Genomic DNA, 144,179 nt, shown 5'->3' with positions numbered 1-144,179 from the left:
GTGACAGAGGACAATCTGACTTTGGGTGGTGGGTATGCAACATAATTGAACGACAAGATAACCTGGACTTGTTATCTTTGAATATATGTATCCTGATTTATTGATGTCACCCCATTAAAAAAATAAAATTATATTAAAAAAAAAAAAAAAAAAAAAAAAAAAATAACAGGATTTTGTTTTTGTTTTTGTTTTTATAAATAAATTTTTATTAATGGGGTGACATCAATAAATCAGGGTACATATATTCAAAGAAAATATGTCCAGGTTATCTTGTCATTCAATTATGTTGCATACCCATCACCCAAAGTCAAATCCTCCGTCACCTGCTATCTAGTTTTCTTTGTGGCCCTCCCCCTCTCCCTCCTCCCCCCCCCCCCATTACTACCACACTCTTGTCCATGTCTCTTGGTCTCGATTTTATGTCCCACCAATGTATGGAATCATGCAGTTCTTGTTTTTTTCTGATTTACTTATTTCACTCTGTATAATGTTATCAAGACCCCACCATTTTGTTGTAAATGATCCGATGTCATCATTTCTTATGGCTGAGTAGTATTCCATAGTGTATATGTGCCACATATTCTTTATCCAGTCTTCTATTTTTTTTTACAGTGATTAAGGCCTTTAAGCAAACTCTTGGCCAATAGAACAAGAATCCATAAAAGAGTAGTGTCCTTAACATGTTCACCAAGTCCAAGTTGGCACCAACACCATTCCAAATCCCTGAAAATCCAACCCAACCCCAGTTCAGTCTGTTAGGAGCTGTCACAAGGAGCAGGAGTCCAGGAAAAGTCCACATCCAGGAAAAGTCTACATGGCACTGGAATTGTTGTCACAATTCTATACTTTGCAGCTCACGTCCAAGTCCCAATGACCACTGCTTCTAGCTGGTAATGATTCAGGTAGACTGGAAAAGCCATCTGTAGCATGTGTGGAGATGGAGCTTCTGTTCTCCTCTGCCTGGAGAGATGAGACCAGGTTGCTTTTCCCTGGAGCTCTGCGACTGTGGCTTGGTAAAGAGAACCTTGGGATACACTAAGCTGGGTGACAAAGGTAGATTCATAATAGAAGTTGGAAAAAGGGAGAAAGAGAGCTCTAAATTAGGAGTAGGTCCCAGCCTGAAATATGAGTGGGGCATTGAGGTAGGAGGAATAAAGGAAACACTATATATTAAACAAAGCAGCAGAAAATAGGACTATCAACACCCACAACAGAGATCTTCGAGGGAAGAATAAAAAACCTGACTATTCAGGCAAGACATAGTTAAGTGGCCCTTGTGCAAGTGAGATCAGTTTACCTGCTTCTTGGAAGAAATACCCTAGGCTCGTCCACAGTGTCGTAGATGGGGCCGATGGCCCTGGGCACCTTCTGCCTTCAGTGGCAAACCCCAGCATTCTGGGCAAGGTTAGGCCACAGGTAGCTGGAGCAGGGCTGAAAGAGACTGAATCCTCCTTTAGAGGAGCAAGGGGGAAGCCTACCTTCCAGTGTCCCTTTTTCCTCACAGCAAAGGCATGTAAGCCTGGCAGGCTTTAGCTCAATGACCTTCCTATTCACTATTGAAGCAGGACCCAGATGGAATCCTATGAGACCCCTTTGGGGTATTGGAGCCTTTAAGGGCATATACTAAAAGCTGGTAGTTCACCTGATCTCTATTGGGCTTTTTCTTCCTCTTGGTACCTTAAAAGCCATGCTCAGAAGATCTTGCTGAGGGGTTTGAGGATCCCCATCCGCCTATATAAACCTTTTCCGTATATCTGGAGCTATTTGGAAAAAGACAAAACAGTGTTATTTGCTGGATCAAATAAAAGAAGGTAGAAGTTTGCAGGAGAAAAAGATTTGGCGTCTCCTGTTCATCAGCATTCAAAAGAAATTTAAAATTTTTTAAGTAAAAAGCATGATATGGTAGACCCATAGGAGTTTCAGGATATGACTCCCCCCTTTTAAATTTTTTTAAATTGACCTTAAAATATTTGCTGGGTACACTTTAATAATACCTTGACTTTAACGATTGTAAGAAATACACATAATTCGAAAGGTTTGACAAAATACAGTAAATGCTTTTGCTACATATGCAGGAGCATTCTCAATTTAACCATTTTAGGAAATCCAATAATAGAAAAATGCATACAGACAATGAGCTATATAACATGCTTAGCAGCCTCTCCTGTTCTGACAGAGGTTACTATAAATCCAGAATATGTATGCACTGTAACATGGACATAGGACTGTTTGCCAAATGAAGGTATATGAGTAACATCCATTTGCCAAAGTTATCCTGGTAGGATTCCTTGAGGGTTGATCCCAAATGAAGGGACATATTGTAGTATAGGACCCCTTGGACAGGATTTACTAATCTGCCATGCTGCTTCCCGAGAAAGTTGAAACTGTTTACACAGGGCTGCAGCGTTCTGGTGATGAATAGTATGAGACTGACTTGCTCGATCTGTCATGGTTGCTGCAAATAATTTTCTTTTGGGTAGCTTGATCAATAAGGGCATTCATTCCCTTGTGCTAAAGCTCCAGGGAGCATGCAGTGAACTTGAGTATGTCCTATAAAACATGGAGCTCTATGTTGACATACAAGTCTTCAAAGGAGGAGGAACTGCTGAAATAGTTCATCAGCAGTTGTCCCTAAGACAGCAGTCTTTATAGTGGAAACAACCAAAAGTAAATATTTGCTGTCTGTATATAGATTAAAGGAGGAATATGGCAAATGCTGAAAAGCCATGATAATGGCATATAATTCTAGTCTTTGAGCTGATTTTAAGTTGACTGTTTCAGTATAATGTTGTGCATTGATTTGCAAAAGCAATTTGCCATTTAGTGGAAGTTTCCCAGAGCCATTGTTGTTGATCCTTTGAAAAAAGGAACAACAATAATTTTGAGGCTCAAAACCTATAAACTGTAAGGGTCGCCTATACCCCTTGATAGTCCAGGAGGTGACAAGATCAAAATATGGAAGTGTATTCCATGGGTTATTAGATGTTTCAATGTACCCAAGCTGTAGCTGCTCTTGTACCAATTGAGCAGCTGCCCTAAGTATCTCCTGAGGAAGGGGCCATTGGTCTACCCATAGAGGATTATCTGATTTCCAAGTAATTGGGTCTGCACAATGCATTATTGGGGTAGCAGGAGCTACCAAGGCCCCTATACTAAATTTTGATATCCTAATCCACACCTTCTGGTATTGGGTGCCACTTCTACGGGGGTGATAATTCCTTGCTGTTTTTTCCCTCGTCCTTTAGTGGGCAAAAATCACCAATCAAGCATCTGAGTACTGACTAGACCATTAGGATTGACAAGCGACGCTCCCGTATTTTTCAAAACATCTCTACCCCACAAATTAACTGGCCATCCAGGGAGCACATAAGGTTTAAAAAATCCAAAATGACCTTCTTAATCTTCCCAATGTTAAAAACTAGAATTTTGTTGAGGGGATTTACTCTGCCCTATACCTTGTAATTCTGTGGCTGCTGCATGAGTGGGCCAGGAAAGAGGCCAATGTAGCTTAGCAATAACAGATACATCAGCTCCAGTATCTAAAAGTCCTTTAAATTTATGCCCATGTATTGTTAGTTCCAATTCAGGGCGTTACTGACCTATTTTTTTTTAATCCAATTGGCAAAATCAGAGGTGCCAAATCACCAATTTTCTTGGGGCCGCTTTTGCAGGATGTGACCTGGGAAGTAGAATTACCATCCTTATACTATTCTTCTAACTGCCTGAATTAGCCGTGACATCAATTCCTTTTTTTTTTTTCTGATTATTTTTAATGGGTGACATTGGTTAATCAGGGTACATATGTTCAGAGAAAACATCTCTAGGTTATTTTGACATTTGATTATGCTGCATTCCCATCATCCAAAGTCCAATTGTCTTCCGTTACCTTCTAACTGATTTTCTTTGTGCCCCTCCCCTCCCCCAACCCACTCCCTCTCCTCCCCCCACCCCGTAACCCCCACACTCTTGTCCATGTCTCTGAGTCTCATTTTTATGTCCCACCTATGTATGGAATCATATAGTTCTTAGTTTTTCTGATTTACTTATTTCACTCAGTATAATGTTATCAAGGTCCATCCATGTTGTTGTAAAAGATCCGATGTCATCATTTCTTATGGCTGAGTAGTATTCCATGGTATATATGTACCTAAGCTTTTTAATCCACTCGTCCACTGATGGACACTTGGGCTGTTTCCAGATCTTTGCTATTGTGAACAATGCTGCCATAAACATGGGGGTGCATTTCTTCTTTTCAAACAGTGCTATGGTGTTCTTGAGATATATTCCTAACAGTGGTATAGCTGGGTCAAAAGGCAGTTTGATTTTTAATTTTTTGAGGAATCTCCGTACTGTTTTCCACAGAGGCTGCACCAGTCTGCATTCCCATCAGCAATGCAGGAGGGTTCCCTTTTCTCCACATCCTCGCCAGCACTTATTCTGTGTTGTTTTGTTGATGAGCGCCATTCTGACTGGTGTAAGTTGATATCTCATTGTGGTTTTAATTTGCATTTCTCTAATGATTAGTGATGTTGAGCATTTTTTCATATGCCTATTGGCCATCTGTATGTCCTCTTTGGAGAAGTGTCTATTCATTTCTTTCACCCATTTTTTATTGCATTGTTTGTCTTCCTGGTATTAAGTTTTAGAAGTTCTTTATAAATTTTGGTTATTAACCCCTTATCAGATGCATTGTCAAATATGTTCTACCATTGTGTAGTTTGACTTTTTATACTGTTCTTATTGTCTTTCGCTGTGCAGAATCTTTTTAGTTTGATAAAGTTCCATTTGTTTATCCTGTCTTTTATTTCACTTGCCTGTGGAGACAAATCGGCAAATATATTGCTGCAAGAGATGTCAGAGAGCTTACTGCCTATGTTTTCTTCTAAGATGCTTATGGTTTTACGGCTTACATTTAAGTCTTTTATCCATTTTGAGTTTATTTTTGTGAATGGTGTAAGTTGGTGGTCTAGTTTCATTTTTTTGCAGGTAGATGTCCAATTTTCCCAACACCATTTGTTGAAGAGGCTGTCTTTACTCCAATGTATGCTCTTACCTCCTTTGTCAAATAGCAGTTGTCCATAGAGCTGTGGGTTTATTTCTGGGTTCTCAGTTCTGTTCCATTGATCTATATGCCTGTTCTTATGCCAGTACCAGGCTGTTTTGAGTGCAGTGGCCTTGTAGTATAACTTGATATCAGGAAGTGTGATACCTGCCACTTTATACTTCCTTTTCAAGATTGCTGAGGCTATTCGTGTTCTCTTTTGGTTCCATATAAATTTTTGGAATATGTGTTCTATATCTTTGAAGTAAGTCATTAATATTTTAATCAGTATTGCATTAAATTTATAAATTGCTTTGGGTAATATAGACATTTTAATGATGTTTATTCTTCCTAATCATGAGCACGGTATATGCTTCCATTTATTTGTATCTTCCCTGATTTCTTTTATCAATGTTTTATAATTTTCCGAGTACAAGTCTTTAGTCTCCCTGGTTAAATTTATTCCTAGGTACTTTATTTTTTTGGTTGCAATGGTAAAGGGGATTGATTCCTTAATTTCTCTTTCTGACAGTTCATTGTTAGTGTATAAAAATGCCTCTGATTTCTTAGTATTAATTTTATATCCTGCCACCTAGCTGAATTCATTTATCAGGTCTGGTAGTTTTTTTACTGCGACTTTAGGGTTTTCTATATACAGTATTATATCATCTGCAAATAATGATAGTTTTACTTCTTCTTTTCCAATTTGGATACCTTTTATTTCTTTTTCTTGTCTGATTGCTGTGGCTAGGACTTCTGGAACTATGTTGAATAAGAGTGGTGAAAGGGGGCACCCTTGCCTTGTTCCTGATCTTAAGGGGATTGCTTTTAATTTTTGCCCATTGAGTATGATGTTGGCTGTGGGTTTGTCATAGATGGCCTTTATCATGTTGAGGTATGTTCCCTGTATTCCCACTTCGCTGAGAGTTTTGATCATGAATGGGTGCTGGATTTTATCAAATGCTTTTTCTGCATCTATTGAAATTATCATATGGTTTTTCTCCTTTCTTTTGTTTATGTGACGAATCACATTGATTGATTTGCAAATATTGTACCAGCCTTGCCTCCCAAGAATAAATCCCATTTGATCATGGTGTATGATTTTTTTCATATATTGCTGGATCCGGTTTGCTAATATTTTGTTGAGGATTTTAGCATCTAAATTCATCAGGGATATTGGCCTATACTTTTCTTTCTTTGTGTTGGCTTTGCCTGGTTTTGGAATCAGATTAATACTCGCCTCATAAAAGGAGCTTGGAAGTCTTCCTTCCTCTTGAATTTTTTGAAATAGCTTGAGAAGGATAGGAGTTAGTTCTTCTTTGAATATTTTGTAGAATTCACTTGTGAAGCCATCAGGCCCAGGACTTTTCTTTTTTGGGAGTTTATTGATAACTGTTTCAATCTCATTTGTTGTAATTGGGCTGTTTAGGTTTTCTGATTCTTCCAGATTAACTTTTGGAAGATTATATGTTTTAGGGAATTTGTCCATTTCATCTAGGTTGTCTAGTTTTTTGGTGTACAGTTCTTCATAGTATTTTCTTACAATATTTTGTATTTCTGTTGTGTCAGTTGTTATTTCTCCACTCTCGTTTTTAATTTTATTTATTTGAGTCTTCTCTCTTTTTTTCTTGGTGAGTCTGGTTAAAGATTCATCAATCTTGTTTACCTTTTCAAAGAACAAGCTACTGGTTTCATTGGTCCTCTGTATTGTTTCTTTAGCCTCTATGTCATTTATTTCTCCTCTGATCTTTATTATTTCCTTCCTCTACTAGCTCTGGGCTTTACTTGCTGTTCTTTTTCTATTTTTTTTTCTAGTTCTTTTATATGTAAGGTCAAGTTGTTTATTTGAGCTTTTTCTAGCTTCTTGAGGTATGCCTGTAATGCTATGAGCTTCCCTCTCAGGACTGCTTTTGCTGTGTCCCATAAATTTTGAGTTGATGTATGCTCATTATTGTTCGCTTCTAGGAATTTTTTAATTTCTTCTTTGATCTCCTTGTTTACCCATTCGTTATTTAATAACATGCTATTTAGTTTCGAAGTGTTTGAGTATTTTTCAGTTTTTCTGTTGTGGTTGATTTCTAGTTTCATGCCATTTTGATCGGAGAAAGTGCTCGATATGATTTCAATCTTCTTAAATTTGTTGAGGCCCGCTTTTGTGCCCTAACATGTGGTCTATACATGAGCACTTGAAAAGAATGTATATTCTGCTGTTTCAGGGTGAAAGGTTCTGAAGATATCTATTAAATCAAGTTGATCTAGTATGTCCTTTAAGTCTGCTGTTTCTTTGTTAATTTTCTTTCTTGAGGATCTATCTAGTGATGTTAGTGGGGTATTCAAATCCCCTACTATTATAGTATTGCCGTTGATCTTGTGTTTTAAATCCATCAAAGTCTGCTTTATATATTTAGGTGCTCCTATATTGGGTTCGTAGATATTTATTCGGTTATATCCTCCTGTTGGATTGCTACCCCAGCTTTTTTTTCATTTCTGTTTGCGTGAAATATTTTTTTCCATCCTTTTATCTTCAGTCTATGTGCATCTTCTTTTTTAAGGTGTGTCTCTTGTAGATAGCACATGTAAGTTGGTCCAAAGGTGATGGGTTATTGTTAAGCTGATAGCACATGTATGGGTCCTGTTTTCTTATCCACGCAGCTACCCTATTTCTTTTGATCGGATCATTTAATCCAGCAGTTCTCAACCTGTGGGTCACAACCCCGACGGGGGTCGATCGACCACAACACAGGGGTTGTGACCCACAGGTTGAGAACCGCTGACTTAATCCATTTACATTTAAGGTTATTATTGATATGTAATTGTTTATTGCCATTTTATTCTTTAAAACTGTATTCTTCTTTTGCTATATTCTTTTTCTCCTTTGATCTGTTTACAACAGGCCTCTTAGCATTTCTTGCAGCCTTGGTTTGGTTGTAGTGAATTCCTAGAGTTTTCTTTTTGTCTGGAAAGCTTTTAATTTCTCCTTCAATTTTAAATGATAGCCTTGCTGGATAAAGTAGTCTTGATTGTAGGCTCTTGTTCTGCATTACTTTGAATATTTATTGCCATTCCCTTCTGGCCTCAAGTGTTTCTGTTGAGAAGTCGGAAGTCATCCTTATAGGGGCTCCATTGTAGGTGATAGTCTTTTTTTCTCTAGCAGCTTTTAATATTTTCTCTTTATCACTTAGCTTTAGTATTTTAATTATGATGTGTCTTGGCGTTGATTTCTTTGGGTTTCTCTTTAATGGAGTTCTCTGTGCTTCTTGAACATGTGAGATGTTTTCCTGCCTTAATTGAGGGAAGTTTTCACCTTTGATATGCTTGAACAAAGTCTCTATCCCTTGTTCTTTCTCTTCTTCTTTAGGAACCCTTATGATGCGGATGTTATTTCTCTTCATGTTGTCACAGAGCTCTCTTAGAGTTTTCTCAGACTTTTTGAGTCTCTTCTTTTTTCTGCTCTGCTTCCATGCCTTTATTTATTGTGTCCTCTAACTCGCTGATTCGATTCTCAGCTTCATCCATCCCGCTTTTAATTCCTTCCATTGTGTTCTTCATTTCTGATATTGTATTTGTCATTTCTGACTAATTCTTTTTTATTATTTCAATGTCTTTTTTTATATTTGCTATCTCTTTATTTAGGTGTTCGTAATGATCTCTATTGTTGTTCTAATATCTTTGAGCATCCTAACAATCATTATTTTAAACTCTGCATCTGGTAACTTGGTTATATCTGATTCATTCAGGTCCTTTTCTGGGGATTTCTCTTGATTCAATTGTGTTGCAGTTCTCTGCCTTTTCATTTTCTCTGTGTAAAGGGAGGTTTTGGCCACTGGTGTCCACTGGGTGTGGCCTCTGTTCCCTAGATATGGTCTGTCTGCAGGCCTGCCACCCTCTCTGCTGTTGCTGCCTAGGGCATTTGGGTATGGGCTTTGCTGGTGCCTTCCCACTGGGGCTGTTGCTGTGGTTTCTGCCTCTCCTTCACGGGAATGGCTGTGATCACGTGCTCGGGTGTACAAGCCTTGGTAACCTTGGCCTTTGCCCCGCCCCCGTGGGTGGCGTTATGCTCCGCCCTGAGGGTAGTGGCGAGCACCTTTGCTGAGCTGCAGGTCTCCGCCTGTTTCAGACTTTAGCCCCACCCTTGCAGGAGGAGCCCACTCGTGGCACGGCTGCAAGCCTTAGCTCCACAGGCCAGGTGGGACTGCGTGCCCATGCTCAGTAGTAGGACTCCACCTGTTCTGTGTTTTTGGCTCTAGCCCCGTGGGAGGAGGCAGCTCCCAAGTCAAGCCACAAGCCTTGGTTCTGTGGGCGGGGCCAGGCTGTGCTCCTGCGCCCTTGCTCAAGGGCTGGTCTCCACCCCTTCTAGGGTTCCTGCCCTTCTTCCGCAGGCTGGATTATAGGCTGCCCGCAGCTGGGCTTAACCGCTTTTGCATGCCCTCTCCTCCCCAGCTGGGCAAGATCGAGCCCACACCTGGGCCCAGTGGTGGCCAGCCGGCTTCTGCCCTTGCTGACAGAACCATGCTTCCACGTCCCACTGCCGCCCACCCTCAGGCGAGCCCTCAGCCGTGTGGGGTGTGGGCGCTGCAGCTCAGACCATAACACTCACTACTGTAGTCCTCAAAGCTTCCTCCTTCTAAGCAACTCTACTCTGAGTGCTGCGGGAAAGCTTGTTTGGCTGGTGTCCTGCTTCCCTTTGCTGGGATTGCTGTTTCCAGGGGAAATATTCACTTCAGATTTGGGGAGTGACTCGTCCCAGGGGTTGGGGTGGCTGTCTCCCAAAATGTTTTTCCCTGTGCCTCCTAGATTACACTCTCTTCCTGCTACTCTGGTATTCTCCTCTTTCCCCGTCCCCTGGAGCCCCGGGTGAGTGGTTGTGAGAGAGGTGTTCTGCACGGTTCCTTTAAGAAGAATCTTGGGTCTGAGAAATCAGTCTCTTTCTCACAAACAGTATCCTGCCTTGTTTCTAGCTAAATACTGTCCATATGCCTCTTCTAGGCTCTGGGGCTGCAGGCTGGGGCTTTGTTCCTGGGATTCAGGACCCTCCCCTCTCTGCTAAACTCACTTTTCACCATGCGAGTCTCTCCTGGCTGCCATTCGCTCTGGGGAGCTGGGCAGCCCTCTCCACATTTCCGCTTTTCCTACCAGTCTCGGTGTGGCTTCTTCAGTGTTCCTTGGTTGAAGAGTCCTCTTAGTTTAGTCCAAAGTTGGTTTTTCCAGATGATAGTTCTTAAAATTAGTTTGTAATCCACTTTGGTTCTGGGAGGTGGATGTTGGTACGTCCGCCTACTCCATGCCATCTTGTCTCTCCTGTAACAGGTTTTAATGAAAGGAAACCTGCCAGGCAGTCTCGTAAGGGAGAGCGGCCCCGTTCTCTAACAGGTAGGGTTAAATAGGGGATTTGAGGGTGGGGGCTAGTGGTCATTAAGAAAAAATGTATCTTTCAGCAATTTATGTAAGATTAACCGTAAATAAACTAGGGCAGTGCTCGGCAAACTGTGGCTCGTGAGCCACATGCAGCTCTTTGGCTCCTTAAGTGTGGCTCTTCCACAAAATACCAAGTACGGGCGTGCATGTATGCACGCGGGTGTCGGTTGGTCCTGCGACGGGAGATGCGGTACAGGTGGGCTGCGGGATACAGTGTGGGGGAGGCGCACAATTCATGCATGAGTTGAGTGAGCCAGTCAGCAGTCTCACTGTGCAGTGGTTAGTGCTAGTCGTATCCTCAAATCATGCACAGGTGACAAAAGTACCTACTTGAAGCATAAAGTTACCTGTATTTTTCTAATCAGCTGCAAATCCTACAGTCATTTTTGTCATCAATTTAAGTATTGTAATTATTTTGTGTTGGTGGCTTTATTATTATAAAATGAAACATTTTTTTAGGTGCCCTGTCTGACATGGCTATAAAAAAGAAGCAAAGAAGAAGGAAAGATGAAAACCGTGAATTTAAACTTGAATGGACCAAGACTTTCGCATTTATTCAAACTTAAATGGCCTTCCGACCTGTCTTATTTGTCAGGAAAAATTGGCACATAACAAGAAATCAAATTTGGAGAGACACTTTCAGCTAAGCACATGTTATTTAGTACTAAATATCCTGTCAGTGATGCAAGGAAGAAAGCTGTTGAGGAACTTCAGAAGAGTCAAGAAAAATCAAGTTCTGTATTTAATTACTGGATGCAAACTTCCAACAATGTTAATATTGCACATTTTGTGGTTAGTCAAGAGATTGCTAAGAGAGGAAAACCATATACAGACAGCGAATACATAAAAAGTTGTTTTATAAATGCATCCGAAGAGCTATTTTGGGATTTTAAGAACAAAGCAGATATTCTATAAAAAATTAAAGAGTTACCATTGTCAGCTAAAACAGTGAGAGAACGGTCAAAATGTGTTCGAATATAACCAACCAGCAAGTCAAAGTTCTTAAATTGGTTTCAGCTTTATCAATAGCAGTTGATGAGTCTTGTGACATAAATGATACAGTGCAAGTTTCACTTTTTGTACGATTTATTTCATCTACAGGTCCTAAAGAAGAACTTTTAGGATTATTGCCACTCAAATGTCAAACACGTGGAGATGATATAGCAAATGCTGTAATTGAGTGCATGGAAAAACGTCATATTCCACTCGATAAAACTGTCTCAATTGCAACAGATGGGGTGAAAAGTATGACCAGTGTAATAAACAGGTTTATTGCTATTTTGAAAGAAAAAATTAATCACAAGATACTTACTTACCATTGCATCATTCATCAAGAAGTGCTTTGTGCACAGACATTTCCAGAATAAATTTGCAAAGTTATGGAATTGGTGATTAAGATTATCAACTCCATTATAGCTAAAGCTCTTTTATATATATTTTTTTAATTTCATTTTAATTTGTTTACATAGATTCAAGTGTCCCACCGAATATATCTATCCCCCACCCATAGCTAAAGCTCTCAATCATCACCAATTTAAAGAATTTTTAGTTGAAATGGAGAGTGAGTATGCAGATCTTCTGCTGCATAACAAGGTACGTTGGTTATCAAGAGGAAAAGTTTTGAAACGTTTTGCTTCCTTATTAACAGAAATTAAAGCATTTCTTCTTGAGAAGAGTGCTCACTATCCAGAACTAACGAACGATCAGTGGATCTAAAAATTTTATTTCATAGTAGACGTTACGTCTCATCTAAATCAGCTTAATCGTAAACTACAGGGGAAAGGAAACACAATTTTTTTTATGTTAGAAGTTATTTCATTCGAAAACAAATTATCTCTTTTTGCTAAAGATTTTGAAAGACAAACTTTGATTCACTTTTCAAGCCTTTTGAAACATTGCCAAGAAAATAATTCTGATATTTACATTTGCTATTTCAAAACAACACTTTTAAATATGAGGGAAGCTTTTCTCAACAGGTTTTAGGAATTCAGAAACAGCAAAGCGACCTTAGACTTTGTTAAAAAAAAACTCTTAATGCTACTGTAACAGAATTAAATTTTTCTCCCTTTAATATTGACATTAGCAACTTTGAAATGCAATTGCTGGCTTTAAAAAAAAGTATTGTGGAGCTTGAAATTTGAACGTCTTTGTGCTGATATAGAAATATTGGAGGAAAACAAATGTGAACTTAGTTCACAGCACAAGTGGTCTGCTTTGAAAGACCTGGAGAAGAAAGATATATTGACTTTTAACACCTGGAATAGTATTCCTGATTCATATAATCAGCTGGAAAAACTAGCATTTGCTGTTCTTTCCTTATTTGGGTCTACATATTCATGTGAACAATCATTTTCAAGCATGAAACTTATCAAGAGTAAATTGAGAAGTCGACTTATTGATGAGAACCTGGAATCGTGCCTAAAATTAAAAACAACATGCAAACTTGACTTACCCAAACTTTCCAAGGAGATGCAAGGCCATTGTTCACATTAGTGTTTGTCAGTCACTGTCATGATTTAATTTTATGGATTCCTTACAATTTAATTTTATCAATAAATAATATCATTATTAAGTATGATATCAAGTTTTATTTAATATACCTATAGTTTAACTAAGACTTAAAACTTTAAGTAAAGTTTATTAAGTTAATTTTAGGGAGCATTGTGGAGTGAAAGAAGATGTAGTGTCAAGGATTGAGAAAGGTATGTTGAGATGGTGTGGACATAGAGAATGAACGAAAGGAGACAGATGAAACAAGTATACAAGATGAGTGTGGATGGGAGAGTTGGAAGGGGTCGACTTCGGCGAATATACCTCAATCAGAGTGAGGACGTTTTTATCAAAGGCCAGCTTAGAAGTATCCTAATTAAGTTAATAACAATGTACCTACCTATATAGTTTAAGTTTAAAAAATTTGGCTCTCAAAAGAAATTTCAATTGTTGTGTTGTTGATATTTGGCTCTGTTGACTAATGAGTTTGCTGACCACTGAGCTAGGGGACCTTCCACACCCGGGTTAGTCACCCGGATGCCTGGGGGAAGATGATCTGGAACATCTAGTTTGTCAATGTCCCTTCGTCCACTTAAGGGCGGAGGGGGTCATTGATCCACCTGCAACCTTATCAGAAAGGAGATAGATACTTATCAAATAAAAAATAAGTTTAATTCCACATTTAAATCTAGAAGTTCTAAATGTCAAGCAAAATATCTGATTATGGTCTCAACCAAGCTTTAATATACTTCATGTAAATTATTTAACATCAATCTGGACAAACCTAGGGAACATTGTAATTTTAGCAAGAACTCAAAATTTTACATAGACATGGATTTTAGTGAGATTTCCAAGTGAGACAGACAAGAAACACGGCTTTTCAGCAGGATTATACTTTTATTGAACTGAAAGAGGATTGGCCCAGATTTTACTGAAGCAAATTAGATATTGGTCATTTGTTTTAAAAATGCATTTCTAAGTGAAGTTTATAAAATAAAATAGCTTTTTACGTATTTAGTGGATTAGAAAGATTAGTCTTTTATGAAGCGACATATTTTGTGTCTCCATAGAGACCACACCCTGAGAGGGATCTTTGAAGGAGAGCACTCTTGCACAGGGAAACTTGGGACCCTGTTTGCTTACTGCTGGGGCTGTGTTAGGTGCAGGGACCTTAATAAGGCCTTTTGACCCATGGCCTCATTTAAACCTTACAAACAACCCAACCAGGCAGGTAGGAAATGGACAGAAACAGAGAGTTGAGTAATTTGCCCAGGGTTGACTCAGCAGGTAGGTCAGTGGGACAACCTAGATTTGAATTTAGGTCCAACTCTAGAATTCATAAACACTCAACCACTTTACTGGGGCTGCTCTCTCAGTTGAGAAATGTTATTTAAACTTGAACCTGAATCAACAGTGTTATGGTCCATTTGGCTAGTTCCCTAAAGCACAGTGCTCAGGTCCTCTAAACAAACTCCAGGGCATTCGAAGGGCTCATTTTGTCAATGCCCAGCAAAGATATTTAGTCTTAGTGCTTTTGTTTTTCACTATGAATCTTAACACAAATGAAGTATTCACATTAAAGAATGCTTTCTCTATCAGGGGAGAGCTTCTGGACAGTTAGGTGGTATTTAAATGAAGGACTGGTCTAACTTAAAATTTTAATTATGTAATATGTCAAATAAAAAGAATAATATAGAAAAAAATGTAATAGCTTCCTAGGTAACCACCTCTAGATGCTAGCCGTTGGGGATGGGGTGGTGGTACATTTTAATTCTCTCCTAAGATTTCCTCCTTTATGAAGGGAGCTCAACTATTGATACACTCCTGGTGTCTTGCTGGTGCCAGTGACTCCTGCTTATGGGAAGTGGTGGGTTTTCCTTCACTAGTAAGTTTGGGAAGAGGAACTACTCATGCATAGGGCTGTTACTTCCTCTCTTCTTCGTCTCGAGAACCTGCTTTCCCTCAGAGAGTGTAAGCTCTCAGTTGCTTTCTGCCATGTCAGGAGCTAAGTATCAAAGGGTCCCGTGTGGGAGGCCCTTGGGGGCCCAGCCTTGTGGGTGATGGAATCAGCATTCCTGTCTATTTCTGGGGTCCAGTATTTAGAATTTGAGATCTGAGCCACATTTTCTTCATTTACTTACCTAGTAATAAATGTGATTTTTTTGTTGTCAATCTGTCTGACTCTTTGTCTTTTATTTGGTTTAGAACTTAGGTAGGAAGAGGGATGGCCATTTGAGGGATTCCTCAAACTCCAGTGTTAAAATATTTATTTATTTTTTTACAGAGACAGAGAGAGAGATAGACAGGGACAGACAGACAGGAACAAAGAGTTAAGAAGCATCAATCATTAGTTTTTCGTTGCGCATTGCAACACCCGAGTTGTTCATTGATTGCTTTCTCATATGTGCCTTGACCGCGGGCCTTCAGCAAACCGAGTAACCCCTTGCTTGAGCCAGCAACCTTGGGCTCAAGCTGGTGAGCTTTTGCTCAAACCAGATGAGCCTGCGCTCAAGCTGGCGACCTCGGGATCTTGAACCTGGGTCTTCCGCATCCCAGTTCGATGCTCTATCCACTGCGCCACTGCCTGGTCAGGCTCCAGCGTTAAAAATTTAACCATCCTCAGAGCCCTCATTCTTAAGATGGATAAAAGTTACACTTATCACTAAAGCTCCTCCCCCCACTGTCAGGATCTGTTCTTCTTCCTTCCCTAGTGCTAACCAGTAACCTGACTGTATCCTTCCCGTACATGTTTCGATATTTTTACTATAGAGGTATATGTCTATAAGTAATATTATATTGTGTTATGTGTTTTAAAGTTTTATAAAATGATATCATCCTTTGCATATTCTTTTGTCACTTGTCTTTCCATTAAATATTATTTTTGAGATTTTTTCCCCATATGACATATACATAGACCTATTAATTTATACTGCTGTGCAGTATTCTATGTGTGTGGGAGACTGCAAACTGACAAAGTTCTCACAGTTTAAGGCTTAAGCTGAAGGCTAAGCTCTTCCCCACACCTCCATGTTGGCTGTGATGCTAAGTACTTCTACTTGTCCCATCCCCCCACCTCACTTGCTTGATTATGTGGTTAGAGACAATTTACTTGCCCTTCCTCTCACCCTTTTTTGTTCAACTGTTAATTTCAGTTATGCATGGTGGGGGATTCCTGTTTATGCCTTAAGAGAATTTCTGTTTATACCTTGAGAGGATTCCTGTTTATGCCTCAAATATGTGACTTTATGTTGGAGACTTCCTTATTTTGCATATGGCTCTGCACTATGTAATAAAGCAAACCAGGGGCTTGTTTTGCTCTTGAAAGCCATCAGCTTGGCAATGGGTCCTTCCGATCCCATCCTTTTTCTTTCTGTGTTTGTTTTCTAATTCTCTACCGTTCCCACCCGAGACCTGCAAAATTACGAGTCACACTGGTTCTTGACATACATGAATAAACTTAAGTTGTTTTTTCCACTTTTTTCCCTACAAAGTGAGCAATGCTGCGTTTGCTGTTCATGTATATATTTCTTTGTGCAAAAGTTTTTCTGTGGTAGATATCTATCTCTAGGCGTTAAGAAATGCTAGGTGGTGTAACTCAAGTTCAGGTAAACACTGAAACCTCAGCAGCTTACCATAATGAAAGTTTATTTCTTGCTTATGTAAAGTCCAAAGTAGATGTATGAGGTAGGGGAGAGGAAGGAGGAAGACAGCTCTGTTCCACAGGACCATTCAGAGACCCAGGCTGAAGGAGATTCTGCCACCTGTCAGGTCAACCTGTTTGTCAATATCCAGCAGTGATGGAGCAGGGGTAGTGGAGAAGGTACACCAGTTTTTTAGGCCCAGAAATTACACACATTATGTCCACTCACCTTCCACTGGTAAGAACCAGTGTGTGTCTAAACGCAAGCCGGCTAGGAAATATTGCCCTTGGTTAGGCAGCCTTATTCCCCAAACTACTCTATCTTCAGAAGGGGGACATAAATTTTTGGAAGATAGCTGACCATCTCTGCTATAACACCTAAAAGTGGCATTACTAGATATATAAAAAAGAGGGTTTTTTCCCCTTTTATTCAAGTAATATTTATTGAAGGTCTACGTTGACCAAGACCTAATACTAGGGACTAGGGATGCCAGTGAGAACAAAATTAATATAACCCTGATCCTCCAGGAGAGTGAATCTAGTAAATGAGACATGTACCAAATAAGGCTGTTTTCGTGTGAAAATACTACAAGAAGAGGATTTTAAGATGCTAAATGAAGATCATATGAGAGGGGTCTTTGAAACTAGACTTGTGAAATTATGGAACGTTTAGCATGAGCTCTAGAGTTTTGAGTTGTAATCAGTCTGCTGAAGTACAGGTTGGGGAAGAGTGAGGGAGGGTGGAAAGGGCAAAGAAAGCATGATCAGTATGACAGACGCTGGGAGGCAGGGGGAAGCATGGAGCCCGGGAACGTGTAGGAACCCAAAGGAATCACACCCGAAGAGGTTCTGACATAGTGTGAGAACGAAAGCAGCACTGCTGACGCCTTGTTTCTGGCGTGGCTAAATGGTGCAGGTTTGTTGATGAAGATGATTTTATTTTAAACAAATTGAGTCGAGGTATATGTTTAACATCTAAGTGGAGATGTCCAGTAATTTCAAAGCTATATGGGTTTTAATCATGGGGAAAAGATAAAGGTTAAATCTAATATATAGATATGGAAATAATAAACACCAAGATGATAATCAGAACATGTGGTGTGGTGAAATGGTATAGAACAAGCAGAGAATATGACTGGAGAGAACTTGAAGTAACAGCAACATGAAAAGAAAAGGCAGAAGTAAAGGAGGTAAAAAGATTTGCTGTTTGCTAGAACTTTAGATTTCTCAGCAGAAAATAACCTTCTGATCTGGTTAGAATTACTAAAAATTATGTGCAATTGCACAAAGTATTTCCCTTTCATTGCCATCCTTTTCTCTGCATCTTTCTTGTCAATGAAGTTATTTACTCATAAATTTTTATTCTCTAGATTTTTGTTTATACTAAGGATGGTGTTATAGACTCATGAGACTTGGTAGCAGCAGAAATACGTAGAATTTTTGTTAGCTTCTCTCTCTTGCCTTCATATTTGGTAGCCTGATGAAAGCAAACCATTGTTAGTTGTAAATTACTGGGGGGGGGGGGGATCAGGGGAGGGAAACACAGCAGATTGCATTCCTTGTCACTTTCCAGAACTCTGAGCCTTTGAAAGATCCCTTGATTACAGCAATGATCAGTAACCCCATCAGGAAAAAAAAAAATTATCAACTTTAAGGGAATGGACCAGATTAGATTGTATCCAAATGTTAGGCCAACATAAATTCCAAGCACAGGTTTTCTGAGGTCAGGAAAGCTAGAAAATCCCTTGGGGCAGGGCAGACATGGAGCTTGGCTTCCACACTATCCTTCAAAAATTCTAATCTACTTTTAACCTTGTGTCCTCTGGTCACCTAACCCTGATCAAAATTAGGAATTAGAATTCTATTAAAGGCACATAGGAATAACATAAAACCCACCCTATAGGTATTTAGGATCAATAAGTAAAGGATCAGTGACAAGGAGAGAGAAAGTATTTAGGAAAATCAAAGTTTATAGTTTCTCTTTTAAAGACAGGCTTTAAAAATACGGAAGAAAACAACAAAAATATGTCACTTTTAGCAAAGTACCCTTCAATAACCTACATGGCATTTCCTATAGAAAGGTAAAACTATTTGGCTAATATCAAGTGCTGCTATATTCTCTAATTACTGTAGAATTGACAGTGATATGAGACTGGGGGAAATAGGATAATTAGAAGTTAATTGAGAAATTATCAGGTTCTCTATTACAGTCAAATATTCTACAGCCATCAGAAAGAATAATTAATTCTATTGACATAGAATTAGCTCTACGATAATTCCAAGATAATTCTTTTAAATTTGTTAAATTAAAAAAATCTATATATAAACAGTGTATGTAACATATAAATATTTGTGTAACAATTGGAGAAAAAATATTAATGCACACACATGTAGTTGCTCATATAGGAAAGAATATCACTAGGGATTATAAACAAGAAAGAGGTAACAATAGCTGCTTCTACAGAGGGGGCACGAGGGACCAAGGTAATGGGTGTTAGGGGTGAGAGGTAGACTAATAGTCACCATATACTTTTTTTTTCTTATCAGGTGAGAGGCAGGGAGGCAGAAAGACAGACTCGTGCACGTGCGCCAACTGGGATCTACCCCACAACCTCTGTCTGGGGCTGATGCTCTGCCCATCTGGGGCCGCTGCTTCTTTGCTCAGCAACCAAACTATTTTAACACCTGAGGCAAGGTCATGGAGCCATCCTCAGCACCTGGAGCCATGGCCACAGGAGGGGAAGAGAGAAAGAAAGAGAGAGAGAGAGAGAGAGAGAGAGAGAGAGATAAGGGGAAACGAGGGGTAGAGAAGAAGATGGTCGCTTTTCCTGTGTGCCCTGACCAGTAATCAAACCTGGGACTTCCACACGCCAGGCTGACACTTTACCTTTGAGCCAACCAGCCAGGGCACCATATACTTTTTTTTTTTTTTTTTGTATTTTGTAAGTGAGAAGCGGAGAGGCAGAGATAGACTCACACATATGCCCAACTGGGATCCACCTGGCATGCCCACCAGGGGGCGATGCTCTGCCCATCTGGGGTGTTGCTCCATTGTAACCAGAGCCATTTTTTTAGCACCTGAGGTGGAGGCCATGGAGCCATCTTCAGCGCCCAGGCCAACTTTGCTCCAATGGAGCCATAGCTGCAGGAGGAGAAGAGAGAGATAGAGAGAAAGGAGAGGGGGAAGGGTGGAGAAGCAGATGGATGCTTCTCCTGTGTGCCTTGCCAGGAATGGAACCCAGGACTTCCACACACCAGGCTGACACTCTACCACTGAGCCAACCGGCCAGGGCCACCATATACTCTTTTATGTTTGAATTTGCTCTGTGTGCATATGTTTGTTTCAGTGTGAGAAAGAGAAAGGTACAGTACTCTACTGAGAATAGAATTTCAAATTAAGGACTAATGTTCAGTGCAAGTAGACTTAGTAGTTGTCATTTGGAATTAAGAGAAAGGGGAAGCTAGAAATTACAAGACTTATCCTCTATTTTTTTCTAATTTAATGCTTCTCAATCGGGTTTTAGCCCAATACAGAATATGATCAACTTTATTAAAGAACAGCCATTCCTCCTAAAAGTGATTCTCAGTTGGGAGCCACATGAACTGTAGGAACAGGATAAGTGGCTTTGAACCTGTTCAAAGGGTCATGGGCAGAGAGGATTGAAGGAACAGGAGGAGAAGAATATTCTCATAAATGGGATCACAGAATGGTTTGCTTTAGAGAAATACATCCTTATAAAATGATTAGACATGTTATATACATATGATTGGCTTATATCCTCTCTTGTGAACAGGATAGTTTATTTTTAAAAATATTTCTAGGTGTTCTATTTGGAGCAGAGTTGTCTGGACTGCATACGGCCATCTTGCCAACAAATATATTTTGCATTAAAATGTTTCTGATCCACTTTTCCTAACCCAATACAGAGACCTGTTTCTTTGCCATTCTAAGGTTAAGGGCAGCATATGAGAATCATGGAGGAGAATGGTGACAGTGTCCTCTGGTAATTTTGAGACCCATCCTAATTTATGACCCATACTCTCACAGCCAACCTTGAGGAATAAATAGTTCTAAATAAAAAACAAAATCAGTGCCCATTGGCCATTATAACCTTCCACTCAAGAGGGTAATTAAACCAAATCAAAAGAAAGTTTAATTATTTGAGAGTTTGACTGTGAGAGTAAATGTTTTTATTTATCTGCCAGGGATTCAACTGGTATGTACCTTCCGGCCCCTACTGCTGATAGATCATAACAAGAACATTTTAATTTTCATGCATAAAAGATGAAAATATTTTTCTTTTGAAAAGAATCAAATATAAATTCTGTACAGTTGTTTATTGTTTCTCAGATGACATCTGGTGGATAAAAACTAAAATGCAGTTTTATATAATTTAAGAAAGGTGAGGTTCTCAAATTCCATTGATAGAAAATCATTAAAAAATAAGAACTGAATTGGTTGGAGATTAATTTTGCTTTTCTTTTTGGCATTATATTATCCACATTAAGTAGGCATTATGGTATCAGATGTGACAGAGAGAACATGCCAGTTCTCTGCTTGGTTTGGCAGGCTTTGAGTGCTGCTCAAATCTCTGACAATAAAGAGCTAAACTATTTGATTAACTATAGACAGACAAGAATCAGATGATATGGGAGTTCTCAGTAGCAATACTAAATAAAGGAGACAACAGAACAATAGCTTCAGCAATCTGAGGGTAATTTTCTGTCTATCTTGAGTTCTCTACTGAGCCAAACTCTCCTAGTATGAGCAAAATAAAAACATTTTTTTAGATTCACATGAAAGTTAACCTTTCAGAAGCCCTCCCTGTGTTGCTGATTTAAAATGTCATCTTTATCAAATACTAGGCTTCAGTTTATTTTTAGGTATTTTCTTTTTTGCTATTGCAATTTAGGTCTTTATTTCTATTTTATTCCTTTTTTTTTCTTTTTCTTTTCTAAATGAGAGGAGGGGAGGTAGAGAGACAGAATTCTGCATGTACCCTGACTGCGATCCACCCAGCGACCCCTGTTTGGGGCCGATGCTCTGCTCATCTGGGGCTGTGCTGGCAACCTAGCGATTTTTAGTGCCTCAGGTGAGGCTCCACAGAGCCATCCTCAGCGCCCAGGGTCGAATGCACTCGAACCAATTGAGCTGTGGCTGCGGGAGGGGAAGAGAGAGGTTGAGAGAGAAGTGGGAGGGGTGGAGAAACAGATGGTCGCTTCTCCGTGTGCCCTGACTGGGAATTGAACCTGGGACATTACCATGCTGATTGATGTCTTCCCACTGAGCCAACCGGCCAGGACTACTCCTTTTTTTAATTGAGGTATAATTGACATATATTCATTATGTTTTCTAACTTTTTAATTAATTTTTACACACTAATTTTGTACCCATCCATCTCCTAAGTTTCCATATTATTTGCCACAGATTTATAATTGGGTTTCTTATGTTTTTCAGGTGCATATTATCTGTAAACAGTAATAAACGTCCTTCTCTTCCAGTGTTTATACCTCTTATGTCTTCCTCTTGTTTAATTCCATCGGTCCAACCTCCAGAACTATGCTAAATAATAGTGATGACTGTAGATGTAATTGTCTTGCTGAAGATTTTAATGGGAATGCATCTAGGGTTTTCTCATTAAACATAATGCTGGCTTTTAAAACATACCTATTATTCCTATTTTATTAAGTTTTTAAAAGTCAAGTATGGATGTTGAAATTTATCAAATGCTTTTCTAGCATATTTGAATAAAATCATAAATTTATTTTCCCTCTGTTAATCTATTTTATCAGCCAGAGTTCCGTTGCAGAAAACAGAAAAGGATTTACTATAGGGAATGAAAATCAGTGAAGGGCTGGAAGAGGAGTCTATCTAAGAACTCCCTCCCACATTGCAGCCCTGGCCCACCAACAGACTGGCCCTTCATTCTGCCAGTCAAGAAGTCACTGTCACACTCCTATCCATTAGCTCCAGGAGCACACTATCTTAAAGTGATCTGGGAATGAGAAGATGCTACCAGAATTCTTAGTTCCAGGAAAACACACCTTCTTATCTGTCACCTCTCAATCAGGAAACTGATGATAGAGGTGTCAGCTCTAGAGTTTCACCATGACTGCTACAACTGACCCCAGCAAAATGTAAGCCTCAAAACACCACCTCTTTCCCTATTTAATTGAGTTCTGAAATCAAGTTTCACATGCAGACATCTGATTGACAAGATGTAATTTACACTGAGGACCCTACTGCAAGGAGGCTTGGGAGGGGGATTCTGAGCCTTCCAGCCTCCGTAGTTTAGCCTGGCACACTGAAGAGAGAGTGGAGCAGATGGGAGCCAACCACCTGCAGGCAGCCACTCCCTAACAGTGAATACTATTGAATCATTCTTATGATCCTACAGGAAACGTTTTTTCTTTTCATGCTTCAGAGATGCTGCTAGACTTAGGATGCTATAACTTTGATAAACATTTTTGCATCAATATTCATAATTGATTTTTGTCAGTTGCTTTTTGTATGCTATTGCAGTTAGTTTTGAATAACAAGTATATGCTACTTTTATTATTAAAACTTGGAAGTTTTCTTCTTTTTGTCTCTGTTCTGAAACAATTTAAAAAATATTAGAGCCTATTTCTTTCGTATGATTTGGTAAGATTAACCTGTGAAGCCCTCTGGGTGTAATGATCTTTGGGAGCCTCCCGTTTTGACAACGTTAGACAACATTGCCTTCTTCTTAGGTTTTTAATGTTTAATGTTTGGATTTCTAATATACCAATTTTAATAAATTTATTTTCTTAGAAAAATGGTTTATTTCACTTGGATTTTCAAATTTATTTGCAGACAATTGAGCAGAATAGTCTCCTGTGATTTCTTTAATTCTTTTTATTTTTTATTATTTAAATTTGTGCTGTCTTAATTTTAACTTTTTATTATTTTAGATTTTATTTATTGATTTTACAGAAGAAGAGTGGTAGGGGGAGTAAGAAGTATCAACTCCTTGTTGCTTCACTTTAGTTGTTCATTCGTTCCCTCCCATACGTGCCCTGACCAGGCAAGCCCAGGGTTTCAAACCGGCGACCTCAGCATTCCAGGTCAACACTTTATCCACTGCGCCACTACAGGTCAGGGAATTTTAACTCTTGCTCAGGTTTATCTACTTTTTTTTCACTTTTTTAAAAAATTATTTTTATTTATTCATTTTAGAGAAGAGAGAGAGAGAGAGAAGGAGGGGAGGAGCAGTAAGCATCAGCTTCCTTATGTGCCTTGACCAGGCAAGCCCAGGGTTTCTAACCAGCAACTTCAGCTTGCTAGGTCGACACTTGATCCACTGCATCACCACAGGTCAGGCCTCACTTTTTATTTATTATTTTTAAAATGTTTTATTGAATTTATTGGGGTGACAGTGGTTAATAAAATTATACAGGTTTCTGGTGCACAGTTCTACAATATTTCATCTGTATATTGCATTGTGTGTTTACCCCCCAAAGTCAAGCCTGCTTCTGTCACCATCTATCCCCTCTCTACTCTCTTCGCCTCCTCACCCACCTTTCCCTCCTACAATCCCACACTGTTGTCTGTGTCTATAAGTTTTTTTCTTTGCTTAATCCTTTTTCACCCAGCCCCCAAACTCCTATCCCCTCTGACAGCTGTCGCTCTGGTCTCCATATCCAGGAGTCTATTTCTATTTTGTTTGTTAGTTTATTTTGTTCATTAGATTCCACATATAAGTGAGATCATATGGTACTTGTCTTTCTCTGACTGGTTTATTTCACTTAGCATAATAATCTCCAGGTTCATCCATGCTGTCATAAAAGATAAGATTTCCTTTATTTCTTTTTTGCTTTATTTATTGAATTTAGAGAGAAAGGAAGGGAGAGAGAGACAGGAACATCAATCTATTTCTGTATGTCAATGACCGGGGATTGACCTGTTAACCGGATCAGAATGATGCTCTAACCCAGTGGTAGTCAACCTGGTCCCTACCGCCCACTAGTGGGCATTCCAGCTTTCATGGTGGGTGGTAGTGGAGCAACCAAAGTATAAATAAAAAGATAGATTTAACTATAGTAATTTGTTTTATAAAGATTTATTCTGCCAAACTTAGAGAAAATTTGACATAAAGTATTGGTAATTAATTATTATTATATGCTTTAACTTGCTGTAACTCTGCTTTATAAATTTTATAAAGTTACTTCCCTACTTTATAAATCACCATTACTGTGGAACCGGTGGGTGCTTAGAAAATTTTACTACTATCAGAGATACAAAAGTGGGCGGTAGATATAAAAAGGTTGACTACCCCTGCTCTAACCACCTGAACTATCTCACCTAGAGCAATTTTACTTTTGATACACTCTTTTTTGAGAGAGAGAGACAGACAGACAAGAAGGGAGAAAGCTGAGAAGCATCAACTTGTAGCTGCAGCACTTTAGTTGTTCACTGATTGCTTCTTATGCATGACTTGACTGGGGGAGTGGGGGGTTCCAGCCGAGGCAGTGACCTGTTGCTCAAGCCAGTGACCATTGGGTCATGTCTATGATCCCACACTCAAGCCAGCACCCCCAAGCTCAGGCTGGTGAGCTCGTGCTCAAACCAGATGAGCCCATGCTCAAGCCAGCGAGCTTGGGTTTTGAACCTGGGTCCGCAGAGTTCTAGGTCAATGCTCTTATCTGCTGTGCCACCACCTGTTCAGGCTTGATATCCTCTTTTGACTATAGGTAATTGGATCACTTTATTTTCTAATTGGTTTGCTTGTGATCAGAGAATTATATCAGCATTATTCCTGCTCTGGCATTTATTGAGGATTTGTGGCCTAGATATCTGACTAATTTTTATGAATGTTTCATGAGTATTAAAAAAGAAGGTCTAGTCCCTGTGTTCAATAAATAGAGTTCATTATACTAGCTCTATCTTATGAAGTTATATTTACCTTATAAAATATGTCATTTAGTTGACTATTGAGAACCCCCTCACTCTGCCCTTCTCTGGGTAATCTCTCCATGTGTTGGCAGCCTTAATTAAATAAGTAGAGCAGTTCTGCAACAGGTGTCTGACAGCTACAGTCCTGAGCTCTGCCACAGGAGTGAACATCCCTGCCTCCCAAGCGAAGAACCAGTCTTTGCAGAAATATTGATAGAGAAAACAGACCTAAAAGAACCAGTCATTATCTCCCACTCATTTACACTCACCAGCAGTCATGTGAAGCATTTACTATATTTAACAAAACCAGATTTTACAAAACCAAAACCTCTTCTCTCTCTCACCTCTCTATCTTTTTTAGTGTGACAGTGACAGAGAGAGACAGAGAGAGGGACAGACAGACAGGAAGGGAGAGAGATGAGAAGCATCAGTTCTTCATCGCAGCACCTTAGTTGTTCATTGATTGCTTTTTCATACGTGCCTTGATCAGGAGGCTACAGCAGACCGAGTGACCCCTTGCTCAAGCCAGTAACCTTGGGCTTAAGTCAGCGACCTTGGGCTTCAAGCTAGCAACCATAGGGTCATGTCTACAATCCCACGCTCAAGCCAGCAACCCTGTGCTCAAGCTGGTGAGCCCGCACTCAAGCCGGTAACCTCAGGGTTTCGAACCCCGGGCCCTCTACGTCCCAGTCCGATGCTCTATCCACTGCACCACCACCTGGTCAGGCAGCCTTTTCTCTTTTTGTTTTTCCTTTCTTTTTTGATTCTACCAAAGTCTCCACCAGACACTTTCTTCAGACGACTCTGTAACACTGTGCAGTCCTTCAATACCGCCTACTTCCAGGCTGGAATCAGGATGGGCCCTCCACTTCCATGCACCTCTCTGGCCTTGGCAACCTGATTGGTATCTCCAGTCTTCCCTTAGCAATGGTCCTAACACTTGTTGATTTTCTTACCGATGGGAGCAAGCCATGAAACATTTCTGTGCTCTAAATGGTGCGCATCACTAGAAGTTTACTTTTTGTTATGTTTTATAGAAACCAGTTAACATTAAACTGGCAGTGTCAGGATTAAGCAAGAGTCAATGTTTAATTGAAAAGTTATTTTGTTCCTCTGAGCTAGAAGTTTCTGAAACATTTCCTATAAATCCAAAGGAATATATAAATGATATAACAGTTTAATTTTCTAACTGTAAAAGAATGACCTTATGATAACTTTTTTGGAAATTAATTTTTAATTGATAGACTCATGTTCATCAAATGGGTTGGAATTCTCAGGGAAAATTGCTTTATTGGAACTAAGTGGTGCAGTCATAAAACTATCAACCATATTGAAGAGTTTTCATTTCCCCGAGGCTGATCTAAGGGAGGTACATCTGGGACTACCTGCAAATGACTAATCAGCATCCATTCAAACATGACTGATTGTCCTTTTTATTTTCTTCTGGTCTCCAGGCAAAACATTATTTATAAAAAGAAGAAAAATGGACTTGGATGTTTTTGTAATTTTGGAAAATAAGTATTAACTATAAAGTCATATCCAGTCCTAATGCTTGACTCTGCCATATTCTAATGTATTGTCTTAAAAAGTTTGTTAACTAGGCCCTGGCCGATTGGCTCAGCAGTAGAACATTGGTCTGGCATGTGGAAGTCCCGGGTTCCATTCCTGGCCAGGGCATACAGGAGAAGCACCCATCTGCTTCTCCAACCTTCCACCTCTCCTTCCTCGCTATCTCTCTTCCCCTCCCGCAGCCAAGGCTCATTGGAGCAAAGTTGGCTTGGGCACTGAGGACGGCTCCATGGCCTCTGCCTCAGGTGCTAGAATGGCTCCCATTGCAGTGGAGCAACACCCCAGATGGGCAGAGCATCGCCCCTGGTGGACATGCTGGGTGGATCTTGGTTGGGCGCATGTGGGAGTCTGTCAGCCTCCCCCCAAACTTTACTTATTTACATCAAAAGGTAGGTAGGTGAGTTAATAACAGTTATTTTGTGCCACAATAGGCAATCAAAAGTAGGGATTATTTTTTTTTATACTCATTCATAGTTTTTTCTTTTATCTAGAACTGCCTTCAGACTGTCTTAATATTAAAAGTATTTTTATTGTTGTTGCTGTGGCTTTTGTCATCATTGGTATTGTTGAACAATAACTCTTTTTGACTCATCCTCAGGAAACTGACAGTCTGTTAGGGAACTTGAATCTTACCAAAGAACTATAAAATAAGAGCAGAAATACTGAAAGCTCTTCAAACTACTTTCTTTTTTAAGTTTCCAGAAAGTGTTAGGTTTAAACAACAGAACATTTTGTATAGAAATAGTCATTTAAAGGTTGATAGAAGCCTGACCTGTGGTGGTGCAATGGATAAAGCATCAACCTGGAACACTGAGATTGCTGGTTCAAAACCCTGGGCTTGCCTGGTCAAGGCACATATGGGAGTTGATGCTTCCTGCTCCTCCCCTCCCCGTCTCTCTCTCTCTCTTCTCTAAAATGAATAAATAAAGTCTTTTAAAAAAAGATTGATAGAAGGAGGCCTGACCAGGTGGTGGAGCAGGGGATAGAGTGTCAGTGTGGGACACTGAGGACCCAGGTTCAAAATCCTGAGGTTACCAGCTGGAGCAAAGGTTCACCAGCTTGAGTTGCTTGAGCCCAAATGTCTCTGGTTTAAAGCCCAAGGTTGCTGGCCTGAGCCTCCTGGTCAAAGCATGTATGAGAAGCAATCAATGAAACTAAAGTGACTCAATGATGAGTTGATGTTTCTCATATCTCTCTCCCTTCCTAAAAAAATAAGAAAGAAAAGTTGATAGTTCAACTGTTTTTATTTGAGAATGAAAATTATGGAGGTAGTTATCACCCCATATTGGTGAGCGTTTATTCTGACTTCAGAAGTCAATGTAATACAATGTTATTCCAACTCTGTCAGTTTATAGTGGTGAAGTTTATAGTATTGCTTTGTTTGTGTATTTAAGATAGTAACACAAATATTTTCTAGTAATTAAGCCTACTGAAAAGAATAAATCCAGTATCCAGACATATGAATACATTTGATTTTGTATAACTCCCTGGAGCAATTTCAACCATTTTCAGTATAATATTCTGTGACTTTGGGGTGTATCATAAATGTTTCACCACCTGTTCAATTTGCTGTAGTGATCTTTACATAGTGTGAAAACAAAACATTTGCATTAAAACAAAATATTTGAAAATCACTAGTTGTAACACTGTGTAACTAGTTTATCAACTGAGCTGAACTTGGTTGGTTGTAATTTAAAAATAGCCTCTTTTTTTTCTTCCACTGACTTCTCTTCAAACATAAGCATTCTACTGATCTCTCTTCTCTGCCCCCAGGATAATATCTCAGATGGAGCCATATGTTTTCTTATCACAATGGATATTAAAATAATCTCATTTTCTGGTATTAAAAATTCAAGGTTACCTAAACTATTGTATTGTGTCCATTTTAAAGTGTCCCTTCCTTACCTCTGACGTGGAATGAACCAGCAGTGGAGAAAGGAGATGGAGTCTCAGCTCTCACTCTCCTTGCTCTGTGTCCTCCTTCTGCTCCTACTCTGCTACTGGGTACTTTTGGGTCAAGGCAGGTTTGAGGAATGAATGGGAAGTCAGGAATTGGTGACAGTATTTTTTCAAGAAATTGACAATGAAAGCCAGAAATATATGAGACTGTTATGACTGATATATTGGTCATGAAGCAAAGTTCAATTATATGCTATTATACATACAGAGACATGACTAAAGAAAGTGATTTTAAAATAGTGAAATGAGTGGGTGGGCTAAGGTATACTGGAGAAAAACACAAATATAAATGAATCACCAGATATTGTTCTTAATGGAAGACACAGTTGAATTCAGGGCAAAAGTAATTAAACAAGAAGGATATTTTACAATAATAAGTGTAATCCACAATGAAGATCTAAGAGTTACAAATGTCTATATTAAGAAAAGGAAAATGGCATTCACAGTAACAATGAAAAAATACTTTTAACACTTAGAAATAAACTTAAAAGAAAATGTTTACTTCAAAGATACAAAAGTAGACTTGAACAAATGTAACAGTGTAGCTTGTTAAGGCAGTTCTTTTGGTCAGGAATCACCTGCCTTCTCAAGTTGCTGCAATTTGATGACACCTACTCCATCCTCGTCTCTCTTTATTGGCATTAAGGGTAGCAAGTAACCCCCAATCTGGCTTTGTTTTCCAGTTACATTAAGTGAGGGTTTGCTGTACTGTTTTGAGTAAGTATTGTTGGTATAACTAGATAGCCAATGGGAAAAAGTAAAACCAGGTCCATTTGGATACCAGAATGAAATCCAAATAATCCAGATATCTAAATGTAAAATGTGAAACTACAGAACAAAACAAGGACCCACCTGTTTATAAACTGGGAGTAAGAAAAGCCTTTCCAACTATGATTACAAAGCTAGAAATAACTATGAGTACAGATTTCAGAAAATTTTTGACTGGATATCCTGTAGGGGGATATATTCTAAGGAGAAAAAGAACTGCAAAATGATTTTAAACTTTGCTTAGTAGGTTTGCTGTTAGTGGTAATATTAGAATTGTAATTTGAAACTACATAGTTGTTGCAAGTAAAGCAAATAAATAAATGTTTTTACTATAAGGAACCCAGATTTTCAGTGTAAGAGAAAGGCAATGCAAATCTGTAAGATGTTAAGAAAAGACAAAAACCTCAACTCCTGTGGCATTCCTGTCTCTAGTGCCTGATAGTGTGGAGCAAGCTCTGTTTTGTTTCTTTTAAAAGTTAGATATACACTAGTTTATTGTTCAAGCCCATCAATACTACTTTTTCATTTATTTTTTTAATGTTTATTTTATTGACTCTAGAGAAAGCAAGGGAGAGAGCAGAGACAGACCCGAACATCTGTTCCTGTAAGTGTGTGCCCTGACCTGGGAGGAAACCAGCAACCTCTTTGCTTCTAGACTATGCTCTAACTGAGCTATCCGGGCAGGGCTGTAATACTTTTTCATTTAGATTTAGTTTCACCAGCACTTAGTAGAAACCTAGAAAGAAGTTCTATTATGTAAAATATCTATATATCTGAAACACAGACATTTCTATATATGGCATGAATAAATTTAAGCATGAGGATGAAAGACAAACGAATTTTGTTGGCGTTTAGAGCTAGGGAAAGGTGAGATGTACAAAGACTTTGCTGAATAAGCGTAGATACAAGTTTATGGGAAAAGGTTATATACATCTAAGCAGCTCAGACCCAAGCCCAGCAGCCACCTACTCGGGCGCAAGGCGACCAGCCCCACTCTGCAGCGCGCTGTGTGGCCCACCCTGTGCTCCCGGGCCCCGCCCCGTGCTCCCCGGCCCCGCCCCATTCCGCGGTCCGGCCCCGCCCTGTGCTCCGGCTCCGCCCTGTTTTCTGGTCCCGCCTCAGGCTCCGGCCCCGCCCCCGCCCCGCGTCCACGCCCGGTTTGGTTTCTCAACAGAGTCCAGCAACAGAGAGAAGCGTTTGCAGAGCCCGGAGCTCCCGGATCCTGAATCCTCGGGTCAGGGTGGTCGCAGCGCACAGGCGGGGCGGCGAAAGATGGCCGCCCTGACAACAGTCGTGGTGGCTGCGGCAGCCACCGCGGTCGCCGGGGCTGTGGCGGGGGCTGGAGCGGCGACCGGGAACGGCGTGGGAGCAGCGCCCATACCGCAACAGGTAAATTGCGGCCGGGCTGTAGCAGGCCGGGAGCCTGTCTGGGAACCGGCGTGGGCGCGAGGGTGCTGCAGGCCCCGGAGGTGGGATTGGAGCCCCAGGCCCTCGCTGAACAGGCGTCCTCTGCAGCGTGGCGCCCAGGGGCGCGGGGTAAGCCCCCGGTTGCTCGGGCCTGGCACATGCTGGCCGTTGCGCTTTGTTCGCCTGTGCCTTTAACTGCTTTTACTGAAAGCCACCTCTAATCGTGTTGGAGTCAAAGACGACCTGGGTGGAAACCCTGACTCTATCGTTTCCTAATGTGTGATAAGAACATACTATCCTCTCGATGGCTCAGTTTCTTCCCTAAAAAATTGGGAGCTGTTAATATGCACCTGCCCGACACATGAACATTGTGTCTGGAATCCCCTGGTACATACCAGTGCTTGGTTGGAGAGAGATTTCGTGCCAAGTAATTGGAGGCTGCTCTATTATTGTGCCTGCGCTGAGAGTACAAGTAGGAATCAAACATGGGATGATCCTAGGCAGATGTGTTTTCAAAGATCCTTTTGGGTCCCCTTTGTTTACAGTGAGGACCGGGGGATCCCTTGAGGAGAATTGTTGTATTCAGTTGCTCAGGCCAAAAATCTTGACACCTCTTATTTTCTCCCAGCCCACACCTGAAGCATGAGCAATTCCTGTCTGTTCCACTTTCAGATAAATCCAGAATCCCACACTTCTCACCACTACCCTTGTCCACACCTTCATTTCTCCCTGGCTGAAATACTTTCCTGATTGGTTTCTATTCTTCCATTCTTGCCTTTCTAAAGTATTCTCAACAGCCAGGATGATGCAGTTCAGTAATGACATTTTTCTGACCAGAAGCCTCTAAGAGGTTCTTGATCTAACAGTAAAAGCCAACATCCTTGTAGGGCTTACGAACTGCTCCCACCACCTCATCTCCAGTTCCCCGATCTGAGTCTGCTGCGGCCATCCTGGCTTCCTGGTGGTCCCTCAGACATGCCAAGCACTCTCCTACCTCAGGAACTTTGTAACTGCTATTCTCTCAGCTTAAAATGCTCTTCCCCATGGTTGGCACCGGCGCTGCTTTCAGATGTCTTTGTTCAAAATGCTGTGTGAACTCAGGGATTCTTTCCATAATCTCCCTAAACTGAATCCCTTTACCCAGTTGAACTGTCCCCTTTTCTGGTTTTCTTTCTCTCCATAGCTTTTAATATGATATATTATATCTATTGTTTAGTTGTCTTTCTCCAACTACCACCCAGCCTTGGGGATGTACACTCTCTAAGGGGAAAGACTTTTAGGAGTTGTATTCACTATTGTATTCCCAGCACCCAGAACTGTCCTGTATAGTCCTGGAACATAATAGGTGTTTGTGGCTTAGTCCAAACCTAAAGGAAGGCTGTTGTGAGCTGAGGACAGGTTCCATCTTTTTTTCCCTCTAAGGAAATACAAGTGTCTTTACTTCCATAAATTCAAGAAATTCCACCTTAGGCAAATTTTCTCACACATCCTCTATAATTCTCTTTATTATTCTAATTCTGGCCCAAATAACTTAGGAAAAAATTTTTAAAAATGTAAAATTACATAGTATCTAAAATATTTTTTAAATGCTTCTAAAATATTTTCTTAACTGTGTGACCCTAGAGTTTTAATCATCTTGCTGGCTTCCTCCAAGAAAACTTTCTGGCTTTAGTTCAAAGCAATTTCTTTCCTATTTTTTTTCAAGCAAGAGAAAGAGAAGAAGGGGAAAGGAGAGAGAGAAGAAGCATCAAGTTGTAGTTGCGTCACTTTTGTTGTGCATTGCTTCTCATACATGCCGTGACCAGTAGGCTTAGGCTCTGCCAGTGACACCTTGCTCAGGCCAGCAACCTTCGGGCTGAAGCCAGCGACCATGGGATCATGTGCTCAAGCTGGTAAGCCTGTGCTTGCCAGACGAGCCTGTGTTCAGGACAGTGATCTCAGGATTTCAGACCTGGGACCTCTGTATCCCAGGCCAATGCTCTTATCTGCTGTGCCACTGCCTGGTCAGGCTCTTCCCTAAATTCTTAAACCGTGTTTTACCTCATGATTTGCAGTTCTCACAAGTTGCTAAATATTATTGATGTACACTTTTATCACTCCACTGGGGTGATTCTCAGAGGTTTGTCTTCCCAGAGGTTGGATCGGAATCACTCGTTGAGTTGTTTCAAATATTGTATTAGTTCCTGACTTTTAGCAATGTGGAAGATATTTTTGGTTGTCACAACTGTGGGAGCCTGGGGGAAAGTTGTGTGTGCCACTACCATCTAGTGCAGGCATGGCCAACATGCAGCCCGCGGGCCAATTCTGGCCCGTGTAATGAGTTTATGCGGCCCGCGATTAAATTTTTAATATTCTCCGCTACTTTAAAATCTGAGCTACTCGGAAGTGGAAGCGTCTTTAATTATTGGAAATCGAGATATTTAAGAAGATAGTGATACACGGAAAAGAATTCCGCGTGTGACTAATCTAGGGTTAACTTCCAATAATTGGTCAAATGAATTTACGATACTTCTATATTTAAAAAAAAAATTCCATTATAAAGATTTACAACTTTTGTACTCATCTGTACTCGATATGAACTGTTTGACGTTTAGCGGTGATGTGAAACCCACATTCTTTTAGGCGGAGTTTGCCAGTGTGCACCCAAGGTCAAACAATTAGTTCGTTATTTTTGTGGTCAAATGTACTGAATCAAGTGGCATTGTAGCATAGACAATAGCTGCAGTTGATAACTGAAAACGTGTCCAGGCTGTTTGTAAAACGAAATAATTGTTTTATTTGCGATATAACCCCTTCAAGCTCATTCTATTAATTAAATATTGTTTCGATTGATTGCGATGGTTTGGATATTTATACAGTATGTAGTTATATTTTTATTAAAATATATTTTATTCAAATAATATTGTATATTAAAATTCTTTTCACTCACATTTATTCATAAACAAATTACATAATAAAATTTTGTTTACTTAAACGAATTGTTTTTGTATTTAACATTTTTTAATTTTAATATTTTATCCGGCCAGTGAAAAAATGTTTTCTTTCTAATCTGGCCTGGGGCAAAAACTGTTGACCACGCCTGATCTAGTGGGTAGAGGCCAGAGCACAGCCCCCCACAACAAAAAGTTACCTGGTCCAAAATACTAATGGTGCTGAAGTTGAGACACCCTGCTTTATACCTTCTCAGCACAGTTGACAGTCACAGCTGTAATGGGGTAGAACTAACTCTTCAGTTAGTATTTGGGTTTTTTAAAAAAGGAATTATGTAGAATCTTTGCTGTACCATATTATGATTTTTGAGGAATTTAACTATGTGTTTATCTGTCTTTGTACTTTCCTACACATACAACTATACACTCAAATTCTATAGCCTAACACTGCACTTGAATATTTGTCATGTGGTTACATGAATGAATGTTCCTACTGATTCTTTTTTTTACAGAGACAGAGAGGGACAGATAGGGACGGACAGATAGGGACAGACAGACAGGAAGGGAGAGAGATGTGAAGCATCAATTTTTCATTGCGGCACCTTAGTTGTTCATTGATTGCTTTCTCATATGTGCCTTAACTGGGGGCAGGGGGCTACAGCAGACCGAATGACCCCTTGCTCAAGCTAGCAACCTTGGGCTCAAGCTGGTGAACCTTGCTCAAATCAGATGAGGATGAGCCCGCACTCAGGTCGGCATCTGACACTCTCTCCACTGCGTCACCTCCTGGTCAGGCTGTTCCTACTGATTCTTAACAATGAAACCAATTAGTATTTTCTTAGAATAATTTTCCTGATGACTACCTCATGATATTGGAAATGTCCACCAAAACATCTAAATTTCCTGTTTTAGTTTTCTCGGACTTCCATAACAGCATACCACAGACTCGGTGGCTTAAATAACAGAAATTTATTTTTTTCCCAGTTTTGGAAGCTGGGAAATTCAAGATCATGGTGCTGTCAGGGTTGGTTTCTCATGCAACCTCTCCTCCTGGCTTGTGGACAGCCACTTTCTTGCTGTGTCCTCACATGGCCTTTCCTCTGTGCACATGTAGAAAGAGAGAAAGGATGAGAGAAAGAGAGAGAGAGAAAGACCTGGTGTGGTCTGTTTTATTATTAGGGTGCTAGTCCTGTTTGATTAGGACCCCATCCCTATGACCTTATTTAACGATAATTATTTCCTTAGAGGTCCTCTCTCCAAAAATAGTCACAAAGGAAGTTAGGGCTTCAACAAATTGGGGGGGGCACATAATTCAGTGCATTACAGTTCCCTTAAGTTATTTTGGAATCATTATCTTTAAAGTTTTAGAAATATTTTATATTCTATTTTATCGTACAACCTCCATAGGTTGTGGAATTCCATAAAATTCTCACCCATTATGAAAAAAAATAATGTATTCTATCTGTGCTTTTTAATATTTATGTATTATTTGTTTATTTTTTCCCTCAGCCATTTCCTTCCAAAACTGATGACTATAACTCTCTTTATTCTTCTTTCAAATGCCATTTCCCACTTAATCATTTTAGCTGTTGAACTGTGACTTTTTAAAAAGTATATTTAAAAAGTCACTAGTTAGTGTATGTCCTGGTTTTAAACTATGATAGGCCTGCATCTTCTGTTTTTTGTTTGTTTGTTTCTAGAGATCTCCCTGTGATGGCCTGTATTTTATGGGACTTGGCTGTCTGGAGTAATCCTTCAGTAATATTACATTACTTCTTTAATTTAAATGATTACTTAAAACCAATTTCCTGTAGAAGATCACACACAACCATAGGATTATGTGTATGTCCAGGTGTAATAGACTGAGAATACACACCACCCCCTACCAAAGATAATGACATCTTAATCCCCAGCACCTATGAATATTTGACTTATATGATAAAAGGGACTTTGCAGATGTGATTAAATTAGGATCTTCAGATGGAGAGATTATTCTGTCTTATCTGGGTGGCCAGTGTATTCACAAAGGTCCTTGTAAGAGTGAGGCAGGAACATCAGAGTCGGGAAGGAGATGTGATGATGGAAAGAAGATGAAGTGATTTGAGGAGGGGACCAGAAGCCAAGGAATGAAGGGATGGCCTGTAAAAGCTAAAAAAAAAAAAAAAAAGATAGTGAGGAAGTGGTTTCTCCCCTAAAGCCTCCAAAAAGAATGTAATCCTATCAGTATCTTAATTTTACTCTTGACCTCCAAAATGGTAAAAAAAATAAATTTGTGTTGTGCTTTTTTTGTGCTAAGTTTGTCACAGTAGCAATAGGAAGCTAATACACCATAGAAGACATGAACAGGCCTAAGATTTTATCTTTGGCTGATCTTGAAACTCTTTTCATGAAAGAAGTGAAGGCTAAGCTAACAGTGTAAACTGCTTGTCAAAGTGTTGAAGGCATGCCCGAGCATGCAGATAGATTTTTTTTCTGCAAAGGCTGGGAGACTTATTGGTTGAAGATGTCTGAGAAAATCTCAGACCAACCAGTCATTAGCTGACAACTAAGCTAACTAAGGAGAGTTAAGTGCCATGGAAGCAAAGAAAATAGACTTTACTGAATTAGCTGAGGAAAGTGACTAAACAAACAGTAACAACAACAATCCTTTGAGGGAGAAAAATCTCACTTTCAGGGTTGCTACATTATATTATTTAACAGGTCCAGATTTTAACAAAAAAAAAAAAAAAAGGAAAGAAAGAAAGAAAGATAAGAAAAGAGATGAAGAAAGAAAAAAAAGTATGGTTCACACCTAGGAGGATTTTTTTAAAAGGCAGTAAGGTAGACTTCCCTAAAGAAGAGTACATGTTGAACATAATAGACAAAGACTTTAATCCCCTATTTCAAAGATGTTAAACTAAAGGAAACCATTTCTAAAGAACTAAAATAAAGTGTGAGAATGATGTTTCACCCAATAGAAAATATCTATGAAGAGATAAAAATTTATAACAAAGGGACTAAATAGAAATTCTGGAGTTAAAAAGTATAATAACTCAAATGAAAAATTCACCAGAGAGACTCAACACTAGATGTAAGCTGGCAGAGGAATCAATAAACTTGAAGATAGGTCAATTCAGATTATCCAGACTGAGGAACAGAAAGAAAAAAAGAATGAAGAAAAATGAATGGAGCCTCAGAGACCTGTGAACACCATCAAGTGTCACAAAGGGAGAAGAGAGAGAGAAATAGAAGGGGAAGGGTATTTGAAGAAATAATGGCTGAAAACTTCCCAAATTTGATGAAAAGATATCAATCTATGCATTGTTGTTGGAACTCAACAAACTCTAAATAGATCCATACCTAGACAAATCATAATCACAATGTAGAAAGCCAAAACTAAAAAGAAAACTTTGAAAGCAACTCAGTGTATATATATTATATATACAAGGGATCCTCAGTAAGTTTAATGGCTGATTTCTCATCAGAAACCTTAGATTCCAGAAGGGAGCTGGACAGTCAAAATGCTAAAAGAAAAGAACTGTCAACCAAGAATTTTATGTCCAGCAAAATTATTCTCTAAAAATAAAGGACACTACATCAAACTAAAGAAGCTTTTACATAGCAAAAGAAACCATCAATAAAATGAAAAGGCAACCTACTGAATGGGAGAAAATATTTTCAAATTTTATATCTTATAAAGGGATTAATATCCAAAATGTACGAGGAACTCCTATAACTCAACAGCAGAAAAACAATACAATTAAAAAATACACAGAGGAAACAAATTGACATTTCCCCAAAGATGGCATACAAATGGCTCACAGGTACACGAAAAGGTACTCAACATCATTAATCATCAGGGATATGCAAATCAAAACCACAACAAGATAATACCTCACACTTGTTAGAATGGCTGTTATTAAAGAGACAAGTAATAAGTGCTGACAAGGATGTTGAGGAAAAAGAACCCTTGTGCACTGTCGATGAGAATATAAATAGGTGCAGCCACTATGGAAAAGAGTACAGAGGTTCCTCAAAAAATTTAAAAAAACAAAACCACCATATGATCAAGTAATTCCACTTCTGAGTATTTTTCAAAAATAAACAAAAACATTAACTTGAAAAAATATATGCACCCCATGTTCATTGTAACATTTTTTACAGTAGCTATTGATGGGTGAATGGATAAAATTATCCCCTGAGGACCTCCATTATTGACATTCCATCTCTGAAAAATGTCGCACCTTCATCTCTTACCATTTTTATTATTGAGGGTAAACTTATTCTTATTTTTTATGCAGAATGATGGCTGTTTTGGTACTTCAGGGGGATTTCGTCCTTTTCACCTTCAGAACTGGAAACAGAAAGTTAGTCAGCCTAAGAAAGCAGAATTCATACGCACAGCAGAAAAACTTAAAAATCAGTAAGTATAAGAACATTATCTTCAAATAACCTTACTAGCCGTTATATTATGAATTGTGTATAAAGTTAATTCTACTCCACCCTGTCTAATCTCACATTAAGTTACAAAATTCTGGTCAATGGCCTTTCAAATACAAAACAGGAGAAAGTTGGGAGGTGTGAAATAGACATATGATAATAGAGTATTTAATATGAAGTTAATTTTAAGTAGAGTTATTAAATTTTACTTATTTTCACCATTTTGAACCAGTGTATTTCAAGGGGAACAAAACAGTTATTTCTTTAGACCTCATATATCAGATAACAGATTGAATACATTTTCATGTATCATGGTAAGCACTTGATGAATATTTTTGAGTGAGTGGATAATTTTAATGAAAAGTATGTATCCTTGAGTTATTCTTGTGAAGTGTCCTTTTATTTGGTCTCCCTCCCTTGATCTCTGCCCCTTTCATATCCATCTGGCACATTATGACTAAGCTAATCGAGAACTTTTAATTTGTAGTGTAAATATATTTTTTCCTTAAATAACTATGTATTGAATATTCAGTGTTGCCAGCAGCACCATGATATGGTATATATCATGAGGAATGATAAAATAATTAGAATTCAGAGCACTCAACCTTACCCTATACTTGAGAACTTTATCGAAACTCTGATTTGAAGTTTTACAGAATCAATTTGCTAAAGAACCCTGAGAAAAGGAGGCTTGTAAGAAACGATCTTTGGATCACAATTAGTGGCAGCTGTCTGTATAGAGAGTCTGCCAATAAAAAAAGTATGCTGTTTGAAATTTGAAAAGTTGTACTATACTAGAGGTTTTGGAGATTGAATTATTTATGTGGTACTTTTAATATTCAGAATTTGAGAAGATTCAGTTTTATTTTCTTTGACTTCAAATGTATTACCTTAGTTAGAATTGTACTACAGGTTAAGGGTTCTGATTTGTGTTTCATTCGAGGCAGGCAATCTAACAAGTGGTTAATATCCATATATATAGCAACCCAGTAGATTATGTCAGTATCAATACCTTGTCTACTAGTATGAGTTGGTTTTGCAGCTCTGATTAGGCTTTCTTCATCTGTTACAAGGTTTTGAAAAAACTTAGTGGAAGAATATTAGAAAAATCCATTGGCAGAATATTTCTGTCCAGCAATTTTCATTGCATGCAAACAAAAAACACAATTTGTAATACAATTGTTTTATTTTCAGAATAGGTAATACATTCATATGGTTTAAAAATCAATGTATATCAAAGGGTACACAGTGAAAGGTCTCTATTTCTCCTGTGATCCCAGCCACCCACTTCTCTTTGCCTTACACAACAATGATTTTTAGTTTCTTGTGTATTATACGACAGATATTTTATAACCTTTGCTTATAAGGAAATAAAATACATAAATTCATATTTTGTCTTTTTATATAAGTGGTAACATCAGTTTGGGGTCTTGCTTTTCTTTTTAACTTAAGATTTTATCTTAGATACCAAGGAATTGTTTATCTTGTCAGGCATGATCATAGCTTTATAGTTATGTAAGTCAAATGTCTATAATCTCTAGAGATGCACACTGAAGTATATATGTTGAGGTGAAATTACATAATGTAGTTGATCTGATTTAGAATACTTGAGCAAACAAAATAAAGGAAAAGAGAAGTAGATGAACGAAGAGAGGAAAAAGAGGTAAAATTGATGAATCAGAGTGATATGAGAGGTATAATATCGTTTAAGAGTATATAGGGAGTCAGTTGACCATTTTCTGCTTTTGGGAATGACTGATATTTTCATATAAACTCTTTGTTATAAAGTATGTCTTGGAGATCTTTCCTTATTGGTACATGGAACACAGCACCACTGCATTGCATTCCAGTATACGATTGTGACATAATTTAACCTGCTCCTTAGTGGTGGACATTTAAGTTATATTCGATCTTTTATGATAACAAACAATGTTGCAATTAATTGCAGTATTCACATATCTCTACATCATTTTGCATATGTGTGAGTGTATCTTTAGGAAATAGTCCTAGAAGTAGAAATGCTTGGTCAAAGGTATATAAATATACAGGTGATATACTGCCAAATTGTCCTCCATAGACTATTTACAATTTCACCAACAATGTATGAGAAGACCTATTTTTCCACAGTTTTCTCATAAGAATATATTATTATTTTTTTTTCTTTTTGTATTTTTCTGAAGCTGGAAACGGGGAGAGACAGTCAGACAGACTCCCGCATGCGCCCGACCGGGATCCACCCGGCACGCCCACCAGGGGCGAAGCTCTGCCCACCAGGGGGCGATGCTTTGCCCCTTCGGGGCGTCGCTCTGCCGCGACCAGAGCCACTCTAGCGCCTGGGGCAGAGGCCAAGGAGCCATCCCCAGCGCCCGGGCCATCTTTGCTCCAATGGAGCCTTGGCTGCGGGAGGGGAAGAGAGAGACAGAGAGGAAGGAGGGGGGGGGGGGTGGAGAAGCAAATGGGCGCTTCTCCTATGTGCCCTGGCCGGGAATCGAACCTGGGTCCCCCACACGCCAGGCCGATGCTCTACCGCTGAGCCAACCGGCCAGGGCAAGAATATATTATTTAAACTTGCCATTTTGGGTCAGTCTGATAGGTGTACCATGGTATAGTTTTAATTTTTATTTCTTCTATTGTGAGTGAGGTTGAGCATCTTTTTATATGTTTGACAGTTTGTTTCCATAATCATCCTTTATTTTTTAAAATTAAGTGAGAATAGTGGAGGCAGAGAGACAGACTCCTGCATGCACCCAACGCACATCCACTGGGTGAGGCTCCCTGTGGGGCCATGCTCTGCCCATCTAGGGTGTTGCTCTGTTGCTCGGCAACCAAGCTAGCCCCTGAGGTGGAGGCTGCAGAGCCATCCTCAGCACCTGGCGCCACTTGCTCAAATCAGTCAAGCCATGGCTATGGGAGGTGGGGAGAGAGAGAAAAAGAGAAACAGAGAGAGAAGGGAAAGGAGGAGGGGTGGAGAAGCAGATGGTGGCTTTTCCTGTGTGCCCTGACTGGTAACCAAACCAGGGACATCCACATACTGGGCTGATGCTCTACCACTGAGCCAACCAGCAAGGGCCCATAATTGTCTTTAGAATATTGTTATAGGTTAATATTTCTAATCCAGGAATGGTAAAACATAACTTACTGTCACAGTATATCCTGTGTCAATGGTAGAATTTCTATTTGATTATAGTAATTTCCCCCACCCCAACTGGTGCCTACATGGGCTTCCCAGTCTTCAGCACTGGGCTCCAGTAGCCACCTTTACTCCGTTAGAGTTGACCTGCAGGCTGAAACCTATTTGCTCTTTCTGATGTCCCTATTGATCCCTCTCCCCTGAGTCTTTGGGGCAGCCAGGTGGGTTCTGCAGCAGTCTTGTTTTGCCAAGTATGCCACTTTCCTCTGTGTGTGCCAAAGTGAAATAGATTGGGAGCTCTGCTTTAGATAATTGCCCCTCAGGTTGTATGAAATTAAGTCAATGGCCAGAGATACTCTACCACTCCTTATGCCCAGGATTAGTGGAGAAGTATTCATATTAATTTCCACCTTCTGGGAGAAAGAGAACAGGTGTTGAGAAAATAAAATTTTTTATCCAACCAAAACAGTTTCTTGAGAGTACAATGCTTGTTTTGTTTTTCCTTAGGATTCAAACTAACAGTATGACTTTTACTGGTAGATGGACTAAATCAAAGACGCTTTGAAGTAAATGTAGACAATATCCCTTAACTATACTAAAATTTCTATTTTTATTGTTTGCCTCTTGAAGGTTTAGTTTTATTAATAATATTCATCAGTTGCATTTCTATAGTACATTTTCACTGTATAATGATCCCTTAAACTTATTATCTCATATAATGTTAATCACAGCCTTTATCGTTAGTGGAGAGCTATTATTACTCACATTTTAGTGGTGAGGAGGTTCCTACCAGGAAATGGTAAATGTCTTGATTCAAGTAATAAAATTACCAGTATCTTCTGTTGGAAGCAGCCGTCATCAGGGGTGGCCGTTTTCAGGCCACTGTGAGATTAGGATGGAATCAGTAGTCAGACTTACGTATTTTCAAGGCAAGTCTAAAACTGCATTTTCTTAAATTAACATTATATAATTTAAATAATTTAAATTACTTGCAATTTTGGTTGAACTTAACTCTTTTCTAGCTAAAGTTTTGATATCTTAGCCTTATTATCCAAGTTATTATATTTTGACTCCTATCGAGTTCTGATTATTATATGTGTCTTCATATTTTAAACAATTAAAAATATATTTAAGTCATATTTATACTATTTGTTTCTTTTCCTGAAGAGTTATTAACATAGAAAAAGATAAACACAGTCATTTCTACAACCAAAAAAGTGGCTTCAGAATTGAGCATAGTATGCTGGAAGAATTGGAAAATAAATTGATTAACAGCAGGAAAACAGAAAGTAAGTTCAGTTCATGATGAACAAAAACTGTTGAGTGCTATAAAGTTGTAGTTTTGCCTTGTGCTTTGTATTTGTGCATTGCCTGCCATGTTTCCTATCAAGACACTTTCTAGTTAGTAATGGGTTTGTCTTTTAGGGCTATGTATTTATTTTGTCAAGCTGTTATTTAGTGATTCTAGTTGGATTGTTCTCTGTGTATATTCCAATTTAATATGCAAAAGAGGGTTTTGTTTTTTGGTTGACAAACTAGTTAATGTTATTAAAATTTCTTAAAATAAAGAGAAATTAATCCCTGGACAGCCTGGTCTTAGCTCATAACCCCGGCTTTGTTGACTGAGACCTAGACTAAGAACACAGCAACAGAGTCAGAACCTGGTACTTAATAATATATAGTATGAAGTGATCAGGTCACGGAATCCTGTAAACCTGAGTTTACTTGTCTGTGATCTAACACCTCCGATTTCTACCTCAGGGGAGCTGTCTTGTGCATCCCATGAGATAATATATGAGGAACTGCCTTACAGAGTACAGAAAATGTTTTATTGTTTTCTGTGAATATTAATCATTGTTAATAGTATATTAAATATTGGCCTTAGAAAAGACTTCTACAGGAATACTTTATTTAATTGTAGAGTAGCTTTTATATGTTGAAAGATTCTTAAGTTATAGTAAACTGCTTAGCATTGCTTGAAGGAAAAATAGTGGTTATCAACTAACTATGCTTTATAAAATACTGACTATAGCTATTATACTGTTTATGGTAATCCCTTATAGCCAATTAAAAGAAGTTCTTAATAAGTTTTTTCTTTCAGAATATAAGATTGCACTATTTCAAAAGTCATCTTATGTTAGGTAATGGCAAGAATCATTCTCCCTCCTCTGAATGATAATGGGACCTAATATAAAAACTAAATTTTCAGTTCTCCTCTTTGATTCATAGAGAAATCTAAACATCCCTAGCTTAATATGCTTAATTTCCCTATGTTCTTTTGTAGACAGATGAGAGGCTGGTCTTTCTCTTAATCATACCACTAAGTAGCGTCTCCGTTCTCTGCATTTTAAGTCACTTCATTTTCTCTTTTATAAAGGAACTTTATTTTTATTTTTTATTTTTCTGTTATACTTTTGCCTCTCTTTATTCATACTTTGTGTTTATCTTATCTAGGAGAGGAAGGAATGCACTCAGTATAAGAATATAGATGCCCCTCCCCCTCCATATTACAGCCCAGAAGTAGAAAATACCTCCCTCTCCTTACCTCAAATATCATGCCACCATTTTAGCCTGCACTTACGTAATATTGTACTTCAATGGTTTGCCTATGTAGAGCAGCAATTCCAAATGAATAAATAAAAGGTCACTTGCCCTATAATGATATCACTGTTGCTGATCAAACTATGGTGAAAACAAAACAACAAAAACACTTTCCTAATTACTAGAGATGTTTATTGACCTAAATTTCCAATCATGAATAAGACCCTATAAAAATACATTAGGTAAAGTTCCCTATAAAAACACGTTAGGTCAAGTTTCTGTTTTTCTGGAGCACTTGAATTTTAATTAAAAAGAAAAAAGGCCAGTCACTTTTATTTTTTTTTCTTCACTTATACATATTGGAGGTTTGTTTTGGATATTAACACTGGCTCCAAGCCTATAGGTAAACTTTAAAAAAATAATAATAATTGCTCTTAAGGACTTTTGGACAGAGCTATTTAGTACTTCATGCTTATTTATTGGGGTAAAAATAGAAAGGCATCATATTATGATAAAATAATATTACTATTATATAGAGAGCTATATGAATGTAAATATGTGATTTTAGCCTAGTGATTTAAATAAATACTAAAGATTATTACTTCAGAAGGAAAATATGGAAGAGAAATTCAGTCTTTCTGTTGCTGGTACTGGAAGAACATCTGAAAATGTCTTTAAGACCTCCTCTGTTTTTCAGGCTTTTATTGTGGGACTGACATTTTTAGGCTGGTCCTTTGGGTGAGCTTGACGACCTAAAGTACAGATACCACAAAGTGGCACCTGAGGCACTTGGTAGAGGCTGTTGAGAGTGACACTAGTGGATATCACCAGCTCCTGGCTTAGGGGATGTGGTTAGATGAAATTTTCATTAGGAAGTTTGCCAGTATTTAAAGAATTTAAATTGTTTAGACAGTTTTAATATCCCCAAAATAGAATTGATCTATTTCAAATTCTATTTCCATAAATTTTAACAAGTTAAAAAGAAAAGAAAAATCTATTGATAAAGAACAAAACATGAATAAGCCTAAACTGCTGGTTCATGTATTTAAAAGTGTTCAATAACGCAGTCTCTACAGAATGAAAAAAATAAAAAGCCATTGTAGTTTTAAATATTGGAGGAAATTAAGATATGCTTTCTTTAGAGCAAGTTTATTTATTAAAATGTTCAAGCTATTTTGACATTTAAGTAACCAGTCTTTTGTGTAGAATCCTGAATTGTAACCATGTTTGTCATAGAATTATTTTAAAGTACGTTTTTGTTTCCTTATAGGAGCAAAAATTCAGCAACAGTTGGCCAAAATACATAACAATATAAAGAAACTTCAGCATCAGTTAAAAGATGTGAAGCCTACTCCTAATTGTAAGTATATTTAGATTATATATATGCTTTTTTTTTAATTGTTAAAAATTTTTTTTTATTTATTGAATTTAGCAAGAGAGGATGCTTCCAGATGATGCTTTAACCAACTGAGCTGTCTGGCCAGGGCATATTCTTAGTCTTATATACAGTATTAGTATTTTCTATTGTCCACTTGAAAAATTGATACTTTTCTAATAACAATTTTTCTACTTGGCATTAATGGAACTAAACCCTACTTTACTAATTAGATACATTGGAGAATTGTACTACCTGACATTTACATAATTTTTAAAATGTTTAAAATGCTCTAACTCCTTACAAATTATGAATTGGGTAGAATGGATATTAGGGTCATTTATAGCAACATCAGGGTGGTTAACTCTTTCATGAGCCAGCACGAAATTTCTGGTGGGCCAGTCTGTGACCAGTGGTTGAAAAACACTGATTTATAGGATGGAGAATCTGTGGTATGGAAAGATTCAGATTTGGCCAATGAAGAGGAAAAAAGACTGATTTCCTGATTCTTAGCCAGTGGTTTTGCCATCATTTACTTTTTAAATAACTGCCTTGGCCTGACCTGTGGTGGTGCAGTGGATAAAGCGTTGACCTGGAAATGCTGAGGTCCCCGGTTCGAAACCCTGGGCTTGCCTGGTCAAGGCACATATGGGAGTTGATGCTTCCAGCTCCTCCCCCTTCTCTCTCTTCTCTCTCTCTCTCTCTCTCTCTCTCTCTCTCTCCATCTTTCTCTCCTCTCTAAAATGAATAAATAAAAAATTTAAAAATAAATAAAAATAAATAAATAAATAGCTGCCTTTTAGAGGCATTTCAAACTATAAAAATGATCCCTGAAAGTATAGTCTTTATTTAGAGGCATTTTGAATACCTGAAGAAGGAGTTAAATAGTATTGTGGCAAAATACTAGTCATAAAAAAACAACTAGATATTTGAAAAGAAATTGTATCCTTACCCTTCTGTTTTTATCAACATTCATTCCTGAAGGATTGAAGCAGTGAAGTGCTCAAGATGAATGGTCTTAAGAATCAGACAGATGTTGAGTCAAATCCTTGATCTATCAGTTATGTGACTTTAGACAAGCTACTCAACTTTTCTGAGCTTTCATTTCCTCAGCTCTCTGGTAATAACCACAGGCCTAACTCAGTGTTGTTGAGGGGATGAGGTGAGACAGTTCACGTAAAGCGCTTGTGTAGTTCTTGTAACATAGGGATCACTAAAAAAAGGGCAAATATGAATGTTATAATTTGTTAAATTAATATATGAACTAAACACTAGAACATGGATTAGTATTTTTTATAATTGTATTATAATTTATAAGAATGACAAAGATTAGAAACCATAAAGAAAAAAGTGGGCAAAATTGACTACTAAAAAAAAACAACACAGATCCATAAGCAAACTTGAAAGACAAGTTAGGAAAATAATAGCAATATATATGTAACATAGAAAGCAAATATATAAAGAGTGCCTACAAATTAGAGCAACAAGGATAAATAACCTAATAGAAAAATGGGCAAAGATTATAAGGTCCATTTTACAGTAAAAGAAATATAAAACACATTAAAAAAGGGAGCTCGGGCTTACTAACCATCACAAAAAAATGTTCATTAAATCAATGATGATATTTGCCTTTCATTTGGGAAATAATTAAAAGTACATGAGAAGGAGCACTCTCAGGAACTATAAGTTGGTAGAGGTTTTTTGAAGGACAGCGTGGTGGTATCAGCGTACGGGAAAATGGCCACGCTTTTTTTTATTTAGCATTTTAAGTTTTATCAATTATCCTGTAAAAAATATTTAAGCATGCAAAAATTACATGCAAAGATATTTATTACAGTACAGGCGGTCCCCAGGTTACATGTGAGATAGGTCCTATAGGTTTGTTCTTAAGTTGAATTAGTATGTAAGTTGGAACAGGTACATGTACCTACTAAATGCAACTTAGATGTTTTAACATTGTATTTATTTTTGCCTTTCTGTGCATATAAATACTTAAACATTCTTAAATACAATCTTAAACAATCTTGGATGATGCAGAAGATGATGGACTTGTTGGAGAGGATGGGACTGGAGTTAGAGAGTCTGGATTTGGTTCTGCTGCTGGAGTCAGTTTCTTGAAGTAGGCATCAAGGGAAGTTTATACAGAGCTTTTCTTTTTCTCATCATAAATGGCCCTATAGCATCTCAAGGCCTCAGTAACTGTACAGTAAACTTTGGTGAACCTCTCTGTATCAGGATCTTACTCCTCTAACTTTACCATTCCTGCTTCAGTGAGATGAAAGCATCAGCTTACTCTTATGTATAAAACTTGTTCGGTTCTGGAGTTTCTTGGTCCCTATTTCCTTCCCTAGATGCTGTCACCTGCTGCTCTAGCTCCATAATGTCTTCATAATGTTTTAGTCCTTTTGCCATGAAAGTCGAGTAACTCTATGGTATCATTTTTACTAATGTCCAACTGCAGTAAATTACCGATTGCCCTTATGGTGATCCATTTGTAAGTGCGAGTTGTATGTAAGTCAGGTGTTTGTAACTTGGGGACTTACTGTAAAGTGTGATCAGTTGGAGAATTATTTAAATGAATTGGGGTAGATTTAGATAATGAAATAGCATATACTCAGTTAACCACAGCATTTTATTAAATAAAAGCTGCAAGTGACAAAGCCAGTTTAAAATGGTGATGTTTATGTCATGGGATGATAGTTCAGTTGGTTAGAGCATCATCCTGATATGCCAAGATTGTGGGTTCAATCCCCAGTTAAGGCACACACAAGAGTCAACCAATGAATGCATAAATAAGTAGAATAACAAGTCAATGTTTCTTTCTTCCTCTTTCAAAAATCAAAACATTAAAAATTTTTAAAAACCCTGCAAGTTACGTCTGACCTGTGGTAGCACAGTGGATAGAGCATCGACCTGGAATACTGAGGTCACTAGTTTGAAACCCTGGGCTTGCCCGGTCAAGGCACGTACAAAAAGCAACTACTGGCCCTGGCCGGTTGGCTCAGTGGTAGAGTGTCCGCCTGGTGTGCAGAAGTCCCAGGTTCGATTCCCGGCCAGGGCACACAGGAGAAGCGCCCATCTGCTTCTCCACCCCTTCCCCTCTCCTTCCTCTCTGGCTCTCTCTTCCCCTCCTGCAGCCGAGGCTCCATTGGAGCAAAGATGGCCCGGGCACTGGGGATGGCTCCTTGGCCTCTGCCCCAGGCGCTAGAGTGGTTCTGGTCGCAACAGAGCATCGCCCCCTGGTGGGCAGAGCATCGCCCCCTGGTGGGCGTGCCGGGTGGATCCCGGTCGGGCGCATGCAGGAGTCTGTCTGACTGTCTCTCCCCGTTTCAAAACCCTGCAAGTTACAAAACGGTATGTGTAGTATGAAATAGCTTTGGTAAACAATAATAATATTTAATGATATGTATTTATAGGAAAATTTGTAATAAAAATATTATAGTCCTAAAGATTAGCTTTTTAAAAGCACATTTTTTTATTTTTTAGACTAAAAAGTGTTTTTTATTTTTATTATTTATTTATTTATTTTTGTATTTTTCTGAAGTGAGAAGCACGGAGGCAGAGAGACAGACTCCTGCATGCGTCCTACCCGGATCCACCCAGCATGCCCACCAGGGAGCGATGCTTTGCCCATCTGGGGCGTTGCTTTGTTGCAACCGGAGCCATTCTAGCGCCTGAGGGGGAGGCCATGGAGCCATCTTCAGCGCCCAGGCCAACTTTGCTCCAATGGAGCCTTGGCTGTGGGAAGGAAAGAGAGATAGAGAGAAAGAAGAAGGGGAAGTGTGGAGAAGCAGATAGGTGTGCTTCTCCTGTGTGCCCTGGCCAGGAATCAAACCCGGGACTTCCACATGCTGGGCCGATGCTCTACCGCTGAGCTAGCTGGCCAGGGCACAAAAAGTGTTTTTTAAATTAAGAGAACATTTCATTTCTTTCTTAACATTTAATTCTTAGTCATACTTAAATGGTATAATTTTTCTGTTTTTCTTTGCAGTTGTTGAAAAGCTTAGAGAAATGATGGAAGAAATCGAAAATGCAATTAACACTTTTAAGGAAGAGCAGAGATTGATGTATGTTTTAAAGACATTTTAATATAAAATTATTGACCCCTCTCTCTACATATGTATATTTACAATAACTGTCCACTAGGTTGTTATATATAAATCATTTTATTGTTATATATTTAATATTAGTCTTACACAAAAGCAATGTAACATCTTTATTCTTTTGTTTTAGATTTTAGCTTGCTTTTCATGTTTAAAGTGAATTTTCATTTATATCTGGACACTAAAATCTCACATAAGAGTTTGGAAGATTGTTTTATTCTCTGAGGAAACTTTCTTAAGACTTAAGTTTATAAATGTTAATCATGTTAAATGGAGAGGATGACACAAAAAGAGCAATAGTTTTAAGTAAAAGGAAAAATAAAGGGTTAATATGGATTGGTTTGTATCTTATTCAGACTTTATTTTTGAAATTTTAGATATGATGAGCTTATTAAAGAAGAGAAAACAACTAATAATGAATTGAGTGCCATATCAAGAAAAATTGACGCCTGGGCTTTGGGTAGTTCAGAAACAGAGAAAGCTCTCAGAGCAATGTCAAGCAAAGTTCCTGTAGACAAAAGAACATCAAGTACTCTTCCAGAAGAAGTAGTAGATTTTGAAAAATTCCTTCAGGAAACAGGAGGGCGACAAGGGGGCTGGGATGATTACGATCACCAGAACTTTGTAAAGGTGAGAAATAAACATAAAGGGAAGCCAACATTTATGGGAGAAGTTCTAGAACATCTTCCTGGAAGGACACAGGATGAAGTTCAACAGCATGAGAAGTGGTATCAAAAATTTCTGGCCCTGGAAGAAAGGAAAAAAGAGGTAATAATAATTTAATCGCTATTATTTATTGTATACATCTGTGTTCCAGGCACTATGGTAAACTATTTAACATTTATTAACTTTACAATGACTCCATTAGGTATATTTTAGTCCCCCCTCCCCCGCCATCTATAGAAGGTAAAACAGTCATTGAGAAGTTGTTACTTAATACTTAACTAAAGGGAACTATAGTTGGACTTTCTCAAGAACAAACATTTCTACTCCAACAAATAATATGGTGAGCCAGAAAACTTGATTGTGGACAAATCCCTCTGTGTCCACCGGAAATGTGAGAAATCTAGATCTACTCAGGCTTATGATAAAAGGCATCTTACCATCAAAGGCCGCATGGTTTTCAATAAAACAATAAAGAGGCAGTAGAAAAAATTCTTCGACTCTTGAAAGTTTCATTGAGGTTTAGGAACTTCAGCTTCATTATTTATTTGAAAAGAAAAAAATAAAAATTTTGATTATGCCAGAGGAAAAAAAAACTTTTTTGTATGTGTGTGTGTGGCAGAGACAGAGAGAGGGACAGATAGGGACAGACAGACAGGAAGGGAGAGAGATGAGAAGCTTCAATTTTCTGTTGTGGCACCTTTATTGTTCATTAATTACTTTCTCATGTGCCTTGAGGGGGAGCAGGGAGTGCTACAGCAGAGCAAGTGACCCCTTGCTCAAGCCAACAACCTTGGGCTCAAACCAGTGACCTTGGGCTCAAATCAATGACCTTGGGCTTCAAGCCAGCGACCTTTGGGCTCAAACCAGTGACTATGGGCTCATGTCTGTGATCCCACGCTCAAGCTGGTGAACCCACACACGCTCAAGCGAGATGAGACTGTGCTCAAGCCGGTGACCTCAGGGTTTCAAACCTGGATCCTCTGCATCCCAGTTCAAATAACTCAAGTGTAGCAAATATCTAAAAAGTTCCATTTTCACAAAAATATTTTTCTGGCTTTGGTTTAGTTAGGACTTCTCAACCTTGGCACAGTTGACTATTTGGGAAATACTTTGCTGTGACTACTGTCATGTGCATTGTAGGATTAACAACATTCCTGGTTTCCACCCACTAGATGTTTGTAACACCCCCTTAGTTGCAGTTATCAAAAATGTCTCCAGACATTGCGAAATGTCCTCTAGAGCAGTGGTCCCCAGCCCCCGGTCCACAGAGAAAGAATAAATAACTTACATTATTTCCGTTTTATTTTTAAAAAATGACCAGATACCCTCTGTTACATCTGTCTAAGACTCATTCTTGACGCTTGTCTTGGTCACGTGGTACATTTATCCATCCCACCCTAAAGGCCATCTGTGAAAATATTTTCTGACATTAAACCGGTCCGTGGCCCAAAAACGGTTGGGGACCACTGCTCTAAAGGGCAAAAGTTGCTCCTGGTTGAGAACCTTGAGTTTAGATACTCGAAGTCTGACTCGTTTGCTATAACCACAAAATTATGACTCAACAAATGACATTCCTAAGGAGCATTAAAGAAATGCTGATTCCATGTTTAGTGTAAGTTTTTAGAGGAAATAGCCATGGTTTATTGTTTTATCTTTTCTAATTAAGTTAAATATAAGGAAATTGAAATTTGGGACTTTAAGAACAAATTTGAAACATAAGTTATTTTTTTGCCCTGGTTTAGTTGGTTAGAGCATCATCCTGAAGCTCAGAGATTGCCGGTTCAATCCCGGTCAGGGCACATACAGGAACAGATGGATGTTCCTGTCTGTCTGTCTCTCTTTCCCTCTCTCACTAAAATCAACTTTGAAAAGAGAAAGAAGAAACATAAAAACCTCAAAATAAGGCTTACCTATGGCGGTGCATTGGATAAAGTGGCCACCTGGAATGCTGACCTCGCTAATTAAAACCCCAGGTTTGCCTGATCAAGGCATATAGAAGAAGCAACTACTAGGAGTTGATGCTTCCAGTTCCTCCCCAACCCGCCCCTCTCTTTCTCTCGCTCTCGCTCTCCTGTCTCTAAAAAATCAAAAAATAAAATCTTAAAAAAAATAACTAATGGTGGAGTCTTGGTAGCATTGTGCGGGGTGAAATAAGCGAATCAGGGGAAAACAGGAACTGCAGGATTCCATGCATTGGTGGGACATAGAAGCGAGACTGAGGAGCATGGAAGGGGGTGGGGGGAGGGAAGGAGGGGGAGGGGGAGGGGTACAGAGAGAACTGGATGGAGGGTGGCGGAGGACGATCTCTTCGGGTGATGGGTATGCAACAGAACTGAGTGACAAGATAACCTGGAAATGTTTTCTTTGAATGTATGTACCCTGATTTATTGATGTCACCCCATTAAAATAAAAATTTATTTATAAAAGAAAAAAAAATAACAAGCTATTAGGAATTATTTGGACTTTTTCCTTGATACTAAAAACATGGAATCCCCTGGACCAGCAAAGGGGTCGAGTCCATGGACTAGCAAAATCGACATCACCTGGGAACTTATTAGAACTTGGAAGGCACCAACAATAGACATAATCCAAACTCTGGGGATTATCTGTTTTAACAAATTCTCTAGGTTATTCTGTTATAAGTATAAGCTCAAGTCTGAAAACCTTCTTTTAAACAACAAAAAACCAGACACAGTATCTTATCTAATAAAGGTTAAGCACCTTGATTCTAGCTTACTCTTCTTGTTCCTAACCCCTGTTTCCTGATATTTGATGACTGATTGAATGTAAGGGTGAGGTAGGAGGGGTGTGGAAATGGAGGCTTCATTTGCTGGAGTAGGACATACTGGAGGAGGAGGAGAAATGTAGTTGATATCTACTCATGCTGAGTAGGAGCTTTACCATTTTTATCTGTTTGCCTAAATAAAGGTGCTTATTTTTAGACATGCCCTCAGCTTGCTGGCCTGAGCACCCTCGTTTATCTTATTCTCACTTTCAGGAATGTCCTTTCTTTTGTTCTCCCTCAACTCCCAGCTATCAAAATCTGCCTAGAGAAGAAGCTGCTGCTTTCTTGCCCACTCAAACATGAGTAGTCTCGTTCAGAACTTCTTACTAACATTTTGCTTTTCTAGAATATATTCTAGTATTTCTGTATGTAGCCTATCTCACCCAGAACAATGCTACTCAAAGTTGGACCGTGAAGTGAATGTTAGTTTGTAAACTGTTACTAGTCTTTGGTGAGATAAAGTGGTTGAACTAGAATCAGCTGCCTGGTTAGTACATTATTTAGTTCAGTTAACTTTTCTTTTTTCATAGAAAACTTTCTCATTGAAGGAAACAGTATATTGATTTACATTCTGGCATGAATCCCTGATATTGTTGTGGACTGGCACATTGACTAGCAGTATACTAGATGGCATTTGGTATTACTGTAATCATTTATGGTTCTTATTGCCTTGTAGAGATAACACATATTATAAGGATTGAATGAATGAATGAATGAAAAACCATGAGGAAAGATGAGAGAGGGCTGCTAGTATATCTTTATATATCCCATGTATATCAATGGAGCTAATTTCCTTTTTTTTTTTTTTACACTTATGAAGTACTGTGTACCAGGCACTGACTCATTTAATCTTTACAATATCACTGCTTGAGAGGTGCTACCCACCACTCTTACAGATGAGCAAAATAAAGATAGACTCATCCAAGGTCATACCTAGTAAATAACAAAGCCATGATTTCGGTCCTAAATAGACTAGCTTCAGAGCCCATGCTTTTAACTATGCCACTTTTTATTCTTCTGATATTTGAACAAAGAAAGGTCACTCAGAAAGGATTCTAAGCCTAGAAAGAGAATTTGGAAGCATAAGTGAAATGATCAGAGGTAAAGGATGTTTACCATGAACACAAACAAATGAGGTGTAGTCCTTGTGAACCTAGGGATAAAGAGAAGAAGAGGCAGCCCAATAGAATAAACCATTATTTAGTGTTTTAAGAGACACATTAATTTTTTTAAACAGAAGTAGAAAAAATTGCAGTGGTTAAGACAAACAAACAAAAAAACACATGAAAGCCCAGGCAACCAACAGCTACAATCTATTCATTCTAGAAGGATGGACTTGAGGTTGTATTTTAAAGTGCTTTTGGTTATTAAAAATATTTTTCTCTTGCTCTGTGTTCTTAATCAGTCTATTCAGAATTGGAAAACTAAAAAGCAGCAGAAAAAAGAGGAAAATTTCAAGTTTAAGGAAAAGGCAGAGAACACACCTATGCTTTTTCTTAACAAACAAGAAGTTAATCAAATGCAAAAAGAAGAACAAAGAAAGAAGCAGAAATTGGCAGTGGAAGCTTGGAAAAAACAGAAAAGTATAGAAATGTCAGTGAAATATGCCTCCCAGTTAAAAGAAAAAGAAGAGAAAGAGAAGAGGCAGCAGAGAGAGCGCCAACGCCAGTTTAAATTAAAATTACTACTGGAAAACTACACCCAGCAAAAGAAAGAACAGGAAGAATTTTTAAGACTTGAAAAGGAAATAAGGGAAAAAAAAGAAAAGGCAGAAAAAAGGAAAACTGCTGCTGATGAAATTTCCAGATTTCAAGAAAGAGTGAGTAAATATATTTGTTTCCTAAATAATTTTTCTATGCTACATAGGGGTATTACTTCCAGATTCAGTTCAGGAAAAATTGAGTTCTTCTGATATGTTCCAGTGGTCAGCAAACTGCGGTTTGCGAGCCACGTGCGGCTCTCTGGCCCCTTGAGTGCGGTTCTTTGGCCAGCTTAGGAGTACCTAAATTAAGTTAATAACAATGTACCTACCCATATAGTTTAAGTTTAAAAATGTGGCTCTCAAAAGAAATTTCAATTGTTGTACTGTTGATATTTGGCTCTGTTGACTAATGAGTTTGCTGCCCACTTACACCTACCAAAATGAGTAAGCCATACTCCCTGATATTGAGTAGATTGTAGTCTAGTGGGAGAGATAGATGTGCAAGTAGATTTCTGTATAATGTGGAAAATAGTGTGGTGATTGAAGGGTGGACAGAGTATTTTAGGAGGGAAGCTTACCATAGGTACTAGTATCAGAGAGAAGTGATACTTGAGTCTGTAAGGAGAAGAGAGGGGAGACCTCTCCTAGCAGAGGGAATAGCATAAATGACAACTTGGAGGAGTGCAACAGTGGTTTGGGAGGGAAGCCATAAACACTTCAGTATTCTTAGGGCATCAAGAGGGAGATAAGAACCAGAAGGAGAGAAGGCTAGAAAGGTAGTCACAGGCCAGGCCATATTTCCTTTCTTGTTCATTGCCCATCTTCCAAGATGGCAGCGTTTGTCATTTTGTTCAGTCCTGTACCCTGTACATTGTAGATCTTAAGGTATACTTAAAGGAATCGAGGCTAGTGCTGAGCTGTAGAATTATAAGTGATTTTAAACAAGTATTTACAAGAAAAATGCTAATCAAAGAAAGAGACTGGAGTCTTTTCAAAGTGGAATTTAGTTCAAAGAGTATTAAGATGAGGAATGTACTTTAAAATGAAAAAGTATACAAATGAGATATACCTGTTACTAATATAACTGTGATGAAATATATGCATCAAAATGCATAACAATAATATTTATGAAGCAAAAATCAAGAGAAATACAAAAAATAGACCAAAACACATTATTAGTGGAATATTTTTTAGTCTCTATAAAAAAAACCTCTCTAAATAACAGAATGCTCCTCTCCCCCCAAAAGGCAAGCAGACCACATAATAAAAAATGTAGAAAAAAGAAAACCTGTAAAACAAAAAATTATAAAACCGGATATAGCTGGATTGATAGTGAAAGTGGGCTTAACTCATCTATTAAAAGAAAAGGAGTTTTAGATCAAACCATAAAATAAGAAACACCAAGAAAAAGGTTATTCCAAAAGGATGTGCCCATATTCCATTTATATTCAAAGAAAATAAAGCCTCTCCTCTTATTAGAAAAGGTCAATATGGAAGGAATATTGATATTTAAGGTGATTTAATTTTACTTGAGACAACTAAACTCTGAAACAAATTCTAGTTTATTTTACTTTCTTAATCTTATTTTTTGTTGTTGGTATGTTTTTTAGGATTTACATAAACTCGAATTGAAAATTCTTGAGAAGCAGTCAAAGGAAGATGAAAAGGCAGAAAAACAAAGAAGACTGGCAAAACTAAAAGAAAAGGTATTCTACCAAGATTAATTTGTTTTTATTATCATAATTCCTTGATTTGAAAAGATACAAACATAATCCATTTTCTTTATATTCAGCTTTATTTCTGTATCATCTTTAAAATTTATACTTATTTACATGTTACATAGCACAGCTTAGTACAGTTGAAGCAACTATTGTTTAAGTTATACCATTTTCCATTATAAGAACCTCATTTTTTTTACCTTAAATTAATTCTCGTCCCTACTCTGTTCTTTTTTCCCATTGTTTCTATATGAACCTCTGTTTTAGACCTATGGCAGCTATGAGCATTGCTTAATCTCTGGTGAGACTCATATTTAAAGATATTGACAGCTCTCATGGATAAAACAATGAATTTCTGGTAGTTTTTAATCCTAAATTTATTGTCTGACTATGCCACTATGACTTTGCTGCATGGTATCTCCCTCATAATGGATATAGAATAAAATAATTGAACTAGATAAATAAACTAAAGTAACAGTTTATTAATAGATTGATGTATGTAGTGCAAATTTTATTTTAGCTATATGAGCACAATGAGAAGTTTACTGAAGAGATTATAAAAAGTTTTATTTTTTAGTTAATATCAAATACTTCAGACTTGCTCTGTGTTACTATGGATCTTACAAATACAAACTTAATTGTTTATATAACTTAACTGACACTTATTTTCCTTCGGTTACAGGTTGAAAACAATGTTAGCAGAGATCCCTCTAGGCTTTACAAACCTACAAAAGGTTGGGAAGAACGGACCAAAAAGTTAGGACCAACAGGCTCTGGGCCACTTCTGCATATCCCACATAGGTAAGAAGGAGTTAGAATGGTGTTTACTTTATAATAATTTAATAATTGCGTTTTTATATTTTATGCAACTCCTTTATGTATATTTTACAGTAAAAATTTGAGAAAACAAATCTACATACATTTTTAAAAGTTAATGTTTAATCAGTTAGGATTTTAAAAGAATTTCATATATATTTATAATTGCTCTTCTCTTCTTCTCCTTAGGGCTATTCCAACCTGGAGACAAGGAGTTTAGAAAAGAATATGCGATAATGAAATTGGTATTCAGTTGATGAGAATGTTAGCATGTTCAGCCGTAATAGGACAGAATGACTAAACGTGTTTAAATGTCACTAGCCTAGACAGACAGATTGTTGTGTTGCATGTGAATTGATAGGTATATTAAGTTCCAAGTGATACTTTCTTTAGTAATTCCTGTAAATACCCTCTTACATTACTAAGATGGTATTTAATGTATGTTGGCCTATTGTTGATGTTAAAGTTTTTAAAATAAGTTTATGTTACGAACAGTATTTCATTTAAATACTTAGAACATTTCAAAGATATTTTGTTTTTGTCATCGCATTGCAAAATAAATTGGGACAACCACAGAGTGACATTTTTCAAACCAAAATTTTGTAACATTTATATCTTGGAGGTAAGTTAGTTTAAATAACAAAAATGTAAAGGTTTGTTTTGTTGAGTTATGTATGAAATAAGTACTTTTTCTTAGTTTAACAAATTAGTAGTTTGTCAATTACTAAATTTTTGTGTAATAAATATTTTGTATTTGTTTGAAGCATGCTTTTTATATAAAGAGTATTTATTTTTAAAATATGCCTCACAACTCACACCTCACATATACCCTATTATTTATATTATTGGTAACATCTTTTTTGGTTTCCTTTAGCTTTTTCAAATTTTCTTTCAGCCTTTCTGGGCTCCACTCATTTATAAAATCTTTGTGTCTTTCACATCTTCCTGGCTGATTCAGTTTTCTGCTGTTTGCCTCAAAATATTTGGTCAAAAGAGTTCATTTTAAAATTTCCAAACTTTCGTATACAAAAGAGCACAATGTAACAATTTGACGCAACTTTTCATATTGTGAAATCTTAGTTCCTAACTTTAATTTAGTTCTCATCTTATAGGAGAGTTACCACATACATAATAAACAAAGGAAACATTTCTTATGATTTTTTTTTTTTGTATTTTTTCTGAAGTTGGAAACGGGGAGGCAGTCAGACTCCTGCATGCGCTCGAACAGGATCCACCCGGCATGCCCACCAGGGGGAATTGCTCTGTTGCAACCAGGGCTATTCTAGCGCCTGAGGCAGAGGCCATGGAACCATCCTCAGCGCCCAGGCCAACTTTTGCTCCAATGGAGCCTTAGCTGAGGGAGGGGAAGAAAGAGACAGAGAGGAAGGAGAGGGGGAGGGATGGAGAAGCAGATGGGCGCTTCTCCTGTGTGCCCTGGCCGGGAATCGAACCCGGGACTCCCGCATGCCAGGCTGACGCTCTACCACTGAGCCAACCGGCCAGGGCTATCTTATGACTTTCATCATAGAATATCTTTAATTGTAATGATACAGTTAGGTCAAAAGACTCAGAAATTTACTATAGTGGTCAAAACCTTTTCTTATTTCACACTTAGTATTCAAAGTAGGTGATTTCCAAAGAAAACTGAATTCTGATTATATAGTTATTGATGCAATATAGGAGAATTAACATAAAACATCCTTAATCAGGAATGTCCATTTTATTTCTAGTACTTGTTCTCCATGACTTTTTTAAATGATTTGAGGCAGTTTAGAAATAAAATATAGGATAGGACAAGGGAATTTAAAAACAGAATTGGACAGCTATAAGATACAGAAAAGTAAAAGTTTTTATGTGCTGCTTACTAACATGTTGCTCTGTTTTGCACACAAATGCAGCTTTCTGTTTCCTGCATCTAAGGTAAGCATACCTGGCAATGAGATTCTCATGGGATTATTTGTTTATTTTTGTTTTGTTTCTTAATTAAAAAAAAAGGCATGAAAGGTTCTTGGAAGAAACCAGTCCTAACTAAATCTAAAATGAATGAGGAATTTGTTATATGGATCCTTTATAATAAGACTATAGAACAAACATAAATGTCTTCAGTTGCAAGCTCATAGAAGAAGTGTCAAATAAACATTCTTTATACTGGTTTTAAAGCATATTATTAAGAAATTTAGAAAAAGCACTAAAGGAAAATGTTATAAAGCACCTATAATTCCACTACCCCAGAGTAATCTTTCCCAACAGTATATCTACATATTTTTAAATAGCTACAGTCATAGAGTACATTTTAGTTACTATAGTGTAGGCACTTATTACATTGCACATATTTTCCTATCTTTCTACATAATTGAAACACCACTTAATGGCTAAATAAGATTTACTTATATAGATGCTCTATCATTCCCACACTTTGGAGACAAGCTATTTACACTTAGCTAATGATGTAAGGCATTTAACCTTGTATGATCAAAATTACCCATGAAAAGCCTTTTCTTTACCAAGTATATTACACTGCTCACAAAACTTAGGGGATCAGGGACCGTGCAGATACTCCAGTACTTTAAGCCTTTTGGATAGTGTGCATTTTCACCAATGAAATAAAAGTTGGTTTTGCATCTCATTTGCATAATTGACAACTTTCTTTGACTTGTCTTTTGCTTTTCTGATGTTCTTGTTTAATAAAACAAAATCAAATGCTTTTTTTTATCACTTCATATTCATTTTGAAATATCCCCTAATTTTTGTGAGCATTTTATTTCTCAATGAGTTTATCATAGAAATATTTCTTCCAGATCTGGATCAGATTGCTGGTTGTTGAGCTGAGAATCAGATGAAATATTTGGCTTCCCCTTAAGGGCCAGGTTGAATAGAAATGTCTGTTTGAGCAAATATAGAGTGTGCACAATTGATTCTAGTAAGTTAAATGTGTGTCAAATGACTCCATTTTAACATTTTTAGACATTTGGGTGTGTTGGTGTGTGAGTGAGATCTTAATTGTAAGACTGTAGTGAAAACTTTAGATTAGACATAGCTGAAGGACAAGGATTATGGCCTCCATATTTGTAGGGAAGTACCAAGGACTGCTCTCTGCTTATACCTGGCTATTTGTTAATTAGATATTTGTTAAAAACATGCAGGAAAACCTGTGAATAAGTACCTAAAATTATGCAAGGCACTTTCAATGTTGGATTAAGTATAAGATAACTCCAACCCGCATGGTACATTTTTAAAGAAATAACATTTTCTAAGAAGGCTACTAATTAAAAGTATACCCGAACTTCTATTAGCTCAATTGATGATTTGAAAAAAACAAACACTAAACCTAGTTACAGCCTGATGGGTGGATCCCCCCCCCAAGATTTTCTTGGCCCTGGCTGGTTGCTCAGTGGTTAGAGCATTGGGCAGGGTATGGATGTCCCAGGTTCAATTACCAATCAGGGCACACAGGAGAAGTGACCATCTGCTTCTTTCTTTCTCCCTCTCTGCCTTCTCTCCTTTCCCTCTTGCAGCCACTAGCTCCATTGCTTTGTGTGTGACCTCAGGCAGGGGAGGATAGCTCCCTTGGTGTGCTTCAGCCTCAGGTGCTAAAAATAGCTCTGTACTGGAGATGGTGTTGCTGGATGCATCTCGGTTACTGAGCATTGGGGACTCTGCCCCACTATCACCCCTCCTCTCACCAAAAAAAAAAGAAATTTTTATGAAGTGTTTATTGTGTGTGTGACAGACAGACAGGAAGGGAGATGAGAAGCATCAATTCCTCTGCGGCACCTTAGTAGTTCATTGATTGCTTTCTCATATGCGCCTTGAGGAGTGGGGGGAGGCTACAGCAGAGCAAGTGACCCCTTGCTCAGCGAGGGACCTTGGACTCAAGCTTGTGAGCCTTGCTCAAACCAGAATGAGCCCGCACTCAAACTGGGGACCTTGGGGTTTCAAACCTGGGTCCTCCGCATCCCAGTCCTACGTTCTATCCACTGTGCTACCACCTGGTCAGGCTTTATGAAGTTTTAAAAGGAACATGGCTGAATCAACTTGAATCCCTCTTTTTGAAACTCATGTAGCTGGAAAATATGTTGAGCTTACTTACTGTTGCAAATTGATAAAACATATAAAAGAAAAATGCAGTCACACATGCAAACATATATATATTTATTTAGATATATTTTTAAGTGATTTCTGATATTCCAGAGAACTATAAACAACTCAACTTTTATAGTGTCAATAATTACTTAATAAACATGTATCTACACAGATTTGTAGATTTAGTTTCTGTTGGGCAGATAAAATGTATTATGCTCACTTTGTTAAAGAGGCCGTTGCCCAGGTGGTATTAATGTGTGTTGGGGTGGGCTAAAGGCAGGCAGAATCCTTGTAGCCTGGGGCTTGGTTTTGGGATTAAGCCTTTCCTACCCTTTTTGGTGTAAGGTGGTACAATCCTATCATGCCTCAGAGAAGTGACTTTGTATTAGAGACTTCCCTATTATGTATATTGGATTAAGGGTTTGGATTTCTACACTATAAAATGGGAACGGAGCGGGAGTTTGGCTTTTGGTTCCTGAGGTTAGCATGAGAGAGCGGGGAGAGTAGAGCCAGCAGCTAAAGGAGGCCACGTGGAGAAGGCCAGGAGAAGCAGCCAAGATGGCGGAGTGCTGAGTGAGATGCCAGTTTGTGTAGAGTTTGTATCTGGGATAAGGAAGGAGATGGGGAACTGAGGAGAAGAAGGCTGGTGAGCTAGAAACCTTTGATTCTAGGAAACTCGGATAAGTCAGTGGCTTTGTGAGCACTGAGTGTGACTGGGTTTTGGAGCCCAGTGTGTATTCTTACTTGCCCGCCGGGTGCAAGGTAGGATTAAAGACTATGGCCCATCAGTTTTTGGCTCCTTTGTTTCTTTACCGACTGTCCGAATCCAATGCGAACCTGCATGGGCCGGGCTGCTGTGATAGTGGCCCTGGCCGTGGCTCCTGGCTTTACAGTTTCCGTATCCGTTCAGCTTAAAACTGGCCTGCCGGACAATAAGTCTGTTGGAAAATTTATACTGAGCCATTCCTCCCTCACGTTTTCATATATACCTCCCTCACGTTTTTGTTTGTTTTTTATTTATGAATTGATTTTAGGGAGAGAGGAAGGGAGAGAGACAGGAACATTGATGTGTTCTTGTATGTGCCCTGACCAAGGCTCAAACCGGCAGCCTCTGCCCTTCATTCAGGACGGTGTTCTAACCAACTGAGCTATCTGGCCGGGGCCATCCCCACGTTCCCTAGGCCCTTGATTTTCTCAACGTGAACTTGAAACTATTGACATCGCATTTCCTCCCAAATATCGAAAGAGGATAAAAGTACTAGAGGGATTTGTGGGCCGAATTTCACTAGGCTTGCGAGGTGTTTCCAGAGCGTGGGGCTTAGAGGAGACAAGGTTGGGTCATGCGCTCCCTAGGAAGAAATCGGGGCCCTAAAGTGCAGCGGGAGACCTCCAGCTGTGTACAGCTATTCCACCCGGAATCGCCCCTCGAGGCTCCTTCGCGCTGCTGCCAATTGCTTCCGGGTCACGGCAGACGTCGCTTCCGTAGCAGCATGGCGGCCACGGAGGACGAGCGGCAGGTGGGGGACTGTGAAGGCGAGCGGCTGGATTTCCTGCGGGACCGGCACGTGCGGTTCTTCCAGCGCTGCCTCCAGGTTTTGCCGGAGCGCTATTCTTCGCTTGAGACTAGCAGGTAATTGGTGGCCACAGTCCGCGGCCAGCCCGGGGGCTGGGCCCCCGCGGAAAGGCGCCGCGGACCTGACCGGTAACTGGGCACCCGCAGGGAGCTGCCCGCCGTCCACCTGGCGCTGCCCGGTGCCTCCCCTCTCCGGTGGGCCTGTGGTCGCTGTCTTTCCCCCGAACCACGGCGAGAGGAGTTGGGAGAGCTATATCTGTGTCTAGGGCTTGTGGAATCTCCCGTTTCTGACTTTTTCACTTCCCAACCATTTTTCCTGTCAACTCCAAGCTTCCTTTTTACTCCCATTCCAAACCTGTAAGGCACTTGGCCTCATTACTTTCGAGTATAAAAGGAAAAAGGCAAGCGTTTGTCGTCGTATTTTAGGTAAACAGCCTCTTCTGTGTTTCCCTTTCTTAATTTATTGCCTCTTTTTAAAGTGAGGCAACATTGGTTAGTAACATTAAAGAGATTTCAGGTGTACAATCTTATAATTCTGTATCTTTATACGTTATTGCGTGCTCATCACTAAAAGTCTTCATCCGTTACTATATATGGTACTCCTTAACTCGTAATTGAATACACTGTTTGATGTATAGGAGCAGCAGAGATCCTGTAAGGTTTGAATAGAAATTAACTTTCCAGGAACTGCAAATCAAACGACAGGAGAAGATTGGCGAAGGAGGTGCTGTGTTGCGTGAAGCAGCCTGGTAAAATGTATTCGCATTGGCCTTGGCAGTTGGCGTTGGCTGAGGAGTGTGGTCTGGCAGCCGCTAAGAAACTGTGAATTAGTCATTCGGAGTAAAAGTCTGGGGATAAGGGAAGGAGGAGGCATCCTTTGCTCTGCATTGCTGTTTGGAAGTGAGGCTCTAAAGCTGCTTGGGACAGGACGGGAAGAAAGAGCAGATTGTTTCTGCTCTGATATCTCTCCACATTTTCAGAACTCTCAGTCTCTGTTGTATTTTGAACACTGCGTGACTGGGTCAGTCTTGGAATTTATAGATGACGTCTGCATACTTGTTCAAGAAATAGTTATTATGTTAGGTGCTGGAGTGCAGCTGACCAAGACAAGCAAGCAATTTGAATAGAGTTCTTTCTGTGCTGTGTTAGTGTAGGGTTCATGGAAGCACAGGAAGGGCACGCACCTAATCCAGATTTCTTTTGGGATGCCTTCCCTTATCACATTTTCCAAAAGAGACCACTTCTAATTTTTAAAAAGAGTTCCAAAATTATATAAGACGTTAAAGAAATATTTTGATAAATCACATAGACTAATGCATGTACAGATTACTGCAGTAAACTGTAATTGTGGTTACAGCAGAAGAAAAACAGCAAAAATTGTTTGAACAACTTATTTAATAATTGATTTAATGTTCGTATACTCTTAGGATCTACACCAGGCATTACCTATTAGATAACAGATATATGATACATTACATTAGTTAAGAGTTATTAATTATATCTTTTTTATGCCTCATATTTGTCACGAGTAGAATTTTTAAAAATCAGTTTTGGTTTCTTTTTTATTTTTTTAAAGACTTTATTTATTGATTTTTAAAGAGAGGAGGAGAGAGAGAGAAAGGGGAGGGAAGAACAGGAAACATCAATTCATAGTATATGCTTCTTGTATGTACCTTGACTGGGCAAGCCCAGGGTTTTGAACCAGTGACCTCAGCATTCCAGGTCTGGACCCCATCCACTGTGCCACCACAGGTCAGGCCATTTTTGGTTTCTTATGGCTCAATTTATAACACATATAAGATAATCTGTACATATCAGTTTTTATAGTTGTTGTTTTTTTAATTTTGAGAGTACGTTTATTAAAGCTGGGGAAAGTAAAACAAGGGGGGCTGCAGCAGACCAAGTGACCCCACACTCAAGCCAGAGACCTTGGGGCTCAAGCCAGCAACCTTTGGGCTCAAGTTAGTGACCATGGGTTCATGTCTATGATCCCACGCTGAAGCCAGCGACCCCACGCTCAAGCCAGTCAGCCCACACTCAAGCCACGACCTTGGTTGGGGTTTTGAAACTTGGTCCTCTGTGTCCCAGTCTGATGCTCTAACCACTGCACCACCATCTGGTCAGGTGAAGCTCCAACCTTTAAAGAAAAGATGATCTGTCACAAAATTTCTACTAATACTAGAGTTTTAAGATAAAACAATGTGTTGACAAAGTTTTAATTCTTATCCAGTACTGCAGTTAAATTCCACAAGCATTTATTGAGTGCCTGCTGTGTCCTGGGTATGGGATATGGTATTAAACCAAAGATTCAGGTGTTCCTGTGTTCATTGCTTTTTACTGATAGATATGAAACAGGTGACTCTTAAGAAGGATAATATTGGACCTAGACATTTAGATACTTATTTTCTGATCCACCATTTTGGCAAAATTATTTCATTTCCGTTTCCTTTAGTCTGACAAATAGGAATAAAATAACTTTTACTTTTTGAATAACAATGGATTTATGAAAATTTAAATGTACATTGCTGTTTCACCTGAGGTTTTTCTTTCATATTAGCTTCTGAAAAGTGGTAGTTACAGTTAACAAATGAATATTAAACCTTGAATTTCTTTCTTATGAGTGGTTTAGAGAGGGTTTTTTGGTTATGTGTTATGGTTGTCATTTGTGTTTAGTATTTAAGTAAGAGTAATTAGAGTAGGGCTTTTTTTAATTGAGGAGCACAATATTGACCATCCCCTATTACTTTATTTTTACAGATTTAACTGTTCTGAGAGAAGGGTTTAGATAGTTTTTATTTTGCAAGATGTTCAGTCTTTCTGCTTCTGCGTCCTTCCACATTGTTGTGTGTCCTGTGTTGCAGCTACAGCTGCCAGTCATCCTGAAATGACTCAGTCCTTTCATTCCCTACCTTATCTGAAGTATTTCACAGGTTAGCAATGTATTCCTTGAAAGTATGGTGATGGTGGGAGGCACTTAATCAGTGACATCGGGGTGCATACAGAAATGCATGTACCTGACCGTCCCCAGATCTGCGCTGGACTTTGTGTGGACCTGGGAGTCTGCATTATAGCAAGCATCCCAGGTGGTTCTGATACACAGTAATGACTGAAATTGTTTGCCTGATAGGAGAAACAAGTATACAAACAAGTTACAGCACTGCTTCCCAACTATAATGTGCATATGAATCACCTGGAGTCTTTTGAAATGCAGGTTCTAATTGCATAGTCTGGGTGGGATATAAGCGATACTAATGCTGCTGATCCCCTGATTTAACTTCACACTTGAATTTGTTTGCACAGTAATTTTATTCAAGGGGCATTCTGAAAGCCCCTAAGTAGCTCAATCTGAAGAGGGGGCTTAGTGAAGCTTCTTAGAAGTAACCTTGGAGCTAAATGTTAAAGAATGTATTCAGTTTTTTTCATGTGTATGTGGGTGTATTATAGGAAAATGGACAATAAATAAAGACAGTAAAGGCAGAAAGTGAGTGTTGAGCAGAGAAACTTCAATCAGTTCTCTAATAGTGGTTCAAATGTAAGGCAGGTGTAAGAATTTAGTCTAGAGAGGTAGACAGGGGGCAGATCACAAAGGACTTTCTGTGCCATGGCAAGAAACTTGATTATTATTGTGTAAGTGATGGGAAGTTGCCAATCACTGGATCTTCCTGGTTAGATACACATTTCAAAGTAAACATTGGATTTGAAATTCATTGTTTTATTAAGTGGGGCAAGACCAGAAATAGGAGACCAACTAGGAAGCTGTTGCAGTAGTCCAGAAGCCAGGACTCGGGGCAGTGGAAGGAGGGATAGAAAGGAGGGATAAAGGAAGAAGGAGATCCGGGTTAGGGTTAGAACTGCTGTCTGGTTAGAGAATAAGAGGCACAAGGAGTAGGTTTAGAAAGGAAGAAGATGATGTCTATCTATTATAGCACTTATCATATAGCTGCTTAGTTCTTTTTCCCCCTAATTTAACCTGCTTAATTAAGGTTAGGAGGCTTGTTTTATTCATTTCTGTAAAAAAAAAAATCTAGTCGGTAGTAGATGTTCAATAAATATTTTTATTGAAAAATAATTTTGCATGTCAATAAATCCAAAAACAAAAGACTATTCTTAAAAATCTTTATCAGGCCCTGGCCAGTTGGCTCAGCGGTAGAGCATCGGCCTGGTGTGCGTGGGACCCGGGTTCGATTCCCGGCCAGGGCACATAGGAGAAGCGCCCATTTCCTTCTCCACCCCCACCCCCCCTCCTTCCTCTCTGTCTCTCTCTTCCCCTCCTGCAGCGAAGGCTCCATTGGAGCAAAGATGGCCCGGGCCCTGGGGATGGCTCCTTGGCCTCTGCCCCAGGCGCTAGAGTGGCTCTGGTCTCGGCAGAGCGTCGCCCCCTGGTGGGCGTGCCGGGTGGATCCCGGTCGGGCGCATGCGGGAGTCTGTCTGTCTCTCCCCATTTCCAGCTTCAGAAAAATAAAAAAATAAAAAATAAAATCTTTATCAGATGAGTCAGCTATTTAAAAATACTACAGGTGAAGACTAAGGCTTAAAATTCTACAGTTCCTTCAGTTGTTCAGTCATTCCAAAGCATTCATTGGGGCCTCTGAGTGCTAGTATTTTAACTTCCTGATTAGTTCTGATGTATCCTTTATGGTTCTTCATTTCCACTGCTATCAATTTTATTGAGCATTGTTCTTTTTTCTTTTTAAGATTTTATTTCTTGATTTTATAATGAGGAGAGAGAGAGAGAGAATGAGAAGAAAGGAGGGTGGGAGTAGGAAGAATCAACTCTTAGTAGTTGCTTCTGCTTCTCAAATGTGCTTTGACTGGGCAAGTCCAGGGTTTTGAACTGGCGACCTCAGAATTCCAGGTCAATGCCCTATCCACTGTGCCACCTCAGGTCAGGCTCATTCTTATTTTTTAATGCAGCTGCTTGTTTATAATTTTAGAACTCTTTGCAGTATGATTTAGCTATAGCCCCACCTGAGGTCTAGGCAGCAAGGTGGTTAACTATTAAAGACGCTTGGAGATGCCATTAAAGAGATTGTACTAGAAAGGGGCAGAGCAAGTGACCCAAGTTTGGGAATCTAGTCAACTCCCATAAATCAGTGTTTCCAATATACTCCCAAATGGTCACCACCTGCTCTAGCCTGACAATATACTGCTCATTTAGTGGCATAGGAAAATTGTGTTAGTGTGGCTAAATTCTTTATTTTTATTTCCCAGACTGTTTTTCCTTTAAGAAATTATTTTTTATTCTATTTAGTGTTTGTTTTTGTGTGTGTGTCCCCCCCCCCCCCCCCTGAACAATTTGTTCTTAAGCCTGAAATATTTGAGGTCTTTTAGAGACATCATTTGGGGATCCACTTGTGAAGCAACTTGATGTAGGGACAAAAAAATTGACTTTTACATTCATGTAAGATACACTTTTTATATGTATCGTTCAGAGTATAAGAGGCAGGTAGACTTGGCTTGCTTTGGTTTTTCAGACTACACAGCATTCAATTCTTTGGGACAGAAGAAAGGAAGAGAACAAATGTTCTCCAAAGAAATAATGAAGTAAAAATATCCTGACTGGCTTAGGATCCATGAGTTTAGGTACATGCATGACAAGATTACCTCTATAGACCTGCACCAGGGCAGGTTGCACTGCCATCTCTATCCCAAGTAGCAGCCATCTGGGCGCCATAAAATCCTCCATTTCCTTCAGAGGCCCACAGCACAAAATGTATGTATGTTGCCTGTGGCCTGTTTAATCTTCTTCCTTTCAGAGTTTTAGGGACTACTGGAGAATTTTGGCATGGTCAGAAAAGGAATACTTTCCTAACTTATCTTTGAGGGAGGCCCCAGATGACTTCTTGGTCCTGTCTGCCAGCTACTGCTGAGAGCTTCACTTTATAAACATAAGCTTTACTCTGTAGCTGTGTTAATTCTATAAACTTCAACTGCTATGAGTTGAAAATGTTGGACTTTTAGAAGCCTTTAATAATTAAGTATGCAAGATTTTAAAATAGTGTGTGCCACTAGATGACTGGTTTCTGGTGTTTGCCATACCCACCATATCTAGGAGCAAGTACAATGAAAAACATCATTCAGGTAACACTAATAAACAGATAACAGTATGACTTTAAGGCAGAGGTTCTCAACCTCAGCACTATTGGCATTTTGGACCAGATATTTCTTTCTTTAATGGAGTTGACCTAGGCGGCATAGGACATTTAGCAGCATCCCTGACCTTTACTGACTAGGTGCCAGTGGCACCCTTCCCTATTTGTGACTACCAGAAATGTCTTCAGAGTGTTCCCTGTGGAATAATATTGCTCCAGTGGAGAACCTCAACTATAGAGCAGTGCTTCTAAAGGCTGGCTACACATTAGACTCACCTAGGAAGTTTTTTTGGGTTTGTTTGTATGTTTGTTTTTAAATACCATGTTCCCAGACTCCAACTTCTGTCCGGTTCTGATTTCATTGTCAGGGAGTAAGGCCTATGCCTCTCTAGGTGTTGATGGTGCTAGTGTTTTAGTTACTTGTTTTTAAGCTGATTGTAATGCACAGCCAGATTTGAGAAACAAGTCACTGCCACTCAGAAGTTCTGAGTAGTTTTAACTGGTTATATAGCATTGAAATCTCAAACAAATTACTTGAATTCTTTTTACAGCACTTCATTTTCTTGCTGGAAAAAAAAATGGACTAATTTCTCAAGTTCTTAGTAAAGAATACTTGCATATTTTAAGAGCGTTTTGGATATGTTTTCATAGTATGTATTTTTTACTGACTGGAAGATCTTTGTTTTATCCAACCTCAATAGGTTGTTATCAACAACCTCATGTTCTCCATTTTTATCTCTGCTTTCCTTTTACTTTATAGTAATGCAAGCTAAATTATTAAATGCTTAATTTTGTCTGATTGTGATCATTCACTTTCTGGATTGTAGCAAAACTGAAAACCCTGTGAGAGCTCTCCAGAAGTATTAGATACGGGCTTTTTGTTAGTTAAATTAGTAGATATTGGCTATCATACCAGGAATAGGCATACCTTATCTCGTGAAGCATACTTACTACCAGGAACAATGATTGTCGAACTTGGCTACTGTTAGAAATTTTTCCCAAGTCTGCAGTATCATTTTGTTTTGGAGAAGAGCTGTTCCCTGGGGGGAAAGGTTGCCAACCCAGGACCTGGGTGGGAGAAAAGGCCTGTAACAAGAGACAGTGATTAGATCCTAAAGTCAATGTTACTCCTGTTCCTTCCAATCAGAGAAAATACCAAAAATAGTATCTTATCTTCCATTATTGAGTGCTTGCTTATGGGTAGGTACCTATGATAATTATGTGAGGTGTAACAATAATTTACAGTTGAGGATTTAGAAAAGATTTAGAAAATGCTAGGCATCCTGCCCAGGTTTCATATGGCTATAAATTACCCAACCTAGGATTTAAACCTAGCTCATTGAACTGCGAAATCTGAGCTCTAAATTACAGTTTCCTATATAAAGGGGTTCCATTGCCCTTAATTTAATCCTGATCTTATCCAGATAAATCACCTTCCTTATTCAAGTGGAAGTCATTTGTTAGAATTAAATTCAGATAATATATGAGAAAATTTTAGCTCAGTGTCTAATATGCAGTAATAGTAATCTTAATAATGTAAGTTTCCCAAAATTTATTGTTCTTAAGTGTACCAATATCTTATTAGTGTTAGTTTTTGCCCGTAAGCTTTGTTTGGGATTAAGTTACTCTGATTTCTCCTCCTGTTACCTAATGGATGCCAGCCTTTATCAACCAGGAATCAGAGAGAATTACAACCAAAAAAAAAAGTGACTATTTTCTCATTTCTCCTCAAGTTGCTAATACCATTCTAGATACATACAGAAGAAATTAGTATATTATATACAGTGGATACCTTAGGTATTAAGGCTTAATTCTCTTTTGGAATCTCCATTAAAAAGGTTACAAAATTCCTCAAGTGGCTCTGCTATAAGATTTTAGACTAAATAACTTGAAGTATTAATGTAGCCCTATTAGTCATGGAACTTACTAGAATATGGAAATGGGATAACCATGCTCAGTCAACATTGTAGAATCCATCTTTTTTTTTTTTTTTAAGGACTCCCTTTTATTTTATTTTTATTTTATTCATTCATTTTAGAGGAGAGAGAGAGAGGGAGAGAGAGAGAGACAGAGAGGAGAGAAAGACAAGGGGGAGGAGCTGGAAGCATCAACTCCCATATGTGCCTTGACCAGGCAAGCCCAGGGTTTCGAACCGGCGACCTTAGAATTTCCAGGCCGAAGCTTTATCCACTGCGCCACCACAGGTCAGGCTGTAGAATCCATCTTAACACGAAAGAAATTATATATAGCAAGCTCTTTATGTGAAAAGCAATCACCACAGTGTTTTTATATGAAAACATAAGCTTTAGATTGCTGATTTAGAGTGCAGCCTTGAAGGGGGAATGAGTATAGTCTTACAGTTTCTCATTCCATCAAACAATGATCCTCTATAAGAGAATGGAATTGAAATATATTTGTATTTTTAAAAGTATTCTTTCCCAAAATTTATTAGCAGTTTTTTCTGTGAGGTCACATTATTTGTAAACAAATTTGAGTAAAAATGGATTTATTCTAACATTCCTCAAGAATTAAGCTGCAGCTGTAAGCATAATTACTTTTGACAAATTAATGAATTGAGATTTTTTATGTGTTTTTCCAGGCTTTTAACTTTATTTATACTGAACCAGTGCAGGAAATTTTTTTTTAATCTGTTTTTAACCTTTTAGGTTACTGATATACTATACTGGCTTCAGTAAATTCAGATGAGTACAATTGGTTTTTTATTCCCAAAGTAACCTTTTAAAAAAAATTGAGACAAAGGTTTGATTGATAATACTAAATTAATACTACAATAATATTAATCATATAATTAATATATTAATAATATAATACTAAACTAAAAATATATTGGATTTCTTGGCTTTTGCAAGATGAGACTTTTGTTTAAAATATTGGAAAATTAGAATGAATTTATTACATTTATGAGTCAAAAAGACATCAGTGATTTGATAGTAAAGATGGAATCTTCTATTTTTTTCTTTTAGGTTGACAATTGCATTTTTTGCGCTCTCCGGGCTGGATATGTTGGATTCCTTAGATGTGGTGAATAAAGATGACATAATAGAGTGGATTTACTCCCTGCAGGTCCTTCCCACAGAAGACAGTGAGTGAGTTTTTAGCATTTTGTTTTTAGTGTGACTAGTTGTACCTGGTGTAATGTGTTAGATTAGCATGTCTTTGTGTTTATTTATAAACTATTAATATATTTTATTTATTTATTTTCCTTGTAATGCAACATTCCCATTCTGTTCAAATATAACACTTAACAAAGTCTAATGTTTAATGTTTGGGGGAACAATGTACACTTGTCTGGGATGAAAAGATTCACCATTATAGCACTGTCCTGTGTAGTGTTTTTCCAAGTTAATGACTGCATGTTGATTATTTGTATTTTGATAGGTATGTTTGATTAGGTTGTTTTTTTTTTTTGGTATTTTTCTGAAGCTGGAAACGGGGAGAGACAGTCAGACAGACTCCCGCATGCGCCGGACCGGGATCCACCTGGCACGCCCACCAGGGGGCGACGCTCTGCCCACCAGGGGGCGATGCTCTGCCCCTCCGGGTCGTCGCTCTTTCGCGACCAGAGCCACTCTAGCGCCTGGGGCAGAGGCCAAGGAGCCATCCCCAGCGCCCGGGCCATCTTTGCTCCAATGGAGCCTTGGCTGCGGGAGGGGAAGAGAGAGACAGAGGGGAAGGAGAGGGGGAGGGGTGGAGAAGCAGATGGGCGCTTCTCCTGTGTGCCCTGGCCAGGAATCAAACCCGGGACTTCTGCACGCCAGGCCGACGCTACACCACTGTATGTTTGATTAGTTTTTTTATCATTTACTTTTTATTTCTCTTCAGTGAAAACCTCTCTGCTATCAAAAAGTTTCATTTCAATCTCCTATTCATCTTTAATGTTTCATTAGCATTTCTTTAATGGTTTCTTAGAGCTTTTGCTTACACTTCCGTCATTTTTATACCTCTTAAAACTTTATAAATTTTCATTAGTTAAATAAATCAAAGTTCAGAAATTATCTTACCAACTAAATATACAAACATTTTATAAACTCCGTTGTTCATTGTCAAGTGAAAAATACCTAATATCAATTTAACTTATGTTAGAAATTCTAACCTGGAAAAGATCAAGCAAATAAGCTGTTAGAACATCATACAGTTTTTTTTTGTTTTTTTTTCTTCATTTTTCTGAAGCTGGAAACAGGGAGAGACAGTCAGACAGACTCCCGCATGCGCCCGACCGGGATCCACCCGGCACGCCCACCAGGGGCGATGCTCTGCCCACCAGGGGGCGATGCTCTGCCCATCCTGGGCGTCGCCATGTTGCGACCAGAGCCACTCCAGCACCTGAGGCAGAGGCCACAGAGCCATCCCCAGCGCCCGGGCCATCTTTGCTCCAATGGAGCCTCGGCTGCGGGAGAGGAAGAGAGAGACAGGGAGGAAAGCGCGGCGGAGGGGTGGAGAAGCAAATGGGCGCTTCTCCTGTGTGCCCTGGCCGGGAATTGAACCCGGGTCCTCCGCACGCTAGGCCGACGCTCTACCGCTGAGCCAACCGGCCAGGGCATCACACAGTTTTTATCAGTGGTCACCATGTATCTGTCTTTTAAGAGTCAGCATTTGTAAAATAACAGTATTGTTCATTGGTTGGAGTAATCATGTATAAATCTCACCTAAATGAACTTTGGGGGAAATAAGCTAAAGCTTTATTTAGAAAAAAAGAAAGAGGTTTTATCTATTAGCAGATGCTGTTGGGAGTAGTTTGTGGCTTTCTACTTCATTGTTCTTGAAGTTCCCAGTGTTGGTTTTTATGTAACTTTTTCTTTTATTTTCCCCTGAAGTTAGAGGCGGGGAGGCAGTCAGACAGACTCCCACATGCACCCTAACTGGGATCCACCCAGCATGCCCACCAGGGGCTGATGCTCTGCCCATCTGGGGCGTTGCCCGGTTGGGAGCCATTCTAGCACCTGAGGCGGAGGCCATGGAGCCATCCTCAGAGCCCAGGACAACTTTGCTCCAATGGAGCCTTGACTACGGGAGGGGAAGAGAGAGATAGAGAGAAAGGAGGGGGGAAGGGTAGAGAAGCAGATGGGCACTTCTCCTGTGTGCCCTGGCCGGGAACCAAACCCAGGACTTCCATATCCCTGACCAATGCTCTACCGCTGAGCCAACTGGTCAGGGCCAGTTTTTATACCATATAACTTTTAAAATTTGTGCCTGTGGATGAATCCTTGTTAAAAATGATTGAGCATTTTGGACTAGGTCTATCAGAACTTAGTACATAAATATCTGATCACTCTTCATCTGCTATGAAGCAGCATTTGTGATATATTGGTCCATAGTTACAGAGTCTAATGTGTTGATGAGTAGGATTTATTGAATATTCTGCTAAGAATACTCTTCTAAACCTGTGAAGAAGGGCTTTGATAAATTACAAGATAAGGTTCTTATTCTTTCTGAGGTTGTGGCTGACATGAGGTCACAGTTTAGTTGTTTCCAGTGGAAATGGTGTTTTATTATGGAGTCATAGGGAAAGCACTGCAAAGGACTCACATATGGGAGATTGTGGCTTCCTAGCGTTTAATGAAGTTAAAATGGAAGGCTGCCCCCCAGGTTCCAGTGTCTCATCTCCATTCATCTCACCAGAAAAAAATCCAATCCTGTCTTTACCAAGGCCAGATCAAGACCAGAGCCCAGATACTGTGCCAAGATTCAGTTCAGTTCGTCCCTGTCCTCATCTGGTTAGCATAGTCCTTTTGGGTGTGCCCAGGCTAATACTGTGCTTAGGCCCACTTTTGGAGTCCCTCCTGGGCCCCAGGCAGCCATTAGAGCTGCAAGGCTGCTTGGATAGCGTGTAAATGAACAGGATGAGTATGTCAGGCAAGACAAGAAGAGAAGCTCCTTTGTTAGCCTGTTATATTATTTTTTTCTTTTTATTCATTTTGATTTTTCTTTTTCCAATTGATTGGTACTTCTTAATCTTTACCAGGCTTGTGTTGGTTCCTCCCACTAACCAATGAGATTGTTTTTCTAGGCTAGACTGACAGGCCTCTGTGGTCGCCCTTTTGGCTTTTATTGCACATCCCTCACAGTGGAAGCATGGCTTTCTATAGTCTTCTGGAGTGTGTGAATGAGCCTGTAAATGCTACTTTTCTACTGAAACAGTTTTCCAAGTTTTATTAATCTTAGTATTTGTTTCCTTCTTCCCTAGTTTATAATGCTTAATGTCTGATTCTCTCTGCTTCCTACCCTAATTAATACAGTTTAAACTCGTGGACACACAAGTTTAATTCATTTTATGGCTGAGCTTGTGACTTAATTTGCTTGTGTGTCAAATCGAATTTTCCCATTTAAATTAATGGGAATGCAATTAATTCGTTCTGGCCCCCAAAAACCACACAATTTTTTTGTTTTATATGCTTTTAAATAAGAAAGTGTACTTTGTAAATAACAAATACATATATATAACATAATAAGAGAGAATGCAAAGAAATAAACTGGTTTATGAAGTGTATTTACCAAGGTCAGGCAGAGATGCTGGTGGAAGGGGAGGAGACATTAGCATAACAGTGGCCCTTCCCAAACAGGAAGATAATTAGCAATTTCACAGACAGCTGCCCAGGCCATTTTTAATAATAAAAGTGAGCAAACTCAGAAAATACAAATTTTACAAACTCATTTGCCCAACAACCATCATTTTCTTCACTGACTTTTGGCTTTTTCATCACGCTTTCCTCACTTTCACTTAGAGGCCGTTTCAACCAAAAGCTTTCTATGGAAGTTTGTTTATTCCTCCCTTTCACGACGTTCGGCAGGCCATCTAGTGGAGGGTGATGGAAGCTCGTGATTCAAATATCCACTCGTGACTTAAAGCAAAAATCCCGCAAGTGACTGCTCGTCTCTCAAATTGCTTGTGATTTAAAGTGCTCGTGTGTCAAGGTACTACTGTATTTAGCTACCTACTCTAACATAGGAAATGGAAGTAATTTGTATTCTCCCTTTGTACTTGCTTAACTGAAAATCTGGAATTTTTTTTTACTTGCTTAACTGAAAGTCTGGAATTTTTTTTTTAAGTGGGATGTTAAACAGATGTGGCCAATGCCAGTTAGTTCTGACAGTTAAGAGTGTCGTCCCAAAACAAGGTTGCAGGTGTGATCCCTGGTCAGGGCACACGGGAAGCAACCAAAAATACACAACTGAGGAGAACAACAAATGCTTTCCTTCCCCCTCCCCCTCCTCTCTCTCTCCCTTTCTCTCTCTCTCTCTTTTTCTTAAGTGAGAAGTGGGGAGGCAGAGAGACAGACTTCTGCATGTGCCTCGACCAGGATCAACCTGGCAAGCCTACCACTTGGCAATGCTCTGCCCCTCTGGGGGTGTTTCTCTATTGCCCAGCAACCAAACTATTTTAGCACCTGGGGCCAACTTGCTCCAACCAGAAGAGCAAAGGAGGGGAAGTGAGAAATTAAGAGAGAGAAGGGAGAGGGAAAGGGATAGAGAAGCAGATGGTCACTTCTCCTGTGTCAGGACCAGGAATCAAACCCAGACATCCATACACTTGGTTGACACTCTACCACTGAGCCAAGCAGCCAGGGTCTCTCTGTGTCTTTCTAAAAAGTAATAAAAATTAAGTCCTGGCCGGATAGTTCAGTTGTTTGGAGCGTTGTCCTGGAGTACAAAGGTTGCTGGTTCAGTTCCCCAGTTAGGGCACATACAGGAGGAGCTCAGTGTTCCTGTCTCTCTCTCTCTACCTGCCCAAAAAACAAAACAAAACAAAAAAAACAGATGTAAGGTAGTATTACAGATTTTTTTTTTTAGAGCATGACAGATAGGAAGAGAGAGAGATGAAAAGCATCAACTCATAGTTGTGGCACCTTTGTTGTTCATTGATTTTTCATATGTGCCTGGACCAGGGGGCTCTACCTGAGCCAGTGACACCTTGCCCAAGCCATCAACCTTGGGCTTCAGGCCATTGACCTTTGTGCTCAAGCTAGCGACCAGGGTACCAGGTCTGTGATCCCATGCACAAACCAGCAAGCCCGTGCTCAAGCCAGATGAGCCTGCGCTCAAGCTGGTGACCTTGGGGTTTCAAACCTGGGACCTCAGTGTCCCTGGTTAACACTGGTTCTATCTACTGTGCCACTGTCTGGTCCGGCAATATTACAGATTCTGATTTTTGTTTCTCTACTAAAAATTCATGTCCTGATCAAATTATACACTGTGTTTCATAGAAAAGTTATTCCATAAATTTTTGCTAAAATATATTTTGCATTATGTTTAAAAAAAGTTTATTGATATTTATTCCCCTGACATAAAATAGACATCTTTTCTGTAGAAAAGAATGGGCTATAATGTTTTAATGAGAAAACTCACTCTATAGCAGGGGTCTCAAACTCGCGGCCCGCGGGCCCGCCGAACAATTTTGTGCGGCCTGCAGACTAATCCACGAACTACAGTTTCTGGTCATTTTGTGACACTGAAAAGTGTTGCGTAACAGTTGCCTTTTGTAGACCTAGTGCGGCCTGCCAAACGGCTGTGATCTTGCTCTGCGGCCCACATGCTGAGTTGAGTTTGAGACCCCTGCTTATAGGCTACAGTTACCAGAACATTGACCACTTAGTCACCATGCTGTCTACTTTTGTCTTATTTTATGTTTTTCCCTACTTTAAGGACTCTTTGCTGGCTTTATTATTTTGTCTGCTTTGTTTTTGTCTGCTCTTTAGTATGTGCTTATTTTCCCCCATATAGTCAAAAGATATTACACCAAAAGATACTATACCAAGCCTGACCAGGCAGTGACCCAGTGGATAGAGTGTTGTACTGGGACGTGGAGGGCCCAGGTTCGAGACCCCTGAGGTCACCAGTTTGATCGCAGGCTCATCTGGTTTGCGCAAGGCTCACCAGCTTGAGCCCAAGGTCGCTGGCATGAGCAAGGGGTCATTCGGTCTGCTGTAGCCCCTCCCCCCCCATCAAGGCACATATGAGAAAGCAATCAGTGAATACCTAAGGTGCCGCAATAAAGAATAAACGCTTCTCATCTCTCTCCCTTCCTGTCCCTGTCTGTCCCTCTCTCTGTCTCTGTCACAAAAAAAGATACTACACCAAAAGATACTATAAGGTACTAGAATGTTCATAGCAGTATTTTTCACAAAGCACAGAAGTAGGAACTATACAAGCTACTCATCATTGGTATAATTGATAAATGATATATTAGACTGTTTGTATAATGGAATACTGTACAGTAACAGTAAATACAAGTGTACAACTTCCTGAAAAAATTTGGATGAATGTAACATGTTTTGAGAGAAAGAAGTACAGAGTATGGTATATTACTCCACTTATATAAAATACAAAAATAGGCAAAAACTATCTCAGCTTTTGTGGAATGACTAGAGGAAGTAGGAGGGGCTGTTGGTGCTATCATGTACTTTTTTTTCTTGAGCTTAGTGCTGGTTTTATGTGTGGGTTTAGTTTGCAGAAGTTCATTGAACTGTTTAATTATCATAGGTGCACTTTTCTGTTATTATACTTTGATGAAAGTTTAAAAATTGTTTTAAATTAGGGTTGGTACTCACCATCTCTTTCGAGACCCTTCAGAATACTCTCTTACATTGTACTGTCATCTCCATGGATTCCATTGGTTTGAAGCCCATTGCTATTTCTTTTAACTATTGCTGCTTACCTATTGCTTAAAATGTTTTTGCTTACATCTTAATTGTAAATTTCTGGAGGACAGAGAATGTGTCTGTCTTAATTTCTTTTCATTTTCAGTGTCTAAAGCATTTTTGTTTACCAGCAGTTTTTAGACTGTTAAATCACTCATACCTTCTCCAACTTTACTATTCCCCCTTTCTGTATTTTCATATTTATCCTAGAGCTTCCTCTGGCACCTCCAGTATTTTCTCATTTGTAAGGCATTTGCAGACTGAGTAGAATATGCTTTCTGTGACTCATAGGTCTATTTTGTCCTACCTTGTGGTAGCATATAAAATCTTAAAAATCTTAGAATGTTAAACAAAACCCAGAGACCAGAAAGGATAAGTTTGATAGATTTGACTAAATATTTCAAATGTTATGTAGTGAAAGATAACAAAGTTAGGTAAGCGACTAACTTGGAGGAAATTGTGGCAATATATATAATAGACAAAATGTTAGTAAATTTTATATATTGTCACAAGTCTTTGTCTATATTGAAGTAGTCTTAAAGACAGAAAAAAATGACAGCTCACTGTTTAGAAAATGACAAAATATATGAACAAGTAATTCATCATAGAAGTACAGATAGTCAATAAATAATGAAAAGAGGATTAACCTTACTAGAAATCAGGGAGATGTAATAGAAACAATGATATTACATTATTTTTTACCTAAGATGTCAATTTAACAAAAAGTTTTACTTCTTTTTTAAATTTTTTTCTTTTATATTTCTTTTGTTTTCTTTTTCCCTCCCCCCTTCCCCTCTCCCTTCTTCCCTCCTCCCCCCCCCCCCCCCCCCCCCCCCCGTTACCACCACACTCTTGTCCGTCTCATTTTATGTCCCACCAATGTATGGAATCGTGCAGTTCTTGGTTTTTTATGATTTACTTATTTTACTCCATATAATGTTATCAAGATCCCACCATTTTGTTGTAAATGATCCGATGTCATCATTTCTTATGGCTGAGGAGTATACCATAGTGTATATGTGCCACATCTTTATCCAGTCTTCTATTTTTTTTTTTTTTTACTGTGATTAAGGCCTTTAAGCAAACTCTTGGCCAATACAGCAAGAATCCATAAAAGAGTAGTGTCCTTAACATGTTCACCAAGTCCAAGTTGGCACCAACACCATTCCAAATCCCTGATAAATGCAACCCAACCCCAGTTCAGTCTGTTAGGAGCTGTCACAAGAAGCAGGAGTCCAGCAAAAGTCCTCATGGCACTGGAATTGTCACAATTCTATACTTTGCAGCTCACGTCCAAGTCCCAATGACCGCTGCTTCTAGCTGGTAATGATTCAGGTAGACTGGAAAAGCCATTTGCAGCATGCGTGGATATGGAGCTCCTGTTCTCCTCTGCCTGGAGAGATGAGACCAGGTTGCTTTTCCCTGGAGCTCTGCGACTGTGGCGTGGTAAAGAGAGGGAAACAAAAAGTTTTAAAAGTTGGCAAGAATATGGGTGAAAGAGCACTTTAATGTTCTTTTGGTACAAGTGAAAATTATTACAATCTTTGAGGGGCATTTTAGCAGTATAATTTTTATTCTATCTGACATAATCTCATTTGGGTTGAATAATGGCCACAAAAAGACATGTTTACTCAGAACCTCAGAATATGAGTTTATTTAGAATAAGGGTCTTTCCAGATGTAGTTAAGGTAACAATCTTGAGATCAGTGACTGGTGTCTTTATAAAAGAAAGGAGAGAGAGAGAGATTTGAGACACAAAGAGGAAGGCCATGTGAATAGAGAGCCAGTGAGTAGAGTGGTGGGTTAACACGCTGAAGAATGCCTGTATTACCCAAAGACAGCAGAAACTAAGGAAGAGGCATGAAATGGATTCTCTCTCAGAGCTCCAGAAAGAACCAACCCTGCCAACACCTTGATTTTAGATTTCTGGACTCCAGAACTATGAGAGAATACATAGTTTCTGTTGTTTACAAGCCATTATTAGGTTTACAGTAATTTGTTCCTTGCCTTAGGAAGCTAATGCATGTGCACAAAAATATATGTAGAAGATTATTTTGGCATTGTTTATTATAGTAACAAATTAGAAGCAAAATAAATATTCACTAAAAGTGAAACAGTTAAATTGTAGTCTAGTAAAGAACTCTATGCAGTAGTGAAGTGATTGAGGTAGAGCTGTATTTGTACTGACATGAAGCTGTTCATCATATCTGATTAAATGATAAATACCAACATATACAGAGGCATTTTGCTTTAATAATTTGTGAATATAAATGTATAGGAAAAACTGAAAGGACACATAGAAACATCTTTGTGGAGGGGGAAGTAGATGGGATCAGAGGTAAGGGATGCAGGATAAGATACTTTTTATCTTATATTTTTATTCTATATATCTTGCATTATTTGAATGTTTACAATAAATATGTTTGTTTACAAATTTGAGTTCAGAAATATCTTAGTTTAACTTCTCTTCAAAACAAAACAAAAGTAAACATTTAGCCTGACCGGGTGGTGGCGCAGTGGATAGAGCGTTGGACTGGGACGCTGAGGACCCAGGTTCGAGAACCCCGAGGTCACCAGCTTGAGCACAGGCTCATCTGGTTTGAGCAAAGCTCACCAGCTTGAGCCCAAGGTCTCTGGCTCGAGCAAGGGGTTACTCAGTCTGCTGAAGGCCTGCAGTCAAGGCACATATGAGAAAGCAATCAATGAACAACTAAGGTATCAAAACGAAAAACTGATGATTGATGCTTCTCATCTCTCTCTGTTCCTGTCTGCCTGTCCCTGTCTATGTGACTCTCTGTCTCTGTATAACAAACAAATAAATAAATAAATAAATAAATAAATAAATAAAATAAACATTTAAAAACTTATTAAAGTTATATGGTTATGCATAAATATTGATGTTTAGCTCATTGCAGAAATAATGTATAGTATTTAATATTTTATCATTTTCAAAACCATTGTCAAAAATTTTGCTAAATTTATTCCTCCTCTGATCTGCCTTTTCCAAAAAGAGGAAAATGAGAGGCGGAGTGATTAAGAGACCTGCCCAAGCCACACACCTTAAGTGGTAGAGCAGAGCTGAAACCCCAGACTTCTGATTCAAAGTCCCAATGCTGCTTTACTATTGAAGTATATAGGTCCCTAGTGGAGACTGTCATGTAGGGCACTTACGTACATTGTGAATAATCAATCAAAATTAACCCTGGCCTTCCACTTAACTGCAGAACTGTAAAGACTCTAGTGGTATCTTAGTAATCAGTATGTGGTCAGACCATTGGAGGATTGAGACCTTTCTCATTAACCTCTGCAAGTGTTTAGGAATCGTAAGGGATCAGGCTGGGAATTGTGTTTTCCTTTCTCCGATCAAGGGCACAACTAGAGACTTTTAGAGCTAGAACGGAGCAAGAAGTATTATATAGTTATAGTCCATCATTTTACAAATGAGAATATTAAGATCCAGAGAGATTTATCATTTGCTTATAATAATAAAGGTAGTTAAATCTAGAGGCAGAATTAGAATACAGTTTTCTTTTTTCTGGTCCTTTGTTGTATTCATTATTGGTATCTTTTCCTTGATAGATCTCATAAAATATTAGGATTAAGTGTTTGGGAATATAGATTCCCAAAAAGGTAAAATGCTTAATGACTTTATTTTTAGTAGCTTTTTCTTTCAGCTTGCTGCCTTTTAAAAATAATATGCTTAAAATGTGAGTATAGTTTCCTGTGGCTAAATCAAATATGTTGCAAGTTTTAAAAAATGTAGAGCACCTTTTCTGGAAGCATCCTGATTAAGAATTTTTTGCAGAGATTCCACAGTTGGTTTACATTCCCAGCTGTTCCTAGTCATGTGTCTGATGGGCCATACCACAAATGTTTTCACAATCCAACTGTAATTTCTAAATTCTCAATTTACTATTTTGTTGGATGAAACACTGTTAAATCCCTAATTATGAAAGAAAGTCTTCTACCTGCCTTGTCTTTAATTGGTCTAGGTCCAATTCTAAAACTAATCTGAAATTTAAAGAACAGATATAAATTTTTTTTATGCTATAGAATTTTGCATTTGCCTTGTGTGTGGCTCTTATTTTTCAAAGACTTTATTTGTTTTAGAGAGAGTAGAGAGAGAGAGAGAAGGGGGAAAAAACAGGAAGCATCAACTCCCATATGTGCTTTGCCCAGGCAAGCCCAGGGTTTTGAACCAGCGACCTCAGCATTCTAGGTTGATGCTTTATTCACTGTGCCACCACAGGCCAGGCGCTCTGTCTCTTTTGACCTGAAAAAGATTGTGTAAAGTGTGTCCTTTTACTAGAAAACCTTGTGTTTTTTGAGACCTATGAAAAATTATTTCTATAGTCATAAAACATAAATGTCAAATTTCACATAAAAATTGCCACATTTTTTACTTGAATTCTTTTTACTAGGTGCAAAAACCCAACTTTTAAAATGGGGATTAGAAAGTTAAGAACATGACCAAATCAGGTTTTGAATTAGATTTAAATCATTAATAGTATGGTGATTTTTTAGTCCAAGACTTGTTCTTTATTGGAAGCCCCTGAATATAACTTTTAATGTATTTTTATTATATTTTTCACCATAAGATTTTCCCTTAATAGAAGAGAAATATACTTCTTATGTAAAGCAAATTCAGTAGTTAAAAGAAGTCTATTTTAAAACTTTCATTAAAGTTTTATATTCTATAGTTTTACAACTTTTTTATTTTTTAAAGAATCTAAGTGCATTGTCTTTGCAATGCTTGACATACAGTTTGTGTTTATTATGAGCTTAATAGTAAAACGTTAAGTTTTAAGGTGAGGTATGACCCAGTCATCAGGTAGAAGTTAGCTATGTAATTTAATAATTATCTTTCATGTTGCAGACACACAAATAGATTGTTTTTCCTTTTAGTTGATAGCTGCACACATTATATGCTCTACTAACACGTCCCTGCACATAAGCACACAGAAGCACACATATACATATTACATCCACATATGGAGTCCCATCTTTGCTACTGCTTCTTCTCATCTACCCAACTTCATTTTCTGAAGTAATCTGGGTTTCTGTGATACATTGCTATCAAAACTGCTTCTATGTAACAAAATAAACAAGATTGACTTGATGGTTCTACGGTGTTGGAGGATGCGACCACCAAGTCAGTAGTTCTTGATTCTGACAGTGTAGCACAGGGATTGTTTTCTCTTTTTATGTGGGATTGTCCAGGCCCAACTCTCAGGGCTTTGATGTGGGCCTAGGTTAGGACCCAAGAGTCCCCTGTATTTTTTTTTCAAACTATACAATGAGTCTGTTGGGCAACCAGACCTCTTTGTTGGTTTTGCTACTACTGAATAGAAACACTAGGTGGTGCCATCTAATAACTTCCAAAGAATTTTAAACTGTACTCTGTGCATCCAATGGTAAATTTGAAATGAATGACAAGTTTATACTTAACAGTTGGTTAGAAACAAAAAAGGATCTATAATTCTAACTTGCCATCCAGTGTCTATTCTGTTTAATCTCTTCTGGGCTTTGATGATAAGTTCCCTGTGCTTAATTATAAACATAATACACATTTTTTCATCTTTTTCTCTTGACTATATAAACTTCTCCATGTTGCTACATAGTGTTCCCTAATTATTACTTTAATAGTAGTATAATCTTCCTTCGAGTAGATATAGATACAGTATGTTATATTTAACCTGTCCAACAATGTGAAGAACCACTGATTTGGTGGTCACATCCTCTACCAGGGTAGAACCATCAAGTCAGTCCAGTTTTTCTTGTTATATGAATGTGGTTTAGATAGCAATATATCCCCTAAACCCAGATTACTTCAGAAAATGAAGTTGGGTAGATGGGAAGAAGCAGCAGCAAAGATGGGACTCCATACGTGGATGTAATACGTATATGTGTGCTTATGTGTGAGGGACGTGTTAGTAGAGAATATAATGTGTGTAGCAATCAACTATAGGGATAAACAATTCCTTTATTTGTGTGCCTGCAACATGAAAGACAATTATTAAGCTACAAAGAATAGAAGAGTAAGAACCAGTTATTATGAATTAGTCATGTACCAGTCATAAGAGATATGTAGCTAGTTCCTCAGATCAGAGCCTATTTCTAAATCAACATGATTTTTTATTAGCTACACATGTCCAGCCTGCTGCTACTACATTCCTACCTGATGCATAATCTATCATGATGATTTTCTAATAGTCATCAAAACCATAATTTTCTTATTGTGGGTGTGACCATTTTTAAATTTTTTATATTTTAAAAACTTTATTCCAGCTTTATTGAAATATCACTGACATATAACATATGCAAGTTTAAGGGGTACAGTATGATAACTTGATACATGTATATGTTGCAAAATGATTGCCACATGAGGTTAGTTAACACCTCTCTCCCCCTTATATAATTATCTTTCCTGTGTGTCTGTGTGGTAACATTTAAGACCTATTCTCTTTTTTTTTTTTTTAATAATTTTATTTTTTTAATGGGGCAACATCAATAAATCAGGATAAATATATTCAAAGATAACATGTCCAGGTTATCTTGTCGTTCAATTATGTTGCATACCCATCACCCAAAGTCAGATTGTCCTCTGTCACCTTCTAGCTAGTTTTCTTTGTGCCCCTCCCCCTCCCCCTTTCCCTCTCCCTCTCCCCCTCCCCGCGTAACCACCACACTTATCAATGTCTCTTAGTCTCACTTTTATTAAGACCTATTCTCTTAACAGCTTTCAAGTATACAACACAGAATTGTTACCTGTAGTCACCATGCTGTATATTAGATCCCCAGAACTTGTCCTATAAGTTTGTACACTTTAGCCAACACCTCTCCACTTCTCCCAGCCCCTAGACCCTGAAAACCACTATTTGTTTTTCTCTGTCTGACTTATTTCACCTAGCATAATGCCCTCAAGGCTCACCCATACGGTAACAAAAGGCAGAATTTTCCTTCTTTCTAATGGCTGAATAATATTCCTCTGTGTGTGTGTGTGTGTGTGTGTGTGACATTTTCTTGATCCATTCATCTGTTGATGGATATTTAAGTTGTTTCTTGTCTTCTCTGCCTTGGTTCTTGTGAATAATACTGCAATGAACATGGGAGTGCAGATATCTGTTTGAGACAGTGATGTCATTTCCTTTGGATATATACCCAGAAATGAGATTGCTGTATCATATAGTGGTTCTAGTTCAGTTCTTTTGAGGAACCTCCATACTGTTTTCCACAGTGTCTGAACCACTTTACATTTCCACCAACGGTACACAAGAGTTTCCTTTTCATGAATGTAACTGTATTCTTAAGTTCCCAGTTATATTCCATTGGTATGTTGAAAAATGAAAATTTTTAGATAGAAAAAAAATTTGTGAGTAGACATTTTGAATGAGTAGAGACTAAGTGCTTATAGTTTCTATATATATATCAAAGCAGAGTAGGTTATTGGACTCAGAATGAAATCTAACGCTAAAATACCAAATACATTTATTTTCTGTGACTATAGATCAGTTTATACCTTTAGCTTGCTCACCTCTAAAGAAACAATGAGTTAAAGTAAAAAGACTGGATGAGAAGTGACGATTTTAGATCCTTTTGTGTTATTTACGCAACAATTTCCTTGACTATGTTATTTAACTTCTGGGCTTCTGCTTTCTGTTTATAGAATGAGGGATTGAATATGTTGATTAGATAGGAAAAGTATGGAAGCTTTTTGTACACAGTGAGAGTGTAAACTAGGTACATGGTAGAAAATCATTATCTTTCCTGACTGGTTTGTAAATTAAATGAGGAATTTTCCAGAAAGCACCTAGAACAAACCTGACACATAGTAGCACTCAACATCAGCTAGCATGAAAATGGAGATAGTAATAAAGCGTTGGTCCTAAAATACTCTGTTTCTGAAAGATTGTGGAATTAAACTGCTTTAGCAGCTGTACAAAAATAAAAGTTACTTGAAATAAGTCCGTGCTTTTTTCTAGGATCAAATATAAATCGCTGCGGTTTCCGAGGCTCTTCATACCTGGGTATTCCATTCAATCCGTCAAAGGTCAGTTCTGTTTGGGTCTGGAGGAAGGAGAGGGGAGGTGGGGAGAGTTTAGTGAAAATAGAATACAAAGAAGGGCTACAGAAAGAACCAGCCTTCCAAGTTTCAGTATAGCTAAATAATATCTAATAATGTGTATTATGAATTGGAACTCTTTAAGGGAAAGCTATACCCATCTTACTTCTAGGAAGAATGCACAATATATACACACAGAAATTTCTGTTGTTACAAAAATTGTGTTGAGTGTGTGTGTGTGTGTGTGAATCATTGGTGATTTCCTGGAGAAAATGGACATAAAGCACACAAATGCTTGATACTTGCTCTCTCAGAAGCCCATGACCTTTTATGTGTGTTAGAGAAGTACTTTATGTTTGGTTCTCATTTCTTTTTCTTTTTTACCCATTAATTTGAGAGAGAGAAGAAGGAGGAGAGATAGAGAGAAACACTGATTTTTCATTCCACCCATCCATGTATCCATTGGTTGATTTCCATATGTGCCCTGACTAGGGATCAAACCTGCAATCTTGGTGTGTCAAGATGATGCTCTCCAGCTGAGCTACCCGGCCAGGGCTGGTTCTCATTTCTTAGTAATAAAAGAAAAACTGTTGCTAAAGAAATAAAGACCTAAGTAGTGGTGAATTTGTTGACTTTCAGAGCAATAGGCAGAATATCTTCAGGATTATAGCCAGAGGCTTTGGTACCAGTACATTCAGGTGTAGAAAGCATTGAGTCATAACAAAATGAGCAACTTTTTCTTCTTCAAAGAAGTAGACCCAGAACAAGCTTTGTAGATGTTTCATCTGTGCACAAAATACCAATACTTTTTTACAGTAGAAAGCATAGAAAAACATTGTCATTTTGTCAAAAGAGGTTTCACAAAATAGAAACTTTCTTGATGAGGTCAGTTTGCTTCTATAATGGTTACAAGCTAGTATCTGGCTACATTGAGTATGTCAAGGTTCATATCCAGTTGCAGTCTGAAGGCAGACAGCATACTGCCAGTTTTTCTATAATCTGCTTCAACATTTTGGAATAAATAGCAGTGATTTTGGAGGTGACCTGATTTAATAGAGGCACTACTTTTTTCCTCTGCCTTAAGATGCAGACTAACTTACCTGTGTCATAGTAGTAAATTTGCCAAGGTGTCTCCAATCCTGTGTGCCCATTGCTTTTAGCGGGGAATCTAAAAACAAAGGATTTGTAAACTATGGGGATATATAAAGTTGAGGTTTGTTTTTCCCAGTCAGCTCTCTATACAAATTAGACAACATTTTAATTTTACCTGTTTAATCAAATAAGTTTTTATTTCTTTTTACTATTAACATTATATTTATTGAATTTAGAATCCTGGAACAGCTCATCCTTATGACAGTGGCCACATAGCAATGACCTACACGGGCCTTTCATGCCTAGTTATTCTTGGAGACGACCTGAGCCGAGTCAATAAAGAAGCTTGCTTAGCAGGTTTGAGAGCCCTTCAGCTGGAAGATGGAAGGTATGGGTCATTCTTTCTTTCTTGATTTTTCAAAAAAGTCTTTGAAACTAAAAAAAGAAGGAATATAATGCTATACTAGAACTTTAGAGTTTATCATAAATTCTTACTAGTCTGCACTTCCATTCCTTAAGACATAGTAATAGAAGGAGAAAGGGATGAGCATTGAATATTATATTCCAGTGGAGGTAGTTTTCTTGACACTTTTAAAGAATAGAAAAAGAAGTTAATGAGTTCATTAATATTTGATGGTTTGTGTGGTGTCTCTAACTAAAGAAGAATTTTCTAGAGTTTTAAGCTGAAATGTTTTTAAGTCTAGAAAGTGATAAAGCAGTAGTGATACTGTCTAAAGGAAAGATTTAGCATTCAAATCCTGCTATGTTGTTACTTCTGTGTCCCATCTACCATTATCTCTGTTTTCCTGTCAGTATTTTTAAAATGCTGTTCTTGATGAGGGGAAGGTTAATGTTGACTTATAAGGTAAATTGACATTAATTAGACATAGTATAATACTAAATATTTACCTCAGCAGGTATGTGTGACTAATTTCTTAATATTTCAGCACAGTCTTTGCTTGTTTATATATAAAGGAATAGATGACACATAGACTATTACCTCTCTAATTAAGTACGTAAAAAATAAAATTAAAACACTATGGGTTTAGGAATTTTTTACTACCTAGTAGGTCCCACGTTTTACCTGCAACTTTTTTTTTTTTTGCCATTAATTCTCAAGGCAGTGTGCCACACAGCTGTTTCTGGCTGAGAGCAAACTTCTTCTGAGTGGTAGCATCTTGGAGGAGTAACTGATAGTATGTGTAAAGCTACCCAGAAATCAGAACTTTTGGAATAATGATTTAGAGGTAGTTTTATATTATTCAAGTTAGTAGCCCTATTCTTTATTCAACAATGTAAGTAGTATATGGTTTTTAAATTAATTTTTAGATTTTTAAATCCATATTTGTGATAGATCTTCCTATAAATAAAGACATGAAGTAGGTGTTCCTAACTCTCCTGCAAAAAAATAAAATAAAATTATAGTCCAGTGTTAATGGTAAATCATATTGTTATTATTTTCAGTTTTTGTGCAGTACCCGAAGGCAGTGAAAATGACATGCGATTTGTATACTGTGCTTCCTGTATTTGCTATATGCTCAACAACTGGTCAGGCATGGATATGAAAAAAGCCATTAGCTATATTAGGAGAAGTATGGTGAGTTATGTTGCTAAATTGACTTTATGTTATCATTGTTACTATTTTGGGACTGCAGTTTAATGCATGTGTCATCTCTTCCAGCAAGAATTTGGAAATAAGGGCAATAAAATTGCTTTTTAGGTATATCATGTGTCAGAACTGTCATGTAGAAATAATCTTCAAGGACAGATTGACTCCTTGACTATTAAAATTTAAATGTGGGCCTGACCTGTGGTGGCGCAGTGGATAAAGCGTCGACCTGGAATGCTGAGGTCGCTGGTTCAAAACCCTGCACTTGTCTGGTCAAGGCACATATGGGAGTTGATGCTTCCTGCTCCTCCCCCTTCTCTCTCTCTTTCTCTCTCTCACTCTCTCTCCTCTCTAAAATGAATAAATTTTAATAAAATTTAAATGTGGTCTGATTGTGTCTACAGCAACAATATCTTTTTCAGTAAGAGTTTGGTCTGCCTTAGAAGCAGAAAAAAAAGTAATATGTCAAAGGCAAATATTGATGGTCTGTCCTAGTAGGGACCAGTGGGGCCTTGGCCGAGCATAATGGAAATTATGGCGGCCTTGGTGAGATTATTCCTATATTGCATGTGAGATGTGAAAGCCTTACTTGCAGGGCCCAAGTATAACAGGATTGACTGGGCTGATAATAGACTTTTTAAATCACTTTTGATTTGTTAGTAATTTTTTTTAAATCTAACGTTTATTTTAAGGAAATACCAAGTAGATATGTTAGTCTTTCACACAATAGAATGTAATTGTTTTATTGGTAGCTGTAAGGAATTCAGTCTCAGTCAGAATTATCTTTAGCTCTACTTTTTAGTCTCTTCTATAAAACTGGAGAAATGGAAGTGCTCCTTCCCAGGTTTATTACTTTCCAAATATGAATTTTTTAATTATATAAGTTAGAATAGTTTATGCTGTTAGTTCAACTTTTACCACTCAGTAAGTATTTCAAAATAAAAATGTAAATTCCTAGAGAAATAAAATTATTATAACTGAATGTGTACGTGTGAACCAGAGTTTGTAGAAAGTACAAGAGCACAAACTTAAAAAGCCTGTGGAGGCAGGCAGGAAGAACAAACCTTTAAAGGAATTTTAAGAGGAAAAGAGATTATGTTATGTAAAGGCGTGGGCGATATGCATTTTGGCATAAACTGTACAGAAGTAATACTATGCTCTTCTTGGTGCATTGTATTTGGAGTTACAGATGTTGATGTGCTTATTTTTTGGTGATGTTAATTTTGATCGCTTGGTTAATTGGTATATGCCAGATTTTTCTTTGTAAATTTAGCACTTTTCCCTTTGGAATTATTCATTATCTTGTGAGCTATTTGGATACTGTAACTACCCTGTCCCTCAGACTTTTATCCACTGGTGTCTATGCACTGGTGATTTTCCAGCTCTATCACTCCTTCTGTAATTATCAATTGAAATTCTGTTATCAAAAGCTTATATTTTGTCTCTGTATCTATCTATCAGTATTTCACTATGGACTCTAGATTCTTGTTTTATTCAAGGTTATATATTTTGATGCTCGGATTATCCCAGATCAGGCCAGCGAGAACCCCTTCAGCAGGCTCTTTGCCTTTCTGACATATCCCCTTTATTCTTTGAACATCTCCTTGCTTTCTGGCACAAGATATCTCGAGATTTATCTTTTACTTTCCCAGCCTCAGCTCTGTACTCAGTCATTTCTTCAAGGAGCCCTGTTTCTTTTTATTGGAGAGTAGTGTTTAGAAACCAGGATTTGGGCACCGGGTATGCTCAGTGGTATTGGGATATTGTTTCTAGCCCCTTTCTCAGCAGGCAGAACTGGGAAATGTATATCTGTATGCAGATATACACAGATACCCTTCACACACATTTATTTATCTATCTCTATTTTTAAAACCAGGTATCCCTAGTGATGCCTCAAATTTCAATTCAACATCACAAGTTCATTTTAATCTTCATCTTTTCATTTGTAACTCCCTTCTCTGACACTGACAGATGGGGCTCCATTATCCAGAATGACTCTTTTTGTTTAGAGCCTGAAGGTATATATTCAAAATACTATATTTAAGAAATACTTAGTTTACTTCTTTTATTTCCCCTTTAATATTTTCTTATTTATTGGAAAAATAATTTAGTTTGTTTCTGTTTGGGTTTCTTTTTAGGACACACACCCCCCCCACACACACACACACACACTTAGTTGATTTTATATACTTAATATATGAGATATTAACCTGGTTCTAAAAGTCAGAACTGTACACAAAAGTACATTCAGAGATTGTAACTCATGGGGGCTTTCTGCCCTTTCTATCTTCCACCCCCATTTTTAACTATGATATTTGCTACCATATTTCTGTTCACTCTATAGATAACTATTCTTATTGATTTTTGGTTTGTCTTTTTTTTTTTTTTTTTTTTTTTTTGTATTTTTCTGAAGCTGGAAACGGGGAGAGACAGTCAGACAGACTCCCGCATGCGCCCGACCAGGATCCACCCGGCACGCCCACCAGGGGCAAGGCTCTGCCCACCAGGGGGCGATGCTCTGCCCCTCCGGGGCGTCGCTCTGCTGCGACCAGAGCCACTCTAGCGCCTGGGGCAGAGGCCAAGGAGCCATCCCCAGCGCCCGGGCCATCTTTGCTCCAATGGAGCCTTGGCTGAGGGAGGGGAAGAGAGAGACAGAGAGGAAGGGGAGGGGTGGAGAAGCAAATGGGCGCTTCTCCTATGTGCCCTGGCCGGAATCGAACCCGGGTCCCCCGCATGCCAGGCCGACGCTCTACCGCTGAGCCAACCGGCCAGGGCCGGTTTGTCTTTTCTATACTTCTTTTTGATGAGCAGATACGTATATTTTTATTTCCCCTTCAGTTTCTTACTCAAAGGTACAGTACCATAAATACTTTTTTGTCGTTTGCTTTTTCACCTTAATAAAATAGTTTGAAAATCATTCCTGGGCCTGACCTGTGGTGGCGCAGTGGGATAAAGCATCGACCTGGACACACTGAGGTTGCCTGGTCAAGGCACATATGGGAGTTGATGCTTCCTGCTCCTCCCCTTTCTCTCTCTCTCTCTAAAAATCAATAAATAAAATATTAAAAAAAAAAAAAAAAGAAAGAAAATCATTCCATATCAAGTCATCGATTTTTCTCATTCTTTTTATTTATTTTTTTTTACAATAATGGTGTTTTGTTGTATATAAGTGCTATATCTTTTCAACTCTTTTATGTGTAGAATACATATTTTCCAATTCAAACAGTGTTGAAATTAATAACCTTCTATATATGTGCTTATGTATTGTTCAAGATATATCCTTAGGGTAAATTTCTAGTAGTAGAATTGCTTGATCAAAAGATAAACACATATGTAATATTATTAGATGTCCATTTTCTCTCCAAAAAGTATGGACCAATTTATGTTCCCATCAGTGTATGACTATTCTGTATCCGTATAGCCTCGCCATAAAATATGTTGTCATACTTTGATTTTGCCCATCTGGTCGGTGAAAAATCATATCTCAGTGTATTCTTAATTTGTATTTGTTTTATTATGAGTAAGATTGACCATTTTTTTAACACCAGGACTATATAAAACAAGGCCACAATTTTGGTTTGCTGACCCCTCCTTCTGGAAAATCCATTATTTTGCTTTTTTCTTTAGGTATTCCAAATTTGGGCAGGGGTTATTTTATTTTATTTTTTGCTAATCTTTCATTTTAATGACTTTTTCTTTTACCCTTTTCCTCCCTTCCTCCCTCCCTTCCTTCCCTCCTTCCTTCTCTCTCTCTCCCTCCCTCCCTCCCTTCCTTTTTTTTTACTAAAAGTTGACAATTTTATTTTCACATTTCACAATACAAATGAAAATAGCTTTTCTTGTTCCATGGCTCCCCTCCAACACTACTCTCTCTTTGACAGGAAGAGGCAGTGAGTCTTCCTTGTCATGCTGTTAGAACACCCAGAGTCACAGCATCTGATCTTCTGATGCAGTAGAACAAGTAATATAAAACTGATAGAAAGAAGCTCTCCCCCCTCCTTTTCTGTTTGGTTGAATTGTTCCTGGCCAATTGGCACTATCGTGGGCCAGATCGGAGGTATCGCTGGCATATGCCCTCTCAATAGGCAGGTTTCATTAGCATCATCCCAGGAGGAGGAGTGCCCATCACTGGCATTATGGGAGGGCTTCCCATGTGGGGTGCTGGCAGCATACCAGGGTGAGGAGCGCCCGGGAGACTGGGGGGAGGTGGGATCATTGCCCTGCAGGAGGAGCGGAGTAGGAGTATCTTCCCTTGCTGAAATGCTGCGGTGGTTCTGTCAGTCAGGCTCTGCGCCTGCTCTTCCATTCATTCCTGATAGTAGTCTTTCCCATTCTCTCTGTGTTTCCTGCCACTACAGTGTGTCTTTCTCTCAGACAGAGAATGATGTGTGAGGTATGGATCACAGTAGTCACGAGAAAACTCGGGCATAGTGTTCTGCAGGCCATTGGCCATTCTGTTCCACACCGCCACCGGCTCCCTTTTTACTTGTTCATCTCGTCTCATCTTTATTCCCTTGGCTGCTTTCAGTCTTTCTTTAATGTCCCTTACTGTCTTTTCATTTGAGACTTTTATTTGTCAGGCATCCTGGAATTTAGTCTTTATTTCTCAGTTTATTTTGTCTTTTCTTCCCTTTCCTGAAATCACTTAACTCTTTCTTTCTTTTTACTGATTATACTTTTTAGATTTGGGGGGTTTTTTGAGAGAGAGAGAGGCAGGGAGAGAGAGAAACAGGAGCACCGAGCTGCTCCTGTATGTGCCTTGACTGGGGAATTGAACCGTCAGTCTCCATGCTCCAGACAATGCTCCAGCCAACCGAGCTATCCAGCAAGGGCAAGGATTTTTTTTTTTTTCATATTCCTAAATGCTTGTTTGAGGATATGTAATTGAGTTTGGGCTGCTGTATGAGTTTTCTTGCGCTTTATCACTGTTTGGGGAACTAGAGACAGATTTTCATATACTAAGATGTTTTCATTTCGATTGCTATTTTCAACTTAGTTACTTTGCATGAATTTGTCTTTTTCTGTTTAGTCACTTTAGTGGATTATTTTTTCTTACAAGAATTCCTAGTTTGATTGCCATTTTTTTCAATGCAAAGAAACAAAGTTTGATTTCTTTAATGAGTATTGGGTGTTTTTTGTTTTGGTTTTTGGTTTTGTTTTTAGTGATGAGAGAAGGGTTGCGAATTTTTATTTTCAGGTAGGAGAGAGCTTTTCTTGTTTCTCAGGTCTCTAAATTTTGCTCTTTTATGTTTTCTTAGCACACTGCCACCTTAACTTGCACACTCTCAATTCCCTTCTCTGAAGTCACTGCGCTGCTCAGTTTTACCAGCTCTTTCAGTTGAGGCAGCTCTTGTGTTGCACCGTAAACGCCAGACTGTAATGGTGAGCTTGCAAGCTGAAAGTTAACTTAATCATCCATAGGGAAAATTATGGTTGTTCTCTGGCCTTTACAATTCTTTTTCCAAAACATTAAAAGTTCTTTTACTATCGATTACATATGTATAGAAAAATTTTAATGGTAAAGTTTGTATCAGCTTCCAGTATGTTACCCTTTGCATTCTCATTGTTGTGCTGTGTCTCTGAGAGTGCTTTTACGTGAGGTTTTTTGCCAGCATCACTTTTCTGGAATATCTTCTTTTTTTTTTTTCAACACAAACACTTTCTTCACTCATGAGATATTTTGACTTAGTTTGATCAGCAATTTCTTCTGTAACTCTGTTTGATCTCAATTTCATTTCTAGTGTTACTGCTTTTCATTTCTTTACTGCACTTTCATCTTTGGTGGCCACTGTCATAACCTCTTTTGGCTCTGCCTTTTCATAAATCATTATGTGGCTCTATCCCTAAGAGAAAGAGACAACACAGCTACACACTTGATATCTCTGCATGAACTGAGTAACGTGCAGTGACAAACTGCTAACAGACTTTGAAAAGGGTGATGTGATTGGCCACTTGTCATGATATATGTTATCTTTGTAGTGATTTGTGGACTGAGAAGCTAGCAGCAAGTTTGTATTTTATGCAGCTGCTCATAGTTAATGTACTGTGGTTACTGAAATTTGAGTTATACTGTGTTATTTAAGCCATGGCACCTTGAATTTGTGTATATTGGAATGTGCAAAGCCAGGGACGGCCTGTATTTCACACTTAGGGTGGACTATCTCTTTCAGGTAGTGAGTTCAGATCAATTCAGCCATTAGCTTGCCTCCTCTTTCTTCCTTATGATTTTTCAGATAACCCTTTCTCTCTGCAAAATGTCAGGAGTATGAGAGATGGCCTGCTGGGATTTCATGTTTCTTTTTCTGTAGATAGGTAATTTGAAGCTTAAACATATCTTTTAGCTTTGCCAACATTTTATTTTTATATAGTTGTATTGTTTTGATTTTGTAGGATTTGTTTTATAATGTTTTTTGAGTATAAAATTCTTACATTTTTCTTAAACTCATATATTTTTGCAAGTGGCAGAGAGACTGTTGGGTAGAAATTGAATGTGTAGGTGCCACTTTGAACAATCTGCTTTCAGAATGTGCCTAATGTACGTATTTAGTAATTTGGTGTGATGAATAAGGCAAGAGCAAGTACTTGAAAATGCTTATTACATATATTACTTTGTGGAAAAGAGTGCATATTTTGGAAAATAAAAAGGAGAAATAGTTAGATCAGGAGACAAAAAATTAGCATAATGACAATTTATTATTATTTTCCTATTAAACCAAACACTGTTTTTCTTTTTCAGTCCTATGACAATGGGTTGGCACAGGGAGCTGGACTTGAATCTCATGGTAAGGCATCTTAAAATAAGTGAACATGTAGTTTCTTTTGTTTCTTTAAATAACATCATGGTGTCTTCAACATGGAGGACCTCAGAAGTCTGTCTCAACCCTGGGTGCAGCCTGACCGTCTTCCTACACCTCCTCCTCTGTCTTGACACTGTTGTGCCAGTAGGAATCTCTTTTAGGTCAGTAATCATTTATAAATTATTCAGATCAGAACTTTTATACAGTATTTTCTAGTAATATTCTCAAGTGTTGACTGCATGAAAGTATCTTGGGATGATTTCTTAAGATATTGTTAGAAATAGCAAGTTTTCTTCTTTGTTGTAACACTAAAAGGCTAGATGCAGAATTTAAACATGAATCAGTGAATTTGTGAAGAAATGAAACACTTTTATTTACCTTCCTTAGTAAGAATTATCCTAAGTCATATTCATAAAACAGTTTGCTGCCTAACATATATTCAGTATATACATTGATACAACCTTTCCTTTCATGTTTTTCTCACTTTTGGCAGAACCAGAGTAGAGATAATAGTGACTTAGTTTGTCAGCACATTAGTAGCCCAAACTCTTTCAAATTGAGTATTTCCATGTAGAAGTAAATAAGCATCCATGCTTCTTTTTTTAAAAATAGAGGCCAAATCAAGCAGGCTCTCTGAATGAACTCCTTGCTCCTCTTCATCACAGCAGGGTATGTTTGTGCTCAACTGCTGTGCCCCTCCTGCTGCCAGGTTGGGGTGATGCAGTGGAAGAATGGGTCAGTATTGAGGGCTCATCCCTGACACTAGCTGTGTGGTCCTGGCTCCTCACTTAGTGTCTCTGAGGGCTTCCTCATCCACAGAGTAACAATAATTGTATTTTTTTAAGATTGTTGTTAGGACTGTAAGAGATATGGAAGAGATATGGAGTAACATGGATTTTAAACCATAAAACATTATTTAAAAAAAGACATTTTCTTTTTTTTTTTTTCATTTTTCTGAAGCTGGAAACAGGGAGAGACAGTCAGACAGACTCCCGCATGTGCCCGACCGGGATCCACCCGGCACGCCCACCATGGGGCGACGCTCTGCCCCCCAGGGGGCGATGCTCTGCCCATCCTGGGCGTCGCCATGTTGCGACCAGAGCCACTCTAGCGCCTGAGGCAGAGGCCACAGAGCCATCCCCAGCGCCCGGGCCATCTTTGCTCCAATGGAGCCTTGGCTGCGGGAGGGGAAGAAAGAGACAGAGAGGAAAGCGCGGCGGAGGGGTGGAGAAGCAAATGGGCGCTTCTCCTGTGTGCCCTGGCCGGGAATCGAACCCGGGTCCTCCGCACGCTAGGCCGACGCTCTACCACTGAGCCAACCGGCCAGGGCCAAAAAAAGACATTTTTAACACATATTTGATCCCGTATTTTTGTTCTTCTCCTGGGACCTTGTCCTATAGGTATCTTTTCCCTCCGCATCTTTACTCCCTCTTTCAGTGTAGGTATTTGTAGTGTGTGTCACCAGGGGCTATATAGAAGGCTGTCCTGGATTTCCTGAGGCCATGCTGTGACTAGGACACCATAATTCTTATGTGTGCCCGAGTCTCTGTGAAATTGCTTATAAAACAAGCTGCCAGTAGCAATTATGTCACTGGTCATCACTACCTGGTAAGGAAGGATATACCCATAGTTGCACAAAGAGGAAATCTGGCATCTGTAAGAATTTCTGAGAAGATAGGATCTATTGCTCACTATTGTATATAGGGTATTAATTGGCACTCTGGCTGAGACACCTTACCAGTCAGTATAGGAGACCTGTGGGACAGACACTGTTGTTCCCAAGAAATTGGGATTACATTCTCTGGGATGTGAAACAGAGACGGCTGCTCAAATGTGATATTCTATGAGGGATCCTGTCAGGAAAAAAATCTTGCTGAGTCACAAGTAGTGATTATGAGTCAGTATGACTTGCCTAGAATTGTACGCATCAAGATCACAGTGATGGACTGTGGTTCATGTCCAAAAACTTACATCCTTCTTTTATCTCCAAATTCAACATGGTAGGTTTGAGGTCTGAAGCCCTAGAGAAGGGCTTCCTAATCAGAGTGCTGCAGTGTATTGATGTACCACAAATGGGTTCTAGATTGCCAAGCTGTTGCTCCCTCAGCCCTTGGGGCAGCCAAGCAGGACCTGGGTGTCTGGAGCCCCTGGTACAGTGGCCCCTGGCTAGGAACACCTTCCTCAGGACATCTCCAGTATGTCCCACAAGTAAATATCATATTCTTGTTCTTTGTGTGCTCTGAGGTTAGAGAGGCTGAGAAGTACTGTTCTTGAGGACTTTGGTATAGCCTTCCTTCCCTGTCTTATTTCATCACTATCTACACTGCTAACTAAAACTCTTCCTAAAAAGTAGTCCTGCAATTTGGTCACCCTGTAAAGTCATTGGATACTCCCTTTTCCTTCTTTCTATTGTTAATCTTTTTAGAATAGTGGTCCAAATAATACCATTTGCCCTTCTACAGAAATGGCTTGTTCTTTAATTTTCTGTATGTGCCTCTAGTAACTTAGTATGTTTCTCTTTTAAAGTCATGAATGATCTTTATTTCAAATCCAACACCTCTTTCTCATTCTTAATCTTCTCTTTATTGAAGCATTTGAAGCGCTAAACCTCTCCCCCTTCTTTCTTGAAACATAACATTCCTCTTGTTCTGCTTCCTGACAAGTTGTTTCTGGCTCCTTCACCGTTTTTGTTTCCTCCTCTGACCTCTACCTCAGCCCAACTTTCCTCTTTATTTTGGGTAGTTCATCTTTTTAAATCTCAAGGCTCTTATATTTTCTCTTCCTTGAATAGAATCTCTACCCCCAACCCTAGCACACACCTGGCTTTATTTCATATCCTTTAAGTCAGGGGTCCCCAAACTTTTTACACAGGGGGCCAGTTCACTGTCCCTCAGACCATTGGAGGGCCGGACTAAAAAAAAAAACTATGAACAAATCACTATGCACACTGCACATATCTTATTTTAAAGTAAAAAAACAAAATGGGAACGAATACAATATTTAAAATAAAGAACAAGTAAATTTAAAACAACAAACTGACCAGTATTTCAATGGGAACTATGCTCCTCTCACTGACCACCAATGAAAGAGGTGCCCTTTCCGGAAGTGTGGCGGGGGCCGGATAAATGGCCTCAGGGGGCCGCATGTGGCCCACGGGCCGTAGTTTGGGGACCCCTGCTTTAAGTCTTGGTTCAAATGATACTTTTGGATAGGCCCCCTTTTTAAATTGCAGACCACCCCACACACACACACCCCTATATAGAACCACAAACCAACACCCTGTTCCCCTATCTGGCTTTATTTTTCTCCATATCTTACATTTTAGCTATTTGTTCATTGTCTCCTCACATAATGTAAGCCTAATGAGAACAGAGATCTGAGCCCGTTGTATTCACGGTTGTACCCCCAGACCTATATAACTCATGTGGCACAGTTAAAGGACCAACAGATGGTTCTTTATCAATCATCCCTTTGTTGATGGCACCAAAACTATGTTTCCAAACATGTGCTGTTACTTCTGGGCTGCATAGCCTTCGTTCTTTCTTCCAGCCAGGTGTATCTACCTTGCTATCACTTCAGCATCCCAATCTGCACATTTAAACCATTGCTCTCCTCTTCTTCCCAAGCCTGTTCTTGTTATTCAGGAATGTTGAGCTACTACTACCAAATTTGCTGATTTTTCAGAGAAGCCAGAAATTCAGAATTTTGGGTGTTTAATCTCTTTGTTTGTATGATTGTTTTTGTAACTTGCCAGTCACAGCAGTTGTCCCCCATAAGTCACTGTTTATAATGTTTGATCTACAAACTAAAAGGAAAAAAGGTTTTGTTACTCAGCTGCTTGCTTTATGCCGGCTACCATTTAGTTCCATTGAATCCTCACCCCAGCCCTCTGAGAGTCGTCATCTTTGTATTAGATTCAGTCCGAGAAGCAAAACCATTATAAATATTAAAGTATAAGGACTTATAGGAATAAGATTTTACACCTCTGTAGAAGAAAATGGAGGAGTGAGGGTCTGAAATGAGTAGTTGGTGGATTGGAGAAGTCACTGACAAGCCTTCCTGAAGCCCTGGCACAGGTGGACAAGTGAGACCTTGCAGGGGAATCTGGAAAGCCAGGCACATCCTGCTGCCAGTGTGGCCAGTGTGACTGCGGTGGAGGAATCTGTGCAGGGCTGTTGCTCCTGCATTTGTTTATGGGCCCCGTGTCATAGGGCAAGAAGTATGAAGAACTTGGGTTCCAAGTACGTATATAGGAAAATAAGGTCAAGTAGGAATCTATCAGCGCCTCTGCCTCTGTCTCTTGCCTCTCCTAGAAACAAGGCAGTGACTGCTGTTTCTCTTCCACCTTACAAATCTTACAGATTTCTCTTAACTTCAGGCCATACTGGAAGTTCTAGTTTAGCCAAGTTATTATAGTACAAAACCACCACAATAATTATTGTCGTTTTACTCAGAGAATTTATTATAGACTGTAGAGAGACTGTATTCTCTAAGTGTTCCCGCATCCTACATGCCTCTTCACCTCTGGACTTTGCTAATACTCTTTATTTTATTTTATTTTATTTTATTTATTATTATTTTTGTCTGAAATGCTACCCCTCTACCTGCTTCTTGTTTCCCATTTCTTAACCTTCAGAATTACACCCATCTTTTTATGCCTGGTTCTAATGTCACATTCCTTGAAACTTGAAAACCTTTCATTGTCTGTGGTCATCTTCTCCGCAAACCCCCGCCCCAGCCCTGAGCAATTTCTCCCTTTTCTATATTTCTGTGACGCTTGGTTCATACCATTTTCATGGGACTTCTCTCAGTTTACTGGATCTTCTCAGCCAAATTGTAAGCTGATCATGTCTTACTCCATATGCCCTCGTATGTTATAGTTATTCAGTAAGCATTTAATGGATTGTCCTGTGTTTGTTCTGCATCTTAAAGCTGAGAAGGCTGAATTTGTGATTTGTACTTCTGCTACAGTTTGGTAATAATCAAGTTTCTTCATCTGCTTTTCTTTCTAATTCTGCAGTCTAAATGTTACTTAATACACTGTTTTTGTGTAATTCATCCACCCTATTCCAGCTAATGCTTAGCCTGGAGCCCATTTGTCATGAAAACCAAACAGGCATGTTATACCGTTCTAGGCCATGATCATGTGATAATTCTTTTTATCCTAATGATTGTTTTATGATAAGACAGTGTATGTGTTTTGAAAGATTTCGATTTACCTGCTTTGCTAGGATTAAAACTATTTTGTTCTCTCAGGATGCATAATATAAAAGTTCAGATGAATTAATTTGATTCCATGATTCTTTTAAAATACCTCTATTCTTAATCCAGAAGAGAAGTAATAAACTCCCTTTGGCTTAATTTAATTTCATCTAAGCATTCAACTTCTTTGAATTCACTGTGCCCTTTTTATGTGAGGTGCAGGGGTAAAATGGTGTACTTATTTATGTATCTAACTATTTACCTTTCTACTTCATCTCTAGCTATATGTTTGTTGGCCATCTTAAATTATACATTTCGAAGCATATGGATTCTTTCAGATAATTTGGTATATACAAATAAATACTAAGAGAATGCTTAAAATTGAGCTGTAAAACTTTTTTGTGAATAATAAGTTAACTTATAACTGTTACATTTTAAAAACAAAAGTAAATCATAGCACAAAGAACTACAGTCAGGAACACCTTTAGCATGCACCTGTAGGAACTGGAGAAAGTTGATAAATGAACCTCTTTGTCCCTTCCCATGATGTTTTATACTGTAATGTATATACATTAATTATTCATAGAACTGAAGCATATCTCCTTAGGTGACAAACTTTTAGCAATTTCAGATGGAAATCTTTCTCTTATTTTTATGTGCCTTAATAGTTTTACTTTTATATGCCTCTGATGAGGAGGGTTACTTTTCATACCTTCTTCAACCAAGGCAAAATGAACACAGTTTAACCTTTTCTCGTTAAATTCTGATCATTACTATGAGAAGCAATTCTTGTGCTTTAATATAATGATGCAATATTCCTGAAGTTTTTGGGAATCGTTAATCTAATCCTGTTTAGCCCACTGAAGATATTCTGTTTGAGTTTTTTGCCTACTATTTTATAATGTTTCTTAATTTACTTATTGTCAAGATCAGGGGTCCCCAAACTTTTTACACAGGGGGCCAGTGTAAAAACTGTCCCTCAGACCGTTGGAGAGCCGGAGTATAAAAAAAAACTATGAACAAATCCCTATGCACACTGCACATATCTTATTTTGAAGTAAAAAAACAAAACGGGAACAAATACAATATTTAAAATAAAGAATAAGTAAATTTAAATCAACAAACTGACCAGTATTTCAATGGGAACTATGGGCCTGCTTTTGGCTAATGAGATGGTCAATGTCGGTTCCATATTTGTCACTGCTAGCCGTAATAAGTGATATGACGCGCTTCCGGAGCCATGACGCATGCGTCCCACGTCACCAGAAGTAGTACTGTACGTGAGCGACACCGGGCTTTGCGGCGTCTGCATCCTGTGCTCTCACTGACCACCAATGAAAGAGGTGCCCCTTCCGGAAGGTGCGGTGGGGGCCGGATAAATGACCTCAGGGGGCCGCATGCGGGCCATAGTTTGGGGACCCCTGGTCAAGATGTTATTGTGTTTTCTTGCTATATTCTAGAATTATTTAACCACTTTTTTCCTTCAGCCATTTTATATTCTTTTCCTAAACATCTGTTTTGAAATATAAAATATTGTATGTTTTTGATTAACAGGAGGATCAACTTTTTGTGGCATTGCATCTCTGTGTCTCATGGGTAAACTAGAAGAAGTTTTTTCAGAAAAAGAATTGAACAGGATAAAGAGGTGGTGTATAATGAGGCAACAAAATGGTTATCATGGAAGACCAAATAAGCCAGTAGACACCTGTTATTCTTTTTGGGTGGGAGCAACTCTAAAGGTAAGAGAAATAATAAACATGAGAAACTTATACTCTGTGTTAATATCAACTGTGTTTAGAGTGTTTGGCCTTGGTACTGTTCATTAAATATTGTTAGGTGTAAGCGAAGTTTTTCCTGTTGCTCAAGCAAAGCTAGTATCTGTGTGGTAGAATTCAGTTATCTCTTCTACTACTTGAAACTTTCCATTCTTATAAAATTCAAGTGGCCCAGAACCTAGGTAAGAAAGTAGGTATAAGGTCATAAAAAACTTGTTACTGAAATCAGTAGTTTATTTAGAGCAGGGCTCTATTTAAATATACCAGTAAAGATTTTATGGGAAGATATTAATCTTAAAAGATAAACCATGAAACATTTCTTTAAAAATCACTTAAGGTTTTCTATTTTTTATTAATTTATTTATGTAAACCTTCTGAAATATATTGATTGATATATTCATATATTTTCCCTCATTTGCTACTACATTTTGATACACCTAATTCCGTAAGGTTATTAGATACTAATTACATGCAGGTTTTCTCTTTCTTCTTTTTTTTTTTTTTTTTTTTTTTTTCATTTTTCTGAAGCTGGAAACAGGGAGAGACAGTCAGACAGACTCCCGCATGCGCCCGACCGGGATCCACCCGGCACGCCCACCAGGGGGGCGATGCTCTGCCCATCCTGGGCGTCGCCATATTGCGACCAGAGCCACTCTAGCGCCTGAGGCAGAGGCCACAGAGCCATCCCCAGCGCCCGGGCCATCTTTGCTCCAATGGAGCCTTGGCTGCAGGAGGGGAAGAGAGAGACAGAGAGGAAAGCGCGGCGGAGGGGTGGAGAAGCAAATGGGCGCTTCTCCTGTGTGCCCTGGCCGAGAATCGAACCCAGGTCCTCCGCACGCTAGGCCGATGCTCTACCGCTGAGCCAACCGGCCAGGGCTCTCTTTCTTGAAGTTGCCTTTCACCTTTAAAAATTATCACCTAGTTCTGATATTCTAGAATGTAACAAGAGTCTATACTCATATTCTGTATAATTTCCTAATTTTTTTCTCTTAGACAAAATTTATTCATATGGTTGAAATAAATTTAAAAAACAATGTCTTAAAATGAAGGCAAGAGCCTCCCCCTTCTTTCCTGCACCATTTTTAATTTTTTTCAAATTATGGGATGTTTCAACATATTCATAAGTAGAGGGAATATAGTACATAATGAACGCCTGTACGTCCATCAACCAGTCTCAGCATTTTCATCCCAAAGCCAGCCTTCCTTCATCCATACTCCTACCCATCCACCCCCCACCTCCCCTCATATTATTTTCAGGCAAATCCCAGATACCGTTTCTATATTACTGTGTCTGGCAGCTTTTCAGTATACCTGCTAAAGAAAAATACCATTTTGGAAAAACAACCTTAGTATCATTACATCTAAAAAATAACCATAATTCCTTATTATCCTTAAATAGACAGTCATTGATGTCTATTTCTTATTGCATCACAGAAGAAGCACATAATCTCTGATTGTCTCCTTTTTAACCAAAGGGCTCCAGAGTTGTCAGACCTGGTTGATCCATTATAAAGTTCCCCATTAGCTTTTTTTTTTTTTAATGGTGGTAAATATACATAAAGGTAATACTTATCAGTTTAACTATTTGTAAGTGTACAATTCCTTGGCATTAATTACAGTCACAATGATTTGTAACCATTACCTCTGTCTATATGCAAAAGTTTTTCATTATCTTCAACATAAACTCTGTACTCAGTAAACAATAACTGCATTCTTTCCTCCCTTCAACCCCTGATAACCTCTCTCCTACTTTCTGTCTTTATGAATTTGCCTCTTATAGGTGTGTCATATAAGTGGAATTAAATAATGTGTTCTTCTGTGTCTGGCTTATTTCACTTAGCATATTATTCTCGAAGTCCATCCATGTTGGATCATATACCAAAATTTTATTCCTTTTTATGGCCAAGTAATATCCATTGTATGTATATACCAAGTTTTGTTCATCCACTTATCTGTGATAAACATTTGGGTCATTTCTACCTTTTGGCTATTAGGTGGCAATACAAGCAATAATATTATAATAACTATGTATAGTGTTAGATTAGTACTAGACTTACAAGCTTGATCATTTTAAGTATATAAATGTCTAATTGTTGTACATCTGGAACTAGTAACTATTATATGTCAACTGTAATTGAACTATAAATTTTAAAAATATGGCTATGAGTATTTAGGTACAGATGTCTTTTTAAGTTCATGCTTTCATTTCTTCTGGATAGATACCTAGTAGTGGAATTGCTGGATCATATGGTATTTTTATGTTTAACTTTTTGGGGAACCACCAACCTTTACCATGGCAGTTGTTGCACCATTTTATATTCTCACAATGTATAAGGCTTCCAATTTCTCTACAGCCTCACAAACACTTGCTTTTTCTGTGTTTGTTTAAAATTTTTATTTATTGATTTTAGTGAGAGAGGAAGGGAGAGAGAGAAACATCAATCTGTTTCTCTATGTGCCCTGACTGAGGATCAAACCAGCAACCTCTGCACTTTTGGGATGATGCTCCAAACAATGAGCTATCCAGCCAGAGCTCTGTTTTTTTAATAATAGTCATCCTAATGGGTGTGAAGTGGTATCTTGTGGTTTTGATTTTCATTTTCCTAATTATTCGTGATCTCAAGCATCCTTTTTTTTGTTTGTTTTTTTTGTTTTTGTTTTGGTTTTTTTATAAATAAATTTTTATTTTAATGGGGTGACATCAATAAATCAGGGTACATATATCAAGCATCTTTTGATCTACTTATTGACCATCTGTATATGTTCTTTGGAGATATATCTACTTGAGTCTTTTGCATAGTTTTTAATTAGGTGGTTTTCTTGTTGTTGGGTTGTGTAAGTTCTTCATGTATTCTGGATATTGATCCCTTATCAAGATATATGATTTGCAGATATTTTCTCCCATTTCTTGGTTGTCTTTTCACTCTGTTGATAATGTCCTTTGATGCATGAAAGTTTTTTAATTTGATGAAGTCTAATTTATCTATTTTTTCTTTTGTTGTCTGTGTTTTTGTTGTATCCATAAAATCATTGCCAAATCCAGTGCCATACAGATTTACCCCAATGTTTTCTTCTAACAGTTTTGTACTTGTAGCTCTTGAGTTTAGGTTTTAGATCCATTTTGAGTAAAATTTTGTATATGGTATAAAGTAAGGGTTCAGCTTCATTCTTTCACATGTGAATATTCAGCTTTCTCAGGACCATTTGTTGAAAAGACCGTTTTTCCACCAGTAAGTGATCTTTGCACCCTGTTGAAAATCAACTAACCATATATGTGAGGGTTTACTTTGGGGCTCTCTGTTCTATTCCGTTGGTCTGTGTGTCTAGTGTTTATTTCAATACCATACTGTTTTTATTTTATTTAATCAAGAGAGGGAGACAGGAAGGGAAAGGGATGACTGCACTTTAGTTGTTCATTGATTGTTTCTCATACATTACTTGACCAGAGGTCTTCAGCTGAGCCAGTGACCTTGAGCTCAAGCCAGCAACCATGAGATCATTTTAATGATCTGATGCTCAAGCCAGAGACCCCTGGGTTTCGAACTTGGAACCTCAGCATCCCAGATCAATGCTCTATCCGCTATGCCACCACCATTCAGGCCCATACTGTTTTAATTACTGTAGCTTTATTGTAAGTTTTAAGTCAGGATGTTTGAGTCTTCTAACTTTATTTTTTTCAAGATTGTTTTATTTGGAGCTCTTTACAATTTCATATGAATTTGAGGATTGGCTTTCCCATTTCTTGTTTAAAAAAGGCTGTTGAAATTTTGATAGAGACTGCTTCAAATCAATATATCTCTTTATATAGTATTGACATCTTAACAATGCTAAGTCTTTCTGTCCATGAACATGGGGAAGTCTTTATGTTTATTTAGGTCTTTATTTACTTTTAGTTTTCAGCATACAGGTTTTCGCTCCCTTGGTTAGATTTAGTTCTAAGTTTTTAATTCTTTTAGATGGCATTATAAATGGAATGGCTTTCTTAATTTCCTTTTGGATTGTTTGTTGCTAGTGTACAAAAACCATCACTTTTTCGAGAAAGGTTTTAGCAGTCATTGAGGATCGTTGCTTAGATCCATTATGTCGATAGTGATTGCAAATTGGTAATATTCTAAGATTTCTTTTAAATTTATTAACTAGGATTATTTTATAAAGAAGAATTACTTTACCCTAAGGTATAGTTGGTGCAGAGAAAGGCAGGTAAATACTTAATCCTTTCTCTTAATTTTAATAATATTTATTCAGTGCAATGAGTTGATTGCCTAGCATTCCCTAAAGCTTCCCATTTAATGATTGGGTTTTAGGCCTTGTTTTTCCTTTCAGTATCATTGTGAACTCATAGATTTTAACATATTTTATATGTTTTAATCTATTACATTGTTATTTTTAATGCTCAAAATCTCCCATATTTAGCCAGTAAGACTCCCTTCAGGTTGATTTTTGGGTTCTTCTGTGATATGACGTTGGTAGTCTTTGACAACTTTCTAAAGTCAGCCATTTATAAGCATTTTTAAGATTTTAATTCTTGTGGATAATTTTGAATAATATAATGATTTCTTGACTCATCACCTTTAGACATTATCTTTAATGACCAACTATGAAAAATGAAAATTAAGCCTCTCTTTTTTCAGCAACTTGTTACTAGTTCTGTATATGTGTAGGGTTTGTTTGTTTGTTTATTTGTTTAGAACCTTTTCTTCCACCTTCTAATTTGGTCAGTTTTCCTTAACTTTTATAATGTCAAATTCAGTAACATTCAAATTTTATATTGTAACAATAAAATATTTTATGCTTTTCCTGTATGTTGATTCTAAAATCTAAACACCGGTAATCATTTATTATGATCATGTAAATACTTTTTTTTTGCTGAACCAATTATAGTGTTATGTAATGAACCATGTGCCACTTGATGGAAAATGTTTCCAGCATCAGGATTCTAAAGAGTCTTTCTTTATAGTCTATTAATTAATATTTTTATTATTTTTAAGTGAGAGAAGCAGAGATAGAGAGACAGGCTCCTTCATGTGCCCTGACCCCTGTCTGAGACCAATGCTCTGCCCATCTAGGGCCGATGCTTGCAAACGACCTACTTTTAGTGCCTGGGGCAGAGGCTCTGTGGAGCCATCCTCAGTGTTGAATCAATCAATCCATGGCTGCGGGAGGGGAAGAGAGAGTGAGAGAAAGAAGAGAAAGGAGAGGAAGAAGTAGATGGTCGCTTCTCTGTGTGCCCTGACCAGGAATTAAACCTGGGACTTACACATGCTGGGTCAATGCTCTACCACTGAGCCAACCAGCCAGGGCCTATTCTACTAATTTTTTTTTTTTAAGTGAGTGGAGGGGAGATAGACTCCCACATGTGCCCCAACTGGGATCCACCTGGCAAACCCCTTCTGGGGCCGATGCTCAGACCAACCAAGCTATCATCAGCATCTGAAGTTGACGCGTTTGGACCAACTGAGCTATCCTCAGCACCTGGGTTGACACTTGAATCAGTTGAGCTATGGCTGCTGGAGGGGAAGAAAGAGAGAGAAAGGAGGAGGAGAGAGAGGGAAAGAGAAGCAGATGGTTGCTTTTCATGTGTGCCCTGGCCAGGGATCAAACTCAGGACATCTGTATGCCAGGCAGATGCTCTATCCACTGAGCAAACCAGCCAGGGCCATATAGTCCATTAATTAAGTCAAAATGAATAAGTTTGTTAGTACCAAAGCTGTTTTGTTGATTTTGTTTTTCTTTTTGAGAAATTATGATTTTTTTATTAATCACTGATATTTCTTGTGCCCGAGTCATTAAGACACTTTCAACTGTTTTTTTTTACAGAAATTTTTTAAACTCTCTTGACTACTGCTCACCACCCCCTTCTCTTTACATTTTGATTTCTCCTTTATTTTTTTCTAATTAATGGGATCTTAAGGGAAAAAATACATAATACATGTCCTAAATCTTTAAGCTATATAATTTTATGCTCAAATCATATTTGTCTCACCTTTTATCTTTCCTAATTAAAGTCATAATTATTTGTATACACTCAAAACTTTGTCTAGCATCTGTTTAATAATTTTTGTTGCTCTTTTTTGAAATATTTTGTTTTAGTTACTACCATTTGTATCTTAACAGCTCAAAAACATCATAAAAGTGAGAATAAGGGTAGATAAAATTGTGTTTTTTAAAATAATTGAAAAAATTGAACAGATTGGAGAAGTTGTGTCTTGAACCTAGCTAAATGTGACGCAAAGAGATTAAGTGGGCATGGTTCAAAAGAAGGAAACAGGCCCCGGCCAGATAGCTCGGTTGGTTAGTGTTGCCGCATACACAGAGGTTGCCGATTGGTCAGGACACATATAGAAACAGTTCTATGTTTCTCTCTCTCTCTCTCTTTCCCCCTCTCCCCCATTCTCTCACTTCCCCTTTCCCTCCCCCTTTTCTCTCTCTAAAATCAATCAAAAATTTTTTTAAAAAAGAAACGGTGAGTGTGTCAAGAAATCAGGAGAGTAGATTTGATAAGTTAATAAAAAAGATAATGTGGTTGACTACTTTGAAGTGCTCAAGTCTCCAGATGCTTGCTCTGATAATTGAGCCCAGGGTTGATATAAAAGTTTTACATCAACAAATTTATATTTGTCATGTCATTTCAGCTTCTGAAAATTTTCCAGTACACTAACTTTGAGAAAAACAGGAATTACATCTTATCAACTCAAGATCGCCTTGTAGGGGGGTTTGCCAAGTGGCCAGACAGTCATCCAGGTAATTAGTTTCTGTATGAATCCAGAACAACTTCTCTTTTGTTTATGTCTTGACTAAAGCTTCAAGCATCTTTGTCAGAAAGAGGATATGATAGAAAATTTAGCCATAGTTGTAAACTTACATTAAATGTTTTTTAAAAAGTAAATTGTTTAAATTTAGAGTAGATTTAGGGTGTTGAAGGTATAAGGGAAGGGTTTGATTATCAAGATGTATTGGTATAGTTTGTGTTTTTTTCCAAATATTTTACTTAGCAATGTTTTATTTTATTTGAAGCAATAAGGCAGATATAAGTCTTGTCCAAATTAGAGAATCATTCGGTCCATCCAAAGTCTTTAGGATTATTAGCTATCACTTGAGCTATATAGAATAAATTTCTCTTAATCCAAAGGGGAACCTGTTTTTACTTTTTTTCAGAAATATTAAATAAAAAATCTCAAATCCTAAATCCAGGTATTCCTCATTGTTCAAATTTTTGTTCACTGAATTTTGGCAGGTTTGTGTTAAATTTTTTTTGGATGAACTTTCACTATTCACTAAAACTCAGGGACCCAAGCAATTCAGACAATTATACTATTCCATATTTTTCCAAACTGAGGAATGGTATAGATGTGAGGAGCAAAGGATTCTTGTATTTTATAAGTACTTTTAAATGGGTTTTTAGAAATATTGAAAGATTTATATTAATAATGACATTTCTTCAAAATATGTGGATAATTCTGCTATTTCCCAAACCTAGACAGACCTTAATACAAGCTGCATACTCGAATATAAAACTACCTGCTCAGGTCCTACACAGGTGCCATCTTCCAGCCCTTCAGACCTTCCTACAGCTGAATTTATCTCCATGCTCCACCTGACTCCAAAACTTTAGTGGCACTAAGTCCCAGTCGAAGCCTAGGATTCTGCAGAGGTCTTATCATTAGTCTTCCTGCCTCTAATCTCGTCCCCCTCATATTGACTCTGTGTGTGTGTGTGTACACTTAGATGAGAGGAGATTACTAAAGCTTTTTACAGACTCTCAGAGGGATCTCTGATGCAGAAAGGATTGAGAATCTCTAATCTAAACTCTTTTATTAAATCTGTTTTTAAAAGTCAAAGGCTTGCCCAGCACTCATAGTCCTTTGGCATGGCACATAAAGTCCTTCTGGGATTTGGCTCCTATCCCACCTCTAGTTCATTCTTCAGGCTACTGGCCCCTGCCCCTTATGTTTTTACCTCCAGCAAAATGAATATATATATAGCTCGCCAAAAGATCAGTTTGAGAGTTTGTTAAAAATAATTCGGAACACCGACATTTTTAATAAGCAACTTGACAAATTATTAGCTATAAATATATGAAACTAGATTCAAGGGATGACTGTTTTTGCAGCAATGCAGTGGAATCAAAGAGTTTTTATTATTAGTCTCTAGAACTCTTCAATTCATCACCTATCGTAGAACTGCTACAATTGGAATATTTACTTGAATCAAAATATAAATTAGGGGTTCAAGAAGTTGTATTTTTGTACCTGAAATGAGCAGGAATATTTTATCACATCCATGCTTACTTGTATTTTCATGCAAAATATTTTTTTTAGAAAAAAAAATGTGCATTGCTTTTAATTTTGAAAGCAATATAATATTAAAAATTTGTGGTATCTTTAATGTGTAGCCATAATGTTAGAAAAGTGACTCAAGGAAACAATTATTTTGGTCTTGATTTTATTGTTTTCAATCAGTGCGTGGTACTCTTAACAAATGGGAATAGGGAAATGACAATCTCTTGGAAAGTATTTCTTGCATAAACATACTTGAAATATATTTTGAGTATTGCAATAGCTTTTTTAAAAGAAAATTCTTGAAGCTTTTTCTTTGCAAGATCAGTTTCTAACTTTAACATTTGTGTGAATACTTGGATGGAATACCTTTTTACAGATATGTTACAGTGTCTTCAGAGCCTGTATACTATAGAGCAGGAGTAGTCAACCTTTTTATACCTACCGCCCACTTTTGTATCTCTGTTAGTAGTAAAATTTTCTAACCACCCACGGTTCTACAGTAATAGTGATTTATAAAGTAGGGAAGTAACTTTACTTTATAAAATTTATAAAGCAGAGTTACAGCAAGTTAAAGCATATAATAATAATTACTTACCAAGTACTTTATGTCGGATTTTCGCTAAGTTTGGCAGAATAAATCTTTATAAAACAACTTACTAGAGTTAAATCTATCTTTTTATTTATACTTTGGTTGCTCTGCTACTCCCACCATGAAAGCTGGAACGCCCACTAGTGGGCGGTAGGGACCAGGTTGACTACCACTGCTATAGAGCATAGAAAGTCTTTGTATGATGAATTAAACTGATGTGGAGAGACCTGTTCCTAGAGCCTTGATAAGAATCATTTAGTGAACCTAAAATTAGCTTATTTGAGGTTCTAGTAAATCTAGTATTAGATTTGACACCAAGAGATTTCATATGCACTTATAGAGGGAACTTAAAAAAAGAATGTTTTTTATGAAGAAAATATATTTTTTCAACATCTAAAGTGCTTGAAAACATTACCACATACCGATAAGGAGGTCTTTTTAAACTATTTGAGATTTGAAAAAATCAACTGCTGGTTCATTGGATTTTACAAAAATCCTTTTGAGAAAAAAAATAAGTTTATTTTTAAATTAACTGAAAAGTGTAAGGCCCTACTTTACATTATTCTGGATTTATTTTGTTTCTCTTTCTACTGCATTTTTTTCCAGATAAGTTTCCCCGTCTCTAGATAGTAAAATTTAATGTTGCCTTGTGTCTTTTATAATTTTATAATAACTGCAAGGAACATATATAATAGTACAGGGAAAATAAAAAATATTTTTTGTCGTTTGAAAATTAGAGGAAAATGAACCAGAAGAAATCTAAACTATCTCTGAAAAGACAAAGAAAGGGATTAACATGGGCCTCCATTAGTGAAATAACTTTCACAGATAATATGAAGTAAGCACAACTATTTGTCATTCCTGTTTTGAAAAGTAAATACTTGTGTAAGTAAAACTTTTTCTTTAATTCATTTGGCCAAGTCTGACTTGGTAAGATGTTTTGAACTTTAACAGCTCTTAAGGTCCTAAATAATGGCCAGATCAAAATTTAAAAAAAAATGTTACTGCTACAAAGCCTGCTTTTGTAGTGTTCCCATAACTGCAGAGCTCAGAGCTCTTCAGAAGTCCATATAAGGATCTCCAGCAGGCAACAGCTATGTGATTTCAGTGGTCACTTTAATGGAAGAGGGTTGCTGACCCCTGAAAGATGGGAGACTAGTGTAGAAGAATTGTTGTGTGAACACTGACATTATTATAACCAAATAGAATGTAAGCTTGTTTTTATTGTCAGGACAAATATTTAAGAATGACTGACATTACCCTAAACTGGAAAATTAAATTTGGTACAGCATTTCAGAATGGATTATTTTGCTTAAGTGCCTTTCATTTAACACAATATTAGGATAGTGTATGGTTTAGAAACTATCAGAAGTAAAACTTAGCAGGGAAGGGAACTGCTGCCTAGATTCAGAGTTTTATTTTATGATAATAAAGACCTTGCTTCCATATTCTGTAGTAAGCAAAGTAGGAAACCTCTTTTTTCTTTTTATTTATTTATTTTTTATATTTGTCTGAAGTGAGAAGCAGGGAGGCAGAGAGACAGACTCCTGCATGCAGCTGACCGGGATCCACCCAGCATGCCCACCTGGGGGCGATGCTCTGCCCATCTAGGCTGTTCCTCTGTTGCAACCAGAGCCATTCTAGCGCCTGAGGTGGAGGCCATGGAACCATCCTCAGCGCCTGGGCCAACTTTGCTCCAATGGAGCCTTGGCTGCAGGAGGGGAATAGAGAAAGAAAAAGGAGAGGGGAAAGGCTGGAGAAGCAAATGGGCGCCTATCCTGTGTGCCCTGGCCGGAAATCGAACCCAGGACTTCCACCCACTGGGTCAACACTCTACCGCTGAGCCAACCAGCCAGGGCCAGAAACCTCTTTATATTACTCCTACTCCTCCTTTTTGGCCTTTACTCACAAAGGATGTTAGAAATGTCACTTCTTCAGCTAGGAACTGTTTTCCTTTGTTAATATTATTGTCTTGAATAAAATACCATCTGGTTTTTTAAAAAATTGGTGTTTGAGACTGTGAAAGCAAGTATTTTAAAAACTATATTTAGAATTTTTCTAAAATTATTTTTAATGTAGTAATGGGCTGGTAGATATGTAAGTAAAGTATTTTTTAGCATGTACAAATCAGAATGCCTATTGTGATAAAAATGTCTCATTTTCAGATGCTTTGCATGCATACTTTGGGATTTGTGGCCTGTCACTAATGGAGGAAAGTGGAATTTGTAAAGTTCATCCTGCCCTGAATGTAAGCACACGGACTTCTGAACGCCTTCGAGATCTCCATCAGAGCTGGAAAACTGAGGACTCTAAACAATGCTCAGAGAATGTGCACGTCTCCACATGACTGACTTTAGATTGGGAGGTCAGGGGGATTTGTAGCTTAACTGTAGCTCAAGGTTAAAAGCCATGTATAACCAAGTGCGCTCTCTTTTTTTAAGAGGTAGAGCCTTACAATCAGATCTTGTGCAGGTGTCACTTTGGGATATGGTCTTGAGCCGGTATTTGTAGTGGGTTTCAAGAAAATCTTTGACGTTTGAACCACAGTGGACTCTGCTGTGGTTCTTAAATGTTTATACTGTATTTCTAAGAAGTTCTTTGAGGAAAATTAACTGTATGTATGTAGGTCATCTTTTTTAAAACTCTTCCTTACAAATTGTATCATATTATAAAATGGACACAAATCTTCAAAACAAGTTTACAATTCACATAGCATTGATAATCTTTGGGTGAACACTTAGTGATCATTTAAAATGCTTGACTGCTGATGGTGGAAAATTGCTTTAATGAATTAAGTATCTGGGATTATTCTTTGAAAACAAATGGTCCTATAATTTTTAAAAAGAAGATTTATTTTGTCTTAAGTGTGTGCCAATTAAACTTGTGCAGCCTATACAAATGAAATTAACTTCATAGTAAGAATGAGTATGCTTAACTAATACGATAATTTTCTAAAGGGAGATTGTTTTAAGAAGACTATTATGTAACTAAGGGAAAAGTAATTTAACTGTATGTGTTTCTGAATGGAAAAGTTTTGTGCTGTGCAGGTCATTTATTTAGATGTTGCTGGGCTGACTAAACGTTTGATTTTAATCTCAAATCATTTAGTTGCATTTTTTTTTCTTTATGGGTAGAAAACAGTATTTATTATCTGGAAGGAAAGCTATTTAGTGCTTTCATTTATTTTTCTGAGATACATGACTTTATAAATTATCCTTGTACTTTTATAACTGAGTTATTTTTAGCCACTTGGATTTTTTTCTTTTTAATTAGTTACCCCGTATTTTAGCTGCTCTAATTTCAAACTGATAATTTTCTAATATTTTCAAATTTAATAAGTAAAAATGTAATTAAAAAGCAGGACCATTCAAGTAAACTTAATAGTTTAGCTCCATACGTGGTCACTTATATTTTTATATTTTTAGGTACCTGGGAGGGAAATGTACTATTTAGGAATTAAAGACTGGGGTTTTGCTTTTGTTCTTTTTCTTTTGTATTTTTTATTTTGTGAGCTTGCTAATTGTAAAGATGGTAGTGTAAAAATGCATCTTGTTAGTAGTGATCAGTTCATCTGTAAATCACATCAATCACTCTTGCTCGACATTCAAAGATATAAAACTAGTCCTGAGATAGAGAAGGAAAATGCTTCACTAGAGGAGCTAAATTGTAAGTTAAAGTTTTGGTGATAATGTTGAATTATTTGTTCTCCATGTATCAGTTTAAGAATTAAATTACTAGTATCACTGTTTAGGTGTAGTAATATTTAACATTTTAATTTTTTTTCTAAATTGAAGGAAAAAAAGTAACTTAAAATAACAGTCCTTCCCAAACAAAAGAAAAGCTAGTGTATACTTTGAGAAGTGACTCATAATATTATTGGTGTGATTAGTTTTAAACTTCAGTTTGTCAGTGTCAATTTTTTTTAATTAGAAATAATAGCTATTTTTGATGATGGGGGAAAAATAAGTTTAACAACAGATGTTATTCTTCTATGAGTTGCTTTTGTTTAAATTCACGCAAATTAAGACATCCATGTCTCAAACTATGTTATCTTTCAGCCATGGGAAGATAAAATACTGTCTGAGTAATAGCTTTAGAACTATATGCAGAACCCAAACTTTTTTTCCTGAATCGCCGTTAGTGTTGGAAGGTAAGAAAGTAACAGTAACTGTATTCATAAATGAAAGAGAATTCCAAGGTAAAAGTATTCATAAAACTATTAAATATTTTCTGACTCCTTGTATAATTTAATTGCATAAGATTATAAGTTTTAATGTCATTCTAACTGATATACTTGTGAGAAGCCTTCTTGTAAAACTGTATGAACTGGTGATTATCACATTCCACAGCAGCATATTGACCAAAAAAATATCAGGTTAGTGGGAATTATGGAGAAACTATTCCAAACTTCTTCTAAATAGTTATTTACATGAAAATTACTTACTAGTAAATTATAATATTTTACATGTATACTTTGTTTTTCAGCAGTGGTGATATAATGAAAAGAAATATGAAATCCAAAATTTCAACTTTATTCCCTATGTTGTACCCCCACCTCTAATATGTGGTATTTTTAGAAGATAGTAGAAAAAGCTTTGTTTTGAGCGTCTTCGGGGGAAAAAAAAAACAAGGCCTGACCAGGCGGTGGCGCAGTGGATAGAGCGTTGGACTGGGATGCCGAGGACCCAGGTTCGAGACCCTGAGGTCGCCAGCTTGAGCGCGGGCTCATCTGGTGTGAGCAAAAAAAAGCTCACCAGCTTGGATCCAAGGTCGCTGACTCCAGTAAGGGGTTACTCAGTCTGCTGAAGGCCCACGGTCAAGGCACATATGAGAAAGCAACGAAAAACTGATTATTGATGCTTCTCATCTCTCTCCGTTCCTGTCTGTCTGTCCCTATCTATTCCTCTCTCTGATTCTCGCGCTGTCTCTGAAATAAATAAATAAATATTAAAAAAGAAAGAAAGAAAAAACAACGTTAATCAGGTCATGCAATACAGTTCAACCTATTTATTATCTACAGTATTTTTAGATTTGACTTGTAATATGTATACATTTTTATTGGTTATTTAAATAGTTACTTATAACTATTTAAATTCAAATAGAAGTTTTGCTTACAGTGGTACATAGCTTGAAAACTGTTGGACCTGATAACATTTAAGAGTCAGTTTACTAAAGAGGTCCTCTGGAGTCAGATGCTTGGTCTAAATCTCAGCTGTGCCAGTTCAGCAGTGTGATCTTGGACCCTAACTTCCCCACTGATCAAGTGAGGGAGGGCAGAGAATCTAACTCACATGGTTGTTTCAGGATTAAATGAGATAATATGTAAAAAGTACTCAGCATAATACCTGAAATACAGTAAATTCCTAATTATAATTTCTGTCATAACCACCATGTTATCGAAACCCCTTTTCTACCATAGAGGTCTCACAGAGTTTGAACTCGGAGAAATGATGGCAGCAGTATAGCTAGGGTAGCCTCAGAACCTATTCTAAACACTAAATGACAAGGTTTCCCCATGAACGGGAATGTCCAAGTGAAGGCAAGTCACTGACACGTGGTTTCAGCATCTGTATGGGGGAAGTGGAAGGCAGGCAGTGGTTTCAGACAGCCCTGAGAATGGGAGAATGGAACACTGCCCACAGTGTCTCACTAGAAAGTGCAGCGGACCAGTCTGAGAGCAGAAGCTGAAACTGGGAGGGGTTCTACAAGTTCCCATTTTCAGGTGAGTGTTACAGCAAATTACTAAGGCGTGATGGTTGTGCTAGAGCAGTCTGGGCCCTGTCATGTATACTTAAAAGTAATAACACAGCCCTGGCCAGGTAGCTCAGTGGGTTAGAGCATTGTCCTGCTACGCCAAGGTTGCAGATTCAATTCCCGGTCAGGGCACATAGGAGAATCAACCAATGATGGCATAAGTAAGTGGAACAACAAGTCAATGTTTTGCTCTCTAAAGCAATAAATAAATGTATTTTAAAAAATAAAAGTAATGAAACAAAGCCTAGCACTGAGTAGAAACTGCTAGAATTAGAATCCAAATTAGACATATCAAGTACAATAGGACAAAGAAGAGAAAGTCCAGAAAAATATTTGGAAGGAAGGCCAGCAAACAGATGATATATAGACATATATAATCTTTTAAATCACTTTGTAAAAATAGTAAGGGAGTGTTAGGGCCATGGATCTAAGAAAAGTAATCACCCTCCCAACTAAAAGTACAGGAAAACTTTCTTTTTTTAAATGAACAACTGAAAAGGATTACAGTCAAAGCCCATTTAAAGTTATAGGAAATAAGTCTAAGCAGACAAAACAATATCCCCATAGATCAGGGGTCCCCAAACTTTTTACACAGGGGGCCAGTTCACTGTCCCTCAGACCGTTGGATGGCCGGACTATAAAAAAAACTATGAACAAATCCCTATGCACACTGCACATATCTTATTTTAAAGTAAAAAAAACAAAACACGAACAAATACAGTATTTAAAATAAAGAACAAGTAAATTTAAATCAACAAACTGACCAGTATTTCAATGGGAACTATGCTCCTCTCACTGACCACCAATGAAAGAGGTGCCCCTTCCAGAAGTGCAGCGGGGGCCGGATAAATGGCCTCAGGGGGCTGCATGCGGCCCACAGGTCGTAGTTTGGGGACCCCTGCCATAGATAATGAAGGCATACCAGAAAGACATGACCACAAGACTGATGAAAACCAAGTATGTTTTTAAAATCAGTTATGATAGGAAATATATAGTATTTGGAACTATACTGATACAATGGGAAAAGCTGAAAATTAAACTATCAACTCCTAAAAATTGGAGAAAAAAGTGAACTGGAGGAAAGCAGAAGGAAGGAATTAGTAAAAAGTGGGGAAGAGAGGAGAATAAGGTAGACAAACCACTAGCCAACTTAAGAAAAAAAGAAATTTAAAGAACATGGGAGAAATAACCATAAAATAGGAAAATTTAAAAATTTTTGAGACTACTTTGAATATTTTATATAATAAATTTAAAAATAACTTAAGAAAAATGCAAATTGCCAAATTTTACCTTAGTAGATACAGAAATTTAAAACTAATTATCATAGAAGAAACAAATATTTAAAGGACTTTTTACAAAATAAAAAATAAAAAAAGCATCAGGTCCAAATTGTTTCAAGGAGTTTTCTACCAAACCTGTGTGATTAACAATTTTTTAGAGAATTCCAGAGGCTAGAAAAAGCATGTTGAACCTCACAGTGCCAAAAAAAACACAGACCTTCCAATTCATCCTGTAAAGGGAATATAATGACATAGTCTCCAAAATCTGACAAAGATTGTACCAAAGAGAAAATTATAGACCACTGTCACTTATGAATATCATTGCAAAAATTTTAACAATATATTAGCAAACAATCCAATAACACTTTCAAAAAAGTAATAAATCATGACTAAGTTAGGCTTATTATAGGAATGCAGGGGAAATGTAATATTAGATAACTATTAATATCAGATTAAAAGAGTTAAGAAAAATTATATGATTCTCTCCATCTGTTCAGAAAAGGTATTTGACAGAATTCAGCATTTATACATATTAAATATACATCAGTAGAAACTGATGGTAATTCATTGACATTGTACCTCTGCTCAAAAGCCAGCATCTTAATATTGAAATAAAATAGGGTTTCTAACTAAAGTCAGGAACAAGGGCCACTATCTCCTCTTACTACTTAACATTGTGTTAGGGGTTTTAGCTCATGAAGTTTGACGAAAGAAAACATAAATTGGGAAGGAAGAGGTAAAACTATTTGCAGATATGATTAAATTTCTTGGGAAAACCCAAGGAATTTGTTTTAAAAACTCTGAGAACTTAGTAAAGTAGCGGTTTATTAACAGAAATATCAGTAACCTTCACCAGTCACAAAAGAGTCCATACTCTGATTCCATTTAAATGAAGTTGAACCTAGGCAAAGCTCTGTGGGGTCAGAAACCAGCTCCCCCTTTCAGTCACTACCTCCCTCCCCAAAGGCAAGCACTTTCCTGACATAACCACCACCAGTTTGTTTGTCTGGTTTTGAACTTTATATAAATAGAGTCATAATGTATACTTTTTTTTTTTCAACTAGCCTCTTTAGCTCATCAAGTCCTGGAAGAGTACAAGGCAGCTTCTGTGGTGCTGGTAATGTTCTGTTTTAGGATCCCGGTGCTGGTTCCATAGGTTCATTCACTTTATGAATATGAAGCTATACACTTAAGATTTGTGCACTTTTCTGTATGTGTAATTATAGTTCAATAAAAATGTTTACTAAGAAGAATAAAAGACTATATATACTAATTAGAAAATATACTTGAAGAGAGTATCTCTTTTATGATTTCAAAAAAAGAAACAAAACAAAAAGAAACTCATGTGTAAACTTAAGACATATATAAAACAGAATAATGATAGGGAACTAGAGCTAATAGGTATTAAATTTTCCCAGTACCACCTACTTATGTAACACAACTACACACATGTAAATACACGTAAAGATGATACACCATATATTCTGTACTGTGACTTTTTTCCATTCAATAATATATTATGAATACCTCTCACTGTCCACACTTTGCTTTAAATAGTTGCATAGTATTGCATTGCATAACTATATCAATCAGTGCCTTATTTTACACAATTACAGAAATATTGCTATGAGATTTTTGAAAATGTATCATTGTCTACTTATGTGATTCTTTAATCTAAATTTATGGATGTTGACTTGCTGGGACAAAGAGTACACACATTATAAATCCTGATAGCTTTTGCCACACTGCTTTCCAAGGTTGTACTGATGCACACACACTATCTTGACAGATTTTAAATGTGATCAGAAAATAGTCTTTTTTTTTATTTTTTTTTTTATTTTATTTATTCCTTTTTAGAGAGGAGAGAGACAGAGGAGAGAGAGACAGAGAGAGAGAAGGGGGGAGGAGCTGGAAGCATCAACTCCCATATGTGCCTTGACCAGGCAAGCCCAGGGTTTCAAACCAGCGACCTCAGCATTTCCAGGTCAACGCTTTATCCACTGTGCCACCACAGGTCAGGCAGAAAATAGTCTTTTTACACTGGAGAAACTATGAGTTTAGGCTCAAATCCAATTTCTCTCATTTAATCCTAGATGAGCAAGTCAAGTCAGGGAGTTTGATAGAGCTTTATGAAGTCTTTAAGGAGTGAAGGAAAATAACCAGTTTCAGAAAGTATACATAAGTAGTTTGGATTTTCATCGTACCACTTGAATTTTAGCGATTGTACCATACTAGAATACTGTGCAACAGACTCTTTTCTGCTGTAGGATATACTGTATAAAATTATTCAGTAGTTAAATTATAGAAATATACATATAAGAATAATTGTTCAGTCAGTACCTTTTTTTACTTTTATGACTGATACTTATTTTAATATTTCTCATCTTAAGGTTATTTCCAATTCACAAATGTTGCTTGAACATCCTATCTTTTTCTATGGCTTTCCTAGAAGGAAATTTCTGGGTTAAGTACTGTAAACTTTAGACTTACTGGTAATATCTCTTAGATTGCCACCCAAAACCAATAAAGCCTTTCATAAGCTCATCAACAGGGAATTAGAGTACCTGTTTCTTCATATTCTCTGTAACCCTGGATGTTATCAATCTTAAAATTTTTCCTTGAAAAGTATTCCCTTGTTGATAAACAGCACATGTAGAAAACAAGTCTAAGTTTCGGGGGAAGTTTATTTTTATACGTGTTGTATGAATGAATACTAATTGGTTTATGTCTGATAGTGAAATCAAAATAATGTATTAATGTAGTTTTTACACAGTAGTTTTATAACAATAATTTTCACAGTGTGGTCTGCAGAGAGGAGCAATGGTGTCACCTGAGAACTTTTAGAAGTGCAAATTCTCATGTCTCACCTTAGACTTACTAAATCAGAAATTCTGGGGGGGGGACCAGTTATCTGTTTTAACAAGCCCTCCAAGTGGCTGTGATGCACTCTCAAATTTGAGGACAAATCACTGATTTAGAAAAAGCAGCTTGGGCAGGAAAAACAAGAGCGAACTTCATATATTTAAGGGGGTGGGGGGGAAGGTTAGTTAACAATAAGCTCAGTATCATTCAACAATGTGATCTTTACTCCTACCCAAAAGACTTAATATAATATTAGTCTGTGGTAGTAGGTTTGAAATGTGTGAATACTCAGTTATGCAAAGGAAACATTACATTTATTTTCTCAAATGGAACCAATCTTCATTTGCCCATTCTTTTGGCTGGCAAGAGGTAGGGGAGGCTGGGACAATTTCAGTCTCTCCTAGTATCACTGTTTTTTCCTCTGCTCCGTGCTAGCTGGGTATTGGTGGAGACCTCTGTTGCAGGTTGCTGCTCGTTTGTTTCCTGGACTGTTGCCTACAGAGGGTTCTGCCACTGGTCTAGTGTGGCCTTTCCAGATGGGGTGCCTGCCATTTGCCTGATTGCACAATCCCAGCACTGTGGCCTGTTTGCCCTGATGCCAGGCCTCCACCAATCTATCTGATCTTATCAATTCCATATCTACACCTTTCAGCCACACACACACACACACACAGAGAGAGAGAGAGAGAGAGATGTGTATTTGGCACGTGCAGAAACCCCTAGATACTTATGCCTGAAGCACTATTTCCATTTCCTATATCTAGGTGCCCCCCTCCACTTCAGTGCTACCGAGCCACCCTGGATGTCGACATAAGCTGAAGCTCTCCTGGGACTACAGCCTCTCCTAAGCGATGCCTGGAGAAGCAGGTCAGAGGGTCACCGTACATACCACAGGTCTAAGTATTTAAGAGTTACAAATCAAACTAGAAAATTATGTTCTGTCATACAAGGACAGATTTGAAAAATAGGTGATACCAAATAATTGTGCATAGCACAAACCCATCATGAGCTTCATTTTCCACCCCAGGCCAGGATTTGGCAATGATGCTGCTGGGCTGGAGCCAAGTGGACAAAGGGAGAAGATTCCTTCCTGGCTGGTGGGTGTGCCAGCCCAGCTCCCTGCAATCAGCGGAAGATCCACAGAACAAACATCCACTCAGAGAGGGAAGCGGGTGGTTGTTTCATCACCATCTGATCACAGTTTTCTCTTTATTCCATGCAGTTTGATCTTGGCTCATAACACATATCCAACCTCCTATCCCACCAACATCACTCTTTCAAGCACCTCAAAGGAACCTGAGGTTTAAAGGCCAGGTTCAAATTTAGAAATCTTGGTCTCCTTAGGGTTCCCAGCCCAAGGCCTGCCCTCTTTCTTTCCCCATCCTAGGCACTCTCTCACATCTTAAGGAGCTCTTGCATGCTTATGACAAGCTCCATATCACCTCTAACTTCCTCAAACAGCTACTTCATCATCACACCTTGTACCCAGGGTACACACCCTGATGGCACAGTCCACAAAGGAGCCAGGGGAGAACCCCATGCAGGCTCTGGAAGTGGGCTATGGTGGGAATGCCAGGATCTGTGGTACCTGGGGCATGCTCTAGAAGGGGCCTCACCAATTCTTCATCTACTAGGGAGCACCACAGTGAGGTTCTCTAGAGTACAAGGGCCCGTCTTGCCCAGATTTGAGGGCAGAACTGACAGACCGCTGGCCCCCGTCTGGACTTGGCTACTAGGCAGTCATAGCAGTTGCCCATCTCTCAGCCTTTCCCCACGTTCCTGGGGCAGGGAGTAGTCATATTTCCAGTCTTCATTCTCGGCAGGGATTTTTCTGTCTTCATTTCCTGACTTCTCTCTACCACTGCCTTGACATGTTAATCAGAGTTTGAGTTTAAGAAATTTACAAAATCCTGTCAAGTGACAAAGCCTGGCTTTATGATTCTTATTTTGCTGCAGACTCTAAAGCTGTGTATTTCTTTCTCCTTGCAAAACTTAAGGTAAATAAGTGCATCTGGTGGAAGAGAAAATTCAAAAGCAAAAATCTCAAAAATTTTTTCAAAGTTGGTATCCCTGCCGCATTAATAGAAGTAGAGGAGCTAAAAGGGAGGCAGTGATGACACCATAGTGCTCTTTTACTATCAGACACCACAGTGGGTTTAAGGTCAGAAGTAGGAAGGTCAGACTTTCCAAGGAGGCATGGAAAATAGCCATATTTATGTCCACATACAGAAAGAGCTGTTCTTCAGAAGAAGGTTTGCATTCAGTGGCAAGTCCAGAATTTCTGTTTAGGAGAGGCTTAGAGAATGGCCATCAGTGAGAAGGAGAGACCTGAAGGACTTGCCTTGAAGGTAATTTCTTTGTTATTATACTCTTTATTGTGCATTTACTTTAGAGAGAGCGGGTCAAGATTGCAGGTTAATCTTAATATACACCCCTTCTGAGTCACACTCTGCCTCTACCAGTAACTGCACTGCTCAGGACTTTTCCCAACAAATAATTCTTGTTGAATCGTATTAATAAACAAATTGCTATGTGAGAAACAACTTTGCAGCATCAGAGCTGTGTGAGGCTGGAATGGCTCGCTGGGTCAGTGCCCTGCTGATGGAGAAGGTGAGGCCCCACTGGAAAGCAGGAATGGAGCGTGAGGACTGCAGGCTGGCAGGGTGTAGCCAGACTGGCTTTCAAATGGCTTTCAATTTGGATGGAGGTGTTAAATAGGAAAATAATTATTTTGGAGCATTAACCCTTTTTATTTTATTTTTTGTATTTTTCTGAAGTTGGAAACGGGGAGGCAGTCAGACAGACTCCCGCATGCGCCCGGCCGGGATCCACCCGGCATGCCCACCAGGGGGCGATGCTTTGCCCATCTGGGGCATCGCTCTGTCACAACCAGAGCCATTCTAGCACCTGAGGCAGAGGCCACAGAGCCCTCCTCAGTGCCCAGGCCAACTTTGCTCCAGTGGAGCCCTGGCTGTGGGAGGGGAAGAGAGAGACAGAGAGGAAGGAGAGGGAGAGGGGTGGAGAAGCAGATGGGTGCCTCTCTTTTGTGCCCTGGCCGAGAATCGAACCTGGGACTCCTGCACGCCAGGCCAACGCTCTACCACTGAGCCAACTGACCAGGGCTAACCCATTTCTTTTAAATATAAGCATTTATATTGCCTCTCTGAACAAACTGTATTGTCAGAGTAAACAGATCATCCCAATTGATGAGGGAAAGTTCCCTTTTCCAGAAGAGTGCTTAGTTCCTAAATACAGAAGGAATGACTGGGGTAAGAAAGCACTAATTAACAAGTGCTGATATAAGCAACAATTGTCAGTAGATAATAACTATTAGGAAAAAAGTTGATGGACAACTTTCAAATGTAAGGCTCATCTGAACCAACTGATCAACCCTATAGTATCTAAAAGTGGAATAGTCAGACATTACAGACCTCCAGATACAGTGGCATGTGAGGTACACCCTGCCAGGTCTAGCTTCTAGATCTAACAAGTAAAGCAGCACCACAAGGAGGCGATCAGCTGTATCAGGGTAGGACTTCCCAAAGACAAAGCTGGTCAACGGCATAGAAAATGGAGAGGAAGGGAGAAGGTAGACTGCCTGGGTTAGAAGAAATGTAAGACATAATAATACATGGACTATGATGGGATCCTAATTGGACATTTTTGAGACAAATTTGATTATGGACTAGATGTTAATTATTTTAAATTTTGTTGTGATAATGGTTTTGATAGGAGGAACTCAAGAGTTAAAATTCTAGCTTTAGTAATAGTAACTTTTAGTTATAATCAATAGGCCTAATGATTAATGCAAGTAAAAAGCTTTGTTCCAGGAACTGGATACATGAGCAGTCCTACATGACTTCCTGTGAGGTGCCAGCAACCCACCTTTGTGCCCCTGGCCCAAAAGATCTACAGTCAACCAAGATGGTATCTAGCCTTGTGCTCCAGGGACACAGATAAAGAATTACTGGTCAGCGGTTGAAGAAACACCAGAAAAGTCTCTGGACTGCAACTTTAATTAATTTTTCCCTAAATTCCAAATTCCTTACCTACCCTTTTTTTCCCCTTATAAAAAAGGTTGGCTTTGAGATGAGACATAAAGGCAGTTTTCAGGGAACAAAGCCCTCCTCCTTCTCAGACTGCAGGCCGTCTGACTAAAACTCCCATAAAGATTCAGCCCTTATCTCTACTTATTTGGCCGAAGTGGCAGGCAGCAGGAATGCCAATTTTTCTGGTTTCATTTTGTGTTATATAAAAATAATTATCATATTTTAGAGAAATATTCAGAATTTTGATTGACAAATTCAGAGCTTTGTTTTAAAAAGAGCATAGTGGTACTCTCCTCCAAAGCTTCTTATTCAGGCGGCTATGGTAGAGACAGGAATCTTTTTTTGTTTTTGTTGAACTTATTGGGGTGACACCAGTTAACAAAATTATACAGGTTTCAGGTGCACAACCTTACAAGACATCATCTGTGCACTGTATTGTGTGTTCACCACCCCAGGTCAAGCCTGCAAGTTTCCTAGTCTCCATCCATCACCTTATCCCCTCTATCCCCCCATCACTTCCCCGCCCCCAGTCACCACCCTCTTGTCCGTCAGTATCCATGAGTTTTTCTCTTTTTTTCTTTTTTGCTTAATTCCTCCACTCCTTATCCCCCCCACCCCCCACAGCTGTCAGCCTGCTCTCTGTCTATGAGTCTGTCTCTGTTTTGCTTGTTAATTTATTTTGTTCATTAGATTTCACATATGAGTGAAATCATATGGTACTTGTCTTTCTCTAACTAGATCCATCCATGTTATCACAGAGGATAAGATTTCCTTCTTTTTTACAGCCAAATAGTGTTGAGACAGGAATCTTGTGGTTATTTTAAGCTCCATGGGGATTCCTGAGAAGCCAGGTGTAGGGATTACAATACTGAATAACTCAAAAGGTCCCTTATTACATGAAGAGTGCATGATTTTAAAGAGACTTCAGGTCGATTAACGTGTGTCTCTAAAGAAGTTAAGAGTGCATTTTTAGGGGGCAGTTAAATTTCTAGCAAAACAAAATTTTTTTCTGGGAGGTTCATCAGTCATTGGAAACTGAGGACTTGAGAAAAAAAGAAAAAAGGATCCCTAGCTGGACTAGGCTGTGTCCAGCACTGGAGAAAAATGTCTTTATTGAAAACATTTAAGAAGTGGGGGTTGACTACATGTTAGTTAATATATTGAAAACCTCTCTATTTTATCTCTACATCCCTCATAGATGAACCCTAAAACTGTAGGAAGAACTATGAAATGCAAGGCCTATTAATATGTGAGTAGACAAATGAGCTCTAGGAAGCCCTGCTTTTAAGTTTTTCTGAATAACATTTTAGTGCCTACTAGGAGGAGAGGAAGCAGACATTATAGAACATAGAGCTCCAAACCAAATTATTTCAGCTTTCATTTCTAAAACAGGCATTTCGGCATTTTATTTCTAAAATGTACTAACATTACTTTAGTGCCTAAGTGAGTTTATAGAGCTCACTCCACTTCATTAAAATGAAATTTTACTTAAGTCATAAGAGACTGAAAACTGGGTTCTAACTGTTGAATGTTTAATAGTCACAGTATTTATGGGAGGCACAATGACATTTCTCTGCTTATAAATATATAATAACATAATGGAAGTTGCCCATCAAAATATTAATATTCAATAAAGCATATATCTGGAATGTTTTTCCCCAGCATTCTGTGACAGTATATTTTTAGGATGAGAAAGAAGTTGTTGGGAGGGACATTAGTGAAGATGTTTGACTGGCAAAAAGAAATGTCCTTTCTCTGCAGTCCCATTTTATTTTGTGATGTTACATCTCACTTCAGTGATATATCACTGTTATCTGAAAAGAGGGCAGAAATTGTCAGCTGAGGACACAACTGAAAAAAATGTTGACTTATGGGGAATTTTTTTATTTCAAAGATTTATTTCCTTACTAACAGACTCTGGGTAACTTAGCAACCTGGCTTTATTTTTAAATATTACTTTATCTTTCCCCTTAGACAGTACAAGAACAGTTTCAAGACTAGATGCCCCAAGAGGAAAGTGATCATTATTACGCAAACCAGTATATCAAGTATTATCATCCTTTTATACCACTGATACAAGTGTATCTTTTCTATTTTTTTAAAAAGTAAGCAATTATATCAGAAAATTTTTAAACAGGATGAAAGCAATACTGGGGACAAGAAGGTCTCTCTCACACCAGCCCCTCATTTCCCAGTCCTTTGTAGAGACAGCAGTGTGGGCAGTTTGTTTTCTAGAAATAGACCTGCAGGTTCAACTATATATGTGTGCATATGTTTATCCTCACACAGTTACACATAACTGACTCGGCAGAAATTTCATTCATTTGACATAGCCTGGCATTTTCCTATTCCAGATATCTGGTACCAGTTATTAGGGAAAATGGCCAATTTAGTAATCTTTGTTATATTTGAGAAAGAACTAAGGAATGACTTAACAAAAAAAGTTATAAACCCATAAAATAATTAAACAATAATAACTAGAAGGTCATAGAACAAGATTCTACCCCTGCATAATAAAATCTTTTTTTTTTAAATGTGAGGAAGAAAGACAGAGACAGACTCCCACATGCACACAACCAGGATCCACCCACTAAACCCCCTACCAGGCCTTGGTGCTCTGTCTGTGGCCATTGCTCAGCAACTGAGCTATTTCTTTAGGCCTGAGGCTGTGGCTCCATAGAGCTATCCTTAGTGCCCAGGACCAGATCACTCCAACCAGTCAATCCATGGCTGTGGGAGGGGAAAAGAGGGAGAGAAAAGAGGAAGAAGGAAGGGTGGAGAAGCAGATGGTTGCTTCTCCTGTGTGCCCTGGCCAGGAATCAAACCCAGGACTTTGACACGCCAGGCCGACAGTCCACTGGCCAGGGAAAATAAAATCTTTTAACTTTGAGCCTGATAGCATTGGACAGCTGCAGAAACCATCACAGGCTGATGTGAAACAAGTCCCACTGAAGAGGTGAACTGAAGCTCAGATTTCCATCTCCAAATGCTTACTGCTTGAGGAGAGAGAGAACTGGGCCATGCCAACAATGAACATCAGCTGCTTTGGGTAACTAGGACTATTTGCTGCAACACTGCCGCTCCTTAGTAGAAAGGAAGACAGCACAGACCTGGTTGATTGTACTAGCTTTGCTTCCTCACTCTCTTCACATCACAGAACACAGAAAAAATTGTCTGTAGGACACCCACAGGAGGCAGCTTATGAGCAGAGAATCTACCATCCTGGAGACTCCATTGGCCCAGGTCCTACCCCACAGCCGTCTTCTCAAAGGACTGAAGGTATATCTTAGCACACATGGAATCCAATTCAGGAACTGGAAATTGTAGTCATTTGCTACCTAAGTAAGGCCTGCAGACCACGTTGTTGCAGCAGCAGCATCACTTGGAATTTAGAAAAGCTGACACTCAGACCCATCAAATCAATATAAGCTCCCCAAATAAGTCTTGTGAACACTTAAGTTTGACAAGTATTGTTCAAGAGAGAATATCTACCTCCTTAGCATGCTTGTAAGGCCCGTTGGAGAACAAAGCCCTGCCTCCCATTTCAGCAGCATCTTTGGTCGTTCCTCTCTCCCAACCTAATCATAGTGAAATATCTTTAATACCTGAAAACACTCTGCTCTTTCTAGTCTTTCCTTTACACTGGCTGGCTCTCAGCCTAGGATGCTCTTTACCTACCCTTCTCAACTTTTACTTATCCTTCAATTGTCAATTCAAAAGTCAAGCTTCACATTACAGGACTAACTCAAGAATCAAGGAAAAATCTCTATCTAAATTTCCTCTTAAAGTACCTAAAAAACAACAACAGACAAAGCCCAAGTGAGTAGAAGGTAGGAAATAAAAATCAGTAGAAAAAGAGTCTAAAAAAAATAAAAAAGATAAGTGAAACCAAGAGCTGGTTCCTTGAAAAGATAAATAATATTGATAAATCTTTAATCAGACTCAGCAAGAAAAAAAGAGAGGATCCAAATAAATCAGAAATGAAAGACAAAAAGTAACAACCAACACCACAGAAATAAAAAGAATTGTGAGAAAATATTATGAACTATACAGGGGGTCTTTGGATTACGACACAGTTCTATTCCTATGACAGTGACATAACCTGAATTTTGGTGTAAGTTAAAACACACCCTAGCCTCAGTCACTCACCTATCCTAACACAGTTGTAAAACCATAATCTAGAACAGGGGTCAGGAAAGTTTTTGGCTGAGAGAGCCATGAACGCCACATATTTTAAAATGTAACTCTGTGAGAGCCATACAACAACCTGTGTATGTTACACATTATCCAATAAAAATTTGGTAGTGTCCCGGAGGACAGCTGTGATTGGCTCCAGCCACCCGCAACCATGAACATGAGCAGTAGGAAATGAATGGATTGCAATACATAAGGATGTTTTATATTTTTAACGTTATTATTTCTATTAAAGATTTGTTTGCGAGCCATCAAAAGAGCCACATCTGGCTTGTGAGCCATAGGTTCCCGACCCCTGATCTGGAACATAACAACACAAGTAAGCCACAGAAAAAGAAAAAGGACATAAATGTACTTACTGTGTGTTCTTGTGCTGTGTGCAACCAAATTAATTCACCCATATAGTAAGTACGATGCTAACAGCATAAGCCGAAACACTCACATCTCAATTTTTTTAAGTTTATATGGGAGTGAGCATCCTAAACTCAAAATGTTGTATGTTGAGACTGTTGTAACCCAAGGACCCCCTAATGCCAGAAAATAGGACAATCTGGAAGAAATGGATAAATTCCTGAAAATATACAATCTCCCAAAACTGAATCAAGAAGAAACAAAAAGTACAAAATGGATAAATTCCTGAAAATATACAATCTTCCAAAACTGAATCAAGAAGAAACAAAGCCTGGCCAGGCGGTGGCACAGTGGATAGAGCATCGGACTGGGATGTGGAGGACTCAGGTTTGAGACCCCGAGGTCGCCAGCTTGAGCGTGGGCTCGTCTGGTTTGAGCAAGGCTCACCAGCTTGAGTCCAATGTCGCTGCCTCGAGCAAGGGGTCACTCGGTCTACAGTAGCCCCCAGGTCAAGGCACATATGAGAGATCAGTCAATGAACAACTAAGGAACTGCAACGAAGAATTGATGTTTATCATCTCTCTCCCTTCCTGTCTGTCTGTCCCTCTCTCTGATTCTGTCTCTGCCACAAAAAAAACCCAAAAAGTATGAAGAGACCAATTACAACTAATGAAATTAAAGCGATAATCAAAAGCCTCCAACAAACAAAAGTCCTGGGTTGGATGGGCTTCACAGGTGAATTTTACCGAACATTCAAAGAAGAACTAACATCTATCCTTCTCAAACTTACAAAAAAATTCAAGAAGAGGGAAGACTCCCAAGCTCATTTTACAAGGTCAACATTATCCTAATTCCAAAACCAGATAAAAACACTACAAAGAAAGAAAATCATAGGCCAATATCTGTGATGAACATAGATGCAAATATCCTGAATAAAATATTGGCAAACTGAATCCAGCAATTAATTGAAAAGATCATACAAAATGTTCAAGAGGGATTGATTCCTTGGCTGTAAGGTTGGTACAAAATCTGTGAATCAATTATTGTGATGTACTACATACACCAAATGAGAAGTAAAAATCATATGATCATATTAATAGAAGCAAAAAAAGCTTTTGACAAAATCCAGCACCAATTTATGGGTTGGAATAGTGGAGCCATACCTCAACATAATAAAGGCCATATAAGACAAACCCACAGCTAACATACTTAGTGGAGAAAATTTTTAATTATTTCCCTTAAGATCAGGAAAAAGAAAGGGATTTTTGCTTTCACCAATCTTATTCAACATATTACTGGAAGTTGTAGCCATAACTCAGATAACAAGAAGAAATAAAAGGCATCCAAATTGGAAAGAAAGAAGTAAAACTGTCATTATTTGCAGGTGACATGATACTGTATATAGGGAACCCCAAGGACTCTATCAGAAAACTACTGGACCTGGTAAATTCATTAAAGTAGCAGGATACAAAATAAATATCCAGAAATTATTTGCATTTTTATACACCAATAATCAACTATCAGAGAGGGAAACAATCTCATTCACAATTGCTTCAAAAAAATTAAATAAAATACCTAGGAATAAATTTAATCAACAGGGTAAAAGACCTGTACTCAGAACATTATAAGACACTGAACAAAGAAATTGATGACAATACAAATTAATGGAAGCATATACAGTGCTCATGGATAGGAAAAATTAACGTTGTTAAAATGTACATACTACCCAAAGCAATCTATAGGTTCAATGCAATTCCTATCAAAAGACAAAAGTGTATTTCACAGAACTTGAACAAATAATCCAAAAATGTATGTAGAACCACAAAGGACTCCAAATAGCCACAGCAATCTTGAGAAAGAAGCACAAAGTTGGAGGAATCATGCTACCTGATATCAAACTAAACTGCAATGCCATAGTAATTAAAACAGCATAGTACTGGCAGAAAAAAATAGACATATAGCTAATGGTAGAGAATAAAGAGCCCAAAAATAAACCCATGCCTATATGGTTAATATTTGACAAAGGAGACAAGAAAATACATTGGGGTCAAGACAGTTTATTTAATGTTGTGAAAATTGGACAGATATGTGCCAAAAAATAAAACTGGGCTACCTTCTTACACTATATACAAGAATAAACTCAAAATAGATTAAAAACTTAAATGTAAGACTCAATACCATAAAAGTTTTAAGAGAAAACATGGGCAGTAAAATCTTGGACATCTCTTTAGTAATATTTTTTCTGATGTATCTCCTAGGGCAAGGGAAACAAACAAAAAAAAGACTACATCTAATTAAAAGTTTTTGCACAGCAAAGGAAACAATCCATAATATGAAAAGACAACACAATGAATGGGAGAATATTCACCAATGATACATCTGATAGGGGTTCACTACCCAAAATTTATAAAGAACTCATACAACTCAACACCAAAACAAAATAAAACAAAAAAAAAAAACAATCCAAAGAAGATATTCAGATGCCACTGAGAAATATGAAAAGATGCTCTATGTTACTAATCATCAGAGAAATGCAAATAAAAACCACAAATAGATACCACCTCACATTTGTCCAATGGCTATCATCATTATAGCAACAAACAACAAATGTTGGCAGCGGTGGATAAAAGGGAACCCTCCTGCACTGTTGGTGGGAATGCTGACTTGGTGCAGCCACGGTGGAAAACAATATGGAGGCTCCTCAAAAAATTAAAAATAGAACTGCCTTTTAACCTCACTAGTCCACTTCTTGGTGGAATATACATATATATCTGAAGAAACCCAAAATACTAATTTGAAAGAATATATGCACTTCTGTGTTCATTGTAGCATTATTTATTTATTTATTTATTTATTTATTTTTAGCAAGAGAGGGACAGACAGGGACAGACAGGAAGGGAGAGAGAGAGATGAGAAGTATCAACTCATAGTTCCATCACCTTAGCTGTTCATTGATTGCTTTCTCATATGTATATGTGCCTTGACCGGGGGATTACAACAGAGCCAGTGACCCTTTGCTCAAGCCAGTGATCTTGGGCTTCAAGCCAGTGACCTTGGGGTCATGTCTATGATGCCACGCTCAAGCCAGTGAGCCTGTGTTCAAGCTGGTGAACATGTGCTCAAGCCGGCAACCTTGGGAATTAGGACCTGGATCCTCTGCATTCCAGGCTGACGCTCTATCTCCTGCACCACCGCCTGGTCAGGCACAAAATAATACTGAATATAAACTATAATTGAAAAAATTAAAAATTTTAAAAGACCACGCTTCACCTACCTAGCTGATTAGAGCTAGACACTGGCCCAGCTTCCACACTGTTACTCCCTACTTTTTTTTTTTTTTTTTTTTTGTATTTTTCTGAAGCTGGAAACGGGGAGAGACAGTCAGACAGACTCCCACATGCGCCCGACTGGGATCCACCCGGCACACGCACCAGGGGCGACGCTCTGCCCACCAGGGGGCGATACTCTGCCCCTCCGGGGCGTCGCTCTGCTGCGACCAGAGCCACTCTAGCGCCTGGGGCAGAGGCCAAGGAGCCATCCCCAGCGCCCGGGCCATCTTTGCTCCAATGGAGCCTTGGCTGCGGGAGGGGAAGAGAGAGACAGAGAGGAAGGAGGGGGGGGGGGGAGGAGAAGCAAATGGGCGCTTCTCCTGTGTGCCCTGGCCGGGAATCGAACCCGGGTCCCCCGCACGCCAGGCCGACGCTCTACCACTGAGCCAACCGGCCAGGGTGTTACTCCCTACTTTTGATGATGCGCCTCTGCTGTAGAAATTATCACATTGGACAGTAATGATCTGTTTACTAGTTTCTCAAGCAGATGTGAGCTTTTGTGTCAGCAGCTTTAGTGTACTAATCTTTGAATTTCCAGTAGGTAACATAGCACATGCTAGGTACCAAATTCGTGCTTATTGGATAAATCAACCATGGAATCTTGCTGGCGTTTTCTGCCGGAAGACTATTTCCTCTAAAAACAATAGCGTAAACAATATTTATAAATAATGTCCAAATAATTATGTTTATATTTGTCTGATTTGTGGCCAGTTTTAGAAAATGCAGGATAGTATGTAAACCCATTCCTTATGCCTCAGGCCAGATATAAAATTATGATGTACCTTCCTGGGATTTAATATATTTTAACTGTAATAAAGTTACTTCAAAGAGAAATTAAATCATATCAAAATGAATTATAGATGAAAAACATATGAGTGCTGCTTACTAAATCACTGTCCAGTGCTTCTTTTTCAAAAATGTAAGACTAAACATTGATCATTCACTGTCTTTTCCCTAAAGGTACTAAAAAATTGTTATTTCTAGATGGTCTGCATCCACTTGAAAAATTAGATTCTTCTGTTGTATTCTTATTCTCCCGTAGGCACTGTGAACTCGCCTGCACACACATCTCCCGCCAGCCTGCTCCGTGCGCCACTTTTCAATCCTCATCTGGATGCTGGGCTATTTCACTGTGTTAAGGAGACTCAAACAAGGAAGATGTTACAAAAGACCAATTTCTCTCTTCTAGTGGAACGATTATTGGTGTAATTTCCCAAAGAGCACAGCCAGTGCTGAAGAAAGCCAAGCAGACGGAGTTTCTCTCCTTCCCGAGTTTAGAAAAGTGGGTATGAGGGGCAGGATGGTACCTCTTGTGGGATCTGACCCAGGCACCATCTCTGAGAAGAGGAACTTCTGGGACATGAGAAGGGAAGGTGCTGGTGACAGCGAAGACTCTGAGCAGAGAAAGAAGAGAGCCCAACAGTTGACTGCTCACCACTCCTCAGAAAACAGGAAAAGAGAGCAAATAATTTCAAAATATAGAGAATAAAACTTAGGCAGTGTAGACAACTTATTTGGAACCCATGGTTCTCTAAAGCAGAGACTCTCTGTTAAAAAGAAAGAAAATATCACATTTTCAAATGGGCTCAGTTTCCCCCCTTCGCCAAAACCAATACGTAGAGACCTAAAGAGTTAATGTGACTCCATAAGCCTCTCACAGGATGAAAAGAGCCCAGGGAGTGTTTCCCAGACCTGGTTCACGGCCTACAGCAGAAATGGCTAAGCCTTATTATCAAAGGGTATAAGGAAGTAGCATTAATCTCCATTGTCCTGACCAGCTACTCAGTCACTAAAAACATAAACGGGAAATTCAGGGTTGTCACACTCTCCGAGAAGTGCCAACCAACATATTTTAGAGTCCAGGAAATCCTGCACGAATCTCCTTTCTCCATTCATACCTCAGAGACACAGGTGTAACTCAAGTTACCTGGACAGTGGTTTAGCTATCTGAGTATATTAAACCCTTTTTATGTTCTCACAGAACTGGGCCACTGAATGTAAGATTCATGCCCTGCGAGAAAATGGGCTCTAGTGCAGTTCCACTAGCGCCACCAAGTGAACCCTTCAGAAGCGACCTTGGGACCATACAAAGTCAGGTGCTGCAGACATCCGCAGAAACAAGAAACACATTCTTCTCTAACTGGGATTCCCCTGCACCTCAGGCTGAGATTTCTATCCAACAGTTGAATAACCACCTCCTGTCTGGAGGTGCCTTTCCTCGCAGGTTCCTCAGTACTCTTTCCGCTTCTGCCTTGGCACTTAGCTCCCTGTATTAAACTTACCTATTTATATATGTGTGTCTCTTCAATGGCAACAGGTGGCCCTCGAGCAGGGAACTAAACCTTATTCAGTTTCAGGTTCCCAGAGCTTACATGCATAGTAGGTGCTTGTTAACATTAGTTGAAGTAAATCATCTAAGCCAGTTTTCCTGCCCAGCTTATCATGGCACTGTCACTGGAAAGGGACCAGGACCGAGGTGGGTCTGCCCCACAGTCCAGAATGTGTGGGTTCTTGACTTCAAGCAGGAAAGATTCACAATACAAATCCAGGGGATTTTGAGAGAGTGTGTTTATTAAAGCTGAGGACAGTTAAACAAATAAGGGCTTAAGATAGAAGAGACGAGATCATAGTAATGGGGGTGAGCCTAGGCAAGGCTGCCTTGCCCTCTAGAAAGAAAGGCACAGAGGCAGAAGAATAAACCAGCTGGGCTGTGTAGACTCAGGAAACAAGTTACAGAGGCAAAAGGAGGGCCCTTGGAGACAGGTTCAGGGGTTAGCCTGCGATGAGCTGCTGCCGCCCACTGCTCCCCTGGTTGCAAGACTTGTCAGAACTCTTAGAGCTTAGGAGAAAGAGAGCAAAGATACACACCTGAGAAAGGAAAGGGAGGGAGACACGCGTGTTCCAGGGTTTGTCTTAAGGGTTTTTATCGGTTTTTTAAAGGCAGGAATTTTATGGGTCATCTTGGGAGGATCTCAATAGAATATCAACTTTCCAGATGTGTCCTTTCATATGCTGATTCATGGAAAGGAGTATATAAAGCCCTGGCCGGATAGTTCAGTTGGTCAGAGCAGTGTTTTTCAACCAGTGTGCCGTGAGACATGGTCAAGTGTGCCGTGGGGAAATTAAACATGGGTCCCCAAACTACGGCCTGCTTACGTACAAACAATGAGAAATGGGCTCCTGTGTTGGATGATGTTGTGAGCATAGTGAAATTTGTGAAGATGCGACCTTTGAGATGTCGCTTATTTGCATCTTTGTGTAAAGAAATGGGAGCAGAACATAAAATCTTATTGCTCCACACGGGGGTCCGGTGGCTGTCGCGCGGCAAAGTGCTGGCCCCTGTGTATGAGTTGTGAGAGGAACTTAATTTCTGACAAACGAGAGGTCCGATTACTCAAAGCTGCTTGCAAGTGATGAGTGGTATGCAAAGCTGGCATACCTGGCTGATATATTTCATTATCTGAATGAATCAAACACATGGATACAAGGCCTAAGTGAAAACCTGCTTACAAGCACTGATAAAATGAACGGATTCCGTTTAAAGGTGCAGCTCTGGCAACAACATGTGCAGCGTGGCAACCTTAAGATGTTCCTGCTCACCGAGAAAAAGCATGATGGCAACACTGCTGCAATGTGCGAGGTGATTGGCAGACATTTGAAAACTCTTGAGAAGACGTCATTTTATTTCTCTTCAGCCTTCACAGAATGCCTTGACTAGGTTAGGGACTCATACAGTTCAGTATCCATTGCTGGAAAGGACATGAGTTTAAAGGAGCAAGAGGAACTCATTGAACTGAAACAAGATCATGGTTTAAAGCTGAAGTTTAAGCTGATCTTCCTTTGGACAGTTTTTGGTTATCTGTTGCCAAGGAGTTCCCCATTCTGGCCAACAAAGCTATTTTGACATTGCTCCCGTTTTCAACCACATATCTATGTGAGCTGAGCTTCTCAAGCTTGACTGCAATAAAAACTAAAAACAGAGAGAGACTGAGAACTGTTGAGGAAGAGCTTTGTGTGTGTCTATCTACCATTCCTGCCAGGATATCCCTTTTGTGTTCATCGAAACAGGCCCAGGTTTCACACTAAGTGAGTATAAATACATTTAGAAACTATATTATTAACTATATGTATAATATAGTGTTATACACTATACTGTGTTAGAGTGTCATTTTGTGTCATTTTGGTAGGTGGTGTGCCCCAGGATTTTGTAAATGTAAAAAATGTGCCACGGCTCAAAAAAGGTTGAAAATCGGCCCTGGCCGGTTGGCTCAGCGGTAGAGCATCGGCCTGGTGTGCAGGGGACCTGGGTTCGATTCCCGGCCAGGGCACATAGGAGAAGCGCCCATTTGCTTCTCCACCCCCCCCCTTCCTCTCTGTCTCTCTCTTCCCCTCCCGCAGCCAAGGCTCCATTGGAGCAAAGATGGCCCGGGCACTGGGGATGGCTCCTTGGCCTCTGCCCCAGGCGCTAGAGTGGCTCTGGTCATGGCAGAGTGACGCCCCGGAGGGGCAGAGCATCGCCCCCTGGTGGGCAGAGCGTCGCCCCTGGTGGGCGTGCCGGGTGGATCCCGGTCGGGCGCATGCGGGAGTCTGTCTGGCTGTCTATCCCCATTTCCAGCTTCAGAAAAATACAAAAAAAAAAAGTTGAAAATCACTGGGTTAGAGCATCTTCCTGATATACAGAGGTTGTGGGTTTGATCCCCGGTCAGGACACATATAGGAACAGATCAATGTTTCTCTCTCTCTCTTCTTCTCTTCTAAAATCAATAAAAAGGTTTTTTAAAAGGTTTATTATTTTTTTAATGAGTGTATGGAGGAGTCAGGGTCATTCTCTGGTCAGTTTCACCTTCAAAGAATGTCACCAATGAGGGACCTGGGCCCGGTAGAGTCTGGAATGTGTAAACCGTTCGCTCGTAGGTATCCTTAGTTAGGAAAACTAAGACCTTGCGATTTATTGTCTGGCTGTAACTTGCTTGGCTGTTTAACCGTCTGTTTTGGTTTCCCCATTCCACTTGCCAAGGAATTTTCCTAGCTTCTTACCGTCCTGCCTCAGTACTGGGAAAGGTAAACAGACAGGGCTCTTCACCCAACTGAGTCCCCATTCCGGTGACCTTTAGCAAACCATTCTCTATACCAGATCTCATTCCTGTATAACACGGGAATCATAAAATGCACCACCTGGGTTGGCAGAAACAGTAGCAAGGGATGTGTCCCTGTCTCTAAGTATCAAAGCTCTTCAGAAGAGAGGAGAAGCTGTTTGGTTCCGACCCTCTATAACTGAGAGGAGAGTCTATCAGACAGCCCGGTGAAATCTCACAAATAAGACAGGACTCGCCTACATTGCCCATGTTGATTTGTTTTAATAAACTTTTTATTTTACAGGTTTTAGATTTACAGAATTGCAAAGATGGGACAAAGAGTTCCCAAATACTCAGCATCCAGTTTCCCTATTATTATCATTTTATATTAGTATGGTACATTTGTTACCATTAACTAATTTTAATGTACTATTAACTATATTCTGATTTTCTTAGATTTTACCTGGTGTCCTTTTTTCTGTTCCAGGATCCCATCCAGGTACCACATTGCACTCAGTCATTGGGTCTCCTCTTGGCTGTGACAGTTTCTCAGATTCTCCTTGTTCTTGCTTGGCAGTTTTGGGGAGCACTGGCCAGGTATTTTGTAGAATGTCTCTCAGTTGGGATTTGTCTGATATTTTTTTCATTATTAGACTGGGATTATGGGTTTTAGGGAGTAAGATTGAAGTAAAGTGCATTTTTATACCTTTCTACTTTTTAAAAATCCCATGTCAATTCCTCCCTATCTCCCCCTACTGCTGAGAGCTGTTATTATAATGACAGTGCCTGTTAGGGTCAAGGAAACAGAGCTTTCTTCTGGTATGTATCACAGGCAGTCATTCCTACCTGATTGGCTATCACTGGTGGGAATGGATTTTTCAGAGAGGATTTCCCAGGAGGAGTCGCCTTGGAGCCACAGACTTGATTGCAAGTGAGCTGAGAAGGGGACCAACCAGAAGCAGCAAGCCCAGGCATAGAACCAGGACAATCTTGGCAGCTGACCTGAGAAGACACTGCCTGAGGGGTTTTCTAGTCCTTTCTGAGTAATGAAAGACTGAAATGTGGAGTAATGAGTGATAAAAATACGGCCACAATCTGAGGCACCTGGTCGAAGAAACACACTCACGCCCTGCCTAGTAGAGGAAAGGCAGAATATAAATATGTCAGAGACAGGTGGTTGACGAGGCGCTGGCCTCTCTCCTGCCTCTGCTGTTGCCTCTCCCAGAGACTTTGGGCAAGTCACCCCTCCGTCGTTTCTCAGGGTGATTCTGGAGGGTGGGTAGAATAGTGCCTGCCTCCTAGAGTTTTGTGGGACTCAAATGGGATGATATGAGTAAGCACTTACAGTAGTGCCTGAGCCATGGTGATTGCTCAATACTTAGAAGCTATTATCATCATTATTATAATGAGATCGAAATGGAGCAAATCCAGGAAATATTCTAAAGTTAAAATCTAAAGGCTCAGATGGCTTCTAAATAAGCTAGCTGAAAATACATATTCTGGAAAAAAATCAGGAAATCTCTCTTTAAAAACAGAAGGCTTAGTCACCATCCGTTGTACCTGTTGACAGGTGGAGAAGGCAGACGATTAGAGTTTCTCAGGAGCGTGTCTGTAATGCTTCCTCAGGTCTTCTCCCATATAATTTAAATTTAGAGTCATGTGCAGAGGGCAGTTAAGTAGGGCTAAGTATGCTTCGGTGTCCAGAGCCAAAAAATGGAACCAAACCAACTGGCTCTTACTGGAACGGTGAACTTGGACTCTGGCCACTCAGCCAGCCAGCTAATGACCTGCCAACACAAACAAGCTTCAACATTCACCTCATTTTAGAACTCTGGTAAGGAGGAACTCAGTTTTCAGAGAGCTCTGGGTAATCTGTGAAGTACTTTTAATTGAGAAGTATTATCAGTGTTCTGTTAAGCTCTTTGCCCAGGTCTGTCTCTGAAGAATGTGGCAAAAAAGGAATGCAGTGATTTCTCCTCTTCATATATCCTTTTCTTTCATATTTATAGTCCAAATAATTATTATATAAAGATAGTGCAAGTGCGTAACAACAGAGGATTCATTAGCCCTCAGTGTGCTGGTTACAATTCTAAGCTCTTTGCATGTATTAATTCTTTTAATCCTTTTAACAACTCTCTGTTATTGTGCCCATTATTACAGATGAGTAAACTGAGATACTGAGAAGTTAAAATAAAAATAGCTATAATATAGCTGTACCATTTGGGACTAGGTTTGGTTGTATAACAACCCAAATTACATGATTTAAACAAATCAGACTTTAATTTGTTCTTGAGTAAAAGAAAATGGGAGGTAGGTAGTCAAAGGTTAGAATGGCAGTCTCATCATTCTGAGACTTAGGTTCATCTTTTTTTCTTTGGACATCTTAGCCCACGACTTCTATCCTTGGGTTCTCCTTAATAGTTCAAGATGGGGCTTGGAGTGCCAGGCATCAGAACTGTGTGTTCAGTTAGAAGAGAAGGAAGGAGAGTGCCAATGGTCTTTCCCAGGAGCCCCATCTAACAACCTCCACTGACACCTTGTTGGTTACCCCTAGCTGCAAAGAAAGCTGGGAAAATGTGTTTTGATTCTTCTTCTTTTTCTTTTTTTTTTTCTTTTTTGTATTTTTCTGAAGCTGGAAACGGGGAGGCAGTCAGACAGACTCCCGCAGGCGCCCGACCAGGATCCACCCGGCACGCCCACCAGGGGGCGAAGCTCTGCCCCTCTGGGGCGTCGCTCTGTTGCGACCAGAGCCACTCTAGCGCCTGGGGCAGAGGCCAAGGAGCCATCCCCAGCGCCCGGGGCATCTTTGCTCCAATGGAGCCTCGGCTGGCTGCGGGAGGGGAAGAGAGAGACAGAGAGGAAGGAGGGGGGGAGAGGGGGAGAAACAGATGGGCGCCTCTCCTGTGTGCCCTGGCCGGGAATCGAACCCGGGACTTCTGCACACCAGGCTGACGCTCTACCATTGAGCCAACTGGCCAGGGCCTCTTCTTCTTTTTTTAACTGGGCACATTTTTGCAGGTTCTATAAAAGAAAAGAAAATTTTCATTCATACACCATAGAATATAGTTTCTCAGAACAGAATTGTGGTTTTTATTGGCAGGTGAGGATAAAGCAGTCTGATTGATTGTTTTTATTTCCCTCTTGCAATAGTCATTTGGGAAGTACAAGCAAGGTGGTGTATACAATTTTTTTAAACGTTAAAACTTTACTCTGATTTTCAGTTTTTTTCTTATCCGCCATTTAGTTATAATTGATTAGATTCTGGAACTTCATAGTATTCAAATGATTATTTTAGACTCTTACAATGCAAGAATAAAAGAAAAATAGAAATGGTATTTATATGAAACACTTTCTTTTTTATTTTTATCTGAAAATTTTTTCTGCAAGACATTGTCCTCAGATTTTCCTTTCAAAGAGTAAATGTCCAATATTAAAGCTTTCATTTGTCTTTTAAGGAAAGAAAAGAAAAGAACAATTGAATTAGGTATTTAGAGAATTTCTTAGTTGGGTTATACTGTATTTGATTATGACCAACACCTTTCTTTTGATCTCAGTTTCTCCAGTATAAAGTATAGTCATTCATTCATTCATCCACTAAATACTTATGGGCTTAAAAGATGTTGGATGCTTTATATGTGATAGTCATTTCTGTCTTATTGTTAACAAAACAATTGGGTCACATGTAATAAGTTATTTAAAGTTTGTACCTCAATGAGTACTTTTACAGTTACATAGAAAGTATTTCTTTTCATATAGTAAACCAAATCTGGTATATTGAAAAGAGAAACTGAAAACTTTTGGGAATCATGAGATACAAACATTTCAACTATGTACACATAACACATAGAAAAACATATTATGAAGCTTTACATCTAAGGATATTAGAAGATAAATATTAATTTTTCTTTTAAGAGTAAACAATATATTGTGAAATGCCTTTGTGAAATACAATGCTCTTCCTGAGAGCTGATACAACTCTAAAATAGATATATTTACAGAAAATATTCTTCTCATTTGTATTATTGTAGCCATATTGCTTCTCTAAGGAAATATCTATAAATATTGCTACTGTGTTCCAGAAATGTTTTAGAGAGAAAATCATTGTATATGAATCACCTACAATAGAAAATATTATAATGTTTCCCCCGATAGAATTAGAAATTGTGCATGTCACAGCAAACAAAAAGATATGAGTTCTGCATCAGAGCCTACGGCTATGGCTGGGTGTCATGGTTTATTTTCAGTTTCTTATTAATTCTGATTGCCTTCTAACACTAGACAAGCCATTCAAACTATTGAATTCTTCACCTTTTGTTTGCCAGAGGACACAGCCAACAATGGCCGTGGGAGGAACCATAGAGCACTTAGAAGCTTCAGTACACCAGTTGGAGACCTAAGTGCATGGCTATTGGGGAAAAGGGCCACACAAGTCATTTAAGTCTTTAAAATATTTACTTCAATTTATGATAGACACAGAACCTTCCATTTTAATGATGGATTCACATAGAAGCGAGTGAAGTGGAGCGGGGACAATGGGGAGAAGGGAGGCAGCCAGAACAGCAGGACTCTGCAGCAGTGCTCAATGGAGAGAGTAATATGGCAGTTACAGAAAGCAGAAAATCAGTTACCAAGTCAGTTCTCAATGTGCTTTTCCTATTGTGCCCTTGATCTTATTTAGAAAAAGATGATTCAAAAATTTAAACATATACCATAGCTTCATTTTTGTCTTGGTTAGCTAGTTTGTTGTTTGGGACAGGTGATAATGTGCCTGCCTCTTGACCAAAAGTTTGTCCTTCCTGCTCCTCAAAGTCAACGTTATTTTTATAGTATGATGCTTATAGAATCCCTTTCTTAGCATTTTTTTTTACTTTGCTAATTTCTTCCCAGACACTTCTCCCCTCTATAATAGAACAGCAGTGCTAGAGTCCTAGCAAATCCTTAGTCAATAAATTAGTAGTCTATACTGGTGGTGTTAACATTCTTCATTTCAAATTAATGCAAATATGAGCTGTGCTGTTTATTGAGGGACACTGTCACAATAAGAAAGAGATTTTGAAAGTCTGTCTTTGGTGGCAAAATAGAACAATA

General features: G+C 38.6%; 2 protein-coding genes across 2 annotated transcripts; both read left to right on the top strand.

Moving 5' to 3' along the window:
• Window positions 1-30,943: 30,943 nt before the first annotated feature.
• CCDC112 (coiled-coil domain containing 112) lies at window positions 30,944-58,091 on the top strand. Its single transcript, XM_066382043.1, has 10 exons — window positions 30,944-31,185; window positions 38,414-38,535; window positions 42,850-42,971; window positions 45,494-45,583; window positions 49,590-49,665; window positions 50,079-50,469; window positions 54,558-54,971; window positions 56,465-56,560; window positions 57,255-57,373; window positions 57,578-58,091. The coding sequence occupies exons 1-10, from the start codon at window positions 31,069-31,071 to the stop codon at window positions 57,606-57,608; spliced, it is 1,578 nt and encodes a 525-aa protein (XP_066238140.1). The 5' UTR covers window positions 30,944-31,068; the 3' UTR covers window positions 57,609-58,091.
• Window positions 58,092-62,953: 4,862 nt separating this feature from the next.
• On the top strand, window positions 62,954-116,425 carry PGGT1B (protein geranylgeranyltransferase type I subunit beta). The gene is made up of 9 exons (XM_066382042.1): window positions 62,954-63,101; window positions 72,121-72,239; window positions 86,775-86,842; window positions 88,183-88,334; window positions 89,411-89,543; window positions 96,292-96,337; window positions 103,109-103,293; window positions 109,962-110,070; window positions 114,363-116,425. The coding sequence occupies exons 1-9, from the start codon at window positions 62,962-62,964 to the stop codon at window positions 114,542-114,544; spliced, it is 1,134 nt and encodes a 377-aa protein (XP_066238139.1). The 5' UTR covers window positions 62,954-62,961; the 3' UTR covers window positions 114,545-116,425.
• Window positions 116,426-144,179: the final 27,754 nt, after the last annotated feature.

The sequence above is a fragment of the Saccopteryx leptura genome, chromosome 4, assembly GCF_036850995.1.
Source record: "Saccopteryx leptura isolate mSacLep1 chromosome 4, mSacLep1_pri_phased_curated, whole genome shotgun sequence".
NCBI classification, from domain to species: domain Eukaryota; kingdom Metazoa; phylum Chordata; class Mammalia; order Chiroptera; family Emballonuridae; genus Saccopteryx; species Saccopteryx leptura.
The sequence above is the reverse complement of the archived record's forward strand: the minus strand, read 5'-3'. Positions and strand labels throughout refer to the sequence as shown.

Coding starts and splice junctions, on each gene's coding strand:
- PGGT1B (XM_066382042.1), top strand. CDS start 62,962: ATGGCGGCCACGGAGGACGAGCGGCAGGTGGGGGACTGTGAAGGCGAG. Junction 63,102..72,120: donor TCTTCGCTTGAGACTAGCAG/GTAATTGGTGGC, acceptor TTTTTCTTTTAG/GTTGACAATTGCATTTTTTG. Junction 88,335..89,410: donor CTTCAGCTGGAAGATGGAAG/GTATGGGTCATT, acceptor TATTATTTTCAG/TTTTTGTGCAGTACCCGAAG.
- CCDC112 (XM_066382043.1), top strand. CDS start 31,069: ATGGCCGCCCTGACAACAGTCGTGGTGGCTGCGGCAGCCACCGCGGTC. Junction 42,972..45,493: donor TAACAGCAGGAAAACAGAAA/GTAAGTTCAGTT, acceptor GTTTCCTTATAG/GAGCAAAAATTCAGCAACAG. Junction 54,972..56,464: donor TTTCCAGATTTCAAGAAAGA/GTGAGTAAATAT, acceptor TATGTTTTTTAG/GATTTACATAAACTCGAATT.